Source organism: Phaethon aethereus, assembly GCF_964289735.1.
Source record: "Phaethon aethereus genome assembly, chromosome: 6".
NCBI classification, from domain to species: Eukaryota; Metazoa; Chordata; class Aves; order Phaethontiformes; family Phaethontidae; genus Phaethon; species Phaethon aethereus.
Window position 1 is genome coordinate 536,312 of NC_138580.1, and position 119,036 is coordinate 655,347.

General features: G+C 39.9%; 1 protein-coding gene across 7 annotated transcripts; it reads right to left on the reverse strand.

Annotated features, from left to right (window-relative positions):
* Nucleotides 1–9,210: 9,210 nt before the first annotated feature.
* On the reverse strand, nucleotides 9,211–76,184 carry PKP4 (plakophilin 4; the record flags this gene model as incomplete). Of its 7 annotated transcripts, none has more annotated exons than XM_082001533.1 (21): nucleotides 9,211–10,384; nucleotides 11,022–11,095; nucleotides 11,819–11,950; nucleotides 14,590–14,707; nucleotides 14,815–14,899; nucleotides 16,830–17,025; nucleotides 21,123–21,273; nucleotides 22,155–22,328; nucleotides 22,471–22,662; nucleotides 23,151–23,268; nucleotides 24,677–24,860; nucleotides 33,261–33,474; nucleotides 36,593–36,721; nucleotides 39,751–39,971; nucleotides 41,607–41,798; nucleotides 46,026–46,584; nucleotides 47,401–47,591; nucleotides 47,751–47,882; nucleotides 52,048–52,082; nucleotides 64,330–64,442; nucleotides 76,053–76,184. In XM_082001533.1, 21 exons carry the CDS (start codon nucleotides 76,179–76,181, stop codon nucleotides 10,136–10,138), a joined length of 3,588 nt encoding a protein of 1,195 aa, XP_081857659.1. In that variant the 3' UTR covers nucleotides 9,211–10,135. The 7 variants fall into 7 exon arrangements, with proteins under 7 accessions (XP_081857659.1, XP_081857657.1, XP_081857654.1 ...); XM_082001531.1 differs by having other exon boundaries at nucleotides 47,757–47,882; nucleotides 76,053–76,181; XM_082001528.1 differs by having other exon boundaries at nucleotides 47,401–47,621; nucleotides 47,757–47,882; nucleotides 76,053–76,181.
* Nucleotides 76,185–119,036: the final 42,852 nt, after the last annotated feature.

Sequence of the window (119,036 nt, forward strand, 5' to 3'; positions counted from 1 at the left end):
TATCCCTGTTTCATTGTATGGTGTTATAGTTGTGTGCAATATTTGAAATTAGATAAATCCTCTTCTAAAACAACATAGTAGCCTGTCTGGATGAGTGACAGCTTTAAATAGGATCTGGATCAATAGGAGTGCTATTTACGCCAAACTGAAAGAATGTATATGTTGTTCCTTTATTAAGCACTAATATACAAGGATTGATTTTTGAGCAGAGGGGAGATTGTCAACAGTAGTAATTCAGCATTTAATGTGATATGATGATCTTAGTTTCCTGTATCTCTCTGGCTATTGTGGGGATGCACTGGCAGATTCTGGATTTACTTGACTATTTGAATAATTTTAGGACATAATCAAATGAACTGTGCTACAATGCAGTGACTTGATTATAAGCCTTTTGTAATGAGCTGGAGGTCTTTTGTATTTATTCCTAATGGAAATCAATCTCTTCTCATAGTGTGTGATTTTTTTTGTGCTGATGGACAGGCAGATAATTCATTTCACATTCTTCCTAGTCAAGAAAAGTGAACCCACGTATGCCTTTAAGAATTACCTGGAAATTACACCATTGAATATCCTGCTGGTTATGTTATTCCTTTACATGTAATTCATATAAAGTAGAACAGACTACAAGGTGATATTTAGTATAAAAATGGTATGGTTAAGGATATTTACTAATATTTAGGGTGCCCTGAAGTAGTAAGGAGATATGGTGCCTGAGATTATTGGCCTGCTCTAGGACTCAGACTGGTCAACTTCATGGCTAAGGTGAGTGAACCAGCTGACCCTGACAAGCTGATCCAGCCCTTGGCATGTCTGTGGAAATACTGCTGCAGTAGTGTCCCAAAGGGAATGCTTGCTGTGCTTTGTACAGCACTGTCAATGTCTATTGGCATGACAAAAAAAAAAAGCTAAACTTTGGTTCTTCCCATGGCAGGATAGTGCTCTTTGCACAAACGGCCTGCGGGCAGTTGCACTAGACAGCTGTTGTGACCTTGCTTGTTATGAGCCGCTGCCACACCCACTACATTCTTTTATAACCACTTTTATTCCCTAGACTAACCACAGAAGCACGAACTTTCTATTTTTGCAATTTAGTAGCATACCTTCCCAGTTAACACTGCCTTGCAGTGTACTTTTCCTGGCCTGTGTTCAGAAGGGATGTGATCCACACCTGACATTTCATCTGTCCACGTTAACTAGTCTGCCTTCACCCTGTGGTAGCACGCCCCACATCTTTAAATAATGTGTGGGAGTTGAATCAACTTTTCATGCGGTTTGAGCAGAAAGAAATGCTTTGAACATATAAAAAGAACCAAAACCTTAATATTACGTATGAATGCCCATGTTCAACAACGGAATGGACAGTTACGTGTGATGGTATCTCTAAAGAAGCCATTGCATTCTCTTTTTAAACCTCCGTAAAGTATTCCTGTCCTGATACTTTTTTTTGCCCTCACATCCCCCTCTAGAGCTTGCCTACAGATGTGATGAATTCCTCAATTTTCTTTCTCAACTTCACTCTTCGTCTTTTTTTTTAAACTCACTAGGTTCCACAGACAAGGGTGACTGTTGTCTTAATCATTTGCTTGCATGAGCCAACATGTCACTGAAGATTTAATGTGCAGATTCGTAGTATTCTCATTGGCAAAGTATTTCAGTACAGGTAATCATTCTTTGAATTACTAAATCCTTTTGCTACGGGTAAAGAGCCTATTTTAAAATATTTACAGTGACAGATTTCACAGTGGAAGAGCAAATGTTTAGTTCTCTCCTCTGTGTGTAGGCTTAGATCTCCAACTAATAGTTCCATTGATGGAGCTATGAGTGTCTGCCATTTAATTTCGTAGGGTAACACTGCTGCTGGTGAGTGGCAGGTTTTCACTGTTCTTCACAATTAACACACTGATGTATCTCTGAATCCAAAAATGTCCACTGTGTTAGTGATCAGCTCGTGTGAACTGATGGAAGTCTACCCTAGAAATTTCAGATAGTCTGCACAGTAGCTATGACATGTAAACTTTTCCCGTGGCATGCTGGTTTTCCCCAGCTTATCTTCAGCAACTAGTGAAAAAAATAAAAACCAAGATCCCTTGTGTGAAAGTACTGCAGGACTCATTTCATATCCCAGGAATAGGGAACAAAACTGTGATCTTTTTGTCTACGATCCTACTTTTTAATGATTTTCTAACATCCATATGAAGTTTTGTATAAATGCATATTACAGTCTGAGGACATATATGTCCTGTCTAGGATATACAGAAGTTGCCTTTAAATTTGCTAGTGTGAGCACATCTAGGATTAACAAGAAACTCGGTTAACAACTTGAGTATTTACCCAGCTTCTTGGCTAGATTTTGCAGCCTCCACTGAGTTCCATACTGTTGAAACTACACAATCAACAATAATCAAAGTAGAATAAAGCTTTAGTTCCTAAACTGCCACTTGGGCCTTTGGGGTTATTGAATTCATATTAAGTGCTTTAGAGAAGTGTGTCGTCATTACAGTGCTTCCAGTTGCACATATGAAGAGACAGACTGACATACAGTACATGTTACCAACACATAGCTACAATCCGTTTTCCTGCTCCTTCCTTTAGTGTAAGACACAACAATCCAGTGTAACTGTGTTATCAATCTGTTGGTTTTAAATCTCCTTTGTATTCTATAAGCTCCTCTGGCCAGATGATTACTTTCCTGAGTGAAAGTTGAAACATACTAATATCATTAGATAAATTAAATCAATGTAAATTAAGGGTTAGTCTGAACTGAATGTTGTCCAGTATGCTTTTTCCTTCTCACATGAACTGTGATTATTCTCTTGTATGGAATATATGAGTAATTAATTCCCCCATTTTGCAGTTGTCCACTGACCTTTGTCAAGTGTTGACCTTTGTCAAGAAACAAGTCAACTCTTCCTCACACATTTCCCACTGTGGTGGGCAGTTGTAGGTGTAGATGACAAGGTGGAGCAAAGTAGAATGCCAGAACAGTCATGAAGGCTGCATCAAAGTAAGTCTTTTGACTTGCTCTCATTAGAACAGTGTTTTGTTTCTCAGGCAGAGATCCTCAGTCTTGCACATTACGTTTCTGACTCTTGCTTATTTTCCATTTTTATACTTCATTTTCATTTTACCTTTTTGCTTTTGAAGGATGACTAGTATAAATGAGGTGCAATTTTGTCCAACAAAATGAAACGTAGGCAAATTCTTAACAGGTTGTGTTAGGTTGGAATATGTAACACATGGGACAGTCTTTCATAGCTTTGATTTCTTTACTTCATTTATTTAAACTTCATTTATTTAGTTTTATATGAATTTGGTTCAGCAGAGCCTGCTGATCTCTGTTCTAGAGGCATACGTGGATACATAGTCTATTGTATAGTGGATGCACATTTGTATTTGTAGGATGGATGGTATATTATCGTAAATATACCTTTCCTAGCCTTCACTTTAATAGCAAAACAATTGATATTAGAACTTGATATCAACAGCACAGGAGGCTTATTTACTACAACAAACTCTATTGCAGAATTTGCATTTAAGCAGAGGGTGCAGTGCAGAAGTAGCAAGTCAATTTAAAGCAGAAGGAGGCACCCCTGTTACATATGAGACTGATTGATATCAGTCAATGTTTTTTACAGAACAAGTAATGCAGTCTTGTTGTGTTTGCTGATACAGTACAAATTTCTTATTTCCTATGTCCATAATTTTTTTAGAAATCCATAGGGAACTCTGCATTTGGTCTCAGTCCAGATGTGAGTCATTGCATGGGAAATGTGAGCATTCAGTGAGCTCTAAGCCATGGAAGAATGAAAAAAAATACTTTTCCAGCTTTTCTTTTTCTCTTTTTACCAGAAAGTTATACAGATGATGTAACTGTTCCAGAAGAGGGAGTAAAATGAAATTATACTAAAATCTCACAAAGCATTAAGTTACTTTTTGAGTGAATTTATTTAATTTAGCCTATGCAGAACTTAGAAAAATGTAATGAATCCTTTCCCTTCAAACACCCCCCTTGACAACATACAAGGTTAAGGGAAAAATAAAGTATGACTGGTTTTCTGTATTTCGGCTCTTCATCTGTAAATGGTTTACATTTTCTAAAGACTTAAAGATCTGGCTTCTTTCTTTGGAAAAATGTGTGCTCCTGCTTTTTGCCTACCATATGCTCTAGCTGCTGAGATAGCTGAAAGTCTCCGAGATAGAGTGGTAGGTGCTTTGTTTTGTTTTGGCACTGCCCATTTTAAAATGCTGCTGTAAATGAAATTGTGCTCATTTAATTGGCAGATTGAAATTAAAGTACACAAGTTGCAGAGAAGTCTTCATGTTTTCTTCTCAAAATTGAGAACAGAGGCTTCTGACAGTTAACCTTTACTCTAGGAAGTAATCTATTCCAGATATTCTACTGAAACTTGTACCAGGTTTGTGGAGACACACACAGAGCCCCACACAGACTTGAGGAGGGGCTTAGTGAAGCAAACTCAGTGCAGTAGTTCTGTAGATGGTACGTGCTCTGAGTCTGTGTGTTACTTCTGTTTTATTTGTTTGGTTGGTTTTAGCAGTATGGTTTCAGAATAGATGTCTGGTGTGGAAAGCTATATAGCTGATGATGGATTTGATTGTCCTCCATCATGTTCACAAAACCCAATGAATCAGAACTGTTTTTCTGGGGTTAATCTCAAAGTCTTCTAGAATGTTCCAGTTAACACATTTTAATCATACCTGATTAGGTTTTATGAAAATAGCACATCTAGGATGATTACACTAGCATGTCTAATTATGATGTAATTATCGACTCATACTGTTAACTGAAATGCTGTAAAGTAAATATTAATTTTTTGTTGGTAGCCTGAAAAACCTAATAAAAGCAAAAATAAAACTCTGTATTTTTTGAAAAGACATACATTTTAAACCAATGAATGCCTTGTAAGTTGTATGCATCTAAATGTAAAATATTCAGAATCTCTAATAAAGTAGTGGTATCTTTGAATAAAGGAACACACAAAATATCACCTTCACAGAATCACAGAATCACTAGGTTGGAAAGGACCTTCAAGATCATCAAGTCCAACCATTAATCCAGTGCCACCATGTCCCCTAAACCATGTCCTGAAGCGCCACATCCACACGTTTTTTGAACACTTCCAGAGATGGTGACTCCACCACCTCCCTGGGCAGCCTGTTCCAATACCTGACCACTCTCTCGGTGAAGAAATTTTTCCTAATATCCAATCTAAACCTCCCCTGGCGCAACTTGAGGCCATTTCCTCTTGTCCTATCACTAGTTACTTGGGAGAAGAGACCAACACCCTTGTCGCCACAACCCCCTTTCAGGTAGTTGTAGAGAGCAATAAGGTCTCCTCTCAGCCTCCTCTTCTTCAGACTTAACCCCATTTCCCTCAGCTGCTCCTCATCAGACTTGTGCTCCAGACCCCTCACCATCTTCGTTGCCCTTCTCTGGACACGCTCCAGCACCTCAACGTCCTTCTTGTCGTGAGGGGCCCAAAACTGAACACAGGGTTCAAGGTGTGGCCTCACCAGTGCTGAGTACAAGGGCACAATCACTTCCCTACTCCTGTTGGCCACACTATTCCTGATACAGGCCAGGACACCGTTGGCCTTCTTGGCCACCTGGGCACACTGCCAGCTCATGTTCAGCCGGCTGTCAACCAGCACCCCCAGGTCCCTTTCCACCGGGCTGCTCTCCAGCCACTCCTCCCCAAGCCTGTAGCGTTGCATGGGGTTGTTGTGGCCGAAGTGCAGGACCCAGCACTTGGCCTTATTAAACCTCATACAGTTGGCCTCTGCCCATTGATCCAGCCTGTCCAGATCCCTCTGCAGAGCCCTCCTACCCTCCAGCAGATCAACACTCCCACCCAACTTGGTGTCATCTGCAAACTTTCTGAGGGAGCACTCGATTCCCTCATCCAGATCATCAATAAAGATATTGAACAAGACCGGCCCCAGAACCGAGCCCTGGGGAACACCACTTGTGACCGGCCGCCAGCCGGATTTAACGCCATTCACCACAACTCTCTGGGCTTGGCCATCCAGCCAGTAATCAGTACCTTGATGCTACCTGTGAGCAAATGAAGAATCCTGCTGCCGCTTTCTGCCTGCCTGTGCAGACTGTGACCGCTTCTCCCTATGTGATGTGTTTGGAGAGATGTATCTCTCCATATCACCTGGCAGAACGCTCTGAACATTACCGTGCACCCTATTTAGGCTTCTCTGAGGTAAAATGTCAAGGTCTTCCCCTTAACAAGAGGTGATTACATACTGCAAACAGTGCTTTACATACGCCAGTCTTGTATCATGTTTTTAAACATTGAGAGCTTAGGAAAATGGCTGGGAAAAAAATTGGATTGCTGTCTCTTTTCCCGTTTTACATTTGCCAGACTCAGTGACAGACCATTTATTTCAAATCTGTCTTGATGATTAGAAATGCTAATCTTCTAAGGACTTGAGTTTTGCATCCAGGCTCTGACAGTATTCAAATCCTAAGCTAATGGTGGGGTGCTCAGAGAATACAGCCAGCAGCATCCTTCAGATCAGAATGTCCTGCAAGTTCATGCTGTGTTATTCAAGACTACTCGCCCAGTGACCACCCAATAGAAAGCAAACGCATCTTCTCATGAGAACGTGCCAGAAAAAAAAGGAATAGTTTTACGTTCAGGTGTTACAGGATCCACAAATGCAGTATTTATGTTGCATTCACATTGTGTTGAAGACATGTTTTAGCTTTGGAAAATGCCATTACCTGTTTTGTAGAAGATGGCTGTGATTGATAGGTAGTGAATGTTGCTCCATACTCACAGCAGGGCCTGAGGCCTCTGCAACTGATTCCTCTGAAAAAGTTGGTCTAAAAGTCATCAGACCTTTTGCTCTAGGTCTAAACTGACGGCAGTCAGCCTTTTCAGCTCTCCCTCTGCAGTCCAGGTGCCATGCGTACACGCCGCTTGGCAAGGCAGGAGGCAGCGTATCCCCTGTGAGTTGTCCTTTGGCGGTCTCCTCTACTGGCATTCAATAATGTCATGACAGTCATACCGATGCGTTTCCTGTCAGGCTTCCCGTTCAAACCAGTAGTGCAGGAGGGGTGTACAGCCGTTAGCTGTTTGTGAAGAGATTTCCAGAAACTCAGCTCAGAGTGGTTTCTTGATACGACAATCTATTGCCATGTGCATGACAACAGCAGAATAAACTTTGCCATAGGTGAGCAGGTTTAGCGAGCCAAAGCTTACGGTTGTGTTGCTGTGGCTATCTCATTTGGCATAGTTCGTATGAGTAAAATGTGGCATTTGTGTCACCAGCAGATGAGTTTGAAAATGGCATAGGTTTTGACATTATTGAAGCTCTTCTTGGACAAGAGGAAGCATGGTATGACTGGTTGTAGAGAATTGCACATGGGTGGAGTGAGTGAATTGCTCAAGATGCTGATGGTCGTACAAAGGAAAGGTCAACCTTACAGAAGTCATCGAAACTCCCCTGCAGTTGAGGGCACACGTAAGTGTCGGAACCCAGCAGAGTTTGGCACGTCTCTTTCTTTGGAAGGGTTGCGCTTGGTTACAGTTTGTCTTTGGTCAAAGTTTCCATAAGCAGCAAAGGGCAAATCAGCAAGAGTATTGAAGTCTACTGGTTCACTCTTTTAGCTGGAGGAGAAGGATGATGCTTAGAGGAGTGGAGAAGAGTGTTAATAATAAAAAGCATTTGCACTGCACAAACAAGAAAAGGGATATCCCAGCTTTAGTGAAAATTAGGCCAGTGTGGCACCTCAGCTACGAGCTCAGATATGAATCAGTGGGGCGAACCCACAGCTTGTAAATCCTGATTCATTCCCTTATTACTCTTGTGTAAATAGGAGACAGTTTCTACATATCTGGAAGACATTTCAGACCAGACAAGTTCTTCCACTAACTTGAAACATGAACATTTTTAAAGTGGGAAAATCATATTTATTCTGAAATTAAATCTATGAATGAAACCGTGCCCTATTTTTTCCCCACTGCCGCACATAAAGGGAAATTAACCAACAAGTACACTGTACAGATAATTTTAATCAGTATAGCACCAAGACATAATGTGTAAAAATACATAAATAAACAAGACCCATAAAAACAAAACCAACATAAGGAACTCTCTCTATATATATTCTACAGCATAAAAGATCCAAATTGGGGGTGCTGTCCCGAATCTCGCTGCTTTTGATCTTGACAAAACCACCTCAGATGAGAAGCAAAACTCATTGCATCATACAGCTGCTATGTTGAAATGACTACCTCCCTCATTTTTGGAGGATTGTTAGCAGATTTGAAGAACAGACTATGACCCTTTCAGTCTATTCTTTTGTTATCTGAAGCCAATTTAAATCTCCTGGGGACAATGAAATGCCAAGTAAGTGTATTTGGCTCAGACAGCTTACCGCCTTCTGGTATGTCGATAGCCTGCTGAGTCAGCACTGCCCTGCGGTGGTCTGCACACCAAAGTTCACACGTGACTGAAGGTAGCTAGAACAATGATGAAAGACCAGTGGTGAAATTGTTACAAGAAACAACCTCAGAGTCAAGTCAATGGAAACTATTTTCTATCTCAAAAGAAAAAAAAAAAGTCATCTAGGAAAAAGGCACCATCTGCACAGTCCTGTCCCTCAGCAACGCGCATGTTGCACTGCAGCAGTGGGGAACTGCGTGGCTGCGTATCAGAGTTAAGACCCAACTCACTACTTTTGCTCTGCTCTTTACCCATCAAGTTCTTTTCCCTCTTGCAGTCAGGGGGCTGAAGTGGCCCAGCCAATTAAGGAAAAGTGAATGTGCCTGATAATCTAGACTTGGAGCAGTTCTGCTTACCTTTTCTTATTTCACTGATGCAATGAGGATATCTGGAAACACTGAAAACCGAAGTGCAATGACAGGGAACAACAATTATGATTCCAGGCAGTATAAAGTTAACAGACTCTATGGCATGAGGAAAGAATGTGATTGAGTTACTTAAAATAATCAAAAATTTTTATTGTAAATAAATCCAAGCAGAATGTAGTCAAAATGGGGACTATAATTTCTAGGAAAGCAGCATCATCTTAATTTTCCTGGGGAGAGCAAGGGGAAGAGTAGAGAAGTGATGAGAAGAAAACAGGATAGCGTTCTGAAATATCCTGGACTGCCCATATCAAAAGTAAAAACACCAGTCTAAGGAATAACAGGAGGAAAGTGTATAATTTCACACTTTGGTCTGCTGGCCTGAAAAATTCAGAATATATGCACTGAAGAAAGCTGGCAAAATGGCCCAAATATTTTGATATATTTAACCTGCTTAAAAAAACATGCAATTAGACTCCATATTCATGGTATTTGTTTCCAAGTATCACACACAGAAAATTTAAAAAAATTTTAAAAAAATGAACAGGGAACAGCTTTCCATGGATGAGACTTCCATATTTATTGTTATTCCATGTGCATAGAAAATGGCAGTGAAGTTTCTTATGAAATAGGCAGGAAATGGGAGAGGTCTAGATATACTGGACTGTACTTTGTGCTTCAAAATTACACTATTCATTTTGAAAGGATTGGGGTTTTTTCCTTTTAAAATTTATAACAGTTTCTGGGATTTGTTTTGTGCATGGTTTCAGATTCCTTTTAAAATGACACACTGCGTTACAAATGGATGGCACTTTAAACCGAGGTGGCATTTCCATATTTACACCAACGAAAGAAATTTACAAGACATGATAGCGTACAATCTTGACATTTAGTAATAGCAGTAAAACAAGGGCATCCATTTTATTTTCTCTGTACAAACTATCAGAACAAGACTTTTATTCACATAAAAAAAAAATCTGCTTTAATTTGCTCTGACCTACACACTTTCCAAATTCATTTTACTCAATTCTCAAACCTTTCATCACATCGCCCACACCCTCACCAGACTACAGGAGCTACAAGTAATTATACCTAACACCTAAACAGAGCAAAAACCCATTCCTTCCAGTTTTTCTTCCTGACAATTAAAAAAAACAAATTAAAAAAAAAAACAACTTCCTTGTTCCTCCTCTTATTTCACTTTCACATTTCATAACCAAAACAAATTAGGCCATTCCATTTCTTCTTGAGCAAGATGAGAAATACACTGTTGTTTCTTCTCTTTGATGCTACACCCAGGAGTCAGGTGAACCCGGGTACTGTTCCGCTCTATAAGAAGATCGTCTGGTGGAATAAAAGTCTACATAATTTGTGGTTGATTTCAGTCCATATTGTGTTGTATAATCTGAAGTAGCAGGAAAGTGAACTCGATCATCAAAATATGGGTCTTCATAGCTATGTGGGGACTGCAAGTATAATCTGTATGCATCATAGTTTTTTCTGTTGGTATCTTCTTGACTGTAGTACAATTGCTGATGCTGTTGACAAAGTGATAGAAAAATAAGCTTTCAAAGTATAATTAGCCTCGTTTCTCAAACTTACACACATTACACAGAACCTTTCCCTAAAAAGTTAAGTGCAGCTCTACCGATGATGATAGTAACATCGGTTTCAAACCTCCATGAAATGAGTCTAAGTTTGAAATGAAATTCAATGGAGGAAAAACCTCTAAGCCTGCCTGCATGTCTCCTCCTGCATTCACTGGGAAGCCAGTAACTCTCCAAAAGGAGTACTTTTAGAGCATAAGTAAAAAGTACAGAACCTGACCATACCTACCAAGAAAAAAAAAAAAGGCAAGTCAGAAAAGTCATCTCCGATCCCACCATAAGAATAGCACACTAAACTGTGACTATAAATAGAAAACACAAAGGTAATAAACTGAAGAACAGCACACTAAACTGTGACTATAAATAGAAAACACAAAGGTAATAAACTGACAAGTGCTTATGTACTTCTAAATACACTCATGCCCAATAAGGAATTAACTGTGCTGTAGAGAGACTATAAAAACGCTCTCTAACACTGTGAGGTGTACTCAAAACCCTGAAGTTCCTCTAAACACTATATGCTCAGTCTTGTTATTGGTGTCATTTCAAAATAAAATTCTGGAGTCACCTGTAGTCGTCTGTTTTGTTCTCTTGCTGGTGAGGAATAGGAACTGATGTAAATTGGTGAAGGTTTGCTGGAACCTGTGAGAAAACAGTTTATGGAATAAACTTCAGTCTTTATTCTTTTGTCTACAAGTCTATTTGCTTCTATTTTAATGAGAAGAAATTATGTGGCACCCAAACAATGCAGATTTTTAGTATCTACTAATAATACGATATACCAACACAATATAGGCAAATTTTGTCCCTCAGCAGTAGTTACACTGAAACCGAGAGGCTTTTTTGTGTTGCTGTTTTTTGTTTTACAGACTAATAATTTCCTTCTCTTTATTCACTGTCACCTCTATTATTTTGTGACTTGTCAGAAAGTAGGAAAGAAAAGGGAGATCAGGGAAAAGATGACATTTTGGTATAATTTAATAACATTATAATACATTATTATAATATACAACCACATGTTATTATTTATAACATGGTATAATAATGTATATAATGTGCATAATAAAACTATTCTCTGTAATAGGATTTTAAATAAAACTAAAAATTCCAAACACCTCTCATCTCCCAATATAGAAACAGATCTTGTCTCACTCGGGTAATGTGTGCAATTCTAAAGAAAACAGCAGAGACACATGAAAAACCTGCTCTGTTCCACAAGCAATGAATATAATGAATACAACCGGAAAACAAGATCAAGCAGTAACAAGCCTTCTAATGCAACTGTCCACATTCGGATTGTATAAGCTCCTCATGTAAGGAATATTTAGGTATTCCAGTTAAAAGTTCACCTAACTGGTATCTTACCAGTATATATGTCTTTATGTGTAATGACATCGCCTTGGTTATTATAATACTGCATAGAAGGTTGCGTTCTATCATAGTCAGAGCGGGGTTCTCTAATTCCTAATAAAGCCGGTGATGAGGACGTGCTGCCAACTGATGAAAAAAGAAGGATTATCAGTATATGCAACAAAAGCCTTTCCCATACCTAACCTCTTTATCCTCTCCTCATCCCTTCCTTCCTCAAAGAGTAACAAATGGACAAAGCTAGTACATAGTTTGTCCTGGGTGAAGAATCCCAATGACAAAAGCTATCAGCAATGTACCAGGAGACTGTCATTTTATGCTTTAATAGTGAGTCACTGCTCTATAGTGCTTACAACTGAAATAAGAGACCTTACCCATTTCGGTTTGCATATGGCATGATTTGTTTGCATTTAGAAGATGAGACTCCTGCTAATGTTTATCATTGTATGTAAGTTAGTCAAACAGAATCCTTAAGCCCATTCTGTCACTTGGGACAGGACAGAAAAATTTACAGTCTGCCTGGCTGAAGGGATCCACGTACACACTTGTGTTACTGCTCTTTGATTAGCGTGCAGAAGTGAGTCTCGGACATTTTGTGCTCCAGTTGCCTGGTGACCGTTGTAAGATCATAACCATGGATTACTTCCTTTAGATTCTCACAGTGAGCAGCTCAATCTCTACTGTAGTTGTGAAGAGTTTGTTCTGCTAAATCTTTGTTTTACAGACCACTCGGGCTTTGCTGCCTTAGAAAGACTCCAGTAACACAGGAGAAAAATGCTTAAAAATAATTTCTAAACATTTTGCTTCAAAATATTAATCAATTATATCTTCTTCCATTAGTTGTGTCCATTACAACATCATATCTCATAAGTTTGTGTTATTATGGATGGTTTAAATACTGATATTATCCTCGCATATTCATGGCTAAAAAAGCTAAATTTGAGTGCGTTACTAAAATTCCGGCACAGGCCAGCATCATGCGTGTGTTAATAACTGAATGACTGAAAAAAGAACAAATGTTATAGGACAAGGGTAACTGTTCTACCATGCATCTGCTGTGCCTGCTGTAATCTGCAAGGCTGCTACCACACTACCCTCTGCAGCCATGTTCTCTGCACCAAGCTACCACCTTACTAGTTTAAGCTTCTTCACGCTCTGGAACAGAGGAGCAGACACTTCCTATTAGATTTTTTTTACTAAGTGTTCTTTGAAGTAAAACAGCCTCTGAATATTATGTTAGAGTAGCCCATCTTACTTCCTACTTGTAGTTCAAAGAACTGGAGTAACACAGTTGTTCTGCTGGCGTATCTTGGTAGAGAAAGCGCCGAGATAAGAATTTGACAGTAAGTACTGGAATATCCTTTTACACTTTGGTAGAATCTGGCCAGTTCCCTGAGCCTAAGTCATATTTGCTTTGTTGTCATTGCTTATTTTGAGAAGATATTTTTGGCTCTGGCTGTAGAAACGTAGCTGAAACAGTCTGTGAAGTCAAGGTGGTGGTTGGATGCCACTTAGCAACTTAGCAACTAGGTGTAACAGTAAAAACTGTTTCAGTATCATGTGGTATCATGTGGTTTGAGAGTGACAAAGATAACTTGGTCAGGACGTTCTTTTGGAATCCCAGAGGGCTGGGAGGAAACTGAACGTGGAACACAAAGATGGGAATGACAAAATCCTCTAAAATTGGTAACTGCAGTCTGCTGTTTTATGGCACTAGACAAAGGAATCAGTCCTCTATCTTGTACTCTGGTGGTGAGAGGAACTCCGGGCATGAAAGATACATTTTTCTTTCCATTCTTAAGACACTATACTTCTCATAGGAAAATAAATCCCTGGTTGAGTCCTTGTTTTTCCAGTATGTGTGAGGGTTGTTACTTCTATGTAAAGAAGTAATTAAACAAGAGCATTGTAGGAACCAGCCGCTTATTTTAGCGGTCATGGTAGATAGATATTTCTTAGCGTTAACAGAGATCTATTCACATAAAAATAGAAGAGTAAATTGGATAAAATAAAATGCCAAATGAAGACAATATACAAGGCTTCAAGTAGGTTTTGTATCAGCTCCCTCATGAAGATCTAAGTCCCAGCACCGAAGGTGTTAAAGGAAAAAGGCAAGAATAAGGAGTTGTTGTTGAAGTAAGATTTTTGTATTTGTATTGCTCATCCTAATGGCCATGACACAATTGGGAATGAAAATAGGTTCCTCAGTATTGGTCTGTTGCTTTCTGGCCTATTAAGTACGCATGTTCTGTGAGGCTACAGCTACAACGCCGGGTCATACAGCACAGGAGTGGCTTTGTAGAGGGAAACAGTTGGTAACAAAGTCCAGATGTGCACTCTGAGGTTTTCCTTAGCACCAGGGCTGAGCTGGTCCCGTGAACCGAATGCCCATTAGCCGCTGGAGTACATTAGTGCTCTGGAAGCACACCATCTGATTTGGTTTCATCCAAAAGGAATGCAGTTCACACATTCTGGACTGCAGTTTGACTTGCATTAAGGAGTAAGTGGGGAGATTCAAAGTCCTCTTTATCCAAACTAAACTGCTCATGTAGACACATCTACAAATCCTGTGGAACCTGAAGCCTGCCAACAGTAGTAGCTAAGGTAATGGTCTGAGTAGGTCAAGTACTTCTTTTTAAATACAGAGAAGAGACAGCATGACCTCCGTGTTTTAGATAGAATCAGTAGTAAACTGAGAGGCTATTTGAGTATAAAAAATGGGATATGAGGTACCCCTTCAGTAAATCTCTTCACATTCCTTGACTGACCTGACTGTATGACAGGTGACATCTGCTGATTTGTTGTTGATAAAGAAGGATGTGATTTGAATCTCTCTCGTTCTAGTGTTGATACTGGTGTAATAAAATGACTTTGATTCCATCCATCCTGTGGAGTGGCAAGAAGAAAAAAAAACCATCAGAATAAATTGCTGTTCATTAAATTAAGAGTTTTTGTAGAACTCTTTTCCAGTGTAGGCTAATTTTGTAATTTACCTTTTTATAAATGCTGCGGAGATCTCGGTATTGCCATAGTGTATTCAGCACCTGGGCGGCTGCCTTGACAACTTTCAGTGACGATCTAAGGAAGTAAAGAATATTACATTATTATAAAGCCGCTTAATTCCACTTAAAAAGAACAGTGTTCCTGAGCCACATAATAGCCTAAACCTTGATGCTGCGAAGCAAGTCAGGTCATCTCTCCAGGTCTCAGTAATGCAGGCCTGCATTACCACAGCGTGAACAGCGCGGTGTCAGCAGCCTCAATGAAAAGGCTGGTGCAGAACCTGATTAAGCATGACAATCATTTCCCTCTCCAGCCTAGACATTTTCTCTTCAGGTCACCCACTGATACAGATAGAAGGGTTGAAATAGCTACTGTCATTGCCTGCAAGAGTTAAAAGTCACGAAAAGAAACATTCTATTTAGTGCATTTCATAAAAACTGAGACTACATACCTTAAATCTTTGTACAACAGTCCTAACTGTAGAAAAAGAATGAACAATTAAAAGAGAACAATTAAGAGTGTCCAGACATCCTCACAGTGAGACTTTGTTCTCAGTTCTGTGTTGCAATACTGAAAACTGTTATTGGTTGGGAAAATACTGTTCTACTCTCAAAAGCAAGGCTAGGAAAATTGCTCTAGCTATTACTAAAAATAAAATCATGCCATTTTTTTAAAGAGAAGTGGTAGTAAGCTGGTAGTGGCACTGAAGCAGTGATTTGACATTAAATGCCACAGCATGACATCTGTGTTAAACAGAAGCCTTTTTCTGTCACTGTGGGGACTCGCCCAAATACAGTTTTGAAAGAAAAGGCTAAAAAAAATTGCAGTTGATAGTGTTAATCAATGAGTAGACACCCCTAACATGTTCATAAGATTATAAATTTGATTAGCGTGCCCTGTTGCCTCATAAATATAAGTGCAGATGCAACTTTACACGTTGTCTCCACAGACCAATGAAGTTGTATAAAGGATCATGGCATTCCCACCTGCAGTTGAAATGAGACTGTGTCCCCTGAACATAAAAAGTATTACAAACTCTGGATACTCCAAATATAGCGCACAGTTCCTTTTGAGACAAAGGCTTTGTTAAGAATGCGGTATGTTTAATTCACACGGACCAGCTTCTCTGAGAAGAGATCCTTTTCTCTCTTTTACCATCTGACCAAACACTGGGAACAGTACACAGGGCTGACTGTACAATCAGCTTTCTGCTACCCATAGAAAGGAGATCTGCGATATCCTGGTTTATAACGAGAGCCCTGCTAATGCGGTTTCCATCGGTCACATTGCGAAGGAGTACAGAGCAGCCACGCTGACTGAAGCCAGATGTGGTCCATGAGGCTGGCTTAGTGCTGACCCTGCACGACTCTGGAGCCACTACATGTTCCCGGTCCTCGACGCTGGGCTGCCCAGTTCTGTGAGGTTTTAGCACTACTACGTAAGCACAGTGTCCGACCAAGCCCAGCACTGGACTCGCTAACAAAACGCCCAGCGTAGGGGTTTGCACAGCCATACCCGAGTGAGTCTGCAGAGAGCCAGATCTCCATCAACACTTCCTTTGCCACCCTATTTGAGAAGATCCCACTTGGCTAGGCAAGCAGCTCCATAGGCCAAGTTTTCCTTACAACCTACCAAATGGCTGTGCTAGGTATTAATAGCTATTGTGGTACATCCTGACAAGGTGCTAACGTATTCTGACTTTGAAAAGCTCTAAATACTCTATTAATTTTGTACGGGTTTAGAGGGGACAATTTTTTTAAAATACCATTTACTCTGAATAGGCCCCACTAATGTGATTACTGCAACTGTAAAAACCCTCGAAAGCTTTAGAGAATGGTGGTACAAACTGCCTCTTCTTCCCCTGGGAGGTTCAGACTTTGTTAGCTACTCAGGTCAGGACTGCAAAAGTAGACCCTTTTTCACTCAAAAAAACATTTCATGCATTCTTAAGCATTTTAAATGGAATAGAGAAATGGTTTAGGTATGAATTTCATTGCCTACTTGCCTGTCACCTCTTCCTTTCGTTATGTTCACCAGCTTTTCTATTCCTCCAGTATCAGCGAGGGCTTTGGCATTTTCCATGTTTTTACTAGTGACCTCATGCAAAGCACAGCAGATTGCTGCCACAGTCTCATCAGACAATATGCTTGGACCATTGCCTCCTGGAAGTCGATTAACCAGATCTCGCATAGCATATTTACCTATAAGAACCCATCAACAAAACCAAGTAAAAAACAACATTTTGGTATTTAAGTTTTTAAATTATTATCACAAAACTGCATCTGAAAGCAATAAAAAGAAACACAGAATCATTAAGGTTGGAAAAGACCTTTAAGATCCTCAAGTCCAACCATCAACCCAACACCACCATGCCCACTAAACCATGTCCCGAAGTGCCACATCCACACGTTTTTTGAACACTTCCAGAGATGGCGACTCCACCACCTCCCTGGGCAGCCTGTTCCAATGCCTGACCACCCTCTCGGTGAAGAAATTTTTCCCAATATCCAATCTAAACCTCCCCTGGTGCAACTTGAGGCCATTTCCTCTTGTCCTATTGCTAGTTACTTGGGAGAAGAGGCCAACACCCACCTCACCACAACCCCCTTTCAGGTAGTTGTAGAGAGCGATGAGGGCTCCCCTCAGCCTCCTCTTCTCCAGACTGAACACCCCCAGTTCCCTCAGCCGCCCCTCATCAGACTTGTGCTCCAGACCCCTCCCCAGCTCCGTTGCCCTTCTCTGGACACGTTCCAGCACCTCAACGTCCTTCTTGTAGTGAGGGGCCCAACACTGAACACAGGATTCAAAGTGCAGCCTCACCAGTGCCGAGTACAGGGGCACAATCACTTCCCTTACCACAACTTGTGACTGGCTGCCAACTGACTTGAACTCCATTCACCACAACTCTTTGGGCCCAGTGGTCCAGCCAGTTTTTTACCCAGTGAGGAGCACACCTGTCCAAGCCACGAGCCACCAGAAGAGCCACCAGTTTCTCCAGAAGAATGCTGTGGGAGATGCTGTCAAAGGCTTTACTAAAGTCCAGGCAGACAACATCCACAGCCTTTCCCTCATACACCAAGCACGTCACCTTGTCATAGGAGATCAGGTAGGTCAAGCAGGACCTGCCTTCCATGAACCCGTGCTGGCTGGGCCTGATTTGTTGCTGGTTGTCCTGTACATGCCACGTGATGGCACTCAGGATGATCTGCTCCATAACCTTCCCTAGCACTGAGGTCAGGCTGACAGGCCTGTAGTTCCCCAGATCCTCCTTCCGGCCTTTCTTGTAGATGGCCGCCGCATTTGCTAATTTCCAGTCAACCGGGACCTCCCTGGTTAGCCAAGAGTGGTGATAGATCATGGGAAGTGAGCACTTCTGCCAGCTCCCTCAGTACCCCCGTGTGGATCCCATCCGGCCCCAGAGGCTTGCGTGCGCCTAAGTGGTGTAGCAGGCGGCTAACCATTTCCCCTTGGATTGTGGGGGCTTCATTCTGCTCCCAGTCCCCGTCTTCCAGCTCAGGGGGCTGGGTACCCTGAGAACAACCAGCTTACTCTTAACGACTGAGGCAAAGGAGGCATTAAGTACTTCAGCCTTTTCCTCATCCTTTGTTCCGCTCCCCCCCATCCAATTAAGGATGGAGATTCTCCTTAGCCCTCTCCTTTGTTGCTAAGGTATTTATCGAAACATTTGTTTATTGTCTTTTACAGCAGTAGCCAGATTAAGCTCTAGTTGGGCTTTGGCCCTTCTAATTTCCTCCCTGCATAACCTCATGACATCTTTGTAGTCCTCCTGAGCTGCCTGCCCCTTCTGTTAAAGGTCGTAAATTCTTTTTTCCCGAGTTCCAGCCAACGCTCCCTGTTCAGCCTGGCCCGTCTTCTTCCCCGACAGCTCGTCTTTTGGCACATGGGGACGGCCTGCTCCTGCGCCTTGAAGATCTCCTTCCTAAGGAACATCCAGCCTTCCTGGACTCCTTTGCCCTTCAGGACTGCCTCCCAAAGGAATCCGTCAACCAGGCCCCTAAACAGGCCAAAGTCTGCCCTCCAGAAGTCCAAGGTAGCAGTTCTGCTGACCCCCCTCCTTACTTCTCCAAGAATCAAAACCACTATCATTTTGTGATCAATATGACCAGGACACCCTCTAACTGTCACATCACCCATAAGTCCTTCTCTATTCACAAACAAGAGGTCGGGCCCCTTCCCTAGTTGGCTCACTCACCAGCTGTGTCAGGAAGTTATTGTCCACACACTCCAGGAACTTCCCAGACTGTTTTCTCTCTGCTGTATTGTATTTCCAGCAGACATCTGGTACATGAGAACAAGGGCTAGCGAGTGTGAGACCTCTGCCAGCTGCTTATAAAACATTTCATCTGCCTCTTCACCCTGGCTAGGTGGTCTATAACAGACACGCACCATATCTGCCTTGTTGGCCTTTCCCCCCATGATTCTCACCCATAAATACTCAACCCTATCGTCACCATCGTCGAGCTCTAGACAGTCAAGACACGCCCTAAAGTACAGGGCTACCCCACCGCCTCTCCTTCCTTGCCTATCCCTCCCAAAGAGTTTATAGCCATCCATGGCAGCACTCCAGTGCTGCGAGTCACCCCACCATGTTTCCATGATGGCAACTATATCACAGTTTTCCTGCTGCACAAGGGCTTCCAGCTCCTCCTGTTTACTGCCCATGCTGTGTGCACTGTGCTATTGAGCCCACCACCTTTTTGGCGGGACATGTTTGAAGACATGTATTTGTACATAACAGTGACTAATGAACAAGCGTCACACAAAGCCATTCACTATCTATTTGCATAACATGCCTGAGGGGAAAAAAAAAAAAAGTTATCCAAAAAGGAATTCTGCAAGCAAAAGGAACAACTTTTCAAACACACTGGAAAACTATCGCCAACAATGCTGTATACAGCAGTATCCTGTCACTGCCAATCTTTTAGCAAGCTCAACAACACAAGTTTGCACATACTAATTTATACTGTTGTTTGTTGAAATCCCCAGTCTCTTATTTTCTTTGGAGTTTAGACCATGGAAACCCATTATTCCTGCTCCTACCAACAGCAGTGAAGTCGCATAGAATAGGTTACTAGCATAGGGTAATTTATGACTCACTTCATGTCTCAAAATATTTTATACACTCTGAAACTAATCTTTGTATCTCAAAGGCCAATAATTCTTTCACATTTAAGGCTTTGCCAGGGAGAGGGAACAGGTGGAGGTGCATTCCTGAACTGAAAAGTTCCTCCAGGAAGGGAAAAAAAGTCCTGAAGAGAGAACGTCACCTGAGTATGACCTGTATATGGCTGGTGCTATAGAACAGAATTTTCTTTTTACTAATTCCTTATGGATGTAATACCCACACTGCAAGAAAACATGTTCTGAACGTCTGAGATGGAGAAACCTCAGAAAGATATAAAATTCTGTTCCCCTGCATTTATCTTTTTAATAGTGATACTCTTATCTGTATAAATAGTTGTTATATACTTATCCCACTAGTCTACAACACAGACAATGCTTCTGTACAAAAGTGAAACTTTTTAAAACCATGACATGTATTAGCATGGTTCATTTAGGCCACAGCAGTCTGAAGCTGAGGGTGAGGCATGTTCAACACTCGCCAATAATAGACTGAGATTCCTGATCAAGGAAGGAAAGATGTTGTGGTTTGTTTTTTTTTTTAAATGCTAGATGAGAAAGGCACAGATGAATTCTTAAAGTATTAAATATTAAAATTGACAAAAGGGAAACTAAGTTTTTCTAGCAAGCACCCTTGTTGATTACTGAATTCAGCAGGGGCACATATGTACTGCTCCATATCTGGGTTTTCGTGGAAATATTTTACTAGGAGAGGATTTCTTCCCTCCCAATCCAATACTATTAAATCAAGTATTTACTGATGTACTGGCAGCAGAGCTGTCTTATCCTCTTAGAATATGTAAGAGACCTGGAAGGAAACCTTCTGAGAAGGTTACCATTTAGCTCCAAGGAAGTAAAGTTCTGTTTTCCATCATATTTTGTACTGACAGTTTCCTGTCCAGTTTAGTTTAGCCGAGAATGAATTCCATCCTTTGTAAACAGACTGCCATGTAAGATGGCTAAAGGCAAACTAAAATGTCAATATTACTCTGAAAAGCTACTGCTGTCAAAAAGATTAATTTCTGTGACACAACTAACATGATAGAGTAAAATCAAATATGTGATTTCTATTGGTAGAATCTCATCCTAGGTTTTTTTCCATACAAGGTCTGACATGTTGGTATTCGTGCTTTCTTCAGTACAGGTCTGTACTCACCAATAAGCTCCTTATTACGAACATCTAATGCCATATTCCTTAAGGCTGTTGCCACAGATGAAACAACTCTGTCATTATCCATTCTCAGCAGCTCCACAAGGATTGGTAGTCCTTTTTCTTTTCTTACAGCAGCTCGAATGTATGCTGCAAACTATAGTAAAACCCCAGTTACTCACAAATCTACAACATTCTGGCTGAAATAATCTCTTACTAGATTGTAGTTGTTAAGTATGTTAGGGGACATTTTCCAAAGAAAAGATGACATGTTAAATGCGTACCTTCTCTGTTATTATAAAGGGTTGGCTCTTTGTTGTTTTTCACTCATTCCTCTTACAAAGCAATGTTTAAAAAACAGTGGTCTAACAGACAAACTATCCTAACAGATGACAGATTATTGAAAGGGAACAAGTTTGCATTTTGTTTTTGGTTTTTTTTTCCTTTTCTTTTCTTTTTTTTTTTTTAAAAGACCAATTTTATAATGGTCATAAAATGAAAATGTCTTAGCTGTTTTTCTACAGCAAAGGAAGCAATTAACTTTTTTTGTTATTTCTCCATGACAAATACATAACATCAATAAAGCATTCTCATGTGGTGTTTTTGTAACATACTGTATGCAAGGGCCACAAGGAAGAATGTATGGAAATAAGTAAGACTAATAAAGCCAATACAAACCATTTATTTATGCTGGTCTTATTTTGACGGTACCTTCCCACCAGAACTCACAGCTAGAAGATGCTAGAAGATTATTTTTACCTAATATGCACTGAAAGAAAGCTTCTTCTGTTTATTTAAAATAAATGGTACCAATTTCAATCCCAGTTTCCATATCGCTCTTCCTGTCTACCATCTTTGTCATTGCTTTTCACTGTCAAAATAACATTACTCCAACACATGAGCACTAATGATACACACTAGAGAGAAACACTCAGATGCATACTAGAAAATGACACGTTCTTCCCAAACACATTCCAGCATCTTATTAAAAAAACAGCTAAAATGCAATGATAGGGGGAAGAACAGAAATTCACATACCTTCCAGTTGCCCGCAGAAAGATTCTGGAGAGATCCTGCAGAGCCCTCTAGAGTAGCTGGGTTGGAGCTTTCTGCTAGAAGCGTTAGGTATGGCTTTACCACCGATGGGTGCCATAGCATTTCCACCCCTTTGGGAGACTTGGAAAATCCTGGTATAGGGCCAACTCCATCCCACTGAGAAACGAACATCTACTTGTAACTCACGAAACCTCCACATTTTCATTCAACATATGATGGTTTTTCTTCAAGCTATGGACTCCCCCCGCATTAGCTGAACTACAGTTGATACATTTGTAATACAAGCAAAACTGCAAACCTGATCCTCCTGTGAAGTTTTTTTTTTCTTCTTCTTTTTTTTCCCCCAGCAGCTTGGCTCTGAATCTTTACTAGGTGACTCTTTTCCTAACAAGTCATCCAATTCATTGATTCCTAGCAGACGTGCCTGAGGTACCTCCAGTTCCAAACGGTAAGACAGGTTTCTCAAGGTACACACACAGTTTTCCACTGTCTGAAACCAAACCAGAAAGATGTAATGTAATTAGTTACTTTCTTACAAACTAACAAAGCAAACCAAACCAATCAGGTAGCGGTAGAAAGGGATTTGGAACACAAGCACCAAACCCTAGTTCTGGGCTTGGGGCATTGCTTCATCTGTTTCTCTGGGAAAACTGCAATCTCTCCTGATATACTCAAATATGAAAATATTTATAATCGTAATCTCTACTATAATGGCTTATTTTTTAGTATTCTGGAAATGAAAAGCACAAGAGCTTATTATTTTATTAGAGAATGAATACTTCAACACCATGAAAACGAAAAGCACAGAACAAGTTATACTGTATTATGCAACAGAGTCTGATTGTGCATCAGCAAACTTGGGGTGGGAGAGAAGACCAGTTGAGCTAAGCCCATGACAGTACTAAATTATACTATACAAACCCCAGAAGTTCCATACAGCTTAGCACTAAAAATCACTTAGATGGAACGTGCACGCACCTTGCTGTCATAATCCGATGTGTTCACACACGTGTGGATCACGTATAGCAGTGAATCAACCAGCCCTTCGCAAGACCTCATCTGCTTCCGGGCTTCCTCACCTGCGGAGCTTAAATTCCTGAAGGGTGGAAATGATAAAGGAATACAGTATATTCTCAGATAGATATACATACAATCATTTTATTAGATAGCTTGCAGAAGTTTTTTATACAGCTGATTGATAATTGAGAAGTTAAAAGCAAACATACCATTTTGTGCAGCAACCCACCCCCAATTCTTACACAAGATAAATACGATCCAAACCTGCAATTTCAAGACAGCATTGACTCATTAACAAAACCAGGCATAAGTAGAACCCCTTTCCCACAGACTTTTCCATTCCAAGCCCCGTCTGTTGGACAAGTCCAAATCTACAGTTTGTATGTCCTGTAGAACAGATTGCTGAGCTTGCTTGTGTTAGAAAGCCCCTTTGTTGCCTCTTTTTGGAATTGGATCCATCCAGCGAGTCGTTCTGTGGTGCAGCCTCATTAACATGTATAATAGTGCTACAGAGACAGAAGTATAAACGTGTAAATTAGGGTGTAGGGAAAGGAAAAGGCTGCACTGTGCTTTAGAATAAAGCAGCAGGGGGTTTAGACAAATATTTGCCTTCAAGGCCACCATACTGCAAAGCCTGAAGCTTGCACTGACTGGAGGCACATCGAAAATGGTTCTGCTGCTGAATACGCCACCGTGCCTGGCCACAGAGGTGCTTTTTCTCTAGACGTCATGTTTGCGCCGCTACGCGAGCACAACCCTATGCTCCAAAGCAGCGTAAAGCAGTCATCTTGAAAAACAATAAAAAGTAGTTTATTCTGATGTTTAGAAGGGTTACCAGCAAATAAAAAGCAATTCCAGTTCTGTTTAAACACAATGGCCTTACTCTGCTGTTCAATGGAACACAAGTTGAAATCTAACAAATTAAAATTATAAACAAACCTACAGATGAACAGAAATAGCTCATATAGTACCCCTGGCCCTTGAATTCTCTTTTCAGATATTTTAGTTGTGCCTTTTATTATTCTGAATACTTTTTTTCTTCTCGCTGCTGTTTGAGAAATTCACGAAGGGAATAGCCAAACATTTCTTTACTGATATGTATGCATATACAAACATAATTTTTTCAATGTATACAACAATAAAGAATCACCAAAAGCACAATTTTTTCCCTAAATAATATTCATGAGCCCTACACACAATACAAAAATTGCAGTAATTAAGAGGGGAAAAGTGCAATGATTGTAATTTATACAAAAAACAACCAAAACTTAGCCACTAGCCGTTCCAGTTAACATCTCCTGGGGACTAACTTCGTACTTTGCATATTTTTCTAATACGGAAAAAAAATATGCAAAAGCTACCTAAATGATAGAACTACATGTAATTTATAGACTGCAACAGTTCATCTTAAAAATCACAGTATCAAAAGGACCTGCTGGATAACATAATTGCTCTGTTAAAGGGAGTCTTCTAGAACAGCAGATTACCTCAGGCATCCTGTAGTGTTGCGTAGAACTAGGGAAGTCTGAAATTTGATTTTATGATCATCATCAAAGGAAGAACTGTTCCATCCAGAATGTGGCACTATCACAGTGTTTGTTAGCGTTGACAGAGCATCTCTAATGATTGTCATCTTTACTGCATCGCATGAAGACAAGTTCCAGAGGACCCCTTAAGAAAAGATTTCCATTGTAGTAAAGTTAGAAAAGACTTGGCAAATAGAAAGCACCATTAACAACATAAAAGACATCACTTTAAACAGGAGAAAGGTAATTTACCTATGCAAAACCAAAAGAAATATAATTAGTCCACAATGTAATATTATTCTGACATTATCGGTCAATAAGTGGTCAGCAAAACTGCCATTAAAAGATTCACTTTACAAATTGAAATAAATATTTCTAAACTTCACATTATAATGTGTTCAGCAGCCTTCACTCCAGCTGTCTGGTGGCTGCGTAAGCTCTTTGATGCAAGAGTTGGAATGAGAGATGATAATGAGAATAACCCTAACAGATCAGCAGCTAGGTCTCCTCCAATACTGAGAAGGAATACATGAATATTAGTGAGTAAATAATCTTCTTAAGGAAAAAATACTCATCAGACACACACGCTGACTGACAGGAGATGTTCCTTCCTTTCTTTCCTGAGGTGCAGCTCATTCTGCTACCTGACAGGAGAGGGGCACGGCACTACAGGAGTCTAAAGGAACATTCTCTACAAGCACAAAAACTCATCTCATCTGCAAAACACCTTTCGATCTTTCTGAAACATGCGTGCCTCAAGCTCACTGTATCTCTCGAATATCTTTCTTAGATAGCTAAAGATCAGTCCCCTACTGACTACTTATTAATGGGAAGAAAAATCTGTCTTCTTTTGTAGTACGCCAGGCAAAACTCCAAATCAGTGCAAGCTGGCATAAACGTGCCAGAGCAGACACGTCCGTTCCTAAAGAGGTTACTGATGGATATGCTGGATTAATTCAGCACAAAACTTCACATAAAACAAAAGATGAAAGTCAATGAGTCATTTGCTGTTAACTAGTTTTAGTGATGCCTGTTATCTATATGCACATTTGCAGGCGTGCACGCGCAGTCGCTGCAGCTGGGACGGAGTGGGGCACCAGCGACACTGCTCCCTGAGTGTGCCAGCAGGAATGGCACCCTACACTACTAGTTGGTTCCTCCCCCAGAGGAGAATTCCAGTGTAGAAGGAAAGGTGTGAATATTTACACAAAGAGAAAAGCGCGCTCTGAAGAACACAGCTGCTGGTAACCTCCTTCCAATAACTGTTTGCACGGCCATCACAGCTATGGGTGACCATCATCAGCAAGCTCCAGACTTACAGAGGGTACGTGGAGGAGGTCACTGCGGGAACTGCCACCGCCCTGTTAAGAGAAATGTGCACGCTTTGCAATTCAGACAACGGTACAGCCTTCAGGAAAGGGCAGCTAAATCTCAGAAATCAAATGCTCTTACAGACGCCAGTGAAACTGCATGCCCTCCCTGATCCCTAGGGGTATTTGCACTTGCTGCCTCAGTTCTAGCCAGTTGGCAGTCTGAGATGAGAAGGCATATTTATCAGGAGAGATAAGGCATTTTTCTGAACACTTCATCCTATTCAAAAAAAAGGCATCTGCCCTCCAAAGGGTGAGTCTTCAACAGCCCTGTAAGAAAGGTTTGGGAGAGGGAAGAAACAGATCATTATCCTGATTTATATGAACTTGGAGATTAAAGTTATCAACTACTTTTATCTTAAAAAATCTTAAAAAGGAACATGGAAGAGCTTTGCTTTGGCAATATTCTTGAGAGACTGTTTACATTGGAACTCTCTACAACCTTGCAGATGGAAGTTAAGAGCTAAAGAGAATAAAAGAGCAAAAACAAAGCGAGAAGAAACCAAATCTATGGACATCATGGCTGAAAGATCATCAGTGTTTTGCAAACATGAGGTCTTGTGGAAAAATGTCTGAAAAAATGACAAAGAATGTAGGCTGGCAGATGGGTGGGAGCCATTAAAGAGTTTTCAGTAAAGGTCTCAAGTGTGTGACGTGACGTGATTCTAGATCAGGCGGAACCTGGAGAGCCAGTATCCAAAAAGGAGGAACGTAAGATGAACCAGAGCGGGGGGATATGTGGTTTTTTCCCCAGTTATGAACATGGGAAGAATAGCCTACACTGATATTACTGGTTTCTGGCATTTGGTGCCTGGGATATGAGATACTTAAGTGCAGAGCTGAACATATAAGAGCTAATGTAAAAATCCTACAGAAACTTTCTTTCTGGAAACTATAGCAAGAAGTCTAGAGTACTTTACATTCACCCATCAAGCCAAATGAAATTGCTATCAATCTTTTATCCTCAGGCAGAATTCTATAGTTCCCTACCCTGTTTCACAGTCTTCTTACAAGATTTGCTGCTAGAAAAGTACAAGATCTGACATAAATTACCAGCAGTACTGTATACGCAAGTAATACGCTACACACAGCATTTAATCATCTTTTTCATCATGAAACAGCTTAAAGTTCATCCAAATTCTCACCAAGGTACTCATCTTGCTCTCACCAGTTTCTTCACATACAGTATTTTACTAATTGTAAAGTAATATAGCTGTGTACACTCAGCAAAAAACTTTAAGCAGCATTTCCACAATAGCCCAATAACATTGCTACTATAAACAACAGTTTTCAGTTTGACTAGATTTGTTAGAAATTGTCAAAAAATTTGAATTATACAGCCTCCTAAAGCAGATCAGAGGGATTGTTCTTTGATCTCATCTGTTGTCTTCCTTGGCATAACAACACCTGCTGACAGCAGATCTAGCAATTGGTATTTACATGACTTTGAAGTTGTTTCAGGCCTCAGATAAATAAATAGAAGATGCAACAAGGGACAGGACCAGCTAGTGGTAGCTGATAAAAGTATGTGGAAGTAACAATAGAACCATTTAGGCTGGAAAAGACCTTTAAGATCATTGAGTCCAACTGTCAACCTAACACTGCCAAGTCCACCACTAAACCATGTCCCTCAAAGCCACATCTGCACATCTTTAAAATACCCCCAGGGATGGAGACTCCACCCCTTCCCTGGGCAGCCTGTTCCAGTGTTTGATAACCCTTTCAGTGAAGAAATTTTTCCTAACATCACAGAATCACTAAGGCTGGAAAGGACCTTCAAGATCATCAAGTCCAACCGTTAACCCAACACCACCATGCCCACTAAACCATGTCCCGAAGCGCCACATCCACCCATTTTTTGAACACTTCCAGAGATGGTGACTCCACCACTTTCCTGGGCAGCCTGTGCCAATGCCTGACCAACTTCTCGGTGAAGAAATTTTTGCTAATACCCAATCTAAACCTCCCCTGTCGCAACTTGAGGCCGTTTCCTCTCGTCCTATCACTAGTTAGTTGGGAGAAGAGACCAACACCCACCTCACCATAACCCCCTTTCAGGTTTGTTGTCACAGACTGTAAGCACCTCATGAAATACAAGGTTTTATTTTTATTGATTTTTAAAAGTCAACACCTATCACAGTAATGCTGCTTGAAGTCTTTGGGCCCTGGTGCAACAAAACCAGTAGATTCCACTTTACAGCAACACACAAAATATCAAACCTAACTGCATCAAATGCTGGCTACTTTGCTTACAAACCATCACTTTTCTCCATAAGAATTTTCTATCCATTTCTAGACTGAACTTGGACAAGATTGGCTAGCTTATGTAACAGCAAAAATTAATCAGGCAAGATAAAAAATTCTGGTTAGATCTTTAGCCACTTTAACAGTTGCTGGAGTTACTAGAAGAGCTGTAATCTGTAAGCAGAACTTTGGCTTCATCACTCTTACTGCTTATCAAAAGTAAGCTGGGACCAAATGACTTTGTTGATCCTTAGCAGCTCCTCAGGGATGACAGGCTAGCAGTGTTCCTTAACTGAGAGAAGTTGTTTCATGGGAAGTATCTCATAACATTTCCTCATCCCCAAAATATTTTTTTCCTGAGGAGAACATGAAAACAATTGTGTATTGACTGTTCTGATGTACAAAATTTTTGATATTTCTTCATAATCCTTCAGAACTTCGATCTATAGCAATATTTTCAGGTGACATATCTGTCTCTTCTGATAGATAGTAATGAAGTGTGAGGATAATTAAAAACCACCTTCTCTCTGATTCAGTAGCTTTTAGTATTGTAAAGGTTTTCTTTTGTTGGTTTACTGATTACAGGTTCAGTGTTGAATTGGTTACATTACTGATGTAACTTAAGCAATGAATAGGATTGTAAAATAATTGCTTTGTCCAGAAAATCCCTTATGTGGTAACTCTTCAAAGCTTTATTTTGTTACCTAATTCGGAGAATATGTGAAATGTGTATGGTAAGCCACCAATTTCATTAGGACTAAAGGATATCAATGCCTAATGATGCCTGTGTCTCCACTCGAGCTTTAGCTGTTTAAAGTCAAGTTTAAGTCATGGTTTTAAAAAAAAAAGCTGCAGATAAAATTTCTGGCCAGGAAAGAGAAAAGTATGATTTGCTTATTCCTTGTCGAATGGCTTTGTACTCTGAGGTGTTGTGGGGGCTCAACTATTCATGAAAACCTGGAATTACCAGTGGCAGAGACTTTTGTTTCTCCTCAGTATCCAGCCACGTTTTTTCATGTTTTATTTTGGTTTTGACTCTTGGCATTTTAACCCACATGTTTGAGACCCTAGACAAGTTTACTGCAATGAATTCCACTGCCATAGCTCACATCAGGTAGTGTTAACCAAAGAGGGAGCAGGTTTATTAAGAGTTCTTCAGCAGCTGCACCAGCTTGGAGGTCCACAGCTGAACATGGATGACCATACGCTACCTCTGCAGGCTTTACACCCTTGATCACAAAGTACTTTGGATTGTATACAGAGTAGAATTGAGGTAAATACTATAGTAACATGCAAGTTGTGAAAGGAAACTATACCCATTTCACAGAGCGCTTCGTTTGCAAAACTGTGTGGGACTTGCAGCTGTTCCTGTACCATCTCAAAAGTTACCTCAGGTTGCCTGGAACTGCAGAACCCTAGAACCCTTTTCCAAAAATACACAAGCCACAATGCACAGTGCTGCAAGAATGCAATCTCTCAGCAAGATGACACTGTGTATACAAACGATGGTGCTGCTGGATGGAGAACAGCATTTCTCAACTGAACTGGTTGAGGTAGTACTGATTTGAAGAAATAAACTACGAAGAATTGCCAGGACCATCAACAACAACCTCTTTCCCCTTTAAGGACAGAGCTTTACCATACAGCTAAGCTAGTGATTAATTGTTGCTGGAATTTGTGCTCATTCTTCCTTCCAGCTACAAAACTGTACCGCTGCCCCAAGTTCAGCACTGTCACTTGCTTGACCTTTCGGGGAGGAATCCTGACAGAAAACCGGCCACTCAGGAGAGTAGATCAGAGGTCTTTCTCTGGGGAGGGCATGGTCTGTGGCTCGTCTCTGCTGCTGAAGGCCTGATGGAAACCAAGCAACTGCTCTATTAAGGTAGGCATCTGACTTGCTTTCTCCGGAAAACTTGCAGTAGTGGAGTACGCCAATGTTTCTTACATTTTAACATATTAAAGGGCTGGCTGTGAGGGTCTCTTGAAAGTAGACTCAGTTGTTAGAAACTGCACCTAGGTTCAAGAACATGCACATTTTGATTTCTATCTCACAGACAGTTTTCTGCTGTATAAGACATGAGATCCTGAAATTCACAGATTGATTCCAGACTGTGAAGACTGCAACACAAAAACATAACCAGACAGCATAGACCAGTGCACATCTTTCATGTCACTTGCTCGGGAATGGAGCTCTTGTACGCAGGCAGGAAGGCCCCAACAATATTTCTGCTGCCTAGTGCCAAAGCTGTACTGGAATGTGAAACACAGTAGCCTCCAGAAAACGCTGGTGCTGAAATCTCATGAAATGTGTTACGGTTACAAAAAAAAAAAAAAGAGTAGTCTCCCTTCTAAGGGCTCTCTGCGGAGTACAGGACAGCAAGGCTGCCATGGGTCAGCAGCAACGGGAACTGCATGCAGCTGGAGCAAGCTCAGTGACAAGAGTTATCCCCTTCCAGTGCATTCCAAAGTCCCAACTTTTAAAGACTTTTTAAAAAATAAAGTATTATTTCATTTTCATATAATGATTATGAAAAGTGGATTCTGAAAAATCTATAGCCATTAAAAACATTACTTGCTTCCCTCTTAAAACATTCTTGTGGTTTTGCAATTATGCCTTCTGTATTTTTTAATGTAATTTGCTATTACGTCTCCACTTTATCCCTCTGCATTTCAACCTTGTCATGTCTGTTACTGTTAATTAAATATAGGCCCTGGTATTCCTACCATTTTCTAAAGCCTCTAAAACATGTTTGTGCAATTAAACCCTCCCCCAGTATGCTAGCTTTTCAAACTTATCATAGTTAATCTTTATGGCATGTTCCCAAATAATTTCTGAGGTTAAAAGATTGCTTTTCACTAAGTAATTCCTCAAAAACTTTATATAAATGAATTCATGTGAAAAGTATGTATACAAATTGCAAGAAGTTTGTTATTCTAATTTCACTTACCTGGGATAGTAAAGTTTTAATCTATCTAATTGCATATGAAAATAAACTGGATGAATTTCACTTGCAATGACACCAGATATACCTGTTACCTTTCAGAGTCCATTTATACTGCTAATAATTAAAGTATAATTCATTTAGTAAGGAAGAAAGACCATCCTCAGGAAGAAGAAAAACATTGTACTTCATTAAGAGATGTTACACTGGAAAATCCATTGTATATGAAAAATTATGAATAAACTACAGCAGTAATGAATAGTGCTAATTTTAAACTAGAAGTCAGACATACAGTGTTTCTAGTGGTGTAGATTGATACTAAATTCTCTGTGTTTACACTATCTTAATCTGGGAACCCAAAGTAAACTGTGTGTGGTTTGCTATCTTTAGTTGACATAAGTGGAGTTTTTCAATTACTGAACAAATAATCACTGAATTTAAACGCTTTAGATACATTCTGTACAGAGTCCTTCCTCTACTTCATAGCTTTTCTAAACAAGGAAATAACTTGGAAAGGCTCCCAGTATGACACCTCTCTTACTTCTAACTTGAGCACTCTTGTGCCATTAAGCTTTCCTTAGTAGGCAACTAGTTAAGTTTCACAGCTTAACAAAACGGACATGAGCCAGCAATGAGCGCTCGCAGCCCAGAAGGCCAACTGTATCCTGGGCCGCATCCAAAGCGGGTCGAGGGAGGCGATTCTGCCCCTCTGCCCCGCTCTGGCGAGACCCCCCTGCAGTGCTGCGTCCAGCTCAGGAGAGGTGTTCCATCCCTCCGATGAGGCCAGGCTGAGAGAGTTGGGGTTGTTCAGCCTGGAGAAGAGAAGGCTCTGGGGAGACCTTACTGCAGCTGCCAGGACTGAAAGGGGGCTTAGAAGATAGGGACAGACTTTTTAGCAGGGCCTGTAGCGATAGGACAAGGGGTAATGGTTTTAAACTAAAAGAGGGCAGATTCAGACTAGATCTAAGGAAGAAATTATTTACAATGAGGGTGGTGAACCCCCGGCCCAGGTTGCCCAGAGAGGTGGTCGATGCCCCATCCCTGGAAACATCCCAGGTCAGGCTGGACGGGGCTCTGAGCAACCTGATCGAGTTGGGGATGTCCCTGCTCATGGCAAGGGGGTTGGACTAGATGGCCTTGACAGGTCCCTTCCAACCCAAACCCTTCTATGATTCTATGAAAATCAAATGAGGGAGCTACTAAAACTTGAAAGAGGAACTGTTTAAAGAAAGTGAAAACTCTGCTTTTTCCTATCCTTTCGTATTTTTCAATCCCCGAAAACCTTTATAGACAAATTGCTCCCATATTAAGAAAAAGAGAGAGCAGATGCATGCAGTATCCAACAAGTCCACCTTGTCCTGATGGAAAAGAAGTTACTTCATGTGTTAGAACTGCAAATCATTTATTTCTGCACTTTCTGTCTGCCTTAAGCGCCAAGTAGGTTCATGGGTTGGAAGCTAAATTTGCTACCTCGTACTTAAGAGACTAGGAGTGTGTACAGTCACTTGCCGTGACTCTACTAACAGGCTGCACATTGAGACGCTTCTGTGATTTGCATAGTTGAAAGCACACAGTTACATAGTTTGGGTCCATCTTATGAAATCTGCAAGATCTCATTTAAAACTGTTGTCAGCAGATGATTAAAAAAGTCTGTAATAAAACAAAAGTTAGGAGTCAATAAATACATACCTAGCCAAGACCTAGCTCTGTATGTAGGAGAATCAGACCAAGGGAAAATTCACCCTAAGTGGAGCTTTAGTGCAACTACCTCAAGATTCACTTCTCCCAGTGAAACTGTACTTCTATGCTAATACTTTAACTGTCAGGAATCAAAATAAGTGATTTTTTTATTCACAGAAAATACCAATGCATAAATAAAAATCCAGTCGATATACTAAATTCCAGTCTCTTAACACCTATTCCAGTCTTGTCCACTTCAGAAAAATAATTTGCATTATAGTTCTCTGCTTGTTTCTATTCAAAACTTACCTGTTACAAGCTCTTTTATTTCGGCATCAACAGATTTTCTCAACAATCGTAAAAGGGCAGGTATCCCACCAACGTTCTTCATTGCTATTTTGTTTTCATCAGTAGATTTCCCATAAACAAGGTTTCTCAGTGCACCGCAAGCATTCTTCTGCACTTCCAGGACTCTGTGATCCAGGAGATCAACGAGGTGCTTGATTCCTCCTAGCCTACATACCTAGTAAATGGGAATGTCGGGAACATCAGCACCCATTTATTTCACCCATTTCACTCTACAGATTTAAAAGGCTTTTATTTGTATAAAAACAGTATGTTCCATTCTACTTCAAGAAGAAATATTGTTAGTAAATCTTATAACTTGATTGATATACTGTACTGAAAATTCCTGTGAATGACTCACATCCTTGTTGAAAAGGCTGATGGACATTTTCAGTCATTTCCTGTGTTCGGAGAAGAATTGTTACTGCTGAAGTTTTATTTGCCAGTAATGCAGTTTTAAAGTAATTTCCTATGCCTCAGAATATCTTTTTAGGGAATATTAGAAATAAGAAGGTGCAAAGATTTAAATGCCAACTATTTACACTTAGCTACACACACATGAAATAATCAGTTCAAATTAGCATATATCGAGTCCTATTGGCATATATTAAGTTCTTTTTAAAAGGAAATTTCTGCATAAATTTCATAAAACAAGAAGAATATTTTATATCATTTGTTTTAAACAGGTTAGTTGCATTTATTCTTTGTTATATAGTTAAAAAAAATTTTGACTGTTTTGAGATCTCATTTCCATGTAGTACTTTTCTTTGTTCAAAATAACTTAGAGATGATAAAAGATTCAAGTATTTTAGAATTCTGCAATATTGAAATATTTATTTCGTAAAGAGGTAACTAAGTAGTATTACTTACAAGATTAGCATTAATTTTAAATTAAAAATCACCATCAAAAGGCTACCAAAATATTTTCTATGAACTGTTTCAAAAAATATGAACTATTTTGCACTGTAAGATTGATCTGTTACAACCTGATATTATTTTAGTACAGCAGAATAACTTTTGTGCCATACTATCCATAGAATACGCCTAATGAAGTTGGCACAGTCTAAAACCCCTCCACCTACCGCAGCTAAGCTGCTGCCGCCCTAAGGAGATGCCATGGTGAAGAGAGTGCTACACCACCATTCCTGAATACTTTGCCTATACAGGATGTGGTTCTGGGCCAAACAGACGAGAGGTAAAACATAACAGTCCTCAGGATTCTCTAGTTCAGTATTAAAAGCACTTTGAGAGGCCCCTTTTCTATTCTAACCTGTATAATATTAGTTTGGCAAGCCACAAGGCTGTTTGGAATACCTTAATGTGTACAAGTTTTCATGGATTTTTTGCTTTAAAAGTTCAGTGTCTTTTATTGACCATAACACATGAAGAATAAAATTACTCTCAATGAAAGTCTTAAGTGAGGTTTAGCAAAAGCATTTTAAGTTGATACTTTGAAAAACAGAACCTTCACTCTATCACATTCTTGAAAATTGCATTGGGTATCAAAACGGCCAATATCTTTATCCACACCTTAAAACAGCCAAACTGAAGAGGCTTAGAAAAAAAAAACAATTGAGATGCAAGGTCCAAGGCCAATGCTGTATTTGATTCTTATCTGTCAAAACACCTCTTAAGTAAAATGAAAGAAAAAAAAAAAAGAAAGATTGGTGACTTGGAGGTTTTTTAGACCTCTGTTTAAAATGTATATTTTTCAAAAGGAAACCTCTATTTAAACACCTAGATATATCTACTATGCAAGTTAGCAATCTAGGGGATACAAAGTTTGGCACTGATCAATTAGACAAGCTACTGCTATGCCAAAAGCCACCAGAACTTTTAAGCTTAAAGTTATTCACCTGGCAAGATTTCTGTAGCTAGGAAATGATTACCTTATGAATTATTTAGTTGATACAGACTACACTGAAAGCATATACTGCAGGATGCTATTAAAAAAACCCTAAATTTAAAGAGTTATTCTTTTTCAAGGCAAATAATTCTTATTGCTGTTACCAAATGAAGCAACAAATAACTATTCATACTTTTCAGTTAAATTTCCTCCTTGTATGTCGATACAGCACATCAAACACTACATCTACACTATGCATCCATAATACAGATAATTTATGAATGACAAAATAGCTTTATCATTTTTTCAATCTGTACTCAAAACTTGATGAGATACAGTTTTTGTGTATATAATTCAAAATAAAACTGGACTAGAAATCCATTCTTAAGATTTGTATTTTGCTGAGTCATGAACAATTTTAAAATGTAGCAGCTATTGCTAGTTTGAACAGGCATTTCAATTTCTAAATAAAAAAAAAAATCAGAATTCTTGTAAAATGATGTATTAATGAACTAATATATCAGTATTGTATTTCCAGATAGATACTCATTACATGGAAGTGCAATTTATTCATTCTGTGTAGTTTCATAGCTAATTTAAATGGTAAATATTCCCCCCACGAATAAGCAGTTTCTCATGCTTATCTTCAGGTTTTAGCAATGCAAGTATTCTAGTTCATTTTGCCAGACTTTTATTTTAATATTGTTAATAGGCTAGCAAATTAATCTGGTCTTTACCACAGCAATAAAATAATAAATTTAAGTAATGAATTAATTATGTTGGGGTGTCTTATAAAAGTTGCACCAACATTTTATTAACATAATATTTATACTGAAAATAACAGATAATTCGACATATATGGTATGAATGAAAAAGCAAATTCCTTCAGGTCAATAGCTCATAGCCGCTCTGCAAAAAGAGCGGCTCTTCAAATGCAAACAGTTTCTAGAAATTTCAACAATAACCTGAATTGTCACTCAAGATGTATCCTTCCTCCACCTCATACTGACACAAACACTATCCTCTATTATTTCTAGGGTTGGATTTCTTTCCTTTGCTTGACAGTTGACTCATTCCCTACGAGGCCTTAAAATATCTTCATCAAAACCAGTGGAAAGCCTTCCAGAATTCTTGTTTTCCTTATCTACAGTCATCAACAGGTTACACAAAAACAGGCTCTGGTAAACATACTTTACAGTTCTGCTAGATTACACAGCTTGAATGTAAAATATTTTCACATCATTTCCATGCAGCCTCTTATGACAGGAAAAATCTCTGCGTCTGTGTGTAATTACACACACCTAGGTACCTCAATATTATCATAAATCTGGTACAAACACAGACAAAAGGGTCCAGAACACCGTGTTATGATGAAAACAACAAAAAAGGCGAGAGGTCTAGTTTTCCTTTTACAGTTTCCCCAGGAACAGAAACGCAGTCAGTGCAGTACCTCCGTTTTTACTTTGTTATCGCCAAAGCACAGGTGCTGAAGGTAGGCAGCTGCATTCGCCTGAACTGATGGGAACTGGTGTTGAAGCATGTGAATGACTTCAGGCAGTTCTGGATCTCGCCAAGCAAACTCCCTTCATGAGATGAACACATTCAAGAGAAGGCATTAGTTATAAATGCATGTTTATTTACCAAGTAGAATTACTAGAGGATCTGAGGTGTTTTTGAACAATTCTGTTTTTGTTCTGGAGTGTCAAGGCTATGAGGAAAAACAGGTATATTAGATTAACTATAAGATACATCACCTTTTAGTCTTCCAGTTGGAAAAGGACGCTTTATATCCTATGTTCTTCAGTTAGCTTGGTTATAGATCACACAAACACACATATACTAAAATTATACCAACTCAAGCACTGCAACCTCCATAGATCTCCCAAAACTTAAATATATAATGCAACAGATACCCGCTTAACAATGCTGCTTAGGTGCATCTCCCCCACACAACATTTTCTCAGTGCTCAACGTTCTTCCTAATCTGAAGTCAATTATATGGCAACAAAAGCTGCGCAGCCTGAAATTTCATCATCATGATCAGATGCAGGAAGTTTGCATAATTTGAGTTATTCAGGGATTGTAAACTTAGAATCATTAAAATCAAATCTCCTTCATTAAACAAAATGATTTTGCACAGGCGAATCCTGGAAAATTCATTAAACATACCAACGCCCAATTCACAGGTTTAGAAATATACCCATTAACATTTACAGAAGGAAGATAGCCCAGCAAAGAGGGGAAGGGAGGGAGGGGAAGTAGTATCTAAGTTTTACCCATTCTCAAATACAAGTAAATAAATTTTAAAAAGGATATTACAAGAATAGTACTTGGGGAGCTATTCAAAGGCTAATGCTAGCCTGGCCAGTTGGGTCTCCCCAGGATTTCTACAGTCACCAAAAAGGGAAAGTTCAGTTATGTGCTTACTTTGAACTGCTCAACAACGTAGAGATTTACTTCTCCATACTAATGGTAGGAAGAACTTACAGAAAATTGCCTTTCTAATAAAACTAGTAGCTTTCTGAATGCTCCCTCACTCTTATTCTAAAGTGATGCTTTCAAATAGCCCAGTCTGAGGCTATTGGAACGCACTAACCTAGCCTCTGCCATAGCATGATATGCAAATCAGAAACTGAAACAGATTAAAATGTAAGGTAAAACTATTCTACTGTGAAATTACAAGACAAGAAGGTGCATCAGCAATGAAAATTAAGTCAGAATTTTTTTAAAGTTTCTGGTTATGAATGTGAAGCATCCCTATTATAAGTAACCTTTTTTGTAAGTCATGCCAGAATAGGCCAGCAGTAGCATGCAGCTAGCAAGCATTACGTGGAGGTAAGATTATCCTATTAACATAGAATCGTAGAATCTTTGGGTTGGAAGGGACCTTTCAAGGCCATCTAGTCCAAGCCCCTGCAATAAGCAGGGACATCTTCAACTACATCAGGGTGCTCAGAGCCCCGTCCAGCCTGACCTGGGATGTTTCCAGGAATGGGGCATCCACCACCTCTCTGGGCAACCTGGGCCGGGGGTTCACCACCCTCATTGTAAATAATTTCTTCCTTAGATCTAGTCTGAATCTGCCCTCTTTTAGTTTAAAACCATTACCCCTTGTCCTATCGCTACAGGCCCTGCTAAAAAGTCTGTCCCCATCTTTCTACTGCAGCTGCCAGGGCTGAGAGGGGCTGAGGAAAGTCTCCCCGGAGCCTTCTCTGCTCCAGGCTGAGCCCCCCCAGCTCTCCCAGCCTGTCCTCCCAGCAGAGCTGTTCCAGCCCTCGGAGAGTTGCTGGGGCCTCCTCTGGCCCCGCTCCAGCAGGTCCGTGTCTCTCCTGTGCCGAGGGCTCCAGAGCTGGACGCAGCACTGCAGGGGGGTCTCCCCAGAGCGGGGCAGAGGGGCAGAATCACCTCCCTCCTATTTTTTCATTGAAACATAGTTTAGATGAATATACCATTCAGTTAAATGAAATTAATCCTCTCCCTCAATATCTATTTAAAAAAAAAGAAATATATTAATTTCCACTAATAAACAAAACAACAACATCCATTAAAAATGTGCTTTTACTTTCGAGACTGAAGGACAGGGCCAAACTAGAAAATAACTGAATCATGTTATGAGCCTTCTGTAATGCAGGAAGCTCAAAAGAATTCAGCGTAAGACTCTAGTCTGACCATAGCTATTAGATATCTTTATTCAAAGTTTATTTGGTGCCCTAACATTTCCATCCGAAAGACTCCTGGGCATCACTGGAGTCCATATCCTCCAGTATGAGGTGCTCTGCTTTCACTTATTTCTAAACCAGCTGAATGTGTAATGTGCTTTCATGACCAAGGCCATTGAGGCTGCCTCAATGAACTGGCAATCTGAGGACAGACTGGAATTTCTAGCAGTCACATACTCATACTGAAGATAAACAGTACCATAAATCCCTCCAAGCTTTGCACGGACTGGGTTTTGATATTCCCATTTTAAAATACAAGGTTTTAATGAACAGTGTCTCTAATAAATTGTAATGATAATATTAGACTTGTCACATGCCCACACTGTGTACCTACACTTACAACATCAAACTAGTAACTATTTTAAAAATTTAAATGTGTATTCGCTTCCAAAATGGTACATTTATATATAATTTTTAAACTTAAGTTGCTCTGAAATTTAAGCAGGATGCTCACGAAAAATTCATTCAAATGAATTAGGTACGTAGTTTCTAATTTTCAACCTGATTCCTGTTCCCATACAGAGAAAACTTACTATGGTATTACAGGTTGCTCTGTAGAGTTACTAAAAATATTTGGAACAATCCAGTCAATTCTCATCAAATTTGTAAGTATTTCCTGTAATAACTTCTACATGAAAATAAACATGGAAGAAAAATGTAATAACAACTAAATGCACAGAAGCTGCTCTTTCTTACTCTAAGAAGTAGACTGCATTTATTACTTTGGATGTAAAAGGTATAGATCTTAGTATCCAAATTGGTCATGATTGTTTAAACAGTGTAAAACTGCAATATGCACAAAGTGTCATATATATTCAAGGAATAATACATTCTGTATTAAAAATCTTATTACGGCAAATACGTATGATTCTTGAAAGCACAAAAGGACTTGCCTGGGGTCTTTCTGAATGCTGTCTATGGATGGAGATCGCGTGGTCCCATCATCGGCGGGCGTTGCGTGCTGCAGCCTGTTATAATTGGACTCTGACAGTCGATACTGCATTGACCTGTAGGGTTCCGCATAGGTAGCTGTTGTGTTCAGAGCATAATTATTTCTTTGGTATGTGAGTGTGCTACGCTGACTGGATGATCTTTGCAGATTTCCGACTCCTAGTATAAAATCAGTATTAAAACAAACCAGGTAACAAATGTCTATTGAAGAGAAGAGGCAATACATGGTTACAAGTGTAAGCAAAAGACCTCAACCAACCAAACAAAAAACACCCAGTCTTAAAAACGTGTACCATGCTCGATGTTGAAAGCTATTGCCAGATTTAAGGGAGCAATTACTCAATGTCCCAGGGAAGATAGACATATTAGTTACAGAACTAAAGGTCTGGTGAAATGAGGCTTATGCCTCAGCTTACCTTACCAAGTATTTAAAGTAAGAAATGCATCTTGTGCCATTAAGTAGAAATCAGGATGCAAAATGTTTTCAACATTTGTAATACAATTGTAATACAATTCAATTACTAGCAGTAACGTCAATTTGCCAACTGTACTAAAAAGTAAAAATAAGTAAAAAAAATTTTATATCATTTATATGATATTTTCTTTTTCACAAGTACATGTATATTTTCCCTGACAAAAAGCTAAAAGGAGGATGACTTCAAAGATTAAGCTGATTGTTTCAAAACCAGGATTATGTATCTTCCTGACTTAAATGAGCTGTTGTGGTAGCTTTTGTTCTTCCAAGGTAAGTGATATTACGTAGAGAAGTAAACAGAGGATTCCAATTTCTAGTTATATTTCCTCAGTGGCACATCCTGATGAACTTGATTTGTTTACTCTGGGTTGTAGAAGACAGGATAATTGCAAAAAACTGTTGCCTCCTTCAACATTTCATACTTTTACTATTTCAGTTACATTAAAAAAACATTGAAAAGCAATTTTCAAATGTGTGAAAACATGACATATGAATCACACACTTGTATATAAATATTTCTCGCGAGTTACCTAGTTAAATCACTGTAATATTTTGAGGTTTTGGAAATTACTCCACTACACAAATTATTAATCAACCTTAAAGAACAAACTGCATTGCAACACATATTACATTTCTTTTTACAGAAAATCAGTTCTAATACTAATCTAATGCCTATCCACTTCATCATATGTGAGTAGCAATTCTATGAAATACTATAGAAATATTTCAGTTTCAATATACAACCTTCAGATATAGTATTTTAACATTATCCTTTGCTAAGAAGTTGGGTAAAACCAGTATTTTTACTGTGAAAGATGTGGTAGGTAATTTAAGTGCGCAAGCTAGCATTTTAGCGTATTGATGAATTAAAAAAAAAAAAAAGAACAAACTCAATTCATAAGCGAATGATGCACAGAGAATGCAAGAGGAAGTAATAAATCTTTTGTGTCATGAAATACGGTTTGCTTGGATGTACCTAAGCATGTGATATCAAACAGAAAATATTCTGACCCTAAGCGTACCTAAGCATGTGATATCAAACAGAAAATATTCTGACCCTAAGCTGACGCTGATAGATAGCCTCAAGTGTTTCTTGCAAACATCACAAAAGCTTTTTAATTTCTGCTTGTTATTTTAAGTCCTTCAAACCTAGTTTCTACGTCCATTAATTTATAACATCTGGTTTTTCCTTTTAAACTGGCATTACATATCTCATACATTCTCCTAGATGCCATAGGTTCCAGAAAAACTCCAGTAAGCCAATTAAGCATGTCTTTGGGACCTGGTCCATGGAAGAGCTTTGGAAGCCCTTTACCCACCTGACCCTGTTCGATACAACGCTGACTGGGATCCCTGGTGGAGCTCAATTGTTCCATGATTTGGACTGCGGTACACTGGACTGTAGTAAGTTCTGCCTTCATAGATAGGGGTGATGTGCAAGTCAGGAGATACAGTTGATCGTAATTCTTGTCCTAGTTGACTGTGTTGACTAGCATATGAACTCCTGAGGCCTAAAAACAAGACGACAAAAATATGTACATGGCCCGTATCAATTAAAAAGAATAAAGCTTGACTCTTCCTTCTTTTAGCCATGAAAAGGTGTTAGTTACATGTCAGTTATAAAGATTTGTTCATTAAACTTCTTCCCATTATTAAATGATCCATACTTAAAAATTCATGACAGAGCAGCATTTCTTTGACGAAAAGTTTTGTCCGTACACCGACAACTTTAAGTTTTCCAACTCAATTTTTTTGGTAGCACTTATAGCTGAACGTCTAAAACATACAGAGTAAAAGCTAAGTCAGCATGTGCAGTTCACAGATTCAGCAATGATAAGGGAAGTTATGAACCTGACAGCAATCCAGTTGTGAAACAGGGCACAGCCTAAAGTGGGGTGATAATCTGGAAAATGAAACAATATGTAGCAGTAAGAGCAAAAGTCTTCCTGGTAGTGGCAGCAGAGATAAAAGGATATGGAGAAAAGTCTTTATAAAGGTTTAAGTAGCCCATGTTGTGTGTATATGGAGAGAGATAAATATATAGTTATGCTGCAGCTGTGTAAGAATTTCTTTTTTTCACCTTGCCTTTCAGCTGTCCCTCTTGAGATCCTTTTAACTTATCGCTGTCTCATTTAACTTAAATTCCTTGTTAGTGGACCTTCTGATACCAATGTTGCAGTGTTCGATCCAAATACATTATTGGCAGACGTGCGGAACAGCTTTTGAATAACAGCATTTTGAATAGCACTGCACAAGTTCAGGTTTGCTTCTCCTTGTGAAGGTTCCCCTTCTATCCGATCCATGAAAACATCATTCATGTTGCCTAGAATTTCTTTCTGTGCATTCCAGCATGTTACTGTATTTCTGTAACCAGCACTGATGTATCCTTCCCCTTACTATTCTGCCAAATGAATTAGCAACCAAGCTCTTTATTAAGTTCACTGTTTCCACCTTGATTAGGAGGCTGGTGGTACAGTCTTCATCCTGCATTTCTTCCTTTTCAGCCCCAGAACATTTTTTGACATATAGCACAAACCCCTCCCATTGACTATCTCACTCATGCTTTTGTGTATACTTTGCTTTCTGGTACTGGTGGTGTACTAACTACCCACCATCAACCTTCTCATCTATTTTTAGAGCTTTCATTCAAAGCATCCTAGTTTCCCTATTTTATACTTCCACAGTCTACAGAGAAGCACTAACATATTAAACTGGGTAGAGAAAAAATAGTTAGAATTTAGCTAATTCTGACAGTTGTTCACCATTTCCTACTTCAGATTTTTCAGCTTCTGTGCTGCTCTAACTGAAGGTACAGAGCTTTTGCAACTAATAGGATGCCTCATCCAAAGGAAAGTTCATCTGCACTCATCAGTTTCTCCCCTACCCCTACTCTGAAAAAAATAATTTTTTGGAAGCATTTCAGAATTGCTGTATTTCAATACTCCTTTCAAATCTCCCACAGTTCTGCATCATCTGTTTCATTGCCCTACTCATTCCTAACTGACAGTCTCCTTGGCTGAACCTTTAGCTAGCTAAGTGCCAAACAAGCCTCAGATGCTCATATTTAATAAAATATAAGCCACACCCATACTTATTTTCAAACTTAAGTTTACCTACATATTATATAATTGCTACACAATACTTTTGCCACCTACACCAGCATGGTTTTTGAATATTAAACTAATCAGGAAAATTCTCTTTAATTTTGACAAGCTTTTATTTTTCACATCTGTATTCTCGTCTCTTGAATTTTTACTTCCTTTGAAACAATTACACAATACTTCTCCTTTTGTCTCTGAGATTTACCTTGCCATGGGGACCTCTTCCACTCTCTGACTTCTCCTCACTGCATCTTGCAATGGCCTAATCTCACCTTCACCCCTTTTGAACTCAGTCCAGTTCCTTCTGCTCCTGGCATTCTTAGCTTATTCTGTGATTTCACCAGTTCTGTTCTCTTAGTTAAATTCTTCAGAGTAAAGATGACCAAATATACTTCCCATCATAATACAGTAAATAAGTGTGACAATCGCATACACTCCACTTTGCCTCAGACCAGCATTCCTCACGCTTCCCTTCCTAGACCGCTAACCTAATTTTTTAAATTGTACAACATAATTTAGTGTCAACTTTCTTGCCAAAATTATATGCAGAGTTTATCTACAACATTTACTCACTACATCCAACCATAAATTGTGAACAGAGTTAGAAAAAAGTTAGCAAACAAGTATGGAATATATGAGTGGTATAGCCAAGGCAAATACATTTTTAAATGTTTATTCATTCACAAATTCAAGTGAGGCATAAAACAAGCACAATTTGTGGCTTTAAAAACATTTTTTTAAACTGCTTTATAAAATTAATACTGTTTTGTCCACTTCGGCATTACCATTGTTGGCACCATAGCTTGAGCAGCTATCAATGCAATAGAATATGCTAAGCAAACTATGTGAAAGTAATGAACTGATGGAGATTACCGAACAACTTCAAATAACAATTAAGTAGTGATGTGTAACCAAATGTATCTTGCATTTGAATATTTTCTCCCCAAAATCACAGACCTGCTCTATAACAGTGTCTACAAGGAAACCTTTGGGGGTCTCACAGGTCATCACTAAGAAAACACATCTACAGGTGGTGAAAACAGAGGAACTTCACCGAAGCAAAGCGGGCAACTGGACCTATGTCCAATGCAAAGCAAACAATTGGACCTATACCTCCCAGATGATGATGCTATCTCCTGGGAAGACACTCATTAACAATTCAGTTTTCGCAGAACATGCACCACATGGATGCCCTTCTTAGAGACCGTAAGCACCGAAGAGAGGAACTGATCATATATCCATCCTCTCCTTCAGTTTTCATAGGACGGAAGAGGTTTGGATTATACTAAAGGCTGCTACAGTACTAACCTTCCACCTCCCATCCAAACTTCCTCTCAGAAAACTGATCATACACAAACGTCACTTTAAGATTTCAGGTGTTCTATTGAATGTTCCCTCTAAAGAAATACGAAAACCAATTTATACTAGAAAATGAGAGTTTTTTTGCAATACTGCGAGATGCTTACTCAAGTTTTGTAACATAGAGCACAGGAAAGTCATACCATTTCACGTTCCCTGGGAAGATTATAGTGGAGGCGGCTATAAAGTAAGATGCTCCCAAGCTTGACTACCACAGTTGCTAGTGACTTCCTTAATACTAAAAGCATTAAATTTAAAGCATTTGTTACTGAATTACTGATTTACTACCCAAATAACTCCTTTTTTTGTAAAGATGTATCAGTTCACCTGTTTAGACAAGGTGATATTCTCAAGCAGTGGTATTTGTAAAGTACTTTAATAATACTGTAAGAGTACAAGATTGCTTTACATCACAAATAATGCAGTCCACTGGACTGCATTCATTTAAACTACTGAATTGCCTTTCATATTTCCTCCCCCCCTTATCAAACTGCTAGACTACTATGTCTTGCAAACAGAGGTGAGGGAGAAGTCACTTTACACCTTTTGCCAGGTAGTGAGTATATTTTGGGATTTCCTCCAGCATAATAGTTTAAAAGAAAAAACAAGACATTATAGTCTGTTCAAAAGAGCATATGGTGTAACTGCAAAATAAGCTTGCCTGTACTTATTCAGATGAAGGTCAGAACAAAACATACACAAAACTTAAAACGTCAAGTAACTGCATCTTAACAAGAACTGCCTCTCTGATGAATAGATTCTACCTTTTAGGGCTTTATTTTAAGATAATATTACAACGGTTACCCTATACTTAAGTTGAAGTACTTTGAGATAGCTTAAAAATATTAGGGGGAAAAAAAAAAGACTAAAATTCAGTGGTACTAAGCTACATATTTTAAGAGAGAAATAGACCTAAACCCAGTTCCAGCCTAGTATCTTTTATTTTGTGTATAACCTACACATACATTTAAATGTACTTTACCTTTGAAAATACCGAAATGGCTCTGTTTGGAAGACTCAATTTCAGTTAGGTATTTAAAAAATACTATTTAATTTAATGCATGATTTAATTTAGCAATCTAGTAAATAAAGACAGTATTCACTGTGAACTTATGGCACGATTGATACATAGTGTTTGACATCAGTATTTACAACTTATTTGATACATCCACCATGTCCTATTGCTACAACGTTTCATCAGTAAAACTACTATTACTGATTTTCTACTGTTGCAGATTTGTACCAAGTTTTAAGCTGCGTCTTTACCTTTTTACTAACCTGTAAGGCTATCTGGACGTGGCGGGACCATTCTCTCGTATATATCATACTGCTGTCCATATTGTTCAATATCATGCATTGCTCTTTGCAGCGTTGTTCCCAAATGCTGTGGAACCGCAGTCATGCCAGAACGCTTCGGGGAAGAAGATCCCAGCTGAGTCTGGGATGGAGAAGCTACTCGGGTTTGTACGTCATTAAGGGCAAGAGGAGAGCCAACTCTGACCGATGTCTGGTACTGGGAAGTCCCACCATTGGGATTTGCCGCCTGTCTGGATGTAACCGAGCCGATCCGCCGCACAGCCGTCGGGGAGGCAGGTCTCTGCACAGCATATGGGGATGCTGCCCGCTGTACTGGCAGAGTAGTGGATGAATATGCATGAGAAGTAAGGGATCTTTGCTCAGTAACTGATGGAGAACCATACCCGCTACCCAGAGATGTTCGCAGCGACCCCCTTGAAGGGGAAACACCTGTGCTGACCATGTAAGAGGGAGACTGTGCTCTGGATGGGACTGAACTGACGCGTCTCATGACTCGGTTGGTAGCAATATTTACTGAAGGCTGTGTAAAGAAAAAAACATTTATTAGTTTTATCTTTTAGGCCACATAGTGGATACTTTTCTCCCATAAGACAGAGAAGTCAAAAAGAAATGCACACAATGTAACGCTATATAAAAGCTGCTTTTAGAGTAACTTTTAGTCTAAACGTAATTCCTTCAAGTTTTCCTATAAAATAACTTTTTCCTAATAAGTATTTCTTAATATATAAAATGGCAATTTAACATTAAAAAACCATCTGTTCCTCATTCTTACTTGGCTTTCTATGTTAATATGGACTTATGCTTTCTTTCCTCACTACTCTAGCACTTTGGAAATCCAGGAACAGTGATGCAAAGAGTTCTAGTACAAGCTAATAAAGTTTTTTCAGTTACTGTCTTACTATCATTCTGAATAATGAAAAAGCAGGGGGAAAAGGCCAGAAACAGCAGAAGGTACAGGAACACAAATACCATCTTCCTTTAAGCACTATGGTTACATAAAGGATAAATTCTATGAGGTTTTCCCCAATATCACAACTGAATTTTAAGTGAGTGATAATTTCTTGATATTATATTAGCAGCATACTCTGCAGTCAGGAGTTATCAGAAGTTTTACTTAATTTCAGCTTCAGTGAATGAACCAGATCACACGCGTGCCGATTTCAGCAACCAAGTCCATGTCTGCTGCAAGTAATTTCTGCTTTTTAACCAGTGAAGGTGTTAAATAGAAGTGTAATTTAATAACATTAATTCCAGCCTGTACAAAGGTTGGTCCAGCTACACAATTATTGTCTTTAAAACTGTGTTACAGAGATAAAGTGTACTATTTTGAGCATACCTGCACTGATGTCTGCCCTTCAGCTCGTGAGCTTCTCACCAGATGGTTATTTGTGGTTCCAATAAGGGAATGCTGCTGTCTGGTTTCTGATTTGCTCAAGTTTTGGCTGTTATGGAAACTGCTTACTTCCTGGTAACCACTGTCAGAATAAGAATTCATTTGTGTTGAACTTCTTGAGTTACCTACAGACCCTGTAGATATGAAGCCAGTATAAGAATAAAGGCATCAAACAACTTCACAAAAATAAAATATTATACAGCTTTGTTATTTGTTGCATTAATAATTGTATTACATTTTTTATAGAGTCAGTACAGGAATATATTCTAATATTTTAAATGCACACAACAGACCCTCACTTTCATGGAGAGATGTCTGTTCTGGTGAGTAGAGGTTCCCTTGTTCGGGTTCTGTCCTAATGTCATAGGCATTGGTATGAACACTCTCTGAAACTCGGGGTTTGTTTACACTGGTGGTTGGAGGATCTGAAAGAATAAATTAATTAGATAAGTATGTTTCATATGCAAGTTTCCTGAAAACTCAATCATCATAATTTTCTCACACACGCTAACGAAGAACTTCCTTCCAGCATAAACAGAGTCTACTGGTAGAGAGGTATCATCTACCCAACTAAATGAAAAGAATGTTAATACTAATGTCTGAGAATCTCATTTCCTGTAGTTTTGATGTAGTTCTACAGCTCTCATATTTCAAATGTATGTTCCAACCTATTTTAATGAAAAATGTAATTGATTACCTAGTAAGTATACTTTGCAGAGTACAAACATTGTGCAACCGTGTCGTAATGCACAGAGGATAGCCACCACTTGTCTTAAGGTCCTATTATCTCAAGAGATTGATAAGTAAAAGGCTGAGCTGAGTTTCATCCCTGTTTGTGTACCATCAACAAAAGTTACTGCAGGTTTTGTAAATTTTAAAATTTGTATACTACTATCCAAATGTTTACTTTTTAACAATTTTTAAGCTACCTTCAGTTCTAAGAACATTAGCTGAACTTTACAGACAGCAAAGGAAAGCGTCATCACACATAAGAGAAAGCAAAGGAGACATCACAACACTATTATGGAGAAAGGAAAAAAGATAAACATAGTCTGGGGAAAAAAAAAGAGACAAAGACGACACAAAACAACAAGAAAAACTAAATCAAAATTACTTTGACAGAAATATTAAGCATTCAATTGCCATCATGTAACACTTATTGATGAAGAACAGGCGTCAGAGATGCAGTAGGAAATGTGGGTTACATTTAAAAGGTGACTCCAGATACGTAAATTCTTGCTGAAGAAATCATGAATGAGCCTAGAGTAGAAACCAAAAGAAACATGCTAAGAAGCAACAGTCTAGTAAAAACTTCGGCAACTGCTTCATGTCAGGAGTTGCAAGTTGTGGGCAGTGAAACAGGCTAAGTGCTCTTTGCAAATTAATGTAACAGCACGTTACAGAACGGGGCAAAACTGTTAGGAGTTTGCAGAAATTTGATGCTAGCGGACTTAGAAGGAAGACGGAAGAGGGCTGAAATAAACTCTGCACAATAGCTAATGAAAACCCTCTCAAACTGACAAAGAATACCCCGATATAAAATCTAGTGGCACTCATGGAAAAAGCACTACACCACCAAAACTCAAACCAAAAAAACCCTAACAGATGAGCTATTGGAAATGCTTTATAAGAGCTGTTATTACAGTATAGCTCAAAAGAGAAATCAAAAACATAGAGTATTTGTACCTATCAAGCTGTAAAGAAATAATCTGCACACAAAATGCTGATGTCTCACTATTTGTACAATTAGCTGTAACGGAACATTCATACTAAAAATGCTACTTATTAATTGCTATTATGACAAATGTTTGAACACTATTCAAATTCCAGATTTTAAAAAAAGTAAAAAAACTAATAGAAATTACAAGCAGTCAGCACAGTTCTTTGTCAGTAGTACATTCTTAGGTCAAGACCATCTAGTAAAATCTGATGCTAAATAATTTACTATAATAGGATTAATAAGAAGTGTTATCACACTTGCATTAATTTAATCATCAGTATCCCTAGACATGATACAGAGAATCAACACTGAAATAACTACCTTTCACAGCTCCTGTTACACTAACTTGATAACAGATCACAACAGACATCAGTGGGTGTTATGAATCCTTTAGAACAGAAGACTTGTGGGGACTAGGACATTTAAATTACTCTCTAATTATATTCAACTTCAATATTTTAATCTTTGGTCTTTTTTGGTTAAATACTACAAGACCCTGTTATTTTAGTTACTTGATATTACATGATACTAAATCAACGTCAAACAGACAAATAACCAGTTTTGGCAGAAACACATAGGAAGACTAAAGTTCAATTGTGCAGTGTCGTACAGATGTTCCTAAGACAGAGGTCTGAACCAAAACCTCGCTTCCATCACACATTTACCACCAAGCAAATGCTTTCACAATGATAAAAAATAAAGACTGTTTAGGCTCTCTAACAAAGGCAAAATGCACAATAAAATGAATTGTTGTCTTTCTGTCTTTCTCTGCTACTATAAATCATGAGGAGAGTGCCCTGAATAAGATAATACCCTTTTATAAATGGCCACTGATCTAATATTCTATTTATAAGCATCTGCAAAACAACATCATTTTATATTTCTGTTAGAAATTCTGTATATTTCTACTGATGCATAAAGCAATTCCAGCTACAGTCACATCATCTGCTGACTTTTTTGATATAAACTACTATTGGCAGTTGGGAAAAAAGGTGATTTAAGGGGATGTTTTCACTCATCTTTAACTTCAGTATTTTTCAGATTGCAGTTGGTAAAGCATCATCTAGTGGCACTTCTTTATTTTAAAGCTCAAGAGTGAATCTTTAAGTAAAAACTACAATCATGATATAATCACAACATAAATGTAAACATGTATTTTTCAAACATGCTCACTTCTAAGCAATTATTCCAGAAATTCTTACTTTAGATAGAGATGCGAGAAATATACCTCTAGATTTATATTAATGCATGTAGTATTTAAACAGAAATATGATTTTTTTTGCCATACGTTAAGTGACTTCTCAGCAGGGATGTGCACAAGAGATTTCTAAAGAAAAACACACAAATGGGAGGAGAGAATTAAAAGATAAAATAAAAATATGAGCTGGTTAGATGAAAGACAGAAAGAGAGGAACTAACAGAAAATCAAGGAAGAAAACAAACAGTAGACAAATAATAAGTTACAGGAAAAACTGAGGAGGAAGTAAAGAAGTGGAATACAATTGGACAAGATAAATCAGTAAAACAACGATCAAGATCTGTCAGAGGTATCTTTACCAGTTGTGAAGTGAAACATTACAGAACCAGGGGAAATAATGCGATTAAGAACACCCCAAAATAAAAATAATTTTCACATTGAAAGAATAAGTAAAACTAATTTCTCAATTACTTGAAAAATAAATTTGACTCCTGCTTAAAAATATTGCTAAAATATTACCTGAAAAGCACCACCATGACTAGCAAAATTTAAATGCCAAGACAAGTAGACTGTTGAGACTATTAGATATAAAAGAAAGGAAAAAAGCTACTGTGTGTCTCACCTCAGCTGAGGCGATACCACGATGGCAAGTGAAACCATGTAAATACAATTATACACAGGTTTAAGAACTCAGTCTCTAACTAAAGCAAAAACCAGGAAGGGGAAGGGAAAGTAGGTAGTTCAAGAGACTTATTTACCTAACATAGTCACAATTATCATAATTATAAATACACTTGCATGAATGAGCAGATAACTATGATGTGTTATTCTTTGTACAGCAGAAACTGGATAGCTCTTAAAACTGCACACATCCTTATATAAAGGGATGATATTAGCACTATGCAGAACTTTGCTAATAAAACTTTTAACAAGCTACCTTAAAATTCTAATTGCATTTTGATTACATTACATGAGTTTTGGTTAGGATTACATTCTGTCAAGATTACGTGATTGAAAGAGAGAAGCACAATCCAGTGCAAAAAGCAATTTCCAGGGAGTCAAGATCCCATTTCTGGTCCTGCTGTGTGGTTTTGACATGTTCACTTCTGCACATACACTTTATCACTCTAAAAAGACAACAGCTGTTCAGAAGATTGACTCTTCAATACTAAATATTTTAACCAACCCAAAAACGCTAACTAGTTAAATGCTCTGATCTCTGAAGGGCAGAATGGATTATTGCCACAGACAATGTTACTTTTAATGTACAGTCCTATCCATTCCACCTAATATACTCAAGAGTAGATGTAGAATGATCCTTACCTGCCAAGGGGTATACTCAAAAGTATTTTTTAATTAATTGCAAAGGAGACCCAATACACAAGACTCTTGTTGCGGTCACATCTCACACAAAAATTCAAAGGCACAAAAAGGTGCAAGAAAAGTACCTGCAACTACCTCTAACCCAAAACAACCTTTTACAGTAACAGACAAACACACAACTTTCTTCACGTGTGAGAAAAAGGATATTAATGTTATGCTTTAGAACAGATACTTGAAAAAGATATGTAGCATCGCTGCTAATGTTCAGTTTGCTTCAAAACAAGCAATGAATGTCAAGAAAATAAAGTTTTTTGGGCTTAAAGCAAAATGGACACATAAAAGAGAATACCTGATGATCTCCAAGGAAATGACTTCTCAGTAGAGCTGCAGAAAGAAAAAAAATTATCACAAAAGAACGATGTGGCTAGTTTGGATTTTTTTTTTTAACCAAAGCATACAAAATTGCACAACCCGCCCCCCAGCAGATAAAGTTTCAATAGCCCATGTAAATAACATTCTGCAGAATTTTGCACCTGACAACTAAACTGTTGGTTGTTGATTTTAATGTTGTATTAATCAGTGGGAATTCCCTGCAACTTACTGTACGGCAAATTATCAAGCAGCGTAACCTATGTGCAATAGGACGGGTAAGAGCATGACTCATGATGTGCACTCCCTATTTAAGGTGTAATGACGTAAATAAAATAGCATACAGCAAGTGTTCAGAGTCATATGTGTATGATTAGCAGTAAGCAAACCACTTCAAGGGACAAGAGCATTTGCTGCTCACGGTAGGGTCTACCAAAGGAAATTTGGGAATCACAGTTCTAGAGCATTTTGTTTTCTTTATGTAATGCAGTTTGAAAAAAATGAACAGAAATAGACCTACAATTTTTACTGTTATTTCATTTTCCAGTTTTCCAGAGACAATTCTGATCCTTTGCACATAAGTGAAAGCACCTGACATACCAAGAAATGTACACCTCCAAGTGTAAGCAGGTAACAGATTTTACGTTGTCAAGGTCAAAGAGATGCCTTAAGAAACAAGTAATTCACAAGATCAAGCAAGTGTTTAATATCAGTGTAAACCCCTACTTCTCTTGTATTTTTACAATAACTATTTTACATTGAACTATCGTAACCATTTTGTTTCTTCTACAAAGCAATGTTCTTTCATGTGTTGACACAGTATCGATGCACAACCACCTTTGCAGAGACACAGAATTCATCCATGTATTATTAAAACTAGATACATTTTCGCATAAAAATATGTATTTTCTCACTCTACATGAGCTATCAAACTTCGAATATTAAATCACTTTTGCAATGATTCTAAGCTGCTATTTTCCAACCAAAAACTATTTAAAGGAAAAACAGGCAGGTCCGTCAGATTTTATGTAAGTATCAGCATGAAACTGTGATTTTGTGTAAGATGTACTTCTAACACAGCTACCAATTACAAAAAACTTTAGTACAGCAATGTGAACAATACTAGATACTTATTTTCTAAAAAAAAAGTCAATCATTTAGGATCTTTTTTTCAAACAAAGTATTTGTGTATAGAAGAATGCTAAACTTGCATGCTAGTACAAACTAAACTAAACTACAATGACATTTAGAGAAAAAAGGAGAATTCAAATGCAGGCTTCAAGTATCTGAAAGCCAACTTCATATCTAGGTAGTAATAGAATTTTTACCACGTATTGGCTATTCTTTCCCTCAGTCTACAATTTTAGTGTCTTTTTTAGTCTTATTTACACTAAAAAAATAGTCTACACTGATTTTTTTTTCCCTTACAACATAGATAAAGCAGACCAGTTAAAGAGATGGAAACTTGGTGTACAGAACTACAGATGAAGAGCTGAACACCAGACTGAGACTTTGCAGACTCATCTAAATTCAGAAGTTTCTTTGTGTTCTACTGTATTTGAGATGCTTATAGAGAGAAGGGTGCTCAAACACAAACTACAAATTCAGATGCATGCCTGAACTTGCACAGATATTTCCTCTTTCCTGAAGGACCATCTTGTCCAAGCTCAGAAGCACAAATATCTTAAGTTTAGACAAAGACAAAATCACTTAACAGTACTGGAACACAAGTCCAATGTCGGAAACACTAAATAAGTACATAAACGAAAATCAAACTACATGTCAGAACAGGATAAGCAACTACTTCAACTGAATGTTATCCTGTGAGTTTAACTAGGACGGTTAAGAACCTACCCTACAACAACCAGCAGCTACCTTCCCCAAATCTCAGTTACTGTGACCACGTGAATTATGTCATTTCACCTGAGTGCAAGGTCAGGTAGGTTAGTTTAGACTACCTTTAGTAGTATAGTTTATATTAGGATTTAAACAAACCCAGATTTTGCATGACAGAGCCTGCTAAGGCATTTCAGGAAAGAAGGGCATAGCCTCCAGCTAACAGGAGGTAATAAATGGCTATTTCTTTAGCTATTACAACTTACTCCACGGAAGAACAGATTACGTGAACGTCATACATGAGCTAGACAGCTCTGTGAAAAACCAAAAGTATCCAGAGACAACTGGAAGTCTGCAGCAAAGGAACTGTACTACCATCACTTGGCAATTCCAGAGCAGTAAGCAGTGCCAAGACCACCAACCCTCAATTTTTGCACAGCCTTGGGCTAAAGTTCATTCAATTTAAATAAAAAGTTAAAAATATTTCTCATTTCTAGTATTCAACTACCATTGAATCGAACTAGTGCATTAAGTCCAGAATGTTTCTGTGGCATATTTTGTGGATTGTAACTACATGCCAAAGTAAATTCTGTGCGACTTTTCTAGTTTTTTGCGTGTGAACTGAACCTTGTAACTATTTTGATGCAACTTTAAAAAAATATTTCTATTGTTAAAAATTCATGAGGAAATTTGTACCAAACCCAGTATTGAGTTCAGAACAATTTGTATAAAACCAAATTAACTTTAATTACTGAAAGCTGAGTTCTGAGTTCTGTAAAGAATTCAACAGGAATTCTTTACAGAGTATATTATTTACTCTTCACTGAGTAAACTTGGATTATAATAGGTTCTTTAATCGATTACTGTTAGCCTATTCATTAATACTTTGCTCCACTGAAATTAAGAAATATGAAGAGTATTTGATAGATACTGTGACCACTGGCCCCAGAATTCTCATGCTACCTGAATGTCAAGTTTTGCACTCTTCACCTCGTTATTCCTCTGACTTTCTAGAAACTCAATCCCTTATAATGAGATGAGCTCATCTGGTGGTACTAGCAAAGGCAAAAATTGCTAAGCATACAGAAATACTTTACTCTTAAATACACAAGATTATAAAAGCCCCCAAACGTGTCTCTAGCCAACACATCTAACTAATTGAACTTGCTTTACATGTACAGGACTTACGAATGACACAGGTTGCTCTGACTGTGGGTCATAAATAGAAAGCTACTTCATGAACAACTAAACTCGTTAAGAAATTACCTTGATTCTTATTAAATTATTTTTGCAAAAGTCCAGCATCTACCACCTACTGACTTCACCATCTAATTTTGTCACCTTACAGATGAAACATTTTGAATTTACCAAATCTTTCAGCTTTGATAAGTCAGTCTAATGCATTTTTTACCACAGTTCAAAAACTTTTAAAACGGTCAAATACTGCACTACCAATGAGAAGCTGCTGCCATTAGCTAGTCATTATGCTGTCTCTTCCTGATAGTAACATGTCACACATCTAAAGACAGCCCCTATGTGGTGCACTGCACTTCTAAAAATACTTGATTTTAGCCCACTATTGCCCTTGGGAAAGAATTAGGTTAGCAGGGTAGACATACAGAAATACAGTCAATTAAAGAAATTAGAGATAAACATTATTACAGTATAGCAGATATTTTTAAATGATATGGAAGGAAAGCATAGCTAAAATATCAGACACACAGTCATGTACATGAAAAGACTTTTCTCTTCGCAATCTGCTTTGCAAGAGCATAAAAAAGTAAGTGAAATAAAAACATAACTCTACACAAAGAGCATATAAAATACATACACCAAAGCAATAATTTTTTTATCCAGTAACACAAATTTGGTAACTGAAGCACACAAGCTCTGCTGAAATAATTTTTTTTTTGATCCTTTGCATTTTTTTCCCCTTACTTCTATTTACTAAGTATCTGGATTTTTTTTGTTTGTTTGTTTTGGGGTTGAATTTTCTTTGTTTGGGGTTTTTGTTTTGTTTTGGAATTATCCCTTTCTTAATTTCACACCTTTTCTTTGCCATCTTACATCTTATCATCAAAGCTGATGTCTTAGACACAAAATTGAACTAGCTGCCAGCCTGGAAAAGAAAATAATCTGAAAAATGGCGAAGGTTTCATATGATGTCATTTAGAGACAAAACATACTAAGTGTCACTAGTACCATTTCACATTCTTCAAGCGATAGCTCTCAAATACACAAGTTCCAACTTTGGATTTCCAAGCTGGAAAAGGAGGTCAACATTCATCTCAGTCGAACAGCTATGACAGCTCAAGGACTTGGCCACACTTCAAAGGCAGAACTGGCCAGTCGAAGTCACGGCCAGGTCCCTGACAGTACCTGTGTATGGGATAGTAAGGCTACAGGAACAATACTAAAATGTAAGAAAATTGTAGATTTCTAATTTTTGTTAAGATGTCTTAAGCAGTATACTATTTTAAAAATTATGTAGAAACAACTATGGTCTTCAGTTTCTAGACTGGACAGTTAACTTACATTCTTGGTGCTACATACATCTTTTGCAGGCATTGTATGACATGAAACAGTTTATGCCTGTTAATCTCAGCAAGTACTCCATAAGATGAAATGTATTTCTGATTTAAACAATACCACTTGAGATAAAAGTAGTGATTTCCATTGCCTATCTTAACTACTTGAGTGTACCGCTGTTGTCATCAAAAAAGGCAACAGCGGAAAGAAATTAAGTATTATTTATTAAATATTTTTAAACAGTGAAAAGCTCCGAAAAGCTAAATATATAATTCTGCTGAAAATTTATGTACTTCACACATATTTCTTTAGTATTTTAGTTTACTGCTTGGCTAAGCTTTCATCATTGGAATACATCTGTTCTGTCAGGCATCCTGTAGCAAATGGTTTATTGACAGGGATTTGTGCTTGCTGCTTAGGCAGAGCTGCCAGCCAAAACTTAAGTGCCTGTTAAGACTGAATGTACTGTTTTACTTGTCATTTACCTTCCATTTTAAATAGCTACATCAAGAACACATTTACAATTATATGCAGTATGAAGGCCTGAACCTTTGTATGTAAATTTTTGGTATAGGGAGATTTTTCTAATAAAAATCACATATATTACACTCCATAAACTCATAATACACAATATAAGCAACTGGCAACCATCAAGATCAGTATAACGAGATTTCATGTTTTTGGTTTTCTTGTTGATAAAGGTTAGCAGAAGTTTTCACAAATATTTTAACCAAATGAGGTAATTTTCAGCTTTTCTGATCGCTCTCTTCTTGTTTTCACTAATATGCCTAATTCCTGTACTCACTCTGCCAGACACTGTACAAACTACCATAGCCAGCCTATGTCCCACATACAAAAATTAAACAGCTCTGCCACCGAGAGCAAGTGGTCCCACGACTCACGAGACATTTTCAGCTGACACAGGCAAGCATTCGTGCTCCGGGTGTGAATTTAGAAAGCTGTACCTGGAATATTACACCCAAGCGCAGTCACTCATACTGAAGGATGCTACTTGAGTTTCAATCCCAATGCGGCGAAGCGATGGAGACTGCCAAGCCCCCACGGCAGGCAGCCACGCAGAGCAGGCGGGCATGGGACGCACCGGCCCAACGGGCAGCAGTTCACTGCTGCCACCCTACAGCCCTGCACTGCCTGGCACTGCGACAGCACTAACGGCACGCCGCCCCTGCCAACATCATCCGACCACTACCATGGAACACCAATGCAAAATGCAGGTCTCCAGCACGTTTGACTATCTTCGGAAGAAATTAACAGTCCTTCAGGGATTAAAGGATGAACCACAGTAACTACCAGCACACTTGCCGCCCTTTCAGTACTCCAGGCATTGTAAACTGTTTTCTGAGGGTGACAGGTAAACACAACTGCCCACTTCAGACTTTAGGTCATCTTGCACGAGCACTCCTGCGAGTAGTTACCATAATTCAGCTGACACACAGTCACTTACTGCGTCTCAATCTGTAGTGTCTGGCAGACGTACATTGCCAGTAAAAACAACCACCCTGTTTTGTAGCCCAGTCTACTACTGGGTAAGATAATAAGTATTTACATAGGCAGCTGAAGTCCATATTAAATCATCACTCTGCAGTTCATCACCAGAGCAACACATCAGTAAGCTACAATTTGTTTTTCATATTTGAATATCAGCAAATTACATAAAACCCCCTGAAATCCCTCAATTCTGACATTCAAAAGCCTTGACAGAATTTCAGAAAGGCTTACAGTCTGGGTAAACAGAATACAAAAATATGAATAGTGGAGCTATAACAAGAAACTCTGCAAGTTTCACTCACTTTCAATGCAGACACACAAAAAATAAGCATTTCTATATTTCTGTGGACTCAAGACAAACGGTAGCACCCTGTAACTTTACATGAACAGTTGATGCTGCCTGAGTGCCACAGCTGAAGTGCCAAAGGAAAGACATAGTATTAAGCATCAGAGACTTGGAATGATGTCTTCTGTATCTCAAGATAAGGCTTTTGGTCACCCACTCACTAAGCTAAACATCTTAATTAGCCTTATTAAATGATGGATTGACTGGAAAGATAGCAACTCTTTAGGGCCTAAAAATTAGAGTAGAGGACCCTATAGAGCTTCCTGAAGTCATTTGGTAAAACTACAACCCAGAAAATATGCAACACATTGCATACACATCAAAGGTTGTGCATCCACCTTAACCCCTAATGAAACTACCTATAAACATGATTCTGTCTGTATTTACATTCCCATGTCTGCCTGAAGACCTGAAGTAAGCAAGTAAGAAACTGTACAAACTAGAAAGAAGGAAACACATCAATGGAAACTTCTGTCTAACATGTAGGTACAGACAAAAAAGCAAATCCGAACCAGGCTATGCAGAAAACATCCTGAAAAAATCCAGAAAAAATCCTGAAAATCTGCTGATGTTACATAGACCGGTGGGTCTGTTCTTGTTTTTTCTTCCTTTTTTTCCTACTAGTGTATTAGCAGAAATGAAAGAGAAGAAAAAATAAGTTAATTTCATAAGACAATTCTAAAGTAAGAGCATTTCAAAGTTCAATCAAATACTGAAGACAGAGGAAGAGACAATCAGTGAGACTGTTTCAAAAAACAGGAGAACAAACCTAACAGTCCATCCGCAAGTTCTGAAATCAAGGTCACAAGATATAATTACATTCTTAAACATAGTAAAATAAACCCCAAATATTTATATGTAATTGTTTGTAATATCGACAATAGAAACTCTACAGCTAGATTGAAGATTTATAATACACTAAGTAAGAAACCGAAAACAATCATAGCATGGACCAACTTCTAACAAAAGGAGATTCCTTCATTCTGCAGAGCTGAGTACTTCCTCCAAACATTTAGCATCAGCAACTATCAGGTGACCTGATGACCAGTTATTTTGTTTAATATGGCAAGTAGTTCCTAGCTGGCTACTAATGATGGAATTAATCATCATTTCTTCTAAATTGTTAGGACAAATGGACTATTAATATCTGTTATTAATATTCTTCCAACAGCTCTACAATGATCAACTAGGCATTCTTGATTTAAAATTATTCATTAATTCTGCTGAATACATTTTAGCCTTGCTTTTATTGTACACTGAAGCTCTGCAAAGAAAATGTAGCTTTTCTTACTTTTAAATTTAATGTAGCCCTTTAATTGATTTGTTTTCAAATTTCAGTACATGTAATGTTAGTGTAAATAAATTAGTTGTTTAAATTACTGTGATTCCTTCCCTCTTTCTGCCCAGAAAGCACATACTGATTCTAAAAGTAATTTTTATGGAGCTTTTAATTTGCCATGAAAGTTTGGTGACATCATATAGTGCAATATATGCAGTCAATTTCAAATATACCTTTTGGAAATGCCAAAATATTTGATATATCACACAAACAAAATGAAACTAGTTTCTGTAAGGATAATTACACCCAGATCAGCTCACTGTGAACCGTCGTGTCAGGATAAACTTGCTGCTGCATGCCGTGGAATGCCCTGAGCGTGGGGGCGGCGCAGTTTGGATGCATCTCCTATGTTACTGCTCCTCAAGTGGAACAAAAGTTACACAGCTTAACATGACAGCACTAGCGATCGAGCAAAACTACTTGATCTATTTACACTCTTTATAAACATTCTCCCATTTTATGAGAAAAAAATGTGTAACCATGAAATAGAATACATGTTCACCTCACAGAAAGTTTACAATGTCTAATCACAGAGCGCAATATTTTACTGAATTACTTTGGAATATTTTCTACTACTACAGAAAGGGCATATTGTGTTTCAGTTGGCACTGGGAAAAAAAGATTATCTGCTACATAAAGCATAGAAAATAAACCATCCTAGTAGCTATGAAGTACATTTAATTTTACAAAACTCAGAAGACTTCAAGTAGGCACATTATTACTCAAACTGACTGTTCAGTACTTGAAATGTTAAATTTTTTTTATTATTATTTACTGTACTGCCAAAAGGGCTTTCATTGTGATGAAGTTTAGTGTGCCATTTATGGCACTTAAAGTGCTTGTCACAAGCTGCTATTATGAGTGCACTATTGTACAATTAAATTAACTCTGTTTTCAGGAGTTACACACAATAGGTAACTCACAAAAAGATCAGTCGACTGTGAGAGTCATACAGCCAACTCCCACCTGAGCCGTTGGGCAATGTGTTTTATAAAGTGAGTCTGACTACTGACCCTTGATATATATCGATATCTACCTGCATCAACACATATCCCAGCACACCTGGCAGCCCAGAACTGAATCCAACTCAGTTGGTAATGCCACAGATGGAAAGTTAGCTGCAATGCTGAATCTGTTTGTATGGGAGGCTGAACAGCCCAGTGGCTTCTTCAGAAAAACCTGTGCATGTTATAGCATGAAACAAGAGTAAGAAGATATAACTGAAACCTGACATGGTTTTTCCCAGTCTATCATCTCCAATCTTGTACTATATAACATGGGTAAAAACATTTAATACTTATATGTAACACTAATCATGTTTCATTTCAGGCTCTTAAGATGTTTGAAAGTGTACAGGACACCACGAAAGATCTTAGAAGTGCCGAGCACAATATCCATTTATAAAACTAATTATGAGAAGAAATAATTTTAACAGGTAAGTAACCTACAGGTACACAAATATAAAGCCCTATTGGAATCCAGGGCTGCCGCTGATCTAGTTCTTCCTGCACTCATTACATACAATTGCTTCGTATCTGCAGATCTGCTCTTGTTCTCACCTTTCACACACCTCTTCAGAGAGCAAAACAGCCAACTACTGTGTGTCGCTCACACTTACAATATAGTTGTAATACAGGCAGGCAACAGACAGACAAACCTAAACTACAAGTACCTTCTGTTTCTTTTGCTTTGTTCATGTGTACAAAGCAACACGCTCATTTCCTAAGGACTAGCAGTAACGGAATGAACCATGCTTCCGAAATGAGAGTACTTCTCAGGCACACTCAAGTAGGTGACAGTCTGATCACCAGTGCCTACCTCCAGACGGGTACACCCAGGTGTGTATCTGCACGGCCTGCACTCCATACTGTGCTAGTGTTCGGGCTCACGGCCACGAAGGCTGCCTGAGCAACTATGTGTACTAGCTGCAGAGAAGTTTAAGCTGGTTTAAGGTACTGAGATCGCATGTCCCCATTCCCTCACCAGCTGTTACCACCACTTCCCTTGGGCTGGCACTTGTGAAACTGGGTGATGAGCTGGCTCAAAGGGATGACTTGACTGGCACACAGAACAGCTTGAAGTCCAAGCTGCAACCAAGACAGGCACATGCTGCCGCTAAGTACCTGGGACTTCATGTCGGCATCTCGTTTGCAAAGCAGCACCACCGCCAGGCCAATGCCAGCTTGCAGGAATCTAGTTTAGAAGTGGGTAGATCAGAGGCATCACTACGGCCACTGAGGTCAACAAAACCTTCAGCTGGACCTCTGAAATGAAATGCTCCCAAATGTTTTAGCCACATTAAAGAAGATTAAAGCACTAACTTTGAAACAAAGCATTGTCCGTTTCCTCAGGGACAGAAAACTTGAACGAAAGATAAAAATAAAAAGGCATGTGCATCTTATGCTTTAGTTTTGCTTGCTTTTTTAGTTTTTGTCATAGTTTTGTTTGGTTTGCTTTTTAATATAAGACTATCGGACAATTCTTGTATCTGGCTACGAAAAACATCATATTGCTCTCTAAACATGTAACTTCTCTGTGTTTCAGGGAGCAGGCTGTTAGTTGTCCATGACCAGCCTCTCAACACAACATTCAGTTTCCAAGCCTTTTCTCCATGCCCTCTTCATGTTTATTTAGGTTCTTGTCAGCCTTAGCAAAACATTTACATCACCTAGTTTAGGGAAACACATGTACCTTTTTATGGCTATAAATTTTGCTGCTATATTTGTGTCTGCTCTGATACTGATCTAAGAGGTTGTTTTACTTTGATTCTTTCAACAACTCTAACTACACTGGAAGCAACTGGTGGTGAAGAAATGAGAGCATCTAATTCAAATATAGATTATTTTCCCAGCTTCTTACACATCTCTTAAAAGGAATATCCACATTAAAGAATAAGTAAAAAAATTAACCAAGGACACATACATCTCAGAACATATTGTCTAAACCAAGTTTTAATCCCACGTCCCTCAGTAAAAAAGTAATGCGGCATAGCACTCCCACCTATACTGAACCAGGCAGAGCTGGGATAAGAAAATTTAGAAAAACAAGAACAGTGGTCAGAACACAGAGGTGTCTAAGAATTAAGAATATAATTAGGCTTTAATTTTTAATGTGTAAAATATTTTATTAATAACTACAGAAAATTTATGACCCAGAACACAAGAGCTTGAAGAGTTTATCTAGATTCACAAATGTACTTGTACCAAACTACACTACAAGCCAACTTATGTGGTGCTAGTATCTTCTCCCCCCAAACTTTCATCATTTTTTTAAATGCAAATAGGCATAATTTAGCCATAAGGAAGCAACCAAAAGAAGAAATGACTCCACGATGCTATAAACTATGTTTTCCATCTTGGTAAATGATAGTATTTGATAGAAGTATAGGATCTAACCTATTGTGTAGATACTGGTAATTGTACATTATTTCAAAAACTACACCAGTGTGGGATAAGCTAACTCTGATGTTCTTTGTGAAATTCTTGGGACCTGGGATGTAAAAAAACCTTTTCCTTTGTATTACTCAGGCAATTCACTGAAAATGAACATTCAAGACTGAATGAAGGGTGGCTGGAGGCATAAAATAACTGAGGATTTTTACTTATTCTTCCATAGGAATTTAACTTTTTTAGCTTTCAAAACAAAATCTGAGCAACAGCTGGAGAAATATGCAGATCCAAAGGGAAGGTAGGCAAGCATGAAGAGTATAAAACAGTCATCTTGTCCAAGGAGTATTTTTGAATATTACAAAGTTTCTTAAAAGTTCTCATGCTAGTAACAATACTGTCAAATGGCAACTCAGGTCGTAGTTTGATGCATAAAAGCCAGCTCTCTCAGCTGGCTTACACTGGATTTTAAAAAAATATTTTAAAATAATTGCCTCCTGTTTCTTAAGCTTTTGTAGAAAAACCTTTACATTTAACTTGCAGAAGTATTTATTATAGCCACAGGGGGAAACATTTCAGAATGATACCCCAGTTTACTGCTGAAAGAATGCAGAAAGAAACAGTATTTAAGGCAAGAAATTATGCTGTAAACCAAAATGCAGATATAAATGTTTCATAAGAGAACACATTGTTACCAAGGCTTTCAGAATCAAGAGCTACCAATCATTTAATATGCTTGAGATGAATGAGTGCTTTTAGAGTTAAGAAGTGTGCTAAGGAATAAAAAGAATACTAGTTAAAGCTGAAATATTAACAAAATGCTTTGCTATTGTTACTGTATGTAAAATATATCAGGTATGTTTCACACTATTTAAATATGCTAACAACACACTTATAGCAAGATGTTCCCTGAAAACAAAATATAAAACCAAAAAGTATTTCAGAAAAGCTGGATGAAACTCGATAGTTAAATCAGGAAAAAAAAATTGGATTACTGCATTTAGCTAGCACTGTTACTTTGATACAAATATGTATGTCTACTGTATTTCTCTTTGGCTGAATCGTAAAAACAAACTTCAACATATTTAAAGATAAATTAAAGCTTTACATACACTATATTAAAATGTAATCAATGATTAGAGAGGCCTCTTTAAACAGTCCCATAACTCTTTACAGCAAATCTGCATTTTTTTAATACTTTAGATATTAATGGAAGGTGAACAGCTATCAGTGAAAATATGTATCTAGGACATAAGCACCGCTAAAAAGCCCTTTAATTTATGGGACATATGAAAGTAAAGTCATCAGGACTTGTACCTTGTGCTGGCGATACTTGGTGATTCTGCTCCAAGCCTACATCTTTCTAGCTGATTAGCCACAATTTGCCTTTCCACTTCCAGTTCTCTGGTAAGTCTTTGAAATTGGAGCTCCTGAAATTTCAAAATAAAAAGAAAAGCGTTCTTGACGTTAAAAAAATGGGTGTGGATTAATTCTGTAACAATCACTGTTTCGTCACAATCATGTTTCTTGTTTTGACTCTTCCTTGGTGGAATAAAGTATTAGGAGATTAAAGTGGGAATTTAACGGTTCTTTAAATCAGTGATTCATGCAAATACTGATTTATCACCTGTTACAAAAGGAAAAACATGTTTAAGCATTTGTGGATTTTATTCCTCCTGCAATTAAATTTTTTAATCTGTTTATGTTGCCACAATCTAACAAAATTTATGCCCATAAAGTCAATCTTCAATTTCATCTATAACAGAGATATACTGGAAAATATTGTATCCTAACCTTTCCAATTGCAAAACTTCAAACGCTAAGCTATGCTATGTTCTTCATATTCAAAAACTTAAAATGTATTATTTCAAACTGGATGAGGGTAGAGATATGCTATTTCTCTGATTTCAGCTTTTGTTATATTTCTTGGTCAAAGGTACCAAACCTCAGCCTCTGTAAAAGGCTTTTGGAACACAACGCTCAGAGGAATACATGGGAAATACAGGGGCTGCACAGAATGTTTGTGTTATAGAAAATGTTTCCAGATTTTAATAAAGATGATACTCTGAAACTATACTATGTCATCAAGGGATATTAGTGATGTTTTCGTCCACAGTTAGCTTTTGTTAATGATAGAAAAGGATTCTATCAGAGCGATTGTATTATTTTTCAAACTGATATTCTACATCCCTGGAAGTTTAAGTAAACTGTTCAATACTATTCAAAAATAGATGAACACCAATATTTAATAATCTGATGAAGCGAGTCTTATATACAAGTCAGATACAACATAGAAGCATTCCTTTAATTTTAAAGTGCAAATAAAGTTTTGGGTTTTTTCCTGAATGTTAATCATGTAACTGCATTACATAGTAGTTGCGTGCCTTGCCATATTACAGAAGTCACCTTTGCTCATAGATTACAGTTAATGCAAACTATTCTTTCACCTCTTACATCACATGGAATGAGGCTTAAAATACTTCACTTGCATTAACAGCCCCTGAAAGACCTCTCTACTTCTTGCAGTTTGTACACCTTTTCAGCAAGGTAACGCGTGGTTCTGCAATGCGCCCCGGGCTTTCACCAGTCTGCAAGTACCCCTCTGCCTCTCACTGCTCCAGTCCTTGGAGGGCTTCATGACAGGGCAGAAGAGAGGTCAGAGTAACAGTGTAGTAAAAAGCTACTCTAAAACCAAGATTTACCTTGCAGAAGTAGGTATAAAGTTTTTTCTACTGGCAACACAATGAGATCACCTTGAAGAACCTCCAAACAGAGGGCTAATTAGCACTGGTTTCATTAGCAGCTGAGGGCTAACTCAAAGAGCAGCTGCTGTATTGCCAAAACTACTCTATATACTAGATGACAAAAAAAAGCTATTTCTAAAAGTCTGATTCGAACTCTATACAACCAAATGGCCTGTTAAAGATACAACACAGAAGCTACTGTCCCCGCCAAATGATTTAAGGAGTTATAGACACTTTCAAACATTTCTCAGAGCTCACTAACCAAATTGAATAAACACACCCCAATATTCCAAATATTGGCCAGCAAAACTGTTTGCCTCCAGGACATGGAACTCCCCTGCTGCTACCACAGGACACATGCATCCATAGAACAAGACCACATTTTTCTACTATTGCTCTACTAAGAACAGTTCAACAGAACAGAATACTCTGTAGTTCTTTTAAAAATGAATATACAAACCACAGGAGCAGTGGGAGGGAGATGTGGTCCTCAACTTCCTCCTGGCCACCCCTTCCATTAGGTTGGCATTTAGCTGTCAAGCTTCAACATTAGAAAAGCTTAGCACAGTCATTGCTCAGACATGAAAGAACATTTTAGGACATGTCCTAAATTTGGATTTTACTAAATCCTGCTTCTAAACAGAATTCTAAAGCTAAATCCTTTTAATCCCAAGACCTGATATAAAAAAATCTCATGAACATGATAACCTGTGGACAACAGCAAACCTTATGGGCCTGTATATGGACTAGAATGTATGGATAATATCAGAAGGTTTGTACGACACGTAGCTGCATCCAGTAGCAGCAACCCAGTCATCAAGAGTCTGATACCAGGTCTTAGCATGATTCAACTTCATATTATACCAGAGGCACACATGCACCCAGTCAGTTCGACTGGACAGTTTGTGCTTTGGAGAGAAAATATTAAAAAATGTATTAAGCAAAAAAAGTCAAAGAAATTTATAAATGAGAATTTAGTTTCCACTTCTAAGTCTGAATATAGGTAATGCACCCATCTAAAAGTTGATTCACCAGCCAGTCATTCAAATGCTAGTGAAGAATGCCATAATTTCCAAAAAACATTTACATGCTGAAGCTCTTTAAGTTTTGAAGCAAATGTCAGCAAGACAAGTTGTTTCCCAACTAAAACACGATCTATTATAAATCTATTTATCTATTTATTTATCTATTAAAACATTATAGAGCATGTAACAAACCTTTAAAATAAACGGTATTGTACTGTTTGTTTGCAGAAATAATATAAAACATTTACCCTACGTTTAAAGCTGTTTCCTGTTCCTTACTTTTAAATCAATATTTAAATAGCAATGTCATTGATACAAACTATGAATTTGATCAGAAGGCTCCAGTCACCTATTGTTATTTACTGATCTTTTAATTAGATGAATAAAACAAAACATATGCTAGCCATTATTTGCTTCCATTCAACCAGTCTCTATTAATTTGCCTTTTCATTACAGGCAGAGGCACTAATGAAAATAATATTATTCTAGAATGCTTAATTAATCTTAATTAATGTTACAAATACACACTCATCTGAGCGCTCTCCTCCCTTCGCTATCTTCTCCTGCACTCTAACACTAATCAGTAGGCAACTTTTGCCATTTTGCGGTCCAGAAGGAAAAAATTACAGTAAATTACTAAATTCTACAAAAAGGTTGACATTGTCTAGAAAGCCTTTCTACATAAAGCGAATCAATTAAAAAGGAGCATGTAACAAAGGAAACAGGAAAAAGCTCCAGTCCCGACAGTTGCAATGGCAGAAATCGAATACACAAGAAGGAAAATAAAATCTGTGCTTATCAACCAAGCTCACATCTACATGACCACAGCTTTTTTAACTAATTTGTCACACACTTCTCTCCTAAACCTGATTAAGAGATATACCAGTTGATTGCGATCAGCAGAAAAAAATCAATAATGATTTACATTTTACAAGTGTAAAACAATTACAGGTTTAAAAGACAAAAAAGCCCCACTCAAACTAAAAGAATGACCAATGCAAGAGAAGTCTTCTTCTAAAGCACTACAAAAGTAAAACAGCTACAAAAAATACATTTTTTTTAAGCACAGAAAAGAGCTGAAGATAAAACACAGGAAGGGGAAGATATGCTGTATTTTTCTCATTTCACAGTGTACTTTTTTTATACAGTATTAATGGGCATAATTTCTTTCCCATCTCCCCGAGAACTCCTCAGAATATATTCAAATTCTTCATCTGGAAAATAAAGGTCCACCCAATTCCAATAATCACCTCAGGTTTTTGAGGATTTCAGGCAATTATAAAAACAGGATTAGTGAGATTTCAAATCATAGAATGGTTTGGGTCAGAAGGTACCTTCAAAGATCATCTAGTCCAACTCCCCTGCCATGGGCAGGGACATCTTTCACTACACCAGGTTGCTCAAAGCCCCATCCAGCCTGACCTTGAACACTTCCAGGGATGGGGCATCCACAACTTCTCTGGGCAACCTGTTCCAGTCATTGTAAAAAAGACTTCTTCCTCATGTCCAATCTAAATCTGCCCTCTTTCAGTTTAAAGCCATTGCCCCATGTCCTGTCACTACAGGCCCTGGTAAAAAGCCCCTCTCCAGCTTTCTTGTAGGCCCCCTTTATATATTGAAAGGCTGCCATCAGGTCTCCCTGGAGCCTCCTCTTCTCCAGGCTGAACAAACCTGGAGGTGTTCCACATTCTTATAGAAAACTAAGTCCTAATCAATTCTAAGTACATTGATCATAGTTTATGCTTCCTTATAATGATATTTTATACCAGTCTGAATGGATACCTACCACCACAGCATTTATCTATGAGACAGTACTATTTATTGCAGGAATCTGTTTGGATTTGTTTCTCTAGCCAGCTTCTCTGAAAGCAGTGGGAGAGCATGCTCCTCGAACAGGATGCTCCCATACAATGCTGGCTGCTAGCAACACAAGAGAAGCTGCTATCTTAGGCAAAAATCACAATGAACTGATTTTTATAGTACTGGCTTGTGACAAAATGACACAACAGGAGTCAAATAAAACAATTAGTAAGCTTGACTTCATTTGCAGAATAACATCTATGTGGCAAGAACATGCTAAAATTATAGATATAGATTACAGAATACGCTGCCATACTGCAGCAAAAGAACCAACCAAATCTGAAACATACACACTACAATGCCTTGACCAGAGATACTTTATTTCAGAATTATCCAATATATGTGGGGGGGGGGGGAAAGACCTATAATTCTATTCACCTGTTTAGCAGTAACTACTTAATCACCTTATAAAACCAGTTTTTCTATTCATAACCTAAATTCCACTGCAAAACCACAGACCATATTTCTTAACATGAAGTAACAAAAAAAAGTCAGCTTTAAAAACAATTACATTTAAGGAACAAGAAGAATATATATGGTCCAAGAAGGAGAAGAAAGCAACTTGCTTTGGAAAGGCAATCATTTAGACTGCAGGCAGACAAGCTTCCATGCGTGAAAACCAAAACCCATCAAATTTTAGACCTGTGTAATTTCCTTTTGGAGGCTGAAGCTTCTGGAAGAGGGACAAACTCTGCACGGGGTGTCAACGTTGTAGCATATACCCCAGGTGTCCAACAGCAGCTCTTACTTGGCAAGCTCTGCATGCCAAGTGGTAATTCATCTGCAACAACGTTGAGATCTCACTCAAGAAGACATTTCAAGGCCTCCACTGCCACAAGATACAGATGACACAAGTTATACCAATCCTGAAAACAAAACACTTTTCATTTGAAAGCTGAGTACCTCTGAGAGGCTTGCAGCTCCCTGGCAAGTGAAAACAATTGCCAACATACTATGCTGGGCTATTAACAGCAAATATTTGAAAAAGTTAAGTAATGGGCATGTAATTTGTATGGCTGACCATGGAGGACCGTCATTCCCCTGTTGCAGGCTTTGCATAATAAAAGAAGATTTAGAGACAATTCTGTGCTTTCTATTCTGCATCCCATTATGATACCAAGTTGCAGAGATACAACATTTTCATTTTTGTTAACAAACTTTTCTCCCTCAGTATGATGAGGATAAAAAAGAGGAGTCTACATTCACAATGTTGAAAAATAAAAATTATTTTCTTCCTGCCCTGTTGTAATTTGAAAACCTCTGGCAAACCACAGATAACTTAAAACTTTAAACAAATGGTGGTCCAACTGGTTAACTGAAGGTTTTCTGGTGACAACTATACAAGAATCAGCAGCAATGGCACAAGCAGTGAAGACAACCAACGAACTCTTTTTGAATGGTACATGCCTGGCTAGTCAGACCAAGATCAGGCAAGTTGGGACATCAGAGAGATGATGCCACTGACAGAGAGATGCATCTCTTGCAGCTTCTTGGTTTCTACCAGTTCTCAATGGTTGCTGTGGTAGACAACAGGGCTAGGGTGGGATGTTACTTCAAGTTGTAGTAACAACTGGGATATGCTAAGTTGCTTCAATTGCCAAATGGCACTATTTGTGAAATACTAAGAAGGTAATTGTAAGCTGAACTATGAAATGTTTTCCTAATCATAAAAATGTTGCCTGTTGAACAATTCAAGTCAGCATCTGCCAGTAGTTTGAGTTGATGATCTAAGAAAGCATAGCCTACATTTGAGAGGAGTACCTTTACCTTGCATTTCTCATTCAACTGCAACATACATTGCAGAGCTACACAACTCCCATTGCCTATGAAAGTTCAAATGCTGCTACAGAAAAGGCAATTACATTTTGGACATTTTTATAATACAAATATGCAAAGAAGAGGACAAACACAATTAAGTTCATTTATACTATACCTTCTTCACATTAACCTCCTGCACTGATCTATGCAGAGTTCTACATGTTTCCACTTGTTGTAATTCATAGCTAGATCAAGCAACTGACTACTTAAAAACACATTGAATACCATATTTTTCCAACATGAATACCATGTTGTGAATAACCTGTTGTGACTAGTGAATATCACTGTAGTGACCTAATATTTAAATTCTCTACCAGAATCTACTGAGGAAAAAACCCCCTGTACTTTTAACTAAGCATATTATATCAATCGTAACATTTTACATAAAGTTTATTCATGCACACAAATGCATTTGCATGCTCTCAGCATCTCAGTATCTTCCAAAATAGAAGACAAAACACAAAAAATTGGACAGGGTAAAGAGAATCACAGATTACAGGATGTGAAATGACACAGCTACAATTACTGGCTGATCACACTTACTCTGTATTCAACTGCACTAGACCATTAAAGCTCTTAATACTTTTATGCCTGCATTGTTCACTAGTCTGGTAAAACAGTTTAGTGCTGCTCTAGCTGATGAGGGATTAAAATTTAAGCAATTCATAGAAAGCTTTCTCTTAGTCAATGGTAGAAAGGAAGAATGCCACTTGGGGTATTCACTGACTACATTCAAGCAGCATCCTCTTTGGAAACCGTTAGTTACAGTGCTAGGGCTTCTTCAGTCGGTGCTGAAGGTACGTATACTGTTCTGCCAGCTGGTGATTAGAGTTCAGTTGCTGTTGAGTAGATAGGCTGGTAATCTAAACATAGAAGTGTTACAAAAGGTATAAATATTCCAGTATATGTCAGGGGTACTCACAGTTCTAGGCAGGCTCTTTTTGAAGGGGAGTTTCTCCTCAGAAGCCTAGCAGTACATACTAGAAAGAAAAATTAATTTCTAGACCTTCATATGAATAAAGGAGTACACAGAATTTTGATTACAGAAATGAGTTAGTCCTTTAATCTGAGACAGGAGTGGCATGTATTCTGTCCTAGAATAAGAGCCTTTGGAAGTGGACTTCTCAGACTTGACCTACCAAAACTTGAAATGCTCGACAAACCAAAACATCAGAAATAGTAAACTTCAAAGTTCTGGGATTAAATAGGGAGGAATGACCTATGCAATGGAACACAATATTAGGAGAGTTGGAAAAAACACAGTTCTTTCAGTCATTCAAAAAATGTGGACAAACATTTTTGTTTCACTCTTGCAAAGCTCAGAAGTCCATTCAATAAAAAGTACTGCCTTCATTTCAGCACTGATACACATCTATCCACCTAACTGATCACTAGATGCATGCAAATCAGAATTTCAAAGTAGGATTGTTGAATGGTTCTGCGCAATTACTGAATGTGCATTAAGTCAGTCTTTTTTTAGGTATCTTGTTGAAGCGACATGCCTACACTGTCAGATCACAGAGTACTTGATATAAAGCATTACATATCTGAATTGGTAAAGAAATATCCTAAACTTAGGATCAAAATAGTGTCATTCTAGTAAAGATGTTTTTAAACATGCCATAATAAACTCTTTGCTGTATGGAGAATGCATTCTTTCCTCCATTTCCATCTGAAAAACTTGCCCTCCCCCTTGCCCCCGCAAACCCTATTAAAAACATCTCAAGAACTATATAAAGAATTTTGTACTTACAATAAAGAAGGCAGAAAAGTAAAGTGCACACTTTCTAAGTCTATGATATGGTTCAATACAGTTATACAAATGGAAAAGGTTTTGCTGAAGTGTTGAACAAAAGTTAAACTTTTACTTATAGGAAAACACTTAAGAAAATCCCAAGAGATTTATGATTATTCATCCGAAAGCATACCCAGTCTTTTTTACTCTATTGCCACCTATTTACAAAAGAAAAGGTGGAAAGTTGTCCATCTTTGGTCTAGCGGTTTTTCACATCTAAAGAACAACGAAAGTATAAAAAAAAACCTCCACACCTGCCACTGCTGCAAGTGCTTCTCTCTTAGCAAAGAAATTTAAAAAAGCATATTCATGTTACTTTTGAAAACTGGATCGATGGGTAGTTTTTCCTTTGAGAGCTTTTCTCTCAGCCCAACCACTGAAAAGGAACACTAACATATTAAGCAGGAAATTCACAACTCCAAATGATCCCATTTAGTCTTTCCAGTTCAGCAGCAATTCATTCCAAATTCAGCAGCATACAGCTTGCATGTGTAAAGTAGCAGTGATTCCACAAACTTATCTGGAGTACTTGGCAACTAGCTGCCCCTGCCTTCCCCACTCCACCCCCAGCCAAGTTACTGCTATGATGTCGCCCCTACAATCTTTAACAAATTGTTAATTTTAGTATGAAAATACTCAATTTACTTTTAATATGCATAACAGACTCCCTACAGAACTCAACTAAACTTTTATACAAATACTCTCCAGGATTCAGAAATATAGACATGGATGTTTTAATGCTTTAGTTTTACTTAAAACTTGTTTCAGCATTTCCTAAGATGCTTCTATTCATTATAGCATGGAAACTTTGTAACATTTCAGAAGTTAAATACATGTTTTGGAAAAAACCCCACCACCCAACAACTCCAAAACAAACCCACAGAAAACCACCCACTCTCCAAACAAAAAAACATCCCACAACCCATCATCAAATCTACTCAAAGAAAAAAAAAAAAAAAAAAAAGAAAAGGCCAAAATATGTGTCAGCTTCATTACAGTTACCTTTAGGATTTCCCTGCATTCAAACAGGAATTCCTCTAGTAGAGATGCAACTTTAACAAGTAAGAGTCAGTCCTTCCCTTGATTTTCATCCAAAAGCATATCCACCAGTGTATCCGCAAACAGAATAACTTAACCTGGTAAAAGAACTATTCCCCCACTGCAATCAAAGCCAGTGGTGGTTTTGGCAGCAGGGATGTGTTTTTCACATTAAAACAAAACTCGTGGTACTACAAAGCTGCAGCAATCTAAATTTCTTCACAGATTACACTAGTTCTGCACATACTATTTTATAACACTAAAAGTGAATTAAACTGTTTCTTTCCTAAAACATAATCATGGGAGATTTGCACAGCTGGCTAACAACTTTGTCTCAATGAGAGACTGTTCAGAGTTCACGGGACACACTCTAGTTTGGTAAAAAAGTTGCTTTAAACTGATTTGGGGTCATAGGAAAACCAAACAAATGGAGAGTTTATTTAAAGTGGCTTGTAGAGTTCATAGACTAATTAGTGCAACTTTTATATAATCGTATCTATGCCACTGTGGTAGAAAGCTTAACAAAGTCATTCAATAAATGTATGTACCTATTTCAAAACCACTGCAGTAATTTTAAAAGTTTTTATTAAGTTAAAATCTTGCACAATTTGACAAGTATTAATAACGGCTTTTCTGAATTGTCTTTCCACTGTAGTAAGTGTTTCTGAAGTAACGAAGTTAAGGTGTGGTGACTTTTACAAATACAGCAGACCTACTGCAAATAAAGAGAGATTCCTGTATAAAAGAAAGTTAGGCCACAGCAAACAGCATAGGAGTTTCTGTTCAAGCTTAATAAAGTAAATAACTGCACTAGAAAATATTCTGTCTGGGCTTTCAGCCATACAGGAAGGGTGTTGGATATGTCAGTGTCCATAATTATCATCAACAGAAGAAATACCAGAAAGCAACAATTCAGCTCTTGATTCTTTCATGTTATCATTTTCAAGAGTTAAGTACAATTTACATCTTCCTCCCCCTTGTATTCATTCTAACGTGTCTATACATTTTAAAGTTAGGCTACAATTCTGAAGTTTGCGTTTCACTAACTATTAAACACAATTTTAACTTAATTTTTTCCTTTCATCAGAATTGAGTTACTTAATAGTCCATATATTTAATAGTGTTTTTATGAATGGAAAGGGGAAAAGGTTTTAACCTCCTTTTTCAAATGAGGAAATATCCCATTATCTTTTTTTTTTTTTTAAAGAACAACTGAAAAAAAAAGATAAAAACATTTCTTGGTTAGGAAAGGGGATGTTAACTAAAGCCTTTTTACTGTATATTTATCATGTATGAACACAATATAGACAATGCTGTCATAATTCTATGTTCAGTTTAAGCAATCACTGTTGCATCAAAACTGCACAAAAGCAGTTCTGGACAGTCATCACAGCAGTAACATTGGCTGGTGATCCCTGGCAATTACAGCACTGTCATTTATTGCAATGCTGCTCATCAGCCAAGCCACCATTACGAGCATGTTCTTTGTGAACTGCAACATAAAATGAACCAACTTAAAATCACCACAAATGTACTTTAAGCAAATGATTTCTAATTGACATGTGTGATAAGCTAAGATGGCACAGGGGAAACCACTGTCTCATGATGAGAGGTGACTCAAGATCACTATAACTCAGATGACTACAATTACTCAAATCTCAATAGCCATCAGCACTAGTAACCTTTGCATTGAAAGATTTAATACTAATTTCAATATCCCTGAGAAATTATTAGGGTTGCTATCGCCATCTTAAAAGAAACTTTTGAAACTATTAATTTAGGCATGAAAACAATTTCCAAATTTCATCATCCTGCAGAAAATTTTCATTTATGACTGAAGGTTCTGTGGTACAAAATATGCTGATATCAAGACCATATAATCTAATTCTCACCTTTTAAAAAATAATATTAATATTGGACAACATATGAGTACTAATACATCAAGAGTTTGCAGTTTGAGTTCTTATCTTGAAATGAGTACAGATTTATTTTAAAAGGAGTTCTGAAACAAAGACAGCAAAGCAGATTTATTCTGAAATTCAGATGTTACAATTTATGTATTAAGCAAAGATGATCATTATTTCTAGTTCTGACAATGAAAACCAAACTATTACTTCTGTGTTTTTTTAAAACAAAACAAAACAAAACAAACTTCAGTTAGAATGGTTCTTTGTAAAACTGTAAATTTTTTTTCCTCTTGAATGATACTTCCAAATTAAGGCTGAACTTGATTTCAAGCACAATTTTATTTTCCCTATAGACTACTACCAAGATACATGTCTGTAAATGTGTTGCAGATTTAAAATATACTACCTTGGTATTGATAAGTGAAAACAAACTCAGTTTAAAATCCATTCTTTAACAAAATAAAATTAATCATACCAAAACCCTTATGTGCAAATTTCTGTAACACTGTACACAACTTTGAGAACCGGTCCTTTTTGTACATTCTGCAAAGTTGCATCAATTCTGCACTAGCTTTTCTTTTTTAACCAATAAACCTGCATTTCAAGTCTGATTACGACAACACTGCATACTTTCCAAGGGATACAGAATACCACAATGATACTTCTGTTCAATGCAATTAAATGAACCCTTCATATTCAGATTCTAACTTTCTGACACACAAAATATACTATACCAACACTAGGCAACACCTTTTAGAAACAATGAATTTTTTTTCCAGCAATCCAATAAAAGGCAAGGGTTAACTCCAGAACACATACTGAATTTCGGAACTGCTGAAAGAAAGGCATATACCTGTTCCTTTACGGAAGCTAAAATGGTAGTGGCAGTAGTCTCTGGTTCCATGCCCGGGCCTGTGGAAGCTTCCTGTGTTGTCTGTGGCAGCCCCTCCTCCACCATTGGGGTCTGCTCAGGGGCTGGCATTTTGCCTGCAATAACAATATTTTAAAATAGTTTACATTTTGAGCCAGTGATGTTTTAGAAAATTCAAGTTTTCAGGATTATAAATTCTCTTGTCTTTTTTCTAAAACTTTTCCGAACTTAACCAAGTTAACAGAGAACTTCGTATTATTAATATCAACATATGTTGCTCTTACCATGCTTCACCTTCACAAATAGAAATCAGAATTACACACAGAATGTGAGGGCCAGACAGCATGACACTTGAAGATTGTTTTTAAGATACTATTTTGTGGTAGTTACTAAAAGTAGCAAAGACCAAGAAGCATGAAAAATACTAGAGTTAAACATCAAGAACATCCAGGACGAGTAAAAGTTTGCCACGTGCAGTTTTTAGCATAAAAGAATGACAGGTAACAGCAGAGTGCTTTGCTGTTAGGAACAAACCATGGAGGAGATTAATTATGGTAATAAAAAGTTAATGGGAATAATGCTTCTAGTGTTCTTTTTGCAAAAGAGGAAATTAAAACACTAAAGTTAAACCAATTGCCCTGGGCTACGGATAGTGTGGAAAGGACCAACAGGATTACCGTTCAAGAATCTCAAGCTTCACTAGTGCAGAAGCAGCACATTAACAATTCCAGTACATGTAAAAGAGGCAATCCATTTAACTACAGAAGTCTCTATTAACTAATATTTCAGAAATAGTTATGAAGTGTGTAAAATACTTTGAAAATAGCAAGCAGGTGGTATTGCTGTAGCTTCTGCACATGTACTGCCCCTCAATTTCCTTCAGGAAAAAAGAAAATAAAGCTCATGAAATCTAACGTTAAAGTAGCAAATATTTCATTTTAGCGTTTCAGAACAAACTCAATATTCCTAGAGCAGAAAAATATGAACAGTAGCTTCCTTCCCTTCATTTCACAAAGAGCAAGGAGCAGCTTACACTGCAAACAGCCTCCAAGGCCAGGAACGGACCTGTAAGACCTCTCTCGGTTCAGACTTGTTTGAAACCACGACCATCCCTTCCCCACCACCCGCCTTTAAATGCTGAATCAGCATAAAGCCAGGCACACACTATCCTAAAAAGACACAGGACATAATCTATAAGATCAGTGGTTGTGCTGTAAAGGAAGAGTAGTTGAGTTGATCCTAAATGGATCTCTTCTGCAATCACCTTAAGGGATGGCTTGCCCTCTTGGGACATTTTCTGCACTTGTGCCTAAACAGAGAGGCCAAGTACAGGCAAAGCACTATGTTGTCAGGACTTCTACGCTACTACAGGCAGCCTTGGGCTCAAAAGGTGAGTGGAAACCAGGAGAGAGATGATGTAAGAAAAAGTTCTTCCATTCTGCTTTGTGTACAGCAGCATGTGCACCAGCACCATGAGAGGGATGACTTCTGTTCAGGCTTACAAGCTACTTCAAGTGCATGAGCAGGTCTTTATTAACCACACTAGGCTGCTAAAAGAGCTGGTAACATGGTTAATGTGCAGTTTCACATCAGCCACTGAGGGGATCGAACAGCTTCAGAGAAACTCCAGTGAGATGAGTGATGAGAGGCAGTGGAGTAGTCATGAGGGTAACATACAGTACAGGAACCTGGTCACCCATCTGCTTCTACTACTGCAAATGGAAAAAGAAAAGCTGCGTCCAAAAGCTCGTTAGAGCAAAAGCCTCATGTGGGCTCGGTTACTTTCTGGAGAAGGGACTCTCCTCCCCTCAGCGACTGCACAAGTCATACAGGAAGGCTGTCCAGTAACCTGAAAAGAGTCTCTATAAGCAGCCCTTATAGCCCTTATAGTTAAAGTTCTCACCTTAGGTCCACATTGCATTTATCTTCTGGAACAAGGAAAGAGAAATGGCACAAATAATGCGTGGACAGGTTTCTGGCATCGGTATTGCAGAGGGAAGTGTGATCACACTAGTTCAGCCACACAGAGCAACTCCTTTCCCTTCTTCCCTCACCTCACCTTCCAACAGGAACGAACCACAAACATGGCAACACTGCGACACAGGCCGGCCTTCCCCTAGTCCAAGGAAATTTAACTCCAGAGCACATGTTCCTTCCTCTCCCACCACAACCACAACAAGCCGGTACGCTTTACAACGGGACGCCCCAGCAAAGCCCTTCCCACCCCGTCCAGCCCCACCCAGCTCTCTCAGGGAGGCCGCACCACCAGCAGGCCGCCCCGCGGGCCGGGCGCTCGCGCCCCGGCCGCAGGGCAGCGGCAGGCTGCGGGGGGCCGCCGGTCCCACTGTTGAAGGCAGCCCCAGCTGGACCACGGCCTCCGGCCCACCACGCCTCCCAGCCACCCAATTCCTGGCTGGAGCCGAATAAATACGCTCTTCGCTTGGATGCCAGAGATGTGGTGAGAGAAACAGGGAAGAAAGGGAAGAGAGACAAAGGCAAAACGGCATCTTCCTGCCCGCCCGGCCTGTGGCTGCGCCCCTCTGCCGGCGGTGGCTCTGCCCCCCGGGCCTGTGGCTGCGCCCCTCTGCTGGCGGTGGCTCTGCCCCCCGCGACCGGGGAGGGCCAGAACAGCAGCACCGCCCGGGCCCGGCTGCCGCAGGCCAGGCTGCTGCAGGCCTGCGCCGCCTGAGAAGCTGGGCTGCAGGAGGGCGATGTTTTTAACAACAACAACAACAAGAGGAAAAGAGAAAAAGGAAAAAGATACAAACGGTAACAACCATTTCTTCCAGTGCCACTTTACCAGACTCGGCTGATCTCACCTGTGCTGAGATGCCGGGGGCTATGTCTGAAGGAGGCCAAGGCAGGCCTTGTCCAACTGGAACAGGACTTGCTTGGAGAATGAAGTGATACTACACGCTAGGTGGCTTGCAAGTGCCACCCAATGCATAACCGGCCGTTCCTGGCTATTTTTGAAACAGCATTTTGATTCATTTCAAGTTTGCAAATGCAAAGGCTGCCACACTGAGATTTTCATAATCCTACACCTAAAGCTTCAAGGAACCTCATTTCTAGAAGAACCAGCTAAATAGCATTCAAGCCAGCAGAATCACACAGAATGACTAAGGTTGGAAAGGACCTTCAAGATCATCAAGTCCAATCATCAATCCAGCGCCACCATGTCCCCTAAACCATGTCCTGAAGTGCCACATCCACACATTTTTTGAACACTTCAGAGATGGCGACTCCACCACCTCCCTGGGCAGCCTGTGCCAATGCTTGACCACCCTCTCGGTGAAGAAATTTTTCCTAATATCCAGTCTAGACCTCCCCTGGCACAACTTGAGGCCGTTTCCTCTTGTCCTATCCCTAGTTAGTTGGGAGAAGAGACCAACCCCCACCTCACCACAACCCCCTTTCAGGTTGTTGCAGAGAGCGATAAGGTCTCCCCTCAGCCTCCTCTTCTCCAGACTAAACAACCCCAGTTCCCTCAGCCGCTCCCCATAAGATTCATGCTCCAGACCCCTCACCAGCTTTGTTGCCCTTCTCTGGACATGCTCCAGCACCTCAACGTCCTTCTTGTAGTGAGGGGCCCAACACTGAACACAGGGTTCAAGGTGCGGCCTCACCAGTGCCGAATACAGGGGCACGATCACTTCCCTACTCCTGCTGGCCACACTATTCCTGATACAGGCCAGGACGCTGTTGGCCTTCTTGGCCACCTGGGCACACTGCCGGCTCATATTCAGCTGGCTGTCAACCAGCACCCCCAGGTCCCTTTCCGCCGGGCAGCTCTCCAGCCGCTCCTCCCCAAGCCTGTAGCGTTGCATGGCGTTGTTGTGGCCGAAGTGCAGGACCCAGCACTTGGCCTTATTAAACCTCATACAGCTGACCTCTGCCCATCGATCCAGCCTGTCCGGATCCCTCTGCAGAGCCCTCCTACCCTCCAGCAGATCAACACTCCCACACAGCTTGGTGTCATCTGCAAACTTTCTGAGGGAGCACTCGATCCCCTCATCAAGATCATCAATAAAGATATTGAACAAGACCGGTCCCAGAACCAAGCCCTGGGGAACACCACTTGTGACCGGCCGCCAGCCGGATTTAACGCCTTTCACCACAACTCTCTGGGCTCGGCCATGCAGCCAGTTCTTTACCCAGCAAAGAGTAAACCTGTCTAAGCCACGAGCTGCCAGTTTCTCCAGGAGAATGCTGTGGGAGACGCTGTCAAAGGCTTTACTAAAGTCCAGGTAGACAATGTCCACAGTCTTTCCCTTATCCACTAGGCGGGTCACCTGGTCATAGAAGGAGATCAGGTTGGTCAAGCAGGACCTGCCTTTCATGAACCCATGCTGGCTGGGCCTGATCCCTTGGTTGTCCTGCACATGCCCTGTGAGCACTCTCAAGACAAACCGCTCCATGATCTTCCCCGACAGAAGTCAGGCTGACAGGCCTGTAGTTCCCAGGATCCTCCTTCCGGCCTTTCTTGTAGACGGGCGTCACATTGGCAAGCCTCCAGTCTTCTGGGACCTCCCCTGTTAACCAGGACTGCTGATAAATGATGGAGAATGGCTTGGCAAGCTCCTCCACCAGCTCCCTCGGTACTCCTGGGTGGATTCCATCAGGCCCCATAGACTTGTGGGTGTCCAGGTGGCTTAACGGGTCCTTAACTGCTTCCTCCTGGATTATGAGGAGTATATTGTGCTCTCCATCCCCATCTTCCAATTCAGGGGGCTGAATACCCTGTGGATACCTGGACTGGCTATTAAAGACTGAGGCAAAGAAGGCATTAAGTACCTCGACCTCGTCCTTGGAGACAATGTTCCCTGACATACCCAGTAAGGGATGGAGATTCTCCTTGCCTCTCTTTTTGTTGTTAATGTATCTGGAGAAGCATTTTTCATTATCCTTTACAACTGTGGCCAGACTGAGCTCTAGCTGGGCTTTTGCCTTTCTAATTTTGTCCCTGCTTGACCTAACGAGATCCTTGTACTCTTCATGAGTTGCCTGCCCCTTCTTCCAGAGGTGATAAACTCCCCTCTTTTCCCTGAGTCCCAGCAAAATCTCCCTGTTCAGCCAGGCCGGTCGCCTTCCCCGCCAGCTCTTCTTATGGCACATGGGGATCGTCTGCTCCTGCGCCTTTAAGATTTCCTTCTTGAAGACTGTCCAGCCTTCCTGGACCCCTTTGTCCTTCAGGACTGCCTCCCAAGGGACTCTCTCAACCAGTGACCTGAACAGGCCAACGTCTGCCCTCTGGAAGTCCATGGTAGCAGTTTTGCTGACCCCTCTCCTTACTTCCCTCACAGCTGAGAATTCTGTCATGTCATGGTCGCTAAGCCCAAGACGGCCTCCGATCACCACATCTCTGACCAGTCCTTCTCTGTTTGTAAACAGCAGGTCCAGCCAGGCACCTCCCCTGGTGGGCTCACTCACCAGCTGTGTCAGGAAGTTATCCTCCACACGCTCCAGGAACCTCCCAGATTGTTTCCTCTCTGCCATGTTATACTTCCAGCAGATGTCCGGTAGATTGAAGTTCCTCACAAGAACAAGGGCCAGCGAATGCGAGACTTCTGCCAGTCGCTTATAGAACGTCTCATCTGTCTCTTCATCTTGGTTGGGTGGTCTGTAACAGACTCCCAGCAAGATATCTGCCTCACTGGCCTTCCCCCTCATCCTTAGCCATAAGCACTTGACTTGGTCTTCACAATCATTGATTTCTATGCAATCAAAACACTCCCTAACATACAGGGCCACCCCACCACCTCTCCTTCCCTGTCTATCCCTTTGGAAGAGCTTATAGCCATCCATTGCAGCACTCCAGTCATGAGAAGCATCCCACCATGTTTCTGTGATGGCAATTACATCATAGCTGTCCTGCTGCACAATGGCTTCCAGCTCCTCCTGTTTGGTGTCCATGCTGCATGCATTGGTGTAGATGCACTTGAGCTGGACTATCAATTTCAATCCTGGCACACCACCCCTAGGCTCAACTCTAGTGAGCCTGGTTTTATCCCTTCCCCCCTTCAAATCTAGTTTAAAGCCCTCTCGTTGAGGCCTGCCAACTCATAAGCAAGAATCCTTTTGCCCCTTGGAGACTGTTGCACTCCATCTTCTGCGAGGACGCCCAGTGCCATGTAAACCTCCCCGTGGTCAAAAAAACCAAAATTCTCACAACAGCAGCAGCCCGAGCCATGTGTTGATCAGGTGTGCTTTCCTATTCCTTTCAGCATTCCTCCCTGTCACTGAAGGGATTGATGAAAAAACACTACCTGTGCTCCCACTCCATCGACCAGTCACCCCAGTGCTCTCAAGTCCTTTTTGGCTGCCTTTGGGCTTCTTAGTGCAACCTCATTGTTGCCAACCTGTAGGACCAACAGGGAGTAGTAATCAGTGGGCCCAACCAGACCAGGGAGTTTCCCGGTGACATCTCTCACCCGGGCCCCGGGGAGGCAGCAGACTTCCCTGTGAGTTGGGTCTGGTTGACATATTGGGCCCTCTGTACCCCTCAGAAGGGAGTCGCCTACGACAATTACCCTCCTTTTTTTCTTAACAGGATGTCTGGATGCGTGGAGCTGGCTGACTCACCCTAGGCACCACCTTGGATGGACCTTCATCAGGATCCTCATGTTCCTGTCCCTCACGTTCCAGAGCCCCATGTCTGTTGTGTGAGGGAGGCTGGGAGGGGATCCGCCTGCCTCTCCAAGCAGGGACCTGCTTCCATTTCCCCTCATCTCTTGGGTCCCCTTCTTCTGCCCGGCGGCAAGAGGGCAGGGGATCCCCTGCTGCTTGTGGGGCCTCCAACCAGCTGCCCCTGCTTCAGGCATGGCAGTGTGTGGCTCCACCAATCTATCTCCCTCTCACACTCCCTGATGCTCCTCAGCATCTCCACTTCCTCCTTCAGCTCTGCCACCAGGCTGAGCAGGTCGCTCACCTGGTCACACCGCACACAGGTGGTGTCTCCGCTGGTGAATGAAAACCATGCTCTAATAGTTATATAATAGGGTATTGAAAAGTCACAGTGAAAGGTGTAACTTTAAGGTTTTGGAAAATAAAAATGTATCCTTTTAAGGTTTTACTTGTAAAAATCAACTCTTTCATCAAGTTCTAATAACCCAAAGAATCGCAGAATACATGTGTGATTCCCTGGGTCATACCTGATTTTTTAAATCACTTTCCACAAGTTCTTTTATGTCAACTCAGTTTTTCACGTTTCTCAGTGGACTGTTAAATTTGCAAGCACATCATGAATTAATAAAACTACCCAGTCAATCTTTTCCTTCATTTAGGAATATTTGCTAAGTAATCAAAAGGCCACATCTCAAGAACTCTCACAAGTTACACATGAGCTTCTTTCAGAAATGGGCTGCTTGCTTGTCCATACATCCCAACAGGTCTCCAGCGGCATGGTAACCAGGGGAGTGTCCATTGCCTTTTGGGATTTCCAGATGACAAACACAAAATACAGTACAATAATAAAGCTGATCTTTTAAATATATTTTTAAAAAGCAGCACAAAGTTCTCAGTTAGGCATGCCTGTAGCTTTAATACAATTAAATGTTGAGATGTGCTGTGGTTTAAGCCCCGTGGGCAGCTCAGCCCCACGAAGCCACTCGCTCACTGCTCCCGCAGTGGGGTGGGGAAGAGAACGGAAAGGCTGTGCAAGCACCGCTCAGCAGTAACTAAAGCATCCCCGTGTTACCAACACTGCTTGGGTCACAAATGCCAGGCATAGCACCCCAGGAGCTACTATGAAAAAAATGAAACTCTATCCCAGCCAAAATCAGTACAACAGGCCATCATGGTCATGCTTTTAAGCTTCCGGTTCTTTCCAAAGGTTTAACTATGGTATACGAAAGAAGTTACGAGATACCCAAAACCACTGAAATCAGTGCAATATTTATTGCATCAAACAAAGGAGACTTCTTAATTTTCTTTTCTTTAAGACATACAGGGAAGAAAAGCACGGCTTTTTTTTTTTTTTACTTTACTTTAAAAAACAACTTGACTTTTTGAAGCTTCTATCTATGATGTGCCACAAAAGTACTACAAAAATGTAGTGCCAACTCCTTGTAAGTGAACGCTTTCAAAATGTATTGTCTAAATGAATGCTTAAAACTGGACCAACTAAAAACCACTACAAAAATACGATATAATGAGCACAGGTGGGAGATGATCTCCATTTGTCTTTTCCATAATTTTATCTGCCACTCTCTTCTCACCCCCACACTGTGACATAACTCTGCAACCTATCTGTGGTACATTTCTGTAACCAGTCAAGAAAACTTACACCTGAACTAGTTGGAAGGTATGGTGATTTCTCTGAACAGTGTCTAGTAATAACACTCAGATGAAAACCAAGCAAATTAATTATTAATGATGTCAGTGTTAAATGTACATCTATCTCAGTCTTAAGAGGTGTAATTAGAGCGCTGCGCCCTTCCACACAAGCAGTTGTTTTAACTGCTGTTCCTTCAATTAACACATTTCTTGGCAAAGTTACTGATTTTCTAATCTCAACTTCAAGATTAGACAACGGTTGGCTTTGATCCTACAAACACTTACGTACATACTTAAGCTAACACAAACGAGCATGCTCATTCTCTCGACCTCCTGTGGGACCAGGCAGCTGCGAGGTGCCTGAGCTTGGGTGACACAGTGCAGGACAGCAAGGAATGGGGAGATGCTCAGTCCCCACAACCATGCCTCCTCCATCTAGGTATGCTGTTTCAGGAACGGAACTCTCAAACTCCATCTAGATTCTCATATTCATCTTGTGGGAACTGGAAATACCAAATGCAGAGTTCGTGAGAGTCTTAAAATCAGGTTAGAGTGAAACACGGGAGGAGTTAATAAAAACCCCCCTCTTTCTTCCTTACACAAGACTGGGATTTCCTGGCTGAAGATACTTCCTGAATTGTGTTACTCACTCCTTTGGGTATGAATTGCTGGTTCATTATTGGAAAACTAGCAACCAGACTTTTAATCCCTTGAAAAATTAGGTCCATAGTTACATTGCCCGCCTCTTGTGTCATGGCTCAGCAGTTAGGTCTCACCCAGAATGGAAGACTTTGTTCCTACATCTGTCCCGGTCTGTCCAAATCCTCATCCCCTACAACCTTTCTCTGCAGTGTCGCAGCTGCTAAACTGCAGTCAGGATGGATGCGGGACTGCTTTCTACAAGCCTGCACCTGGGTGAATCAGAGAGCATACACAGGTACCATTTATAAATGCACCTTAAAGCGTCCCTGTATTCCAGCTCTTTTAATTCTCAAATTGCTCCTGCACATTAAAGACACTGAGATCTATGTAGCCATAATGAAAACTCAGAAAACATATTTTACTGTTCAACTGCTTTGTGCAATGCGTTTCAGCATATCTTATTCACAAAACTTCTTAAAATTCATGAATATAAGAGAAAAGGTTATAGATTTAAGTTCTCCGCTATAGAAAAGAATGCATGAGAACTGAAAGACTTAAATGTTCTGAGATGACCTTTTGGCGGATGTTGCAGAACTACAGATTTGTGAATGGTGTAAATGGTTCCAGTATAGCTCAAAAGTGTAATGTGAGATCCTTTGAAGCTTTTGGGGGAGATTAACAGCAGACTTGAAGACAACAGTAAGAATTTGCTACTATTTTCTGTAGATTTCAGTCACTGATCAAAATAATGTCGTTTCAAACATTTAAATATTTTGTTTAAAATTGTTAAATGCTTCACCTTGCAGCATACATCTGAGAAAATTCTTAACACCTATTATGAATTTTGAAATTCTCCATTTAAAAGTAAAAGACAAAAGAACAGAGGAAGTGACAATCTAGCTCTAAGCTGGCCTGCATTTACATTTTCAAACTAGATGCAAGTGTGCAAGGTAAATAAAGCTGTTCAATCTGAAGCCTCTAGTCCGAAATATCCTGTAATAATACTGACAATAGTGGCTTTTCCATTCCTCTCTACCATGGAGGCTCACTGAAATGGTTCGATGAAACCACACAGTAAGTCACATCAGAGCAAACCAAACCATCAGAAAGAGTTAGCTTTCAATCCAACAAGCACAAGCAAAGACCACCTCTTTAGGCAACTGCAGGGATTTGCTTGAGTAAACCACGTTTAAGGAGCCACTTTAACTGTCTTTTTACAGGATACCTATTGCCTCTGCCGTGCACAATTAGCTTGTCTACATCTATCACACAAAAGCACCGGCTCCTAAAAACCTCCCAGATGTTCTCCTTTTGTACAAGTACAGCAGGCTTCTTGGCACCCCAGCACTGATGATGGCGCAGATTCACCAGCTTGCTTTAGTAACTTGCCAATCGTGGCTTTCACGCTGCTCTTCTAAGCATGCAGTGAGGTTGTAGGTTGCCAAATTGGGTAATGCTTTCTTTTGTGTCCGATCAAACGGTCAAACAGCTGCAAAGCAAATAGTGAGCTCATGACACAAAGCTATGCTTTTTTTACTGGGGGGTGTGAGGGTGTATTTTTCTGAACCAGCCAATCTTACAGCCGTACAATCACTGATGCAAGGAAAGAACAAGAATATGCAGTTGAGGAGACAAGAAACATGAGAAATTGCTACACTGAGCGTAGGAAACTTATGCTTTATTTCTTCATTCTCCTTAGTCTCTACTCCCCATCCTCCACCGCTCCTCCTGTTACTTAGATATACCCAGATAGTTTTGCCAGCACAGAGTAATCCCTCTCCGTGTAGTGTGGGCCCAAGGAGAAGCCAGACCTTTCCAGGTTCCCTGCAAGACAGCCAAAGCAGTGCTTTTCCACAGCTTCCAACTCACTTCCCTTCATATTCCTTGTGCCTTCCTTACACAAGTGATTCTCCCAAATTTCCTCCTTACCTGTGTTCCCAGCTTCTGAGCCTCCCATTACCGACCCAAAGCCAGTAACATAAGTCAGAGTAACTCGCACTGAAGTAGTAATAGAATTCTTATGAACACTGTCAACTAGGATAGGATAGACTGTATCTATTTCATGAGAGAAACGTGAGAAAACAATGAGCAACACCTCACCACTAAGAATCCTCATATTTATCTAGTTACAAGTTTAACTCAAGCAACAGGAGTAAATCACCACGGACATCACAGCAATACTCATTAGTACAGAACAAAAAATCTCCAATAAGCTAAAATCAACTTGCTGGGACACTGACATGTTATTTATTATACAAGTAAGTTCTTCTTGCCAATCTACACTTAATCAACAAAGCACATCTCAGCTCTCGGTCAAAGATTCTTCTCTTTTGATCCTCTACAGTATATGTAAAAGTCAAAACCAAAACCAGACTTACATTTCTACAGTTTTTAGATGAAGACATGATTAAAATTTATCTGATTTTTTGAGTTACTTCACAGACATGTCAGTACACTTCTAGGTATGAGTAGCTCCTATTAGCTCTATCCTGCTACAAGGATGGCATGTTGCTCACCTACAAACTAGGCAGGGAGTTAACATTCTCCAGCTTGGTGCAACCAAGTGACTGAACGAAGACAAACTCTCTAGTATGTCTACCAGCCTACAGTCATGGTTTGGATGAAAATGCAGCTACTTATCCACTTGCAAAGATGATGCAAGCAATTAAAAATGGATTATGTGAAAGATGGCTCAAACATTTACATGAAAAATAGGTTTTAAAAGTTCCAGATGCAGTAAGTCAAGATACTTCAAACATCGCACTATAGGCTAAACATTCCGTTAAGATATCACTTTTCTTTATGGACACTAGTAGAGCAGAAGTCTTGTACACACGGACTTAAGGATGAAACCAGGGAGGTAAATACATTATCTGATGGAACCACAGAAGAAACCGACTTTGGTAATGACAGGGTCACCCCCCGCACAGCTGTGCAGCCTGAGGCCCTCCATAACCAGAGGAACCTACGTGCAGCTGATATGCTGCCCAAGAAACGTGGGAGATGCAGTCAGCTATCTCACTGCTAAATTTACTGCCTTCCTCATCCCTTTTTCTTTTCAGGATACATTTTTTCCTCTCTCTCTTTTTTTTTAAAATACATGCAGTTAAGAAGGCATCTGGTGCTATGTCCTTTTTAAAATGTTAAAAATCATTACGCTAGCTTTTGGATAAATGTATTTTTGTTACAGCTCATAGTAAAAGGCAGCCTTTTTTTTTTTTGGCCCATGGCTACATACTTTAACTCCACTCTAGTGAGCAGGCAAGATTCTACATCCGCAAATATCCAGTCATAACATGCTCACAAGTTAATATTTTTATAGCTTTCAAACTAACCATTTGACAGAAGAGATCAGACAGATATAGAAGACAACCATTTTGGATAAAGGCATATTTATGATCAAATCCTTCAAGGCCTGAGGCACCATTCGTAGCTCACCTTAAAAAAAGAAGAATCTTTGTCATCTGAAGGATGTCTGGAGAGCGTTCACAGTTCACAAATATATGAAGCACCAGAAGCTAATTGGCAATAAATAGTTTTCAGTAGTGTAAGCGAACAAGGCTCTGTGCCTTAAAGAAAAACACAAACAACAGACCCCAAATCTGAACCTTTCCTTTGGACCATCCTGAGTCTGTATTGCTCTGTTCTGCCAACATATTTAAACCCACTGCCATTTAAAACAATCTCACCGGAGCACAGTGCTCAAAACCAGTTCTGCGAACTAGCAAACAAACAGCAGATTTATCTTGAGGGATAAAGTTCAGTCTCATCCTGGTGCAGACTGAGGAGGAGGAGGGATGTGCAGTATCACAGAAGGATTTTAGATTTTCCACACAGACTGTCAGGTGACGAAGACATTCATCAATTATTCATTCAACCATTCATAGAAAGATAAGTTCTCAGTTTGGTGTTGGAATATTCTCAATTAATTTAGGGTATGAAGGCATCCAGAATGAATGTCACAGAACAACATAACTTAAAAACTGTAACAGCCAAGTAACTGCAGTGCATGTGTGCTGTGCAGCACTGCTACCAAATGTGTGCAAAGCATAAGACCTCCAAACTGACCCTTTTCAATCTCCCACCTGAAAACTCCTATAAACCAGTAAATGGGAGTTAAACAGAGTAATTGCAAGTAGAGATATAAACACTACCAAGCAGAACAATAGCTGCAGGTATTATTCAATTTCCACTTATATTTTCTCCTAGTCTTGTAAAATTACTGAAGAATTACTCTGTACATTATTTCTAGATATAATGCACATTAACTGTAAGCAAATGTATTTCAACGGGAAGCATTATAAAACCAAATTTATTTTATATGCATTTATAAAAGTATGCGTGTCAGTTTTGTCATATAGTGTATTGGGAAAAATTATTATACAAACAATTTTTCCAATGATAAAAATTAACAGCTGCAACCACAATTTTGAAAGACAGCTGGAGAGTTACAGACCTCCACAGCTCCCCGTTTTGCCAGTGCAAGGTTTTGAGGGATGTGGTGTAACACGCATCACGGAGATGGTCTGGAACTAGACACTACCAATCCCCTGTTGCATTCTGCTTTTGAAAACCCACCAGACTAGATCAGTGGCGTGACTTCACTTGCAACACAGACTCACATATTTTTACTGACACTGCAGTCTCCATTGCTGCATTGAGAACCGTGGTTCAGGAATGAGTGACCAACGAGCAGCAGCTTAAATCGGGTTTAGCAGGGAGAAAATCCAACTATGCCCTTGCAAAATGTTGAAACGGATGATGTTAAAGCTTCTGCTTTTACTCGGGATACTTATATAAGTTCTTTAATGCAACCTATGGTTGTTCCTGCTCAAATGACTACTACAGAAATGTCAAATTCTTGCATACCACAAAGATAGATGGGGGAATACCACTGTTCTCTAATGAACATGGCTATGGATTAGCAAAAGGTTTTACTAAAATGAAGTCTTATCAATTGCTAAACTGTAGTTTACTCTTCACTTTGCTCTGAAACAGAACTGCACAGCAAAACTCAGTTTACTGCTAAGAATGCTCTCTGTGCAAACTCCTATATTTAAGCAAATGAAGCTCTCTCCTGTTCTCCAAGCTAGAAGATAAAAAAAAAAAAAGTTGCATGTAGTAGCAAACTCTGCATGAATTAGACAAGAAGCATCTGGCTTTTAAGGCCAAAATTACCAATACTTCCACCAGTTCTCCAATTTCCTGAAAAAGAGATACCATTGGTATTATTTTTCTGAGGTATATTTGACTTTGTTTACCCTTAAAAACTTGACGTACTTGTAGTAAGATTACACATAACTCTAGAGAGAATTTAGTATTTCTACTAATACTTTATAAAGAAATGACAAGCTGTGAAACAGCAAATTTTGCAAGTGACATTATTATTAGAGGAGATCAAACACAACTGAGTGACATGAGGAAAACCATAAAGCAAGGTGAATGCTGATAAATACAAAATTATATGAACTATTCCTATCAAAGTGAACCATATGCCTTCCCATAGTAGAGGGTGGATGACAGACACATAACTATAAACTTAGACACATTTAGGTTAAAACATTTGGCTAGGCATGAAGAACTTCTTGCAGAAGTCAGGTCACTGGTACATTAAACAACATCAATAATTTTAACCACACTCTGAAATAGGTGCCCACAGTACAAAATGTAGACAATTCAGTATACACCAATAAGAAAATTCAGAGGAATAGAAAATTATATACCAAAGAAATGAAGATTAAGTGTAGAAACGTCAAGAAGGGAAACAAACGCTTAATGACGGCAAACAGTCAGCTTTTTTACCAATGCTCAGTTAAAACGAGAAGAAACTCGCAGACCAGTATTCACAGGCTTCCTGTTGCATGGAAGTACTGCATCTTTATGCAGCACTCTACGATGATGCCAAGATGTGACTTTCTTCTCTCAGTGAAATACTGTAAAATCTCCTACAGGCATACAATTTTGTCATGAGATGGCAATACTCACACCAATGTTCACCAGTTGGAGGTGCAATTTAGATAGTTTTCCTGCCTCAGTTCCTGAAAGACTGAAAATATGACTCAAATGTATTTTAAAAGCTCAAATCCAAAGTTTCAAAGGAATCTCAAATACTAGTCACGGCAACATCATGCTTATTTCCACATTTTAATTCCCCGCCCCATATTCTAGTCTAATTCTAATTTCTGAGCAGGGAAATTAAGCACATCAAATCCAGTAACAGGCTATTTCATAGGCACCAGATCTTCAAGTGTTAAGGAACAGCCTGGATTTGTCAAGAGCAGATTATATCAAATCTACCTAATTTTGTTCTATGACAAGAGCACTAGAAGAAATACATCTTGAATGTAAAGCTTTTGACACTGCCACGTGGCCTTCTGACAGGCAGCATAGATAGCACAGGTGAAAATACCGCAGAGGGTAAGAGGCAACCAGTGTAACTTTCCAGAAAGCTGTAAACAGAAGCAGTAGTTAATAGTTCACTTGCATCGAAAGAAGGCTTGCGACGGGGTTCTGCCACAGGTACTGCCCAGGCACAGGTACCTGGGTAACAAATGAAAGCTAGCACCACTGTCAGCATTTTGTAGACGATGCCTCGGGGCAGGAGGGGAATGCTCGTATCATTAGAGTGGTAGGGCCAGCATTCAGAGATTGGGAACGATAGCAGAATCTATCTAAAAACAAATGCCAAGCATAGAAGCAGCTGATCCCAACTCAAACTGAACATTGAAGCTTCTCTATCCATCCCAGTGATACCCACTGATTTCACATTACCTTCACACTCGTAACCCTGCTTCCCCTATATTCACGTTCACCCAGGCTACCAAGACCATCAAAGTCCTGCACTGAAGCAGGAACAAACGCAGTACAGAAGACAACCGGCAAGACAACAGCTCTGTGGAAAACAACATGAAGCTGGGATGCCTGTAATCAAAGCACGCTTTCCAATGTCAAAGAGAAAGGAGGGGGGGAAACACCTCATTTATCACTCCTGCTTATTTTCCATTTCCCGCTGCACTGAAATGCACAATCTTCCCAGTCTGCTTAGCTAAAGTATATCCAGTTTTGTGCACCCAATTTCAAGTTAGATCAATTGAAAAGTCAGAAGAGAGCAACAAAAGCTATGCAAATTTTGCATAGGAGTTGCCTGTATTTGGATACAAACCTGAGACTCTGGGGAAAAGTGGTAACAGCTGAAATACCACAGTCACTGCAAGACAGACAGAACAATAATCAAGGATAATATTTAAAAAACTACTGCTATCTTCTTGCCAGGTATGAGACAATATCAATGACATGAATTATTTAAGTATTACTGTCTCTTCTAAATGGGATACTGGAGTGCTCTCCTCCCCTTCCAAATTCAAACAAACTTTATCCTTTAGACCTTTTCATAACTACAAATAATAGAAAAAAATAAATGCTCAGCTATGATTTAGATATGCCTGACAATTAATACTGATATATTTAAATAAGCAACTCTACCACCAGAAGAGTTACGAACTTAGTCAGTTATTTCCACTGTGCTTTAACATAAAGCTCAAAACGAGGGGTTTAAAACACAGCTATCAAAAGCAAATCCTCTCACTAACATGAAGTAGTTGAAAAATTACACAACTTTAAGCCTTAAAAAACACAACAGTTAATTACTGTTTCAGGGGATTTCCACTTTCAAAATAGAGAAAGCCTGCTCTTGCTTGCACTGTGCAAGTCCAGGAAAACGTCAATATAACAACTCAGGAAATACACTCATGGATGACAACAGCAGAAAAGAATGCACTTCCAGAACTTGCAAGATTGCTATTTCATACAACGCTTAAATAGTAATTGTAGTTAGAGGCATATCTTTCCATTTTTAGAATGTCTTACTTAAGCTTCATAAAAATACATACAATTTCAGATAGCTGATATTGCACTGAACTTTCTGAGCATGGTGAAGTAAGGAAGAGGAAGCAGCTGAGCAAGCCAAACAAAGCCTGGGCACCCTTCAGCAGAATAAAGTACTAAAACCTGTCCTATCTGAAAGGGGGGAATCAACAAGAAACAGCAGTATTACTATGCCACAGGAACTGAAAACATTTGTTACACATGCTATCGAAAAATGAAACATTTTGGCAAGGTGCTTTAAGTCAGTTGCTAGTTGTCTTTTCACTATCACAGACAGCAGGGTAAATTCCAGATGTTAACACGACGTGTCTACCTAATTGCATTTTTTGCCTTTCTATTTGTGAGAGAGACCACTTCAAATCAAAAAATTTTAAAATGGAGCTTTTCAGCAAAGGCACAGAAGAGATCCTACAGAGGGTTTAACCTCTTTTTGCTTTTTCTTTTAAAGCTCAGTAGAACATTCTCTATTAGTTCAGTTCTCCTATGACCACACAGGTAAATCTGCAAATGCCAGAGCAAATGTTAAATGCCCAGCAAAGGAGGGGCAAAAATATGCTCAAAAATCTACCTTACACTTCTCTTGTTTAATGGAAGTGTGTAACACTCCACTTCTTTTGTCAAACAAAAGCAGAGTAAAAACTTAAAGTTCTCTGCGTTATGTAGTCTACATATAATTATTTCTTCAAATAACATTTTTAAAGAAGTTTCTGCCTTACAATGGATAATACAGTTAGTAACTTGTTTCTCTACAGCAATGCTGCTGGTTAACTCCAAATAACTCTCAACACACCTTCTGACGAACATTTTTAAAATCTTTTTTTATATGTTTCAAAAATAAGACTTCAGCAAGGCCATTAATCCAGACTTCAGATCAACATGTCCAAATACAGCAAGGTAAACACACACACTCACATACTACCTTGTCCCATTTTTATCCGGTTTTAATACCGATGCTGTTGCTGCTTGTCAACATCCTCCTGTTGGGCCACAGGAAGGATATGCCCAACAATTTTGTCAGGTATATGGAATAAGCCAGAAGTCCCTTAACCTGTCATTTACGGTCACCTTAAAAAGTAGCATTTACTTGCAACTGAACTCGTAACAGTAACATGCCCACGCTGTTCTGGAGAGTCCCTGTCCTCAGACCGGCGAAGCGGCATCAGGGATCTGAGCAACACTGGCATGCGACGCAGCCCGGCCACCCCTGAACAAAGCACGCGTGACTTGTGCGGTGAAATGCAGACACAGAAGAACCATGCAAGGGGGATAACCCGGCCCAGGACAACCTAGACATCCTCCCAGGAGCATCATCCCTCCCACAAACTGCTGCTGCAGCGCTCCCGCCGCCGGGGACGGCAGGAGGACCTCTGCACAGCGCCGCGCCACGCTGCTAGACATGCCTGCACTCCACGGGTCGGGCCTGTCCCCAAGGCTGAGACCCATGCCAGGGAGCCAGCCCTCCTCTCGGTGAAGCCAGTCTGAAATCTTTTCAAAACAGAGGTCTTCACCATAACTACTCCTATCTTCAACAGGAACTAGAAATAGAAAGCATTTAAACAAAGGAAAGCATAGTAGAACTGGCACAGGACAAAGCTCTGACATGAGGTTGCTTACTTGTTCCATACTCATCACCAATTCCTCACAGGGGTGTTCCAAGTCTTTACCCCTCATTATCACCAAATAAGTCTTCACGAAAGTGAAACACACTGTTTACTGGAATGGCAATATGAACTTCTAGTTTCACACTGAATTCTGAAGAACTCATGATCCAACCTCACTGATGACCTAGCTGCAAAAGATGGAAAGGCTTGCATCCATACCAAGTATAGCATGCTCAAAGGTAGAAACTTTCAACAAAAAGTCTTCCTTAATAAACTATTGATTCAATGTCTTTACAACAGACTGTTTTGTGATATGTCCAATTTATTAGTTATAAACTTAATCCATTGATGAATTCTAAGACCCGCTGATAGAAGCAAAATTCAAAAGACAGGAATAGCCAGGTTACCAGCTTTTAACTTCACAGAAGTCATCTCTCTCGAGACCGTTCATTTCTGTAATCGGTGTTCCTTCATTTGAAAAAGGACAGCTTACAGCATAACCATTAATGCTTTTAGTGAATCTCCAGCAGCAGAGAAGAGATAGCTGCTAGCAGTGGCCAGTCAGACTTTGGGGTGGATGCTCTATTAGAAACAAAAACCACTGGAAACTTGGTCCTATAAGAGCTAGCTTTTCTAGACACTGATTGATGCGTGAATAATCATCATAATGGTGGGGGCACAGGCATTCATTTCATGGATATGGTGATGAAAGAGCAATTAAACAATTTAAAAAAGCAATAAAAAAGATTACTTACTCAAACTTGAGCCTAAAAGAACAGAAAAAAACCCCAGTTGCTGAAATAGCCATGGACTGCATTTTTGTGGACTGATTTAAATTTTAAATGGAAGGATAATTTAAGTAAGGCAGACATGTAACCGAAGTCATTGATTTGAGAAGAACAAATCTTATGAAACAGAAAACAATGTGGTAAGATCAACCAGCTGAGCTCAGTAGAGCTGTCTGACACTACTGCTAGCAAACAAATCCATATCTAAAGCAGTGGAAGGGATGACAGAAGCATGCATCTAAGCCAAAGAATTACTTACCTGGGAAGCATACCTACTCTGAAGGAGAAACAAGTGAAAAAGTAGAGCACCCTAAAGGAAGAGGAGACATCTACATGTCCACGAGCTTTGAGAACTGTTGTTTTCCAAGTCAAATAACAGAATTATGTGAAAGTTACAGACAATCAAGCCAAACAAGACCTGCTAAAGCAGCAAAGAAATTGCAAGAGTAACAAAAACATATGTCTGTAGAGGAAACATCATCGGTAATACCCTACCAGGTACCTAGACAGCATAAGACATGCATAAGACATAACATAAGACAGCATACACATGGTCTCTATTTTCAAATGATGATGATTATGTATTCAGTGTGTTTATGGTAAGGAAGACAAAAAAGTAGTGTTAATGAGAAGCTCCAACTGGAAAGAAGTTTCTCTAGTAGGAATTCCCTTGTGATTGATCGTGTTTAACGTTGTCAAAACAACTGGCCTTCACATCTTCCAAATTTGTGGGAACTTTGGCAGGCAAGAAGGGCTTGGGGCATTAAGCAGGCATGTTATTATGGAAGACCTCAAGGAATTATCTTGCTGCTGTTCTTTAACCAAGCCACAGATGGAGACCAATAACAGCTTCTGTAACAGACAATAAGGTCAGCACAAAGAAGTGACTTGTGAGAAACATGTGGACTCACTAGCTGTTTCTGTGAGATGGCACAGTAATGGCACATGCCATTGTAGAATACATCAAAAATACACTTCCAGAAGAGATTCTGAAGTGTTGCTTCCATTCTAATGAAATAAAAGTTAATGCAGTGCCTGGCACAGGTCTTGTTTCTCACATTTGCAGCTGTTTGTACTGGCCTGACTGAACTCAAAGACTGTCATGACGATAAAGGGACGAAACCCTCCTTTTTGACAGGCAGAAACCTTACAAAACAGAGACTGAGGATATATTGTTTTCTATGAATACTAGGGGGTAAAAATGAGGAAAAGGAGATACTTGAAAGCCAAATAGGTCTTAAATGATAATAAAGAAATTTATCTCTGTAACTATAAATCAGGAAATTTCTCAGTGTAATGAACATCTTGGAAAAGTGGAAAAAAATATACTGAAAATGTTACTTGAGAACAGAATTATTCATGGCTACTTTCTTCACTGTCAGGATCCTTAAAGTGGATTCCTATCATATTGGTATACCAAATTTATTTTTCCTTATGGCAAAAGAGCATGTTGGTGTACCAATAAAGTCTTATCTACCATAAGGAAAGTCAACCTACTTCAATCACACAGTAAAAACAGACAAAAGTAGCCAATTCCTCTGGTATGTGTTTACAGTTAGTATTGTTTTGATTCATATCCTGCTGGCTTCTTTGCAACTGGAAAACGTTAAGGTCAAATCAAGGTGATTTGCTTGCTTTCCTTCTGTGGTAGGGCCATTTCAGTTAGGGCTCTTGAATAAAATAGGCAGAAATATCTTCATACAGTAGTTGACCTTATTAATAATCAAATCTGTTACTACATTTAGCATCCACCCATAGTACTGTAACAATGCCAACTACCTTTGGCATCCATGGGAGTTTTAGAAGCACACATTCAGGTTCCACAATGTTTAAAGGTACAAACTGGCATTTGAAAATAATTAGTTCAAGCCACTGCATCTCCCTCTGCTAATTTTATGGTAAGACTTCACACTTTGGTTTAAGTTAACCTGTGATTAAATGGGGATCTGATCCTATATATTCAGTTTAGAGCAAGTCAAGGTGGTCAATGCCATCGCTGCTCTAACCAATCCAAAACGAGCAGCACAGGAGAAAATCTGCATATTGTAGTTGTGTCATGATAAATGATAACTTACTTGGGGGAGATGCCACATGTCCCCTACCCAAGCAAATGTGCACACGTAAATCACCATCCTATTTGAAGACAACATAGAAACCTACACATAAATCCTATACTGCGGAAAAGTTTGACAGCCACATATTCTTTCATCTAGATCAAGAAATGATCTTGATGTTGGCCAGGTGAGAGGCACAGTCACTGCATCTCCTAATACACAGTGAGATAAAAAAGGCAAAACAGAAATAAAGTCAGACATTAACACCACACCGTTCAGTGTTACTAGGTCCACTTCTCATATACTGGACAAGATCAATTATACTGAACACTACCTCTACCTTCAAGGAAAGGTTGGAAGGAAAGCTAATGTGCACTTAAAACTGAAAAGGCACAGTGTGTGCTTGTACACCTATGAAGTCATAAGTCTTACAAATTTAACACATTACATCAAAAGGCAACATCACACCAAACTGTTTCACATTCATGTTAAAAAAAATACACCAGCAAGAAGTCTAAACTTCGGACCCTACAAGGCTGTCCATCAGTAAGGACCTTTGAAAGGCAAACCAATACTACTGCAAAGGTAGCTGCTCTCTCCAAACACTATATAAAAGAATATTAAATGCATTAAAAATAAGAAAGCATTGTATTTCAAAAAATAGCATATGCTCAGTTATAACCATTGTCTTCAGCCTGGACTGTCCTCTTTCAGAGACTGAAAAAGTCCAAATATCAAATGTATGTAGTAAATCCAGCTACCCATAAGAACTTCAGAAAAGCTACACTGCATCAGATTAGAGATTCACCTAGCATGATAATCCTGACTGATGATGGCCTATAGCAGATGCTTGAGAAAAAAGGATCGGAGGAGCATGCAGCTCTGTATCCCTGGGTTACTCTCCTCACAAGGAAACAAGGCAGCTGTACAAACAATCTTGAATTACTAGATTCAGCTGAATTATGGGAATTTAATGGTAAAGCAGATAAAAGTCACAACTTACAGTATCTTTTAAAAAGTTGTGTAAAATGAAGGAGAAATATTTTGAAGGAACACAGAATATTAGCTGTTTCCCAGGGTTGGTTTCTTTCCCCATATTCTGTGAAGAATCTTCTTGCATAACCTTTAAATACAAGTGCCACATTCTTGCAACAAAAGATGCTGAATAACAGCAGTTATTCAGCTGTTGTCTGGAACCAAAACTTGATGCTGAAATATAGGCCAAGCAAGCTAAAGAGTTTTGAATTTCATTAGACTATACTACTCCATAAGGATTTTCACCTGATGCCTTAGTTTAAGAAGTTATAAAACACATTGACAAGTGTAAATATAAAAGACAGCGGTACGATGGGAGCATCAATAAAATAAAAGTTGTAAAAATTAAGAAAGTTAAGAATATTGTTTAGTTATCACAACTACATCTTTGTTCTTCTGTTTGAGACTGTCATAAATTGCCAGAGCAGAGGCTTTGTAGCTGGTTGTTAATTAGTTAATGAATGTTAGCAGCATGACACTGCAGAGATTTCACACTCAGTATTTTTTCATACTGGGGTGGAAAAGGACATACCACACTTGAATTTCTAGAATCAGAAGGCATTTTTGCACGCAAGATAAAAATCTCTAGCCTGGCTACAATTCTGTGCACCACGCAAACCATTTCAGTCGGCTATAGGCTGTTTCTAAGTGAGGAGACTGAAGCCAAGGTAGCCTCCACAAGATCCTGGGCAAGGAGGGAAAGAGCGGAAACAGAGTTCAGGTAGTAGTATATCCTGTCTCCCCTTCCTCCAACATGTTTAAGTTTGCCCATCTGAAGACTTGGAAGCGAGACAGACACATCAAATATTCTGAAAGAAAAGCCTAAGCAGGCAGGTGGCCATTTGCCACGCAAACAGTACCATGCCTTTACCAACTGCCTGCTTGTTTCAGGGAACCTGCGGGGGAAAGTTTGCTTGGGGTCATACAGAAGCAATTATTAGCTCCAAGAGAAAGCATGAAATATTTGAAGAAGTCACCCACTTAGTGTTAGTAGTTCTTCATTCTGTAAGAAAAAAATTCTGTACAAGTAAAAGAATGCATTCGACTGGTGGACTGTAAGATGAAGTATTTCTGAGCTGCTATTCTGATGACACAATGCGACTGAATGAGGTGCTGTCACAAGTTTTCATACAGTGACATTCTTCTCAAGTGTGACCAATCTCACCTTCCATTCACACGGAAAAAATAGTATTTATGCCTCAAAATGCAGAAAGTGTCTGCAGAGCAAGCTACTTTGTTTTCACAATACTCAATCATAACATGCAAGTTCGAGAACAATCAGTTGAGAAAGACATTATTCAGTAAACACCAGGAAGAAAAGCCCCAACACTGAGAAGTTGAGGACTCACAGATGTTCTTCAAAGAAACTTAAAAACAACCTGCTACAGACTGCTGCGGAAATGTTTCTGTTGGTGATAATACAGTATTTTTTTATTTGTATCGATGCACCCTGACTTTAAAGTTGCACGCAAATTAACTAGTCTGCCAACCTGGTATTTTTCCATCAACTATTTTAATCTGTGAAGATGTGCACATAGGACTAAGTAACTAACAAACGGGCTTTTAATTGGATCGTCATATTGAAACAGTAAAAATTTGAATATGTGAAAATAACATCACACAGTTTGCAATGGTATACATAAGGCATTATTTTCAACTTTCTGTAATAAAATTATCTGGAATATTACCATAGTAAACTATTTGTGTTCTGTTGTAATATGGTGCCTGTGATGCGTTGAGATGAAGGGGGGGGGGGGGGGGGGAAGGAAAACTCTGGAAAAATTGCAGTAACTTGAGTTATCTTTGCTACCTAAAACAAAAAAGTAACTGTACCTTCCTTTTCTATTTCAACTGCTGGTCCTTCTCGAAATATAGTAATATTTATATTACAGAATAATTCAATACACTAGTAATACAAGACAGCTTAATAATACAATATAACACAATGAACTGTATTACTAAAACAGCATTTGCTCCAATTCCAATAAGGCAAGGCTTTCTAAACTTGAACTACTTACTTCCTAAAAGCACACAGGTTGTCATTAAGGTACCTTCTTTTACATCTGTTACAGTAAAACAGATATAAAAAAATCTAGTCATTATGAATACCAATAAATATATTGAGTTTAATAAAAAGTGTTATCTTCCTAGACTGTACAAGTGTATTTTCAGACTTTATTAGTGCACGAGCAACTGACTGGCTGAAGGACAGACGTCCTCCTGCTCCTTTCTAAGCACTCAGGGTTGGCCAAAATAAAACTCAGTGACTCATGAGACAAATCTAATTCCTGTATTCAGTCTGCCTTGTAATTCAACGTATTTTAAGTCACTGGATATCTTTGGGGTGGGGTTTTTTTGTTGTTTGGTTTGGGGTTTGTTTTTTTTTATTCATTAATTTCAGTGTCGCTATATGACTTGGTGAACATTTTGTGTTGCTTAAAAATAACCTCTGTGTTCCACAACAATATTAAAAATACTCTCTCAGTATTGGAAGACTGATTACATCAGCCTGAACAGAAAAGCATCCTACAATAGGCAGTGTTCTCTGCCAGAACTTCCTTTAAAAGTTTCAAGTCTTTGAAACACAGTAAGTTTTTTGTGTCAGTCTTTCTATTCTGTAAAGAATTCTAAATAATGATTTTTTTTAAAGTGTCTTCTGGAAAACAATGTATTTAATTACAGTGAAATCTCACAACTCTCAGCATATGCTGTTGCTGTGATTTATGCTAAGAAACAATGGCAAAACTAGGAAAACTTAGTAATTTTCTTTTTTTACTGGATAGTCCAAATAGCATGGAGAAAACTGACACATCTCACAGATCTATGAGCCAATCTGAAATTTCTGGGTTCAACGTTTTTTCATCTCTTGTTTGAAATATAAACAGACTCACAGAAACAAGTGATGTATCAATCATCTCACATGCCAATATCTTCTATTTCAGCTAAAATATGCCACCGGTTATTCTCATTACATTAGTTAAGAGGACAAAGCTTAATATGAAGGATACAGAGCAGCAACAGATGGCACATTCTGCTAGCCCATTTTTTATTAAGGCTGTATCAAATAATATAGACCAACAACTCCGCGTTATTACTGGATCACAAGCACCCTGGATGAAGGTATGTATTACAAAAAGTCACGTTCTCAATATCTTCGCCTCCACTTGTTTCATCCACCTGCTTAAGTTTTGCCTCTTTGTTTGTAAACTCTATGGAGTATGAGTTTCCCTCTACTACATAGAAGGGCACATCAATTTGGAGTAGTAGGCACTACAACAGTACAAATGGAATTTGCTTTCATGTTATGCTATCACTTTAAGACTGTTGTCTTGTTTCTTAATAACAAAATCTGGCAATTTTGTTTTTAAATAACAAGACAAAAATACTAACTTTTTTAAAGCTCTGCCTCCGTATTTATCTTTAGATACCATGCAAGACTTGAGTACGAATCTGCAAAAGACAATCAGTGAACAGCGTCACACAAACACATCTGTACCCAGAATTTCTCCAGTTAACACTCCAGCACTTCACTTGGCCAGAAGCCCTTGAAATGAGCCGCATTACATATAATACCTTGGTTTTATTTTTGTGAAATATGGAAAATACTTCATTATTAAGCATGTCACACTGACATGAAAGTCAAGGAGTTACCATTTGTCTGAAATTGTGTCAGAGACCAGTAAATCTTTATTTTGTTGAAAACTGGAACTACTACAAAACCTGTCACTACAAAGCAAAAGAGTTAATTCTAAGTGGATATATTCTAAGTGGATATATTGTATTGAATTTCAGCACACTAGGTAACACGTATCAGTACCAGGATTGTATGCCCAAATTGATCCAGGAAGAAATAGCCGGGAATTTGTATCCTGCGCTTACACTGTACCAGCAATCAAGCATTTCCAAAGGATACCTGGAAGCACCGGGAAGCCTGCTGGCTGGCCCAGCTGCATTCACACGGCTCCCGACCCACGAGCAAGCTTTTGTAAACCATCCCCTCAGGAACAGGCTAGCGGGAACAATTACAAGTTCACTGGTTTTCACTAACCAGATTTACCCCTTCACCTCCTTCCAGGACGTTCTCCCTGTTGCTCCCACTGCTTCTGGAGATGGCTAAGGACATTTTCTGGACCAAACTGATGTTGTGCGGAGCCACTCTTGCTGCATTTTGTCCTGCTGCCAGCTAGCACAAGTACTTGAATCCCACCAGAGCTTTACCACTTCATGCTCCAGGATGTACCTCACTCCTAAGGAAACGGGGACGCAGCGCTCTAAACTCCTATTTACAAATTCAGTGAACAATAAAGGCTAGCTAATTATACAACCTACACAATATCTATGAACCATCCGCTTTGCAGAGCCAATAGCTAAAGGGTAATTTTATTCACTGCCCACAATTACCACCCCAAGGTTGCATAAACAGTAAATACATTAAAAATCCCCCTGTTGAGCTATGATGCAAAAAGCAAGTTTCAGCTTGTACTCCTTCAAAGGGTTTACAACAGATTCCTTTTTTCCCTTTAATAATGAATTAATCACTATACCAATCAGAATATTAGATTAGCTACAATGTTGATTTAAGGTTCACTTAAAAAACAGTACATTTCAGTTAGAACACTTAGATGACAAATCTTTTATAAGCAAAAGGCCCCACTACGTGGGGGTGGGGGAGAACAAGTCTTAATTTTAATTATTCCTTAAAGAATGGATCAATCACTCTCAAGTAAAGTAGTAACTCACAGTTTTATTTTCTCCACTGAAATAAAGGCATAGTTAAAATGATTTTTAAAAGCCATTAAACAGGGAGTTGACTGGTCTTCAATTTCTAGTGTAAGAACTTTGTAAAATGCTATGCAAATTAAAAAATTGGAGAGGGGGGAAGACCCGTAAGAGATGGCTGTGGAGACATTCTGGAAAAAAACAGTAATTTATTTTTCTTTTGTAACCACAATATTTTAAAATTGCAATAATAGGAATAAAACACATGTATATTAAAAGTACGTTAACTTTTTTTTTATTGTTTCTCTTAAAGGCATCTGTTTAAAAATACTGGAACAGTAGGAATGGGTTTTCCCTAACTTTCCCAAAGTGATGTTGTCTCCATTGGCCTGTAAGAGAGGGATGGAAAGAAAAGGACCAAAAAGTTAAAGACAGCCACGGAAATTCTCCACGAATCACTAACCGCAGCCTCTGCGGTTGCCACTCACGGCCGAGGCAAGGCGAGGAAGGAAAGGCAGGCAGCAAACTGGCCGAGCTGGTTCACAGGGTTCTGCTCTTCAGCCGTCATGCTCTTGAGGAAGCAGAGGGCTGACTCACAAAGCTGATCCTGACAGGAGGACAAGCCTGTGCCAGAGTCACCTCCCTGACCCTGTGACACATGCCCGCTCCACCGCAGAGCATGGCCAGGCTGGAAAGGCACGTCCTCCTGCCTTTTAGTGGCTCGGGAAGCCATTAAACCTCTGCAAGATACCATTCAAAGGGCTTTCTCCTTAAGCCTTTCCTTTTAATGATAGTGTTTGGGATTTCATTATTTAAAAAAAAAAAAAAATCAATTAATCTACCATGAAACTGTCCTTCCTCCTTCCTGAAAATGCATGTGATGTGTCTCTCCTCTGCCTTGGAAGAAAAGCGAGTGAGGTACTAAGGGCAGAGAGGGAAAGAAGTAGTGAGTGGGGAGGGAGCACAGGTCTGAATGCTGGTGCCAGCTGCAGAGATTTTAATCGACAAGAAGCTGCGATGGTTTTCCGTGCAAGCAGCAGCTTTGGGAAGGTGACTAGAGGACAGGTGAACCAGGTGAACCAGGACATCTCACAGGCCCAAGGGAAAGCAGCTGAGAATCCGAAAAACTACCAAGCATGCCCAGAGAACCGCTCAGCCCTGGCAGTCCCTCCAGCTCCATTTGCAAGTTCGTTAGGTGCGGTTCTGCTGCAGGAACCAAGCGCAGCTTACGGCGGGAAGGGCCGTTTCACCAGGCTTTGCTGCTGTGCTCAGCTGTAGTTAAGTGTTTACTCCCCAGCACCGATAGTATTTGAACTGCCTTACTGTCAGCAATATTTGCAATCAAGATAGGCACCATAGCAAGCAATATTTACAAGCCATGCCCCAAAACTCCAGTTTCAGGTCTGGCTTTCTATTCACTTGCAGATAAAGCTATGCTAGCTCAATTTTTTCCCCTCCTCAAGTAGTAAAGTTTAAACCCGTTCAGATTACCTTTGCAGCAACAGTACATGCCCTATTCATAACAATTTGCTGTCTTATTTTCATTAGAGGAAAAAAACCCACACAAACCCAACCAAAAATTCTGAACCACACCAACATGAGTTTCTTGGCAGATGTATAAAAATCGTGTGTACAAGATGACAAAACATATTCTTTCTGCAGCAACTTTTACAAGCTGTTTTCCACCAAACCCTGGCAAATAAAGTTACTGTTCCAAACTCATTAGTTCAGCAGCCTCTCGCCCTGTGTTTCTGCACGCCCGCCACAGGCGGGCACCCAGGTGAGCCCTCAAGGAAAGGCAGGCACAGCCGGACTGCCTGGCAGAACAGGGTCCCAGGCCACGACCAGGGCTTCCCTGCCAAGACAGCCACCTAAAACCCTGCATATTGCTTATGAAAGCCCCTCTGCTTATGGGGACTGCTCTGTTTAACGAAGTTGCCAGTAGCTTAAAAGGAGTGCAGCTTCTCATACAGAGGAATCCAATTTTAACCGAGACTCACTGATTTGACCGAAAATAATAAGAAAGTCAATGAGAGCAATACAAAATATGTCTGATAACAGGTGCATAGGTGGGGTTTTTTCCAGACAAGTATCACAAGGTCTGCCTGCTTTTCAGGGGTCTTTCTATATCCTATTACAATAACTAGGTTCCAGTAATAAACCCAATTACTCTTGATTCCACTTTAACAACTTTGTCAAGCTCGCTGAGATCCCTGAACTAGTCAGTGCTTCCTTGCACCAAATAATCAGATAAATGCTTGCGGAACTTGCTCATTTTCAGCATCACAATTAAGGGGGGGAAAAAAAAAAAACCACAACAAAATTAAGACAGTACTCACAGAGTACTATCCTTGGAAATGCTTTAGCCTTAATATATATGTATTATAAATGTATTTAAATAATCTACATAAAGTGAAGCAGAAGTACATAAAGTTCTTCTTTATGTTTCTGGTTTTGTTAATATGCAGTGTTTCTTCAACTGAGGTTTCTCTCACAATGCATGCAGATTTCCTATACTAAACACCTGACAGAGTTTACTAATTAAGATTACTATTATTCTTACATAGCACATGCTATCATTCAATAGAAAAAAGTAATAGAAGACTAGTCTCTCACAAAACTTTTTCCAACTCTGTTTTATAGCAGAACTTCTATTATTATTACTGCTATTTATCCTTAACATCTAACAAGATGAAAGGAAAAAAGACATAATTTTTACTGGAAAAGGCCCATCAGCTGTTCTACCTTAATTAAAAATATTAATAGCAACTTGCTACAGTAGCAAGAGAGCGCTTTAAAAGCAATTTAAACAAAAGGAGAAAGTTACTGCAATCTGTACATTCATTTGCATGCAATATTGTAATATTTAACCTAGACACTATAGCACGTCAGTGCCAACAATAAGCTTTTGCCCCCAAAACACACTCCTCTCATTTTAAATGTGATGGACAAGACAGAATTCGCATCCCTCCATAAGCGAAACAAGTACATTTAGTAGGTTCCTGTATTTTTATCTTAGTGAACATACTACTTGGCGTTTACCTCAAAAATACAGTTATTAGTTAAAAGGGAAAACGTTATCATCCTTGTCTTCTCCTCATCTCTAAACTCCAAGTTCTCAAAAAATGAGAACGCTGAAAAAACTGAAAAGCTAGTTAATGAAACATTAGTACTGCAAGTCCAGCCACACCTTTTCCTTTAAACAGTCAAATCTCGAAGCAATGACTAATGTAAAATTAACAGGGAGCAGAAGGTTATTTAAAGAAAAAAAAAAGTACAAAGGTCTACGGGCCAAACACTAGCACTTTGGGAACACACAGTTCTTCGTTAGTGAGATACTGATGCATTCTGAAGCGTTAGCTGGGAGGGGAAAAGGACCAGCGAGGGCTCAATCCTTAACTATGTTCTTCTGTGGCGTTTTAGCATTTCTACCTTCCATGCAAATTACAATCACGTAATTTTTTGCTGAAACAGCCTGCGTTCGGTGTCAGTGTTGATTTTATTCTTCCGAGACTTCATTTCCCAGCTGCCCAAGCCTCAGACACGGCAGCTGCATCAGTGACTTGTGCCTACAGCTACACTCGCACGGCCTGCCAGACGCCTCAGGTGCAGGCCGGCCCGCCTCACCTCCACGGGCAAACTCCGTCACATGCCCACGCGTGCCACGGCGCTCACTCAGCCGCGTTCAAACCGAGCCCGTGCTGCTCCTCTCCCGCTTGTCCTCATTTTCTCGCTCGGAGAAGGGGGAAAAAAACCCTGCGAGCAGTTACTGCCTTCAGCAGCTCCGCTCCCGCCGCGCGGGCGGAGGCTCCCGATTCGAGACGGGTGGCCGCAACGGGCAGTTCGGCGGCCACGCGGAGGTTAAACACAACTCACACGCCTAAGTCTCGCTCAGGGATCGGAGCGGCGGCAGCTTGCCTCAGCGCGGGACAGGGCAGAGCCGTGCGGGCGGGGAAGCATGCCGCCCGCCCGCACGGGGCCGCCCCCGCGCGCTGCCCGGCCACCCCGGGCTCGGCGGCCGCCGCGCTGCCCCTGCCCGGCCGGGGCACAGGCCCGCCCCACCGGCCCCGAAAGTTTCCGCCGTGACTCGCCTACCCTCCGCCCGGCCCTGCACTCGCGGTGCGCTCCGCCCCGGCTGTGCGGCGCTGCGGGCGCGGTACGCCGCGGTACGCGCCCCTGCCTGCTGCGGCTTCCCGGCTCCCGCCCGCAGCGCCGCGCTGCGCTCCGCCCCGCGCAGACGGCGCCCTCCAGCGCGCGGCGCGGCCGCGGGCTGCGCATCCGCCGCGGGCTCGCCCCGCGGCCGCGGAGAGCCGGCGCGGCCGGGCTCCGCGCCTCCGAGCCCCGCGTCGGGCCCCCAGCCCGGCCCGAGCGCACCTGTCCCCGCAGCGCCCGCCCTCTGGCCGCCGCGCTCCGCCGGCCGGGAGCCCAGCGCGCAGCCCAGGGCAGGGGCCGAGCGACGGCCCCTCTGCCCGCAGGGCCCGCGCGGCGCGGCCAGGCACCAGAGCGAAGCGCGCGGCGCCACAGACCGGGCCGAGCCGGGCCGAGCGCGGGTCCGCCCGAGGCGGCAGGTCCTCGGCCCCACTACCCCGGGCCGCCCGGTGGGCTCCGTCGCCTGGCCTCCCACCTCAGCCCGCGCGGTGCTCCAGCCCCAGCCGGCGCACAGCCTCCCCAGCGCTCGCCCACTCACCGCGCGGAGGAAGGCAGAGGCGGCGCGGCCGGCCCCGCTCAGCGCGCCGGCGGGCCGCGGCGGGCCCTAGCCCGGGGTCTCCATGGTGGCGGTGGTGGCGCCGGCGCCGCCGAGCCCCGCCACCCGCTCCGCCTGGCCCCGCTCCGCCCCGCTCGTGACGTCAGCGCCTTGCCCTGCCCTGCGCCCGCGCCCATTGGCCAGGTGTGGCACAGGACAGTACTCCATTGGCTGCTACAGCACGTTAAACCCGCCAATGGCAGCACAACTTGAGGTTGTTATGGTTACCGATGCTGTGAGGCGGTGGAGGGGAGGGCGCTGGCGTTTCCGCGGCGCGCGGGGGTCTTGGCGGAGCCGGGACACTGCCAGTAGCGCCGCGGCCAGGGCAGCAGCAGCCGCGGGCGGGAGTGCCCGCTGGGCGGAGTCGCCTGCCAGGGCGCGGGAGGCTCCTCCGGCGCCGCCGCGGAGCCCGCCGGCCTCCTCGCGGTGAGTGTCCGCGCGTGGCGCGGGGCGGGAGGGGCGCAGGTGGCTGGAGCAACCGGTTGCAAAATGGCCGCTGCGGGGTTGTCTTCGGAGGCCGCTGCCGGCGGCCGGGGGTGCTCGCTCCCCCCCGCCGCCGGCCCGGCTCTCTCGGCGAGGCTGGCCGCCCCGCGAAGCTGTCTCAGCACACTGCCGTTGCAGACTGCCTCCTGCCCCGTCGTAGGCGGCCTTGGAAGCCACCAGGGACGGCGCTGCCTCCGCAGGAATGGCAGCGGGACTTGGCTTCAGCTCGGGCGCTCCGGTGGTCCCTGGCGGGCTGCGGAGAACCGGGAACCGAGAGCCGCGGTATTGGCAATGCGGGCTGCCCGGCAGGGCGTGCAACCCCTGAAGCTGCTCAGGCCCTGAGGGATGCAGTCGAGACACTTGTGAAAGATGAGAAAAATATTTTCTGCAGTGTTTGAGAATCTCACCATTTTGAAGCTTCTGGTACTGGCCTAATCCTCTTTATGGTGTAGAGAATTGTAGATGGAGAAAAGAAAAGCTGATATATCTGATGATACTGTGAAACACTTTAAAAATAGGTTTGCTATGAGAGGGCATGGGTGTGTAAATGCTTGGTCTTCTTTTTGAGTTATGTGACTGTCCTAAACACAAAACCTTCCAGTGTTTACCAGGGTTTTCTGACTGATACTATTTCCTCTCCTCCCAGTCTACCGCTTTTACAGGTGCGATAGGACATTTGCCACTTCAGTGACTAATATGATGATGATGCCATAAAAGGCTAAAAGAAGCCAAGATCAAATTGCTGCTTGAACCTTCTCAGAAGTGCATGCATTCCTCGTTTTACTCTATTAAGCGTTTGCCTTTTATCCTCTCCTGGTACTTGCCTGGCGCGCTAAGAAGGCTCCGGATGTTTTCCTGTAGGCAAACTTGGATTTGGGGTGTAATTCAGTGAGCAGCTCTTGCTGTCTTAAGAGGTTGGCTTATTCAACCCCTTCCCCTGTTGCGCTGACACTCACTGTGTAGGAATCCTCCTGAAAAAAAACATGAAAAAGGTACCTGCATTTTTACTGGTGTCTTTTTTTTTCCCCACTCAGATTAGTTCTCCAGTTCAGTGTGCAGTGGGATGCACTGTATTTTTATCTTGGCATAAGGACATGTGACAACTCTGATGGGGTTTAATCAGTGCTGATACTACAAGTAGAACTATGTCCTTATCCTCTGTTCAGAACGGAACTGCAGGTAAAAAGTAGGAGTAGTTGAACATGGAGAGTCACCTATAAACGCAGAATTCATATAGTCCTCCTCTTAATTTCCCACTTGAAATGTAATCTGCTGCGCTGGAAACCATGTAGGCAATTGGTATAACTTTTAATCTCTGTAGTATTTGTTGCCATTTGTATGGATTAATACAGTGGGAACTCCTACAGCATGATCATATGCCAAATGGGAAACACTTGGCAGATCTAAACAGTGGTCTTGATTCCTCACTGCCTTGAAAATCTCATGATTCATACTATGTTAAATGGATATAAAATGTTACCAAACCAGAATGGTGGCCTCCTTCTAGCAAATAGGAAACAGGAGTCCAGAGAAATGATAGCAGAAACTTACTAAAACAGAGTAATGAGGGTGAAGTAAGACAAGCAGGGGAAGAGTCAAATAAGAGTGGAGAGCAAGAGAAAAGGAAAAATAAAATGTGAAATCAGACTGAGTAGATACAGAATAAAGGGAGGAGAAAGTACAGAACCTGTGGCAGCAATGGCTTTCATAAGCTGCAAGGTTGCTTCTATCAAAGTTATACTGGATTAATTAAATAAACTTCAAATCAGTCTTAGCTGGTTTTAACCTGTAATTTGGTTGTTGTTGCATTGGCTTAGCTTCCACAGATAACAGTTTTTAAAAAATAAAGCAGCTTACTTGCTTTCCCTGTCAAATTGAAACATTTCTGGTTTCACATGATTGTGACTGTGGAAGGCACTGTCTACTGGCAGGAGAGGAAAGGTGGCATAATGCCATCTCCAGGCCTTCCAGATTCTGGGTGTTTCCAGGTGGACGGCTGTAACCTTCAACAGTATTTGGAACAGGCTGTTCCAAGTGCCCTATACCCCTGCAGAGCCATGCATTGCAAGGTCTTGCTGTATTTTAGGGTTTGCTGCTGGGGTAAGATGGGAAAGAGTAAGAAATAATGGCGATAAGGAGAAAGTGATCTTGAGCCAGTTTGTTTTGGCACAACAGAAGTATAAAGAATTTAAAATAATATTTTGAGGTCCTATCAGATTTGCAAATATATTGAATGACTACTGGTGAAGACCAGCTATTTCATTCTATCTGGTATTAGTCATAGAGTCATAGCTTTTTTTATTTGTTTTGGCACTTGGAGTAGCCAATACATTATCTAATTTGACTGCTGCATATCACAGGCCATCAATTTCCACCCATTTATCGCTGTACTGAGCCCAATAGGGACAAAACATGTTATGGAAAGGCACCCCATTTTAACTTTCTAATACAAAGAACTGCATGGTGTAGTGATTCTTTTGATTTTTTTTATTCCATTAGCTGATATCAGCCTTTGTCAAATACATGTTTATACTCTTATATCAATTTTAGGATCAGCAACAAACAAGTACTGTTTCTTTTTATTCACCACCTTCTGGATGTGACTTGAAAGTAAAATGATCTTTCTTTTTCATTCTCAGCATCATTTGGAAAGCACTGATTCCATTAAGTTTGCAAATCTTATAAAAATCTAACGGCATGTTTTCCTTCTGGACCTTCCTGGTTTCTTATGAGCCTTAAATCTGATCTCTTAAAGTGATCATGCTCATTTTTCAGCGTTTTAGATGAGCAATTTAGTTAACAAGTATTTGCTGGCTGTTTTGCGGCTGTTGTGCTCCTTCAGTATTTCAAGTCAATAATACGTTTTTCTGCTTCGTTTATTCTGAAATTAATCCATATTGGAGTCTTTTTTTCTTTTTTTTTATATTCCACAGATGTTCACAGTCCTTGCAGAACACTGGCATGCCTATCTTTAGTTTTAGTGATTATTTCTCTGTTTGCAAGATTACCTAGGTTTTGTCATTCGATGTAAGCACGCAGGCACTGTGTCTAGAAAGTGTGAACTGTTGGCCAACAGAATCCTTGGTCCTTGGAAATGAGGGATTATGAAGATGAATATCAGTCACAAAAACAGTGTTGCCTTTGTTTCTCTTTTTTGCTTGAAACTATTTAGTGCTACCTGTTCCATCCGTAATCTCTTATAGGTACTAAAACTACAAAGGTTTGGAAAAAAATAACTAGAGAAGAGCGTGGTGTTCCTGGCAGGCTAACAGAACAAATGAGCAGCTGCTTAGCGTTCACAAGGGAAATTATTTAGATGTATGTTTTTTTCCGCTCATTAAAACCTACAATTTGATTTCAAAAGTTACTGCAGGCCATTGTGTTGATGTCGCAGCAACTCAGTCAATCATGATACAATTGACTTTGGGTAATTTGGAAACTGTAATTTCATTTGCTTTAAAAAGCATAAATGTTCTCCTGCTTTTTTCTTGTTGAACTGGGGAGGTGTGGCACCTAAGAGAAGGTGTATTTCTGAAGTAGTAGTGGACTGACATTTTGCGGTTTCAGCAAGGGTTTTTACAGAAATTTTAAGTTTCAGATGGTGGCATTCAGAATTACCGCTCTGTCATGCGTATAGATTTCTCTCTCCCTGTGGAAAAATAAAATATTGAGAAAAACTATTTGGATACTGCCAACTTGTTTGCATTTTCATCTTTTTTTTTTTTTTTTCTTCCATGGCTTTGAAGCATCAGGTATGAATATTTGATTCTAGATCCTGCGAAGTGCTCAGCATGATCACCAAGCTTCTGACTACACAGCCATGTTAATCTGGCTCAAGCCCAGCTGCAGTGGAAAGGGACGATGCTACCCTGTCATGGTATCTCTCGAGCTTTCCTTGTGCCAGCAAACAGGATCGTGCAACTGTGCAGTGAGCTAGGTTAGAAAATTGATCGTTTCCCCAGAAACCTCCCCACAACATACACTCCTTTTTTTTTTTCTTTTTTTTTTTTTTTAAACTTGGATCACTTTCCTGATCTAGTTCACTGTTCCTGCCTGTAATGCCTGCACTAAGATACTGGCAAGTAGCTGGTACAGAGGCAATGGGGGACCTCCTCTTTTGGCAGCAAGCAAAATGTTTTGCCCTGGGTACCTGTTTCAGCAAAATGGAGGTTTGAGAACAACAGCTTGCTGGACCACAATATAAGCTCAGTTGCTGAGTTGATTCAGATTTAAGAAAAGTAACCTTTTCTTGGTAAAACAAAAGAATCTTGTACCAGTATATTGATTCAGCTTACAGTGTGGCACCATGAGTGGTTTTGTTGGTATTTTGTTTGGGGGTAGTATACTGCGGCCGCAGGTAGGAAGAAGCGCTCAGTGAAGGGAAGCTCTTAAGTAAGCTTTGCTGTGGAAGCCAGCTAATTGTGAAACCAGGCTTCATCACACGTCCACCTGTAAGTCAGGGTTGCTCTTGGCTATTACTGCATCTGACAAAACCAGGCAGCTCTGCAGCAGCCAAATGGATGATTTGGTGAGCGGATGCGAGGAAAAGCAGAGCGGGATGTCCAATAAAGACAAGGTGATTAGCAATCATTCTGTTTTGTGGGTTTCCAGGTCCTAAGCTTAAGCTTACAAGTAATTTTTGTAGAAACTAGCAACCTTTAAAAAAACCCAAACAAACAAACAAAAAAAAGGCACAAAACACCCCACCACCCTCCCTACCAAACCCACCGAACAAACAAAGACCCCAGCTCTGGAGAACGCAGGTACTTACATCTGCTCAAGGACAGGTGAAGGCCTGCTAAAATCCTTTGCAGTTCCTACTGACTGCTACAGTTCTCAAGCTGACTAAAATATTACATCTTACTAGGCTGTATTTGAGGCCTGGAAAAAAACATTAAGGAATTTACCAAATTGTCATCTTCCTTATCAGGCTAGGAATACAGAATTTCAAACTGAAATCTAGAGATCCTTAGGAATAAGGAGGCAACAAAGCAAATCTATATGCAAAAAGAAGATGGATTCTTATCACTGTACATTTCGAAGGGTTGTAAATGAGAGGCTTCAGACAAGCAGGCTTTGTTTGTTGTAGTAGGATCTCAGACAACATTATCCATTAATTTAAAGTGAAGGTGTGCCAAATGCTTCCCTGCCCTTAAGTCTGCAAATGGCCTAGCAGAACTGGTAAAAGCTGTACAAAATGATACTGATGCTCCTGACAAAATAATTTGCGGTGGCTTCTAAATCTTATGAATTATCTATCCCTCTTGTTTGCTATCTCATAGGCTGCAGGCAAATGTTCTTCTTTTGGCTCCAGCTATGCTACTGTCAGGCAACAACCAGCTGGGCTGGTTTAAGGTACGATGATACAGGGTCTTTGGTGTCAGCACTAACTCACAAGGTCCTGCTTCCTCAAGTTCCTCTTTCCTCCACAATGGTGATTAGCCCTGTTTGTGTGTCTTCACCTTAAGCTCAGTTTGTGAAGCAATCTGTTAAACTCTGAGAGGACTAATGCAGAATTGCTTTTAAGTATAACCATAAATGTGCAAATCACGGCAACTGAGACAGCTGTCACTTCTCATAGGGTGTAATAGGAAAAAGTACCTCGGCTTAAGGAGAAATGGACTTGGAGTACTATGTTCTTGAAGCACTGACAAAGAAAAACTGTACCCCGTACAGTATAAACTAAGCCAGCTGCCTTCTGTCCGAAGTGTTCATTAAGAAATACTTACACAAATTGGTCTGTCAGCAGAGGGAAGAGGCCTCCAGCAGTGGGTCAGTGAACCTTTCCATACAGGTTTGGTTTTTTGAAAGAAAAAACATCAGTAACAAAGCAAGCATGAAAATGGGGTAGGTGGAAATGCTTTAATTTAAAATACTATGCAGAAGGCAAAAGCAAAGACAGGAGCATGTGCAAAAGGTGAGGACGACTGAAAATCACCTGTTTCATTCTCTAAAACAAAGAATTTGAGTTCTGTTTCCCTTCCTGCTTTGAGAAAATTGGGCTTTAACTAGTTAAAGAAAATAAAGCTATCATGACTCTGAAAACTGTATATTTCTAATTGTTCATTTTGCAGCGCTGGAAACAAAATCACATCAGTTGGTTTATCTGAAGAGCTGGGATGTGATTTAAGAACAGTAATCCAGATACTTTGTACAGAATTTTTAAGACTAGTCTTCAGTAGGTGATTTTTTTTTTTTAGACTTGATGACTTCTGCATGCTCTGAGCTTCTTTAGCTGTCTTCCACCAAACTTCTGCTACTACTTAGTGTTTATTATTCAGTATCTGATGGTTTAGTACATGTGATGCCTCTTATAGAACACATTGTTCTGCTACAGCTCCCTTAAGGTCTAGCTCCTTAACTATCCCTGCCTGTAAAATTACATCCTTATTTCATTGGCCCTGTGTTGTTATACATGGAATCCATCTTTGAAATGTCTGTGGTACAGTGTGTATCCTACCTCTGGGTAAGACGACATTGCAATTGAATCCTTCCCTACTGCATAGGCATAACTTGTTACCAGAAAAAAGGAGAACTGTGCTTATTTTGTGTAAGACCACGTTGCCTGTGGTGTTACAACTTTATTGGTGCTTATTGCACCTAGGACCCTCTGGATGAAGAGACCAGCCCCGTTTGGTTCAGCAAGATTACAAGCAATCAAGCACTGTGCATTGAAGGGTGAAGAGATGTTGACGTCTCTCCTGCAATGACGCCTTTTGCGGAAACATTTGGTCAGTCCTTCCCACATCAGGATGGTCATCTGGTGGCAGGAGGCCGGTACTAATTGAGAGCACTTCAGTATCGCCTTCCAAAGTGAGCCACCTGAGAGCCAGCCCTGCTGCTTGCATTGGTTTGCCTTGCTGAGTGGTCTATCCCCAGGCTGCAAGCTCTGTGACCTCCTTGGTTTCTCTTGTTTCTCAGTTCCTTTTAGTCTCCTGAGTATCAGTTCTGAAGTATTTTCTACTCTCACCCCAGTCCTTTCCTCCCTGCTGTTCTTATACCTCTAGCAACACACATTTTCTTTTTTGATTGAGTCCTCCTTTTCTTCTATGAAAACTGTAATGAAAAGATGCTTCTTTTGTAAAACCTTATAGCTTGTAGGTTATCATCAGAAAGTTATATGTTAGCTGATGGTATTAGTCCTAGGAAATGTTCTGTTCCGGTTACTTACACAGTTTTGGTGATGGGTTTTTTTAGTGTATGCTAATTCTCTTAGAAATGCAATCATTTACTTCCTCTTGTATATTTGTAGAGTATCAAGAATATTTAATACTGACCTAGACTTTACCAAATACTTTGGTGTGTTTAAGCTTACATGTGCAGCTATGGGCTGTATTGGATCCAGACTGGAATGGCCACTATCAGGCAGAAAAGAGTCCTCAGGAGAAAGTCTAAGTGCATGAAAAGAACAACAGAACCAGAAATTTTGTATGTAAATACACAGGCAGATATTTTTTTCTTACACAATCTGTATGGATAATATGACTTTGTTCTGAAATATATTTTAAATGGTAAAAGTACTGCAGTTTTTAATTTCCATACAGGCTCAATTTGAAGTGCTGTGCCTTGTACAGCTGAGTACCACCTATGAAAGAAAGAATGCATTTTCTTAAGTTACCAAGGTGATAGTTTTATGTATTTGGTTTTTGCCATGAAGCTAAATGTTCTTGTTATATATAAGCAAGAAGAATTTGTTTGATTCATTTTATCCATGCAGGTCAAATTTTGGACCAGGAGCATCATTTAGGGAAGTGATTGTGCCCCTGTACTCGGCACTGGTGAGGCTGCACCTTGAATACTGTGTTCAGTGTTGGGCCTCTCACTACAAGAAGGATGCTGAGGTGCTGGAGTGTGTCCAGAGAAGGGCAACGGAGCTGGTGAGGGGCACAAGTCTGATGAGGAGCAGCTGAGGGAACTGAGATGGTTCAGTCTGGAGAAGAGGAGGCTGAGGGGAGCCCTCATCGCTCTCTACAACTACCTGAAAGGGGGTTGTGGTGAGGTGTGGTGAGGTGTTGGCTTCTCCCAGCTAACTAATGATAGGACGAGAGGAAATGGCCTCAAGTTGCACCAGGGGAGGTCTAGACTGGATATTAGGAAAAATTTCTTCACCGAGAGGGTGGTCAAGCATCGGCACAGGCTGCCCAGGGAGGTGGTGGAGTCACCATCTCTGGAAGTGTTCAAAAAACATGTGGATGTGGCGCTTCAGGACATGGTTTAGGGGACATGGTGGTGTTGGGTTAGTGGTTGGACTTGATGATCTTGAAGGTCCTTTCCAACCTTAGTGATTCTGTGATTTCGTTGGTGCTATTAAGCAAAGAAATCCTACACATGAAAAATTACTTCTCTCAGTACTTTTGTGCACTGTTAGGTCTACTATCCTTTGTTCATGTGAATCAGATTTTTTTGTTTGTTTGTTTTGTTTTTTGTTTGTTTAAAAAAGAAAAAAATACTATATTGATTTTATATGGGTGGCTGAAATACTTGGTTCCAAAACTGGTAGGCCTTAAGAGGTAATGAAATTGCAATATTTTCTTCCAGTAATATCAATCTCTTTATAGGGTCTCAAGCTACTGCTTTGGCTTTGTTTTCCATTAATAGAAAAATGCCAAAGAAAAAAAAAAAAGAGTCAAGGCAAAGCTCAGATACTTTGTTGTAATGCAGGGAACACTGATTCTATGGCAGTTTTCTATTACAGCATCTTTATTTCTGTTGTGCTAAATGACTGATGTAGATTTAAGCATTTTATCTGATGGATGCCAGAGCAGCAGAGTGGCATCTTGCTCGCTGCACCATTACAAATATCCTGCTTGCCACATAGGCTAGCAGATAAGCAGATATGCTTTACGCGTCAGGCAGTTCAAGGTCGATTTAACTATACATTAGTTATTTTTTTTAATCAGTGGAGAAAATTGTAGAGTGCTATAAGGGATAACAGACTCGCATCTTCCAATAAATCTTTAAATGAATGTGTTGAAGCATTTTGTTTAATTTGTAACTTATTGTTATATATGGAGGTAATAAATAGGAAGCTAGATGGAACATTAATAATATTGAAAATACATGTAATGAAACTCTGCAAATTTCTTGTGTTCAAATCCAAAAGTCTGTAAATGATGCCTTGGGATTTTTGCCTTTAGCTCAGCAAAGCAGGATTTTGTCCAGGATTGCCAAGCCACATGCCAGGAATTGCCCAGAGGAACTGCACTTGCCCCATCCCTGGAAGCATTCAAGGTCAGGCTGGACGGGGCTCTGAGCAGCCTGGTCTAGTGGAAAGTGTCCCTTGGAACTAGGTGGTCTTTAAGGCCCCTTCCAACCCAAACCATTCTGTGATAATTAACTCCTGAAAGCATCAGAGCATTTTCTCATTTCAGTCTCTCTTTCAGTTAAACTTTGAAATTGCCAGGTGTGCTGCCTGCAGCTGGCTAACTTTTAAGTGGGCACGTTTGGTCAGTGAAAATGGATTGTGCATGTTTTGTTCAAAACAAAACAACATAACAAAATGCCAGCTGACTCACTTGATTCAAGGTTGCATGGTAGACGTGGTGACTGGGTGACTTCATTTCCTACCCTATTTATGTCCCTTGTCAACTTCTAAAAAACTTACTTCCTTTCTTTTATTTGCTTGTTGCAGTTTTTTTTTCCAATAGGAAGTGTTTTCTAAGTTTATTTTATCTTGAATTTGCTACTTAGGGTATTCAAAGAATAGAGGGGGAATAGTAGTTCTCTTGTAATGTACAGAGACTCAGAAAGCAGATGAGCTATTTCCTCCCCCCTTTTCTGTGTGACACAGTATTCCATGAAGCCGATTGTTTTAAGTGTTACTCAAATTGATCTTACTACTTTGGATTAAGTTTTACTTAATGAGGAAGTAATAAGATTATAATAGATAAAAAGCACTATGTCTCTTTTGGGAACGTACAGTTTCTGATACTTGACTTTATTTCAAACAGATCCATAATTCTTTCTTTAGAGAATGCAAATTTAAATAATAATCAAACTATGGGACTTCTCTAGCAACTGTTTTGACACTGAATGATAAAAATATTATACTATGTATTTTCTTGCTGGGGAAAGGATTGACTGCTGCAAGATTAAAACATTCTGGATGGGTGCCATTTTCAGATAGTTCAACTCGAAGAAGAGAATGGATTTGATTAAAGGATAAAGCTGGTTACTTGTTGTCTGGTTTTACTCCACGCTGTACAATGAGTGTGATTTTCTGACTCTTTTCCCTAACAATAATTAGGGAACTGCATTGTTAATATTCCTTCTTTGAATGGAACCATGGCAGTAGCTAAGCAGTTAATGTTTCTTTAGACTTTAAAATCTAGAACAAAACCTTCCACAAAATATTTAAGAAATCTCCAGATATTCAAAAGAGAACACTGAAAATAAGGGACTTGTGTGTTTGGGTTTTTCCCCAAGTTTGGATGTTTTAGGAAACGCCTGTCCTAATCTATAATCAAAGTTCCCACTGATGTTGTATTCGAAGTTTTCAATGAAGCCAGTGGTTCATTTCTGATATTTAATTGTGTATGCCCACTAGTAATTTACTTGAACCACTGACAGGATTGTAACACCTGCTGTTGCAAAATTAAGCAACCTTAATTTGCACAAAATATGAGTAACTATTAAACTGTCATTGATTATGCTGTTAAATTGTATTTTGTGTAGTGTTGACATGGCTTCATATTATTGATTTTACATTTAATAATTTGACTGATTTAAAACATGCACAAAAT